The sequence below is a fragment of the Thrips palmi genome, unplaced genomic scaffold, assembly GCF_012932325.1.
Source record: "Thrips palmi isolate BJ-2018 unplaced genomic scaffold, TpBJ-2018v1 HiC_scaffold_16, whole genome shotgun sequence".
In the NCBI taxonomy this organism is placed as follows: domain Eukaryota; kingdom Metazoa; phylum Arthropoda; class Insecta; order Thysanoptera; family Thripidae; genus Thrips; species Thrips palmi.
The window spans coordinates 2,772,719-2,891,862 of NW_023144625.1; the positions used below are offsets into that span (position 1 = coordinate 2,772,719).

Here is a 119,144-nt window from a genome sequence, read left to right on the forward strand (position 1 = left end):
GCCACCCGTCGAAATTTAAACTTGACAATAGAAATCAAAATGCTGGTAAATTCAAAAAATTACAATGCTAATGTATTCCGCAGTGTTCTAACAATGGAATATCTTTAAAGTCCATCATTATTAAAATGATCTTGGCAGATAGAAGGCGGTAAATTTATTTTCACGGGTTGGCAACTAGTTTCTCGGCGTCTGCGCCCTTGCGAAAATCGCGAAGCTGAAAGCACCAGCAGTCGCGCATTAAAACTGCCCATCCATTGTTGCTGACGTTAAATTGTTTGGCTTGTTTCAAAAGGCTGTGGTTCTCTAGTCATGTTTTCTTCAATTCTGTGTAATAGTTCTCCCTTACAACGTATCAACACCACGACGGTTGGTTTGACAAACTTCATAAACTCGGGAGGGATGGTTTCGAAACGCGGGTGAGTCTTGTTCGAGGAACATGAGCACTGCAAGTCGCGAGGTGGAGCGAAGTGGTCCTAGTGCTAACTGAATCACAACAATAACAAAATTGTTTTATTGACAGAAAAAAAAAAGGAATATTTGAGAAACTATGTCAGAAAAAAAGAACTTTTGTATTGCTAATTTTCTGTGAATATTTTTTTAGAAAGTCATCGCACAAAAATTGAAAATTTGTTCTATATGAATTTTCATAAGCAGGAAACAAAGAAAAAACAGGAAAGAGAGCAAAATTAATACAGATTTCAAATGCCACAGTTGGTTTAACTGTTAAACAGGTTGCAAACCTACTGCGCATGTCCAAAAACACTCCAATCAAGAAGTATTATTGGATAGTTCTACCCGAAAAACTGCGTTCGAACCGACACCAATTCTATTGTTGCATCTTGTCTACCTGCAGTCAAAGAAATTTTTCATTTCGAACGTGCTGATTTCTGCTTTTGGAGTAAGCTGTACAGACCCAAAAAGAAGCTCGGCTATTGGTCCGCCCCGGCTCGGATCCCCCCACTCCCTTTTTTTTCTTTGACGAGTCGAGTTTTGCCATGGAAACGGCGATTTTGACAGCATATTTCTCAAAATTGGCCACCAACTTTTTAACCAGATTTCAGCATGAGAATCAGCGTTAAAAGTTCTACAAGTCTGCAAAGTCTCATTAAAATCGTATAGAAAATTTCCGAAATGCATAAAGGGCCACACAAATTGAATCTCGGGCCGGCTGAATCCTGGGTATACTATAAGGCTACTTCGTGCCTAAAAAAGATTCGCTGTTTTGGTGGTCGTTCTATAATATCCAATCTCACCGAAACGGGTACCCATACTAACCCGGCGACGGCCCGTCACCAAAACGGTGACCTGCGTCACCAGGTGGTGGGTGTTCCGTCAGAGAGGTTAGCATGATCACAACAACTGTTTTTTAGCTGTCGGTGCATATATATGCGTGCCCGCCGGCAACGTTACGCTTCACTCTACAAAAAAAGTCCTGTCAACGCCGTTAATTTAATACCAATGTTTGCTGTTATGCAATTCACGGCGTTTGCTGTGAACTAGTGAACGGCGTTCACTGTGATCTCGGTTACAGTGTTCACTGTGATCTGGCCACAGTAAACGCTGTGAATTTGAGCCTGATTTGCAGTACTTCGGTGCTCAGCGGCGTCAAACTCACAGTGTTTACTGGGGACCAGATCACAGTGAACACCGCGAACAAGATCACAGTGAATCCCGTGAGCAGATCACAGTAAACGCTGTGAATTGACCTACAGTGGAAACTGGTTATAAATAAACGGCATTGCCAGGACATTTTTGGTAGAGTGTTCGATGAGTCACGCGAATGATTACTGACAGCCCCTGACCTGTTTTGTGTCCTATTTCACATTAATACGACGGTTAAAAGTGACTGGCGGGAGGGTGACTGCAGTGCACAGTAAAATAAGATTCGCCGATTCGGTGACGTCTGGGCGCGAGAATATTACAAGAACAGCGACACCCTCAACCCGTTCTGGCGGCCCTCTGTGCGTTTCGGCGACAAACGGTCTAGTTTCGGTGGCGCTCGGTCCGTTCCGGGGCAGCCACCTCATCTTTCCTTAACTTGATGCAGCCTATGTTTGTGTTGTTTGCAGTTCCTTCGGCGTCCCTGTTAAACAGTTCTCGAGGGCCCTTCTGCAGAATAGACAGGGAAGCATTTCAGATATCTGCAATGCGAACGGCGTTTTGTGCTACAAATTGGTAACCGGCCGTTTAAGACTAATTCGACCCCGCTGAACACGAATCGCCCGGTTACCAAGCTCGATTTTTTCATTTAAGCCCTTAAATCCAAGATGGCGGCCAAAATGGCGCCCAAAATGCCCGAATCGCAGTTCTAACGCGCTGTGAAGCCCACACTCACGAGTTGTTGGTTGGTTTTCAGTTAGATTACCATTCAAGTAACGCGATGGGAGATTTTAGAGCCATGGGCATGAGTGTTCGGGGCCCAAATGCGAAGATGGCGTCCGAAAACGTCAAAAATCGCTTATAACGTCACATTTTGACCGTTTTTGCGACAATTTGCTGATTCTGTGATTGTTTTGGGTCTTCCTTCGACTAGATAAACCAGATTTTAAGTTTGCATGACGTGTTGTCACATATGCTAGGGGCCAACAGGCCAAGATGGCGTCCGACAACGTCAAAAATCGCTTAAAACAGCTTATTTTGACCATTTTTGCGGTAATTTGCTGATTCTGTGAGTGTCTAAGGTCTTCCTTGGACTTGATAAACCAGATTGTAAGTTTGCATGACCTGTTCTCACATAAGCTAGGGGCCTAGAGGCCAAGATGGCGTCCGGAAACCTCCCAAATCGCTCCAAACTACACTTTTCCTATTTTTGGCTATTCAGCACGTTCTGTATCTCCCGTATCTCCTCGATCCTAAAGCCTGAATGGATCAGGGTGGCATAAGGCGTATATGGAATGTCAAAACCAAATCAAATCGTTAAAACAAATCAATGTTCTATTTTCTAATGTTTTAGAAAAATAAGGTTTCAAATGAGTAGTTTGTTAAGTGTTCTAACAGCAACACTGTAGTTATAGTTTCATTACCTGAAATCGACAGTGACCCAAACGGTGACGTGTGATGATCCTCTTTTAAATTTCTTACTCCACTCTTAATGTCTTACGATGAAATTTGACCTAGCTTATTTGTATGTTGCAGTAAACGAAGCGATATTTCTTCGTAATGCGAATCTTCTTAGCTTTTTCGTTGTAAGATACGAAGAAAAACTTTCGTAATATGAAGAAAAACCACCATCGTATTATGGGAAATTTCTTCGTAAGACGTTTAGAGTGATCCTTAATATTTTCTCTATTGATACTTCTGGATTTTATCTCCGTATCTCCAATGTTAAATTTTTTGTGACTTTCACTTCATATACTTACTAACTAAGATCAACATGTTCAGCATCCAACGTTTGTAATCACTGTGTTACAAAGATTTTACCGCTGACGACAGCAGGAAAGGTGCCCGGCCACCTTTACTACTAACGACACTTCATAAAAGAAACCGAAATTTTAGGTATCCTTTGTCAAGGATTATTTTGTATTCCTAATCCATACCCTATCTAGTGACGACGTTTATGTGCCACTACCATTATCAGTAAAATAAATCGTCACCGGGTGATTCTGTGCGTAGGTCATTTTGGCTGTAGCTAAATTATAAAAAAGTTCACCTTTTTGAGACAGATTTGGTCTGGATGGCTCACAGTCAAGGGGGGCTGACTCTCCCGAACCGTGTACGAAGTATTATATATTATAGGTATTATAGAGTATTATAGGTATTATTCCGAACATTTTATTTAGATAATTGTGTCGTTTTAAGTGGTTTTCCGTGTACCAAAGGTTTCCGAAATACGCAAGTTAGTTGAAAACAAGGATTCCGGCTTGCGCTCCTGAGCCTCAAAATACTACCGCGCATCTTTAAGAGCCTCAGCACCTTGTCATCAGCCTTAGCGCCATTTTCTTACTCTAACGATCCGTCTAAAAATCGCTGAACGCCTGTTCACCACAATTTTACAAAACTTTCTCATTTTGAACCCGAAACTGCACTAAATGTGCGGCATTTTTTGGTATTATGGATTATAGTATTATAGGTATTATACAAGTATTATAGGTCTGTGTACGAAGTATTATAGGAGTCAGCCCCCCTTGCTCACAGTACTCCTCTGAGCGTGGCAACGCTTTGAGTTGACTTTCATTTTCACACCCTATGAAATGCGGCGGAACTTTCAGAAATCATGACGGAATTATCATATGACGGAACTTACAAAGCGAAGTGTTTAATCAGCTGACCCGCTGCGATACAAGATAGGCAAAAACTGTTGACGGTGTCTTTTCGAGCATCCGAAACATCGCTTTTTAGCGAAGGTTGTGGCAACTTTGTCCCTCGGAAGGAGGGAGCTATGGTCCGAAACGGAATTTACATCTATTTGTACACCCTAGGGTAAGGTTACCAAACATGGATCACTTTTTAAATAATCTTCTCTAGATCGAAATTAAGTATGGGTTGACTACTATTTTTGAATCTAATATAGATGTTTACCTTACTGGTCATATTGCTACCAAAAATGGTACCTGTAACTCGAATACTTTGGAAGTTGTGAGGACAAGAAAGTATGGCTATTTTTGCTAAGGTTAGGTTAGGGTGGTCCAATCATGGATCACCCCACCAGCGTACGGACACAAAGCAAGGTATGCATTCAGTAGTCCCAGAATATCAAACTAGTCTGTCCAAAGTGCACGATGAAAAATTTTGAAATAACTGCGGTGATTGCTTGGCCCAGAATCAGGGGTGCAAAAATCACCTTTTTGAACGTCATTTTTCCATCGATTTTCGGGGGCCTGTTTTAGGTGTCTTTCTAAACGCAACCCTGCAGAGTAGAGAGACGCAGTTACAAACTTGTCAGCTTCACATCGAACAGTCAAAGGGTCAGTCTAAGCAAGGAAAGACAGAAATTTAGAATCTGGTCACCTGGTCTTTAGTTATAGACCCACAAACAGAAATGATCCATGTTTGGTACCCCGATCCATGTTCGGCACTTTACCCTACCCGTTAAACATTTCTGACGGGCTGGAAGCGTTGTTTGGCCGCCCCAGGTCCCACGGGCACGGGCTTCCGGTTGTGTTTCATATGTTCTTTCGATTCCAAGCGGTCAGGGGGTTCTTAAACGAAAAGGAATCCCAGTGGAACGTCAGTTGTGAAATCAGCTTAGGTGACGTGGTGACACGCTGGACATTTTCCGAAAGGATGTTTCGAGTTCAACAAATGATGACACAAAGGTCACCTTCCGTAGTTTTGTGAAGAATAAGTCATGGAAATAGTGACTACAGTATGGCAAAGTTGTTTCATAGGTGTTCCTGACCATGATGGGACTTACAAAACGACACTTTAGCAGGATACAAAAACTAGAAAAACAAAAGTTGGATCGATGTTGTCACTTGTCCACATGAGGACATGGTCCTCGTTCACTAAAACAGAATTGAATTGCCCAAGCTACCCATTCAACCTCAATGCAGACGCAAGGCCCGAATGACCTGGACCGCCTATGCACGGAATCACACCACATAATTCCTCCAGATTCACGGAAAATGAGGCACTAAATCCGCAGAAAGCGCAAGTTTTGACTCTTTCGGACGCCATCTTTGACTGTGGACCCTCAGTTCACGTGACAGCAGGTCATGCAAACTTACAATCTGGTTTATCTAGTCGAAGGAAGATCTTAGACAATCACAGAATCAGCAAATTATCGCAAAAATGGTCAAAATGTGATGTTTCGAGCGATTTTTGACGTTTTCGGACGCCATCTTGGCCTGTTGGCCCCTAGCTTAGGTGACAACAGGTCATGCAAACTTAAAATCTGGTTTATCTAGTCGAAGGAAGACCTAAAACAGCCACAGAATCAGCAAATTATCGCAAAAACGGTCAAAATGTGACGTTTTAAGCGATTTTTGACGTTTTCTGACGCCATCTTTGCATTTTGACCCCTAACACTCATGCCCATGGCTCTAAATTCACCCATCGCGTTACTTGAATGATAATCTAACGGAAAACCAACCAACAACTCGTGAGTGTGGGCTTCACAGCGCGTTAGAACTGCGATTCGGGCATTTTGGGCGCCATTTTGGCCGCCATCTTGGATTTGAGGGCTTAAATGAAAAAATCGAGCTTGGTAACCGGGCAATTCGTGTTCAGCGGGGTCGAATTAGTCTAGAACCGCCGGTTACCAATTTGTAGCGCGAAACGCCGCTCGCTTCGATTTAGAGAGCCTTTTTCAGAAATGCTTCCCTGTCTAGAAGGTAATGGGGAAGATTATGCAGGCAACAACTGCTCGCAGGCAGATCACTTCAGTCTTGAAGAAAGGGGGGTCGGAGGGACGGCGCCACCAGCCCCGGCAAGTCAAAAAATTATTGGCTGAGCGATTAGCGAAGCCCGTTACTCCAGTGGGGTTAAAAAACTATTTCTGTCTGTCTGTGTGTGTGCGCACTACTCCTGAACGGCCCGGCCGATCTGGGTGAGATTTTGCAGGCTTATTATGTATGTCCTTGGCTCGCCACACGCGAAATTTCACTATCCTAGCTCAAGTGGTTAATTTTTATAGCCGAAAAACACCGAAAAAACGGCGAAAAATCGAATTTTCAGCAGGCAGATCACTTCTGCGTCGAAGGAAGGCGGGGCCCCCCAGCCACGATAAGTTAAGAGTTACAAGGGTCAAGGTTGTGTTATCTGAAGGTGAAGCAACTCTATCTAGAATGAAGGGGGGTCTGAGGGGAGCCCCCCAGCATCCAACAAGTAAGAAGCAACCGACGACGGGCAAGCCAATGCCTGCCGAAGGCAGGCTAGCGCCGCAGGCCAAGGTAGGTACGTTACACGCGCCAGACGCGGTCTGGCGTAAACCTACCTTGTTGGCTGAGCGATAGCGAAGCCTGTTACTCCAGTGGGGTTGAAAAATTTTTCCTGTCTGTCTGTGTGTGTGTGTGTGTGTACACTACTCCTCCTGAACGGCTCGGCCGATCTGGCTGAGATTTTGCAGGCTTATTAGGTCTGTCCTTGGCTCGGCACACGCGAAATTTCACCATCCTAGCTCAAGTGGTTCAGTTTTTATAGCCGAAAAACACCTAAAAAACGGCGAAAAATCGAGTTTTCTGCAGGTAGATCACCTCCATCTTGAAGAAAGGGGGGTCTGGGGGGCGGAGCCCCCCAGCTTCGACAAGTTAAAAAGTGACAAGGGTCAAGATCGTGTTATCTGTAGATGAAGCAACTCTATCTAGAATTAAGGGGGGCAGCACGCAACACGTAAAATGTAACCGACGATGGACAAGCCAATGCCTGCCGAAGGCAGGCTAGCGCCGCAGGCCAAGGTAGGTACGCCAGGCGCGGATTAGAGGAACAGGCCGCGAGACATCGCGAAGCCTGTTACGACGAGACGCGGTCTGGCGTAAACCTACCTTGTCTATATATTACCGTCTAAACAGGACGTTCGAAAATCGTCTAAATACCGTCAACGGGGGTAACTTGGGACACCGGGGGTAACTTGGGACAGTCTGCCCTGTACAGGTTGTTGGTGCTGCCATTCAGCGACGGGGGTTCCTAGCGTCAAACCCGCGGCAGCGTTTTGTTTCAGAGGCCTCAGGGCACGCGCGGAAAGGTAGAAAAGGTGCATAACATTACAATTTGTATATGAGAAACGGGGAACTACGAAATAGGGTTTTTGACAAAATATGTCAAACATTGACAAGTTGACCCTAGTGCAAGGAGTGAAATGCAGATTTGACCGATTAGTCTCTCTGGGTTGTTAGATCATACACAGACAATAACGCTCGCAAAAAGGCGTTGATCATAGTTTTCCCATCTTCGGTCCAGACTTCATTTTATCAAAAATCGAAATTTTACGGGGTAACTTGGGACAGTCTTTTCCTCATGTTTCCAGCAGTTCTAGCCTTCTAAGAGTTGACTGACCCGGTCCCTGACATAACTTAAACTTCGGATTTTGATTTTACGCTGATGATGGAAAGAGATGCCCTCCTCTGCAGTTTTGTCTTCTGGTAATCCATATTTTGAAATTTTCAGAAAATGCCTGGAAAATACCAGTAGTAAAGAGAGTTCCACGTAGAGCCCTAGATATAGACCAATATCGGTCCTACAAGAGTTCCTAGGCCTGATTTCTCGGTCTACATGTTGTGACTTAAATTTATTACATCCATTAACATCAAAAGATGCATGGGAACGTAGGTAATTACCTACTGTCCCAAGTTACCCCCGGTCATGGGGTAACTTGGGACACTCTTTCGAGACCGCTTGGAAACGATGTAATCGAGGCAAATGAACCAGACAAGCATGAAATCATGGGGAAAGGGTCAAACTTTAACATAGTTAGGATCCAATGGTCTGGGTTGAGAGTCTTGCCTCTGGCGTTCAAAAAACGTGAAAAAGTGTCCCAAGTTACCCCCGTTGACGGTACGTGCAAATGACGCTACTGCCCATTACGTTTTACTTCATTTCATATGTTTTGGACGGTGCTGGGATAACAATAGAGTCCATTTCGACTTCTGACCCAGGAGGGAGTCCTAATGGGACTGATTCTTGGGCTGAGCGAAAGCGAAGCTTGTTACTCCAGTAGGGTTGAAAAACTTTTCTGTACGTGCACTAACTTACTCTCCTGAACGGCGCGGCCGATCTGGCTGAGATTTTGCAGGGTCATTAGGTATGTCCTTAGCTCGCCACATGTTAAAAATTCAGCCTTCCATCTCAAACCATTCGGTGAAACCAACCAAACAGCACTTTGAAATCGGCAAAAAAGGGCAACTTTTGAGTGCCTTTCAACTTGAACCAAGTTTTACAGCGCTTCTAGTGTCTATAAGAGTGCTGCTTACGAAAATTGAACCCATTCCGACCCTTCCGAAGGCAGGCCAGCGCCTCAGGCCAAGATAGGTGTAAACGCCAGGCGTGGATTGGAGTAACTGGCGCTGCATAGCGAAGCCTGTTACAAGCTACTGTCTGGCGTACACCTACCTTGTTGGCTGAGCAATAGCGAACTCCAGTGCGGTTGAAAAGTTTTGTCTGTCTGAGTGTGTACAGTACTCCTCCTGAACGGCTCGGCCAATCTGGCTGAGATTTTGCAGGCTTATTAGGTAAGGGAGAGTGGGGCGATTTGTTACAAATTTCGGAATTCTCTATGCAAATACGGAATATTCTGCATGTCGGTGTCAAACTTGTGCCAGGTGAGCAGTCTGGCCCTTTTTTAAACAAACATCTCCATTGGATCAATCGGAATCCGTAATCCTCAAAGCCCAAGACGCTTTCCAAACGCTTGCATGCTGTTCGAATCGCCCCAGCATGGGGTGATAGCAACAGCCAGGGGCTTTTCATAACGGGACATTCCACGTGAATCCAACGACGGTTTGGAATCGAGGTCCTCGGATTTCGACCTAAGTGGTATCAATCGATTCGGTATCGGCCCCTGATCACCATGTAAATTTTTTTGAAAAAATTTTGAACGGTTTAGTTTTTGCACCAGTCTTATGGTTTTATAAGTTTAAAAAGGGGTTACCTCACCAGATATACATTCCCACCAGATATAATCCCGCCAGATATAAATCTCACCAGATATACAGGAATTAATTTTATTTTTTTAAACGCATATTCGCATGAAATATAAATCCCACCAGATAACAGAAATTTAAATTTTTTAAAAATTTTTCGTCTCACCAGATAAAATTTTCCACTAAATAATTCCCCACTAAGAAAATTCTCACCAGCATAACAATAAAAGCAAATCATATGCAATGCAGGTTAACATGTTGGCAGAACTGCAGTTTATATATATGGAACGGGCATTTGAAGTGCTCTACTCTGCAAAGTCAACTCCGTCTAGATTGAACTCACTTGCAGGTTACGCAGGTTACGAAGACTACTTTGCGCTTCAAGTCAAGCGTGGAGAAGAAATTCACCCATGCATTTAGATAGGCGGGTGCAGAGTTCTGCAATGGGTGGGTTTTCTCGACCCGCCGCCGTCTTGCGCTCTTGGCCATGGTTCCACGACCCGGCCCGGCTGGGGGTGCACGGGGCGGGTCCGGACCCGACCCAGCTCTAGGAGCGGGTAGACTCTCCACCCGGGTCCCCGCACAGGCTCGACGTCCGCTGCGGAGCCGTGTCCGCAGCGCGCTAGGCTCGGCTGGCTCGTTGCGAGCCACGGCAGCGCGCCGCTCGGCCGCAGCCGTCCTTGTCTCTCCCATAGGTCCGCCTTTAGAGCGAGAGAAAAGCATGATGTGCTCGCTTCGTCCAGGCAAGCGCGCACCTAAACCGCCGCTCCCCGGGCCGCCAGCGACACTCCCGGGCCGGTGACGGGACCGCCCCGGGAACAGTTTGACAACATTTGGCAGGGGGGGATGGCCAGACCGCTGCCGCTTCGCCAAGACCCGTGCACAGTCGCTCTCTCTCGCACAGCCCAGGCGGCGGGTCGAGCCGACCCACCCATTGCAGAACTCTGGGCGGGTGAGCGGCGAAATGGAGAACTACGCTTGAAGCCTGGCGCAGTTCTACTACGCTTGAAGAAAGGCGTAAAAGTACGCTTGAGTTCTACCAGTGGAGTTTGCAGAGTAGTTGCGTTGCGTCGAAAAGCAGGGACAGCTGCATTTATTTTAAAAATATTAATGCTGTATATCTGGTGGGATTTATATTTCGTGCGAATATGCGTTCATGCAAATAAAATTAATTGCTGTATATCTGGTGAGATTTATATCTGATGAGATTTATATGTGGTGGGATTATATTTGGTGAGATTATATCTGGTGAGAATGTATATCTGCTGATACCATCTCTTTAAAAAAAGTAAAAAGAAAAATTTTTTTTCAAAATTTTTTGTAGGTTTTTCTTGGGGGTTTGGGAAAGGGGGGAAAACATTTAAAGTTGTTTGAGAACCATCTGGGGGTTTTGGGGGTTTAGTGAAAATGGTAAATTTTTGGGTGAAAATTTGAAAAATTTTCACCGTTCTGAAAATACGTCATCATGGATTTTGGCCAAACTTTTTTTTTTTTTTCCTCTACTATTTGGGGCATACTCCCTTAAGAGGGGTTTTTATGGCCCGCCACAATTTTTTTTTCTGGAGCCTAAACATGTCTAATTGCGGCATATTTTTCCCTTTAAAATTTACTGTTTTTTTTTTCGTTTCTCTCGTACGCTTACTTGGTCGACCATGCAGATCACTCAAAGTCAGGATATCAGGGCCCAACACAACTCCTGATAGCTAGCTCTTCTATATGCAGACTTTTAGGGACCCACGCAACCATTATTATAGTTACTTTATACAAATTTATTTTATTTTGAGGACATTTTCACTCAGATCTCGACTAACCTGAGACATGGAGTTTCGAAGTGGACTTTATGTAGTACAGCACATGTTTCAACTTGATTACTCTTTCCATTAAGAATTTCTGAATCTTGCCATCCTTAAATAGTGAGTTGTCACTAAACTTTTGTCCACATAAAAACTCCATGTCTCAGTTAGTCGAGATCTATGAGTGAAAATGTGCTCAAAATAAAATAAATTTGTTTAAGGGGAGGTTCTGGTGAAAATCTTGCCTTTTTCCAAATGGATCCTACAGTCTAATTTGTTCCGAATATAAAATTTTTTCATTAAGGAGACTAAAATTTGACTTTTGAAGGCACATGCCAGGCTGTAAACCCAGTCAAAGAGTCTTTTTGAGCCTATTTTGGCTGTATCTTAAAAAATCTCCTTGCGCATACTATTTTGTCGTAAAAGGTTGACCTTAACTTTTTTCACTTCTTCTTCGATTCATTTTCAAAAGATTCCGGCATGCATAGCTCAAAACTTCCATTATACTTATAATTATTAGCTTTTTAAGCTGAAAAGTCCCTAAAATTTGTCTATTTTGTACATTTTTGATCAATTAAAGTGAAATGCTTGATCAGAAAGCTTGCAAATAAAAATGCAATTGACATTTTGAGATGTGCATGCCGGCATTTTTAAAAAATGAATCGAAGAAGTGAAAAATGTCTAAGCCAACCTTTTACGACAAAAAAGTATGCGCAAGAAGATTTTTAAAGTTATAGCCTAAATGGGAGAAAAAAGCTCTGCGACTGGGTTCAGGGCATAGAATGTGCCTCCTTAATGAAAAATTTGAATAAATACTTGATGGGACGTATTTTTAGAACGGTGAAATTTGTCAAATTTTCACCAAAATTCACTATTTTCACTACCCTTAAAACCTCCCAGATGGTTCTCAAACAACTTTTAATGCTTTTCCCACATTCCTAAACCCTCAAAACACCTACAAAAAATTTTGAAAAAAAATTTTTTTTTTTACTATTTTTTTAAAATTATAAAACCATAAAACTGGTTTCAAAAACTAAACCGTTTTAAAATTTTTTCAAAAAAATTTACATGGTGAGTCAGGGGCCGATACCGAATCGATTGATACCACTTAGGTCGAAATCCGAGGACCTCGATTCCAAACCGTCGTTGGATTCACGTGGAATGTCCCAACAGCTTTCACATTACAATATCGTCGGGAATGTTTGGCTGAGCAACAGCGAAGCCCATTACTCCAGTGGGGTTTAAAAACTTTTTCTGTCTGTGTGCGTGCGTGTGTGTGCGCACTACTCCTCCTGAACGGCTCGGCCGATGTGGCTGATATTTTGCAGGCTCATTAGGTATGTTCTTGGCTCGGCACACGCGAAATTTCACTATCGTAGCTCAACTGGTTCAGTTTTTATAGCCGAAAAACACCTCAAAAATGGCGAAAATACGAGTTTTCTGCAGGCAGATCTCTGCCGTCTTGATGAACGAGGGGTCTGGGGGGCGGAGTCCCCCAGCCTCGACAAGCTAACTAGTCACAAGGATCAGGATCGTGTTATCTGCAGATGTAGCAACTCTGCCTAGAGTGAGCCTAAACTCAGCCTAAACAGATCGCTTATGTCAACCCTTACCTCATTTTTTTCCAATTTCGGAGGAAGATAAAAATAATTCGTTTAAAAAGCTTTTAGTGTTGTGTTAATGTATTGGAATAAGGCATTCGAGAAATAATTCAAGCATTTGATTGCCTGAACTACTTAAGTTCTTTTTTTTTATACGGGTCTGTTACGAATCACCCCAAATGCCTGTTACGCAAGAAGTACGTCCCTAACCATCACTAGACAAAGGTATGGCAACGTATGCCACGTGGTTATTGATCAAAGCATCCCTCTCATGGGCGGGTCACAATCAGAAAGCTACCACACGCTTGTCTAAACATGGACACCGTTTTTCGGGAACTAATTATACAAACATGCGTTTAACACGAGAACTTTGCCTTCCTTTTGGCCAGCTCCAGTCTTCGCCGGAAGTTCAGACCTCTCCGAACATCATTTGGAAGTCCAGAGGAAGCCACAACCTCAACGAGACCTTTGAGTGTTCGGATGAAGAAGTAAGTGACTTGGATATATACACTACACGTTGATGGTTGATGACTCAATTTAGCAAATATATGTCTTATTGACTGAGCGATAGTGAACACATTAGGACCATAAGTTCTGACCCCCTTCCCCCCCCCCAATAATGATGGTTATTCATTGGTTGCTTTTATATTTAAAGGTACTCCTAACCAGTTGCATTTACAATCATTCTTATGATATCCTTCCTTTCCTCAAAGATAATGGCACGGCGTTGACGAGTCACGTCGTAAAAAGAGAGGCGCTTGAAACCTTTGAATGGAGTTGCGAAGAATAGACCAATCTAGTCGTGGCCGAGTAAAGAACAAGAAGAATCACAAAAGTGTATTTTTTTGCCCTTTTACTTCAAATATTCAATTCCCCTTGCTTGGTAGAAGTAAATAAAAATATTTTCTAGTAGATGCAACAAATTTGGAGCGAATGTATGCACTTAAAATGCCCTAAATGGAGTCTTATGTGATTCTTGTTGTTCTTCACTGAGCCACGACTGGAATGGTCTATTCGAAGGGGCAGCTTCTCAACCGCCAGTTTCAGACTGCAGTGTATCAAAAATACTTCCGAAGAGAGAAGCTGAATGGAGGCCATCTACTGCCAGAATCGCAAAATCGGTGGGTTGTGAGCATTGCGCATGTCAATGTTTGTTAGAAGTTTATTCTGTTCAATGTGCTTCTATTTTTCTACAGGAAGAGAGCGTCGGAAGCTCTAGGAGTTGGCCTCAAGGTGATCACTAGAGTCAAGAAGATTGGTGACAGCGGCCAATGTTTGGAAACGCCTGGCAAGAAAAGATCCATGGTTAGGATCCATGGAGAGAGAAATACAGACGACTTCACCAAATGTGCCATCCGAAACCTAATTTATGAGCTGAGCAGAAAACGTACGTGAACAAAACAAATATGGAACTACCCTGTTGTACTACTTGAGCTCTGTCTAACACTGATTTCATTCAACAGGCCTTCCTATCACAGTTAAAGGACGTCTAATATTTTACCATTGTACCTTACAAATCAAGGGAGGTTGAACTGACCAAATATTTACTGTCTTCATGTTCCAGGGAGCAAGAAATAGATTTTCACGGAGTCAAAGAAACGTTGAGAAAAGTACTACACGATATTGGGTTTCAGAACAGAACGAAGAATAGCACCAGATTTCTGCAGGAGCAGCCAATAATTATTCTCTTAAGACTAGGCTTCATCCGTCGATTCAGGGAGGCTTATCTGAAAGGAAACACCTACTTCGTACATCTGGATGAGACTTTGGTGTTTCAAAAAGGCTTGAGAATTCCTTAATCTAATAGAAATCGCCCCACTCTCCCTTTCTCATCTGAGTCCACTCGCAGGAGTGTACTTGTGAGTGCACCCCGAATAGAAAGTACTGAGCACACTGTTGTTGTGGAGAGGTGCACCTACTGGTGTAGTGGTCCTGAGTTTGTCTTACACTGTTGAAAAAGATGTTGTAAATTAACAATACATGTGCTGTGAAGTTTGATAGCAACACGTCGTTTTATTACAAGCATGTTGTAGCCCTCGGTGCTGTTTACTGATAATTCGACTGTATTAAAGCAATACTTCTTTGAGGTCTTCGATGATGTGTTCGCAACATTTGTGTTGATCTCATCGTGCTGTTATTAAACAAGACCCTTCACACTAAATTCTTATGGACTTTTTAAATGCATAAGGACGCATTTTTTATGCATAGTTATGCATGCGCAGAAACGTCCATAAGGTATGTAAAAAATTATGCATCACTGTGTACATTTCATGCGTCTTCCTGCATAAAATGTACACAGTGATGCATAATTGGCTGAGCGATAGCGAAGCCTGTTACTCCAGTGGGGTTGAAAAACTTTTTCTGTCTGTCTGTCTGTGTACACTACTCCTCCTGAACGGCTCGGCCGATCTGGCTGAGATTTTGCAGGCTTATTAGGTATGTTCTTGGCTCGGCACACGCGAAATTTCACTTCTCTAGCTCAACTGGTTCAGTTTTTATAGCCGAAAAACACCTAAAAAATGGCGAAAAATCGAGTTTCCTGCAGGTAGATCTCTCCTGTCTTGATGAAAGGGGGGTCTGGGGGGCAGAGCCCCCCAACCTGACAAGTTGAAAAGTTACAAGGGTCAAGGTCGTATAATTTGTAGATGAAGCAACTGTATAAGGAGTGAAGGGGGTCTGGGGGCGGAGCCCTCCAGCATGCAACAAATCAGAAGCCACTGATGATGGGCAAACATTGCCTGCCGAAGGCAGGCTAGCGCCGCAGGCCAAGGTAGGTACGCCAGGCGCGGATTGGAGGAACAGGCCGGGAAACATCGCGAAGCCTGTTACGACAAGACGCGGTCTGGCGTAAACCTACCTTGTATTATACGTTTCTGCGCATGCATAACTATGCATAAAAAAGTCCATAAGAATTTAGTGTGTTGTAACCTGACAACAATATGCTTCTAAACATGAAACCTGTACAACAACGCAATAGGGTACTTCGGAGGAAACCTAGACCGGAAGTCAGCGACAGAACGGGAGAAACAAAAGAGCATCGCGCGGCCGTGCTGAGCGGTGGTGGGGGCCGGAATCGGCAGAGTGGGGGTAGTATGCGCGCGCCGCCTTCACCCCCACTCCGCCGATTTCGACCCCCACCACCGCTCTGCACGGCCGCGCGATGCTCTTTTGTTTCTCCCGTTCTGTCGCTGACTTCCGGTCTAGGCTTTCTCCGAAGTACCCTATTGTTTTGAATCACGATTACATTATTGTTACTTGACAAGGAAGTTGTTACAAAACGAAAGTGTTCTTTCTGGATGGGTTTCCCGTTCAGACTCAAAACAATACTGCTGTTATTTAACGGCATTGCTGTAGATGATTCTGTTGTTATTGGCTGAGCGATAGCGAAGCGTGTTACTCCAGTGCGATTGAAAAGTTTTTTTCTGTCTGTCTGTCTGTGTACACTACTCCTCCTGAACGGCTCGGCCGATCTGGCTGAGATTTTGCAGGCTTATTGGGTATGTTCTTGGCTCGGCACACGCGAAATTTCACTATCCTAGCTCACGTGGTTCAGTTTTTATGGCCGAAAAACACCTAAAAACGGCGAAAAATCGAGTTTTCTACTGGCAGATCACTACTGTCTTGAAGGAAGGGGGGTCTCCCCCCAGCCTCGTCAAATTAAAACGTTACAAGGGTCAAGATCGTGTTATCTTTAGATGAAGCAACTCTATCTAAAATGAAGGGGGTCTTGGGGGCTCCAGTATGCAACAAGTAAGAAGTAACCGACGATTGACAAGCCATTGCCTGCCGAAGGCAGGCAAGCGCCGCAGGCCAAGGTAGGTACGCCAGGCGCGGATTGGAGGAACAGGCAGCGAGACATCGCGAAGCCTGTTACGACAAGACGCGGTCTGGCGTAAACCTACCTTGTATTATAGTGGATTTTTAACAGTGATAGTGTTTATTAGTGGTAGCAAGATTAAACTTGGTAAGAGGGTGCACATTTACTGTTGAGAGGAAAGCAAGCGTTGTTTAAGAGGCCGCGTAGTCAGTTCAAGTTGGCTTAGCGTTTCCGCCCCATGTTTGGATCTCAAGCATTGAGCATGAAGTTGGTGAAGGAGTACCAAGACCGCAGAGCCGAGCCAGCGGAGCTGTGGTTCAAAGGGCCGAGGCCCTTGATACTGAGCTGGGCCGGCCGGCCGAGTACCATCTCCATCAAGGCCATGGCTCGACGCCGCCACACCAAGTCCCCGCCCTCCACCTGGAAGCAGAGATGAACGGACACACTATGAAAATTTGTTGTCACTGTATGACAAAACCGTGGATGACATTTTCATCACTTCGAAATGGTGACAATCTCGTCACACATTGATGACATTTTCATCAAAGCTCCTCTACTTATTGCATGGCATGGGCGTGACAACAATGTCATACTCAAATTTTCAGTGCATAGAAACTCAACGAAGAATCGCTCAGCAATAAGCAATAAACGGCAAAACATCGACACTGAGAATGAAAGAGTCACCACCATCGCCCTTTCATTGGGTAACGCACGCACCGTTGCCCAAATTTGGGTGACGAGCCCGCGGTGACCAAATTTTGGGCAGTCATAAAATCGTCGCCCAAATTTGGGTAACGCCGTCGGCGACGCCGTAAGGTCCCCGATGACGCCCTTCCGGGGCCACCACGATGACCCAATGTGGCGTTGAGGCCTCCGTTCATCGTGGTGGCCCCGGAAGGACGCCATCGGGAACCTCACGGCGTCGCCGACGGCGTTACCCAAATTTGGGCGACCAAACGCCTGTTACCCAATTTCTGGTGATGAATTTTTCGTCACCAAAATTTGGGCAACGAAGTTGCATCACCCATTTAAAGGGTGATGGTGGTGACCAATTCATTCTCAGTGGAGTTTTCTGCAGGCAGACCACTTCTGCCTTAAAGAAAGGCCCCCCAGCCCCGACAAGTTATGAAGTTACAAGGGTCTAGATCGTGTTATCCGTGAATGAAGCAACTCTATCTACAATAAACACAGCATGCAACAAGAAGTAACCGACGATGGACAAGCCCCAGGGTAGGTACGCCAGGCGCGGATTGGAGGAACAGGCGGAGACATCGCGAAGCCTGTTACGACAAGACGCGGTCTGGCGTAAACCTACGTTGTTTAGCAATTCTCCGACATCGTACGCAGGCGTAAGTGTCAATGCCGAGATCGATACCCAATCGATACAAACGTGGCGCCCAGGTCGACCTCCCTTAAAGGCAACCATCAAAACTCGGTAGGGCGCAAGGACACCAACCTTACTTGACGGGGTGCTGGGAAACTATCCGACTTCGCCCGGGCGCCACGGTCGCTTCCACACTGAGAATGAAAGAGTCATGACTTTGAAACAAGGTAGGTTTACGCCAGACCGCGTCTTGTCGTAACAGGCTTTGCGATGTCTCACTGCCTGTTCCTCCAATCCGCGCCTGGCGTACCTACCTTGGCCTGTGGTGCTAGCCTGCCTTTGGCAGGAAATGGCTTATACATTGTCGGTTACTCCCAACTTATTGCATGCTGGGGGGCCCCGCCCCCCAGACCCTCCTTCATCCTAGATAGAGTTGCTTCATCTACATATAACCCGATCTTGACCCTCGTTACCTCTTAACTCGTCGAGGCTGGGGGGCCGAGCCCCCCATACCCCCCTCTCTTCGAGACAGAAGTGATCTGCCTGCAGAAAACAAGATTTTTCGCCGTTTTTTAGGTGTTTTTCGGCTATAAAAACTGAACTAATCGAGCTAGTGTAATGAAATTTTGCGTGTGCCGAGCCAAGGACATACCCAAAATCTCACCGAGATCGGCCGAGCCGTTTAGGAGGAGTAGTGCACACAGACACACTGACAGACAGACAGACATGAAAAACTTTTCAACCCCACTGGAGTAACAGGCTTCGCTATCGCTCAGCTAATAATATGTTGGGCGAGGAATTCCCAATCCCCGAAATTTGAGTCATAATACTATGGAGCCGTGTTGGTAGCCGATACACTGAGAATGAAAGAGTCACCACCATCGCCCTTTCATTGGGTAACGCACGCACCGTTGCCCAAATTTGGGTGACGAGCCCGCGGTGACCAAATTTTGGGCAGTCATAAAATCGTCGCCCAAATTTGGGTAGCGTCGTCGGCGACGCCGTGAGATCCCCGATGACATACTTCCGGGGCCACCACGATGACTCAATGGGGCGTTGAGGCCTCCGGTCATCGTGGTGACGTCATCGGGAACATTACGGCGTCGCCGACGGCGTTACCCAAATTTGGGCGACCAAACGCCTGTTACCAAATTTCGGATAATGAATTTTTCGTCACCAAAATTTGGGCAACGAAGTTGCATCTTCCATTTAAAGTGTGATGGTGGTGACCAATTCATTCTCAGTGTACACCCTCCCTCACGCTAATTTGGGCGAGGAAGCCTTCCTCGTTGAAACTTGGGCGAGGACAAAACCCTCGCCCAAAATCGGGAATTGATCACGCCTTTTTCATTCTCAGTGCATCCCGCACAGATCCTTTCAAGTTTAGAAGGTCTTCCAGCGTCCGGGGGTAAGGGGCCGTTCCTAAAATACGTAACGCTTTTTGAGGCCATTTTTGACCCCCCGCCCCCTATGAAACGCAGCGTAACGCTGCCTCGGACCCCTCCCCCGGTGCGTTACGTGATGAATTGCTAAAGGTTAAAAGCACGCTGAAACTGTCTAAACGTACGAGGAAACCACAATTTCACGCATTTAAGTATAGGTGTGTATGGGTCGATTTGCGTTACATCACGCCGGGTCGAACCCCCCCCCCCATGAAACGCACCGTAACGGAAGCTCTGACCCCCTCCCCCCCTTAGGTGCGTTACGTATTTTATGGACGCCCCCTAAGGGGCCGGCCGGGGAGGGGGCTAGAAAAGTTTTCGAGCGTATTGGCGAGTTACAGTCGTTATCTTAGAAGGAGTCGAAGTATCCATACAAGAGTATCGACAACGTTGAGTGGCACGTATCGACCTTCTCACCTGGAAAGCCGCGTGGAACGCCCGGTCGCGCACGGACATACTGGTGTCGGCGAGGCGCTGGCTGATCATGGCCAAGGGCATGAAGACTCCAACGTTGATCAAGGTCCCCGTGAAGGTGTGTCCGTCAACGTAATTGTTCGCCAGCTGCGACGAAAAAGTTATTGCCATTTTGCAAACTCGACTGAAGCACGGGAGGATCGTCACCCCCTGTTCAGGGTTATTGAACCGCACCGGCCTAACCGTGTCGATGGCATATCTAAAATGTCCTGGGAAGGCGTTTCATCCTCGCATTTCCTTCAAGAACCCCCATTGCACTGTGAAAATTTTGGGAGTCACTTGACAATTTAGAGGCTAATGTTCCATCAAAATATTTCATGACATGGTTTTCACGCCCATGCAATAAGTGAAAGAGCTTTGATAGAAAATCTTGTGTCACTTGGTGACGGCATTTTTGCCATTTGCAAGTGATAAAAATGGCATCGCCGATTATGTGATAAAGTGACTCTGACAACTAATTTGAACAGTGTGCGATGGTGGTCACGAACTGCTACACCTTAGTGTCGGCCCCCCCAGTCCGTCCCTGTGCATAGCAATAGTGCATAACAATACGCTTGAAAATAATTAAAGTTTATACCCACTTGCCTGCAGAGCACTGATAAGAGGAGATGAGAAGCAGCAAACCATGAAATGTATCAAGCTGTCGTAGAAAAGAAACTCCACCTGCCGGGCCAAACGCATGACCTGAAAGAAAAGAGAACTCAAAATATTCTGGATTTTGAGCCGTCCAGGCACGCTCAAACCTGTGGCCCTGCTTTTTATTGTAGCCTTGCATTCCACAGCGGAATTTCCTCACACTCTAAATATTGTACAGTGAAGATTCTTCATTTTATGGTGAAAATGTTCCTTATTATGGTGGTGCAGCTGACTTCGTAACATTCCATCAAGAATTCACTGTACCTTATAGATATTTTGACGAATTTCGTTGGTATTGTGGAGAAAATCTCCACCACAATATGTTGGTGCAGCCTTTCACCGCGAGACATTTACAGTGTAGGCACCTAATCAGTCGAAAATAAAACCTGATTTGTAACGTGACTCTCTTAGGAAACTTGCCGAAAGTGTGCACACTCATCATATGATGATCGTTTTTAAACGTATTACGATGGTTTTTCATCGTAAGGTACGCCCAAGTTTGCACATACGTTATATGCTTAATTTTTTATCGTATTACTTATGAATTTCATCGTATTACGCATGAATTTTACTTTAGTACGTTTGTTCTCATTTCATCGCATGTTACGATGGCCCTTTCACCATAAGAATCTGAGGGTGTGGGCCTTTCTGGTTCGTTAAAAATATGAAAAAATCCAGATCACTCTCGTGATCTTAAACTGTTGACCCTGTCAAATATTTTGCTATAACAAGCTACTTTTCTTTCTGAGGCAAAATAGTTCGTAAGGATTTCAGAGTGCGAACCTTCTGGTGCAGCGCGATGGCCCGCCTCAAGTCTTCCTCGGTCTGCGCTGCCTGCAGCCACGCGCTCAGGGCGCCGTACTGCCCAATGAGAGACGTCTGCAGGCACGTGATGAGAGCCATGGCCGCGTAGAAACCCATGCATCCCGTGATCGCAATGATAGCCTGGAGGCTGCCTATGATCAGGTCGACGGTGTCGTTGGGCGGAGGCGGCCACACTGGCTGAAACGTTCTGCCCGTCATCAGCACTGGCAAGACCACACCAGTGACCATGAGGACGCCGATGCTGCACTGCGAGAAAAAAGTACGGAGCATGTCTGGTCAGTAATTTGCCTGGACCGTCCGTACCTCTCCTACTACGGAACTTCCGTACATTTTTCCTTTCCCGATTACATGAGTTATTATGGGACAAGTACGGACGTTCCGTACTTTCTTCCGTACTTCCGTATCATTTTCGTCTGTACATTTTCCCTGCAAAACTACGGAATTTTTTACAGTGTGATCTGAAGGCAGCGAGGACCGAATCGTTTACGGTAAAAAAGATTCTTGATTTTCCTAGGTAATCGCCCATGTCTTTTCTACAGGCTGCCAGGCGCGGATCTGGCCGTCCGTCCTAGGGGGGGCAAACATGGTGGGTTGCCTACTTTCAGGGGCCGCCGGACAAAGACAAACACGGCAATGAGGGTTGCCCCAGGGGGTTATGGGGGGTTCAGGGGGTCCCAGGGGGTTCTGCAGGTGCTTTTTTCAGTTTTCAACACACGATTGAATGTATGAAAGGAGTGGTAAATGTAAATTGTGTGCGAGCGAAGCAAGCTCAGAAAATTTGCAGTTCTAAGGATCTTTTGGTACTAAACGTGTGCGAGCGAAGCGAGCTCAGAAAATTTGCGGTTCTTAGGGCTTTAAAGGGTGGCAAACGTTATTTGTTTGCGAGCGAAGCGAGCTCAGAAAATTTGCACCTCTTAGGACTTTTTAGAGTGGTAAACGCGTTATTTGTTTAAGGGGGCTCATACATGTTAAAAGCACTTTTTTAAAAAAAAATTTTGATGTAGACGGATTAAGATTTTACAATTTCTGTGTTAAAATCCTTTTAGATAATTTAGTAAGCTTCATTTTGGCTTAAGGGAAAGTGACTTTGGACATTTTTTGGAGATTTAGTCGAAACGTTTAAAATTTTGCTTCTCGTAAGATTTTGTTCGCATACTTGCTCAGATCTGTGGGGAAAAAATCAGGGAGACTCATTCCCAGTAGTGTCATAGAATTGACTAGAATGGGCTTTATATCTGCAATAGTTTTCAAGAAAAAAAATAAAAACAATTTTTTGTTGAAAAATTTGTTTAAAAAATTGTTAAAAAAATTGTTTCTAAAAGTAAAAGTGAATCGTTTGCGAGCGAAGCGAGCTGAGAAAATTTTCAGTTCTTGTCTAGTTCCACTAGTCAATGACAGGGCAAATGCGTGATTTTTTTTTCAGCATGCCTTAGCTTCTGGGGGGGGAGGGCAAAACACCCTTTGCCCCCCCCCCCCGTGTATCCGCGCCTGCAGGCTGCTAGGGAAAACTAGGAACCGTCTGTGCCGTGTGGACCACAGACTATCCTTCGCTTTTCGGGCAAGAGGCTACAGTGTATCGCGCGCAACAGAAGTCCGTGTCTACAGCCACAGCCAGGTATGCAGGCTACACGCGCCGAAACACTTCAAATCTGCACGCTTCAAACTTTACGAAGTATTTTTCAACAGAACGTATTCGTTATGCAAACGACCTTTGCTACACGAAGAAACAACTTTTTCGAAGTACCGCGTATTTGACAAATCATGCAAATGTAACTGTATTCCGAGACGAAGTTGCAACTTACGCACAGAAAGATGAAAATTGGAAGTTTCTGTTATCTCGAATGAAGAAGTCAAATTACACGGACAAAAATAGAAGTGAATATGAGTTCAGAATCACTCACCCAAACAGCCAAGTGAGGTTCTATGACATTCATTTGATTGCAAAAATGTTAAATATTGTTATTGTTGTCCTTCATAACCATCAAGTTCACCATTTTGGAACATCTGCCTCCAAAATGATATTTCTAAGAATGTCTGAATCACGGGGTGTAACAACATTTGAACCATTCATCAAAGTGATTTTCAATGGTGCCATCATTTTCCCTCGTGGACCCGACAACGTTTCAAATACAGTTTGTCAGGTACGTGCTGTGTATAGAGTTGACCATATAAAATGTTTTCCAGTTGATTCATTATGCGTGTGTTTAGATCGTTCTGAAGAGGCTTGAGGAGGAACCATGGATGAACGATGTACTTTTATCATCTCTGAATGATGGAATGTCTATCCGAGTTCCCCTTTCTGCTGTGCGTGATCAAAGGGAGCTACAGGTTTGTGAAAAGCGAAAACAAATTAAAAATAATACATGAATAAAGATTAATTATAGAAACATGTACTCGCGCTGCTATTTACCCCATTGCTCGCGCTATTTACCCCATTGCCGGTGGCGGGGACCCGACTGCGGCACAGTTTCGGAAATTCTCGACCAGACCTACCGATGGGGCGAATAAAATTTTTAGTCAGTCGGTCCCGGGTGATTATCACCGTAGGTTGTCACTCGCGTTCCCCAGGGAAGTGCTTCTTAACTAGACCACTTAGGATGTTGAAATTTGTTTTGAGCTCGCCCCTTGGGGTCCTTTACCACCCCCAATCTTGAGTTTTGAGCTGCCACTTCTGAATCGGCCGTAATAATATCGAGAAGTGGTCAAAAGTGAACTCCGTCCACTTCCCCCGCACCAAGTCCATTTCGAAAAGTGGTGTTTATAACCTTCTGCGAGATGAATGCAGACTTTCTTGTGACCAACATTTTAAAAAGAGTATGTGGGGTCACATCATCGGCCACGGTGACTTTCGGAAAGCAACAGGTGTGAAACAATACGTCATCAAAATTGTTCCCCCAGTTTTCATGCGAACTCCGTCCTCAGTGCTTATTTTGGCACCAAAATCGCAAAAATAGCTTTAGTAATGCGTCCCGGGTCAGGAATTGTGCGTCTTTCTGTTCTGCATCCACCACCACCAAAATCAGCTGGCTGGTGTTGCGGGAAGGGAATCCAAGTGGAATTTAGTCTTCGATTCCGCTGCGTATGTTTTTAAAAACGAACTCCGTCCACCCCCTTTTCTCGAAAACCAATGGTCCAAAAGTGCCCCGATTTCTTCAAAAGTTAGGTTTTAGTGGCCCCTTTGATAAGCGCTTGGTCGGAAGAATCGTATCTCAGCCTAGCGACCAGTGCGTGGCGAGATACAGTGGTTGTAAACGGTACAAGAAATGAACTCCGTCCACCCCTTTTCAAACTGCATATTTCAGCATAAAAATCAGGTTGTCCCGTAACAAGATTGATCAGAATGAATTGTGTCGTCACTTATATGCACTTAATGGGCACCACAGTTCGTCAGACCTGCATTTAAATCGTTTTTTTTAAGGGGGAAATGGCGAACATAACCTCAAATTGCCGTAAGGCGCACCCATACGCCTGTGGTTGCCTGTTTGCCCGGCGCTTCTCTCTGTTCTGTTCAGCGCTGTGCTGTGCACTTAGCTGGGGTTCATTTTACTTTCTTCCACTTCTGTTTTGACCACTCTTTGGCATAATCTAGGACCGTTACCTTGCCTTAGAACTTGAAAAAACAGCCATTGGAAATTTGATTATGAACTATAAATTTCTCCCAATCTTTTTTGGGCTGTCATTTCTAAACGCGTGGGCCGATTTCGCGGAGGCTTCGCATTTTTACCCTTCTAGTAGTCCCATATCGCCTCCGTGCAAAAAGAAATTTTTTCGGGAACCTTTTATTTCAAAAGTATCCTCGAGCTAAAATGACAACCTACGCTGATAATCACCCTCCCCTTTTTAGAAGATTGAGTAGGTTTGCTCGGAAACGGTGAGGAATTTTCAACTGTTGGGATTTTATCCCATTTTCCCATAAAATTTGGAATCGAATGGAAAGAACCTTAAGTCTCTACGACTATTCCTTGACCCCCAAAAAAGTGAGTGAGGGACTCAGTCGGATTTAGGGGCTATGTAGGTTCTTGATTGATGATTTTGAGGACGTTGCCGGTGACGGGGACCCGATTGCGGCATAGTTTCAGAAATGTCTCGACTTGACCTATCGATAGGGCGAATAAAAATTTTCAGTCGGTCGGTCCCCTTTTTTGAAGATTGAGTGGATTTTGTTGAATTTAGGCCTATTTAATCGTTTTGAGGGTGTTGCCGGTGACGGGGACCCGATTGCGGCACAGTTTCGGAAATGTCTCGACCAGACCTACCGATTAGGCGAATAAAAATTTTCAGTCGGTCGGTCGCCTTTTCTGAAGATTGAGTGGATTTCGTTGAATTTAGGCCTATTTAATCGTTTTGAGGGTGTTGCCGGTGACGGGGACCCGATTGCGGCACAGTTTCGGAAATGTCTCGACCAGACCTACCGATAGGGCGAATAAAAATTTTCAGTCGGTCGGTCCCCTTTTTTGAAGATTGAGTGGATTTTGTTGAATTTAGGCCTATTTTTATATTTTTTTAATATCGTTTTTTAGGATTGCGGCACAGTTTCGGAAATGTCTCGACCAGACCTACCGATGGGGCGAATAAAAATTTTCAGTCGGTCGGTCCCCTTTTTTGAAGATTGAGTGGATTTTGTTGAATTTAGGCCTATTTTTATTTTTTTTAAATATCGTTTTTTAGGATGTTGCCGGTGACGGGGACCCGATTGCGGCACAGTTTCGGAAATGTCTCGACCAGACCTACCGATGGGGCGAATAAAAATTTTCAGTCGGTCGGTCCCCTTTTTTGAAGATTGAGTGGATTTTGTTGAATTTAGGCCTATTTTTATATTTTTTTAATATCGTTTTTTAGGATGTTGCCGGTGACGGGGACCCGATTGCGGCACAGTTTCGGAAATGTCTCGACCAGACCTACCGATGGGGCGAATAAAAATTTTCAGTCGGTCGGTCCCCTTTTTTGAAGATTGAGTGGATTTTGTTGAATTTAGGCCTATTTTTATATTTTTATATAGCGTTTTTAGGATGTTGCCGGTGACGGGGACCCGATTGCGGCACAGTTTCGGAAATGTCTCGACCAGACCTACCGATGGGGCGAATAAAAATTTTTAGTCGGTCGGTCCCCTTTTTCGATGATTGAGTGGGTTTGCTCGGAAACTGTGAGGAATTTGGTCCGCTTTTTTGAAGATTAAGTAGGTTTGCTCGGAAACGGTTAGGAATTTTCAACTTTTGGGATTTTTCCCAATTTTCCCATAAAATTTGGAATCGAATGGAAAAAACCGCATGTCTCTACGACCACTCCTTGACCCCAAACATTTCTATGAGTGAGTGAGTGAGTCAGTCAGTCAGTGAGTCAGTCGGATTGGGGCTATATAGGTTCTTGATTTTTTGACGTTTCCTCTTTTAGTTGCGCCTAACAAAACTTGATGACGAATCCTGGATGAACTCTTCTCGATGGCAATCTTTGCAGAAGGGTGAAACTATTAGTATTCCTGCAAACATCCTTCAGGTAATACTGTTTCGATAAATTGATTTCAAATTACTCCTTTGTTTTATTAATATATTTAATTTCACCAGGATATTGACGACAACGCGTCCTGTGACGATGACTATGATGACAATGAGTCCATTGACTCTATGGGAACCGTCGATAATGATCCGCATTACGAAGACGCTGTCGTCCAGGATGTCTTTCCATATGATTCTTATTGTGATCTTCCTCCAAGACAATATCCTGTCAAAGCATTGAATCGTAGGTTATCTTTGTCCTTTGTTTTTCCTATATAAGTTTCATCTGAACTTTGATCACTTTTCGGATGTTTTGATGTGTTCTTTGTAGATGTTATTCGTACCAAGGGAGGTAAGCAACTTCTGAACAAAAACATTGGGAAAACCTTTATGTGGGCTGCCACTTTCGCTGGTGAGACACCGTTCAAGTGCATTGATGGTCAAGATACCAATTTACCGATTGAATTTGGAGGTTTGGAGGTCCTTTGCGTACAAGGCTGTGGAGCAAGGTACTTTCACGCAGAACGACTTATCGGAAGGGGTTCAAATAAGCACAAGGACACACCATCTGTATGTTGCGGCAAAAATGGAAAATTGCAATTATCTGATCATTCAAGATTTCAAGAGCCAGATGCACATATAAAAAGACTGTACACTGATGACTCTGATGATGCAAAGCAATTTCAACATAATATCCAGTATTACAACAGTGTTTTGGCAATGGCTCACCCACTTGTGCGCCGAGAATTTGTTAGATTTAAAGGCAAGAGGCTCGTATGGTTCAACGGAAAAGTATCTTACATTGGCAGTGCATTTAATCCAAATGAAGATGAGAGACCAAGTACTGCAAGAATTTACTTTCACGAATCTTTGGCAACAGCTGCGAATGAAAGGACGTCCTTTATTAAGTATGGACCACATGTTTTAAAGCAAGATACGTTGCATGCCTTGGAAGAATACCTAAGGAACAGAAATTATTACATTCAAGTTATTGAAACAGCTAAAAGACTTTATGATTCTCCTGAGAACGACTCTAATACAGATGTTCAGATTGTATTTAATCCAAAGCCCCTTGGGCAATTCCGAGGAATAAACAGACCGTTTGTGCGGCATTTGAGACAAGAGAGTACCATACCTCAAACTTCTGTCCCTGCACACTGTGCGAAAAAACCACAGTGAATCCCGTTAAGTTTTTTGCCGGGATATACTGCAGTTCAGAACACAGGATTTACCGTGCCTGGCTACAGTATCTACTGTACCTGGTACAGGATATTCCGTACTCCACTCCTGTGGTACAGTAAATCCCGTACAAAGTACAGTAGATCCTGTTAAAAAAGTACAGTAAATCCTGTACTCTGAATTACAGTGACAGCTGTACTAATCACTACAGGATTTACTGTGATTTTTTCCCACAGTGCAGAAGCTGGATTAGCTACGCTTGTAACAGGTGTCACAGGTAACATCGGTTACGATTTCATAATGTCTATGAAAAATCCTCCATTCGGTAGGCCTTCAGAGCAGCGTATAAGGTCAGACAGAGGTATCCTGGATGTATTGCTGTATCCTCTTATTCATCTCCATGGTGAGGACTCTTACATAGACAGCAATCAACCTGACAAACCAACACTCGTGAGGGAGTACTATACGCACAGATTGGCCATACGAGATGACTTTAACATTCTTCATTGGTCACGTCGACTTTATCTAGGTAAGAATGAGATTGCATGTTTTTATAATTTGTCGTCTATTCAGACTTCAAGCTCGTCACTTAATTTCCTTTTTTAATTGCCTAAATTTTACATTTTGATGACCTTTCAGAATACATCATGAACGCTGCAATTAAAATGGAGGAATTATCCTTGCAATTCCTAAGAGCAAAGCAATTAAAACCCAACTAAAACGTAAACACAGTGTACCATGTTTCTTCAAGAAAAAAAGTAGAGGAAATTTTAGCATCAATGGCTCCTGGGGATAAAAAGCGTGTTGGGTCTGTAGTGGTCTTACCAGCATCTCACACTGGAGGTCCAAGGTACTTCAGGAACATGTACTTGAAGTGCTTGGCGATCGCAGACCAAATTGCAGAACCGGACCCAACATACTTTTGCACAAAAACTCTTGTTGTCAACAATGCTGAAATTGAAGGGGATTTAAGGCGTCAAGGTCAACGGCGTAGTTACGCTTTCTTTAGGCCTGGCCTCATTTCCAGAAGTTTTGAACTCAGAACTGATACTTTTCTTGACGACATACTGGAAAAGCAGGTCTTAGGCAGATGTGTTGGGTATACTGGTGTGGTCGAAGATCGCGACAGCAGTAAGTATGAAAAAGGCTTTAAACTAAGTATAATATGATTTTCAACATAACAAATGTAATAGCTCTTGTTTTGCTTTCAATTTAGCTGTGCCACATTTGCATATAGTCCTCTTTATGAAAGAAGAAGACGTTCCATTCACTCCAGAACAACTGAACAGTGTCATTTCTGCTGAACTACCTTCCGATGAAAAAATGAGGAAACTGGTCCTGTCTCACCAAGTGCACCAACCTTGTGAAGAAAGGCCAGACGCAGTTTGCCGTTTGAAGACCGCCACCGGAGATTGTGCTTTCAAGTTCCCTCGGAAGCTGCAGGAGCACACCGTCGTGGGAAGAAATGGTGTGTTTCCTAGACGTCGAAAGGGTGCTGAGGCGTTTCATCGGCCATCGAACCGAACAATTACAAATGAGCACATAGAGGATTATAATCCAGCCCTGTTAGTGCGTGATCCCTCATCACAGAGTATAAAAAGAGTTACCACTGATGGTGTTTTCAAGTACATGTTTGGGTGAGTTCTTTTTGTGCTGTGCTTGTCTTGTTTTTATTTTATTTTTTAATCGAATATATTTTGTACAGGTATTTCACTCAATGCCTTACTGGCAAACATAGGAAGGGAAAACCATCAATGACAACCTATGCTAAAGAAAAGGCTACAGGAAAAGAAACCATGGATTGGGACGAAATTAATTACCTGAGAGACAATCGTCACATTTGTGCCCCTGCTGCTTTTCGCATGCTGCATTCAAAGACTCAATTTGTCAAGTCTTTTTTTATGAGTCATAATGTGGTTCTTCTTCCGGTTCATCTTGAAGATGATGGACCGATCTTGATTGAAGGGGAAGAAATAGATGATTTGCAGGATGCATTGAATAGGCCTTTAAAGAGCATGCTGGAGGCCTACTTTGATCTTGTGACCGAACGGCCAGCTCAGATGAGGAATGTTTCATACCACGACACTCCCAAACATTTCATCTTTGACAAACAGCAGCGGAAATGGATCAAGGGCGATGTTACAAAGACCATTGGGTCCATTTTCGAAGTTAAACCAAGTCCACATAATTTTGAGCGTTACGCGTTGTACCTGCTGTTAGGAAATGTGAAAGGAGCCGCCAGCTGGGAACATTTGCGGACTGTGGATGGCTCCGTTTACCCTACATTTTTGGAGGCAGCTAGGGCTCGCGGACTGATCTTCAGAGCTGACTTTCACGAACCAGTGGTTCGTGAAATGTGTGAGGTCGGTGACTGTGCTTCTCGGCGGCTAGCATTTGCAATGCTCTTGTTTTACAACAGACCTTCTGATTGTGATCAGCTGTGGGAGTTGATTAAGCCTTACGTGATAGATGACATTGATGGGCGCTCTGTCGAAAGTAGGCAAAGGAAAGCCTTAGGTGAAATCAGAGGTCTGTTAAATTTGTGGGGAGTTGCTGAAGATGATGACTTTGCTGGTCTTCCCAAAGTCCGTGCGACCTTCGTTGAAGATGACCCACACGGTAAAAGCGGTTCCTGGTTTTCCCAGGAACACCCTGGAAATCGCCTATGTCTTCGCCGTAGGGCTCCTGGGAAAACCGGGTACCGTTTTCGCCGTGCATTGCCAATTCCTCCGTCTAGAGTCGGAATGCTTAATGCAGAGCAAAGGATAGCATTTGATCGGATCATGGTATCCGTCAATAATCCAGAGTGTCCCTTCCGTCTCTTCTTCTTGGATGGCCCCGCTGGTTCTGGAAAAACATTTTTGTACCAAGTACTTGATGAAGAAATGAGACGTCTTGGAAAGAGCACAGTGTGTACAGCGTTTAGTGGCAACGCCGCTCAACCTCTGCCAAACGGAACGACGTGCCACACTGGGTATGGCATCCCGCTCCACCGGCGACAAGATGAGCCTCGCAGTTCAATTGGGATGGAATCCGCAAGAGCTACACGGTTGAGGGCAGCGGACCTTCACTGTATTGATGAGGTGTCTATGATGCGGAGTTGGCATCTAGACGTAATTGACAACGTTCTATGTGTAAGTATTTTCATTTGAGTTGCCATTTTTAATGTTTTTGGAGCCTTGTTATTGTCAGATCTTTTGTTACAGGATATCATGATGGATGAAAACTTGGGTAAAGTCACTTCTTTTGGAGGGAAAGTGGTCGTTGTGAGCGGCGATTTCCTACAGATTCTTCCAATTGTTGAGAGTCATGAAGATCCAGTTGCGGAGTGTGTTCTTGGCAACAGAAACTGGAATAACTTCATCAGACTTCCTCTCATTCAAAATGAGAGAGCACGCAGAGATCACGAATTCGCTAAGTTTTTGAGAAATGTTGCCACTGGACAGGCAAATGATCAAGTTAATCCTGAGACCATTATTATACCTCAGTACCTGGGAAAGGGAACATCTCGCCGGAAAATTAACAACTATCTCAATCTAGACAAATTGATTAATGCCGTCTTCAGGAATGATTTTGAAAATCCCCGACTAGCAGTGTTGACTCCTACAAACCATGAGTGTTGACTCCTACAAACCATGCATGCCGTGTGATTAATCTGGCGGTTTTGGAACTCATCTTTGGACCTCTAAGTACTTATTTTGGTCACTCAAGCTGGGAAAGACAGGCTGAATCAGAAATTAATAATCGTGATGACGAAGGAGAAGAAGTCATGGACTTTTCTAGGCCAGATTTATTGGCTCAAAAAATTGAGAGCTCCTCATTACCTCCACATGAGCTGCATTTAAAATTGAATGCTATGATCATTATTCCAACTAATTTGTGCCTGTCTCGTGGTATTGTCAATGGCACTCGTGGAAAGATTGTTGCCCTTGGAGTTCATACAATCACCGTTCAGGTGCTTACAGGGAAAATGAAGGACAAACTATTGATTTTACCAAGACTTCGGTTGACTGATGATGAAGTGAAGAAACCGTCTGTTGTTGTTCGGGTTCAGTTTCCTGTCAAACTTGCCTACGGTCTCACTATCCACAAAGGTCAAAGCCAAACTCTGCTAAGGTGTGGAGTGTACTTGTTGAGATCTGTATGGGACCACGGGATGTTGTATGTGGCACTGAGCAGGGCAACCTGTTTAGAAGATCTCCATATACTGATTGTCGACGGTGCCTTCCAAGGAAGAGTCAAGCGGTGCGGGGGAAAGACAATAGGAGACCTCAAGACAGCTAACATCGTTAATCCTGACATACTCCGTATGTTGGGCATTAACTTGCATTAAGCACTGTTAGTTATGCGCCCAGGGAGAAGCAAGCAAGGCCCTTTTGTATATAATTGCACTCATATTAACAGAAGTGCTAACCAACATGATAATTTGTGCGGTTTTTTTTTTTCAAATGTTTTTTTTTAGTAAGTTATTGACCTTCTTTGCATAAATTACACAATTGTTCAATAAATGGTCAGTTATTGTACTCCTTTTTATTAGATCTTTGTCCTCTAAGTCAACGATTGACTTAATGTTACATTTTCATTTGGATTCCAAAAGGAAAAGGTCGTTTAATCAACCTTTAATTACCTTTTTTAAAGTTTTGCTGCCATTACGAGTAAGTTACAAAAATTATAACATAAAAGACTATTTTACATTAACGTTTTTCCACTTCGTAAGTTTTTGAACTGTTTTGTTCTCTTGCAGTCATGTCGACAGCTCCTGTACATTATCCTCAATTTCATACTTTGACATCCATCTTCGATAAATGTGTACTTTGTTATTTTCATTTTTACTTTTCTACATTGTTTGTTTGTCGCTGACAGAACGAGTAAGTAACATATCTTTAGGACAAAAATGAAACTAATCAAAGAAATGAAAGTGATTTCCAGACGGGACTTGTTTGATTTTTCTGTTGCAGTCATTTCGTCAGCTGTTGTATATTAGCCTTAATTTGATTGGTTACATCGTCGTTGAGACATCGTGCGCAGTGGAGGAGCAGGCTGGCCACACTAAAGAGATTGCCTCCTCTGTGAAGGTTCACAGAGGAGTTGAAGGCTCGCCCCCGATGACTGAAATGGGAGGGGGTAGTCCAACTGATTGTTTCTGAAGTCTTTTTTAAAATCGCAGTATTCTTTCAGTTGTGGCTGCCCCCAACCTTAAACTTCTTTTCAACTGCATCATACTTGAGCACTCAACTTGACCAATTCTACGGCTGCGGCGTAAAGACGAGGTAAGGTTTGCACTCATATTAACAGAAGTGCTAACCAACATGATAATTTGTGCGGTTTTTTTTCAAATGTTTTTTTTTTAAGTAAGTTATTGACCTTCTTTGCATAAATTACACAATTGATCAATAAATGGTCAGTTATTGTACTCCTTTTTTTTAGATCTTTGTCCTCTAAGTCAACGATTGACTTAATGTTACATTTTCATTTGGATTCCAAAAGGAAAAGGTCGTTAGGTTAGGTGAGGTTAGGTTACTCTAACTTGTGGCTCTAAGAAGGGGGTTAGGTTAGGTTAGGTGTAGCTACACGAGCTATTTTGAGCATGAATGTAAAAGTAGTTAGCCTGCTGTATTCGAAGGACTTTACTCGTATTGCAACTCTATTTTGACAGGAGTCGAGTCATTTCCCTTTTCCGCTTTACTGGATCAATTGATTTTTCCCTTATTCAATTATAAATGTTGGTCTCCTGCACTTTCAACACATTACTAACTTTTTACTCATTTTGCCAGTACTGATGCGAGTAATTTGTGCAATCATTATACGTACTTTTTTCTTTTTTGAAGAAATATTTTGGAAATTTTAAATAATGTACTGACAATTTGGTTTTGTACATAATTTTACGAAGGCAATTAATCCGACCTAGAAAATACTAAGTATCATTGTTGCTTACGTAATTAATGAGAAGTCAGTAACGTGCTGCGAGTGTGCAATTCACGAATCATTCACCCCTTTCCACTCGAAGCATTTTAGTCACTGACCTGTACTGATACTAGTCGGTGATAAATGCGATGTAAAGACGCCAGTAACATCTGGTCATGCGAGAAAAAGAAACGATGATAACATTTTGGTTATCGTTCAATCATGGCCTACTCTTAAGCAAGAGATGGACTTCCTGATACATAGATAATCTACAATACTGTTTCGTAAGTTGAGAAAATATTAGCAGAAAAATTAAAGTTGTCTTCAATAAAGCTTAAAGTTGTGTTACTTTAATTTTTGCTGTTAAGTCACTGGCAAATGTCTTGCACTGGCAACGCCTATACCGTAATCCGGGCTAACTTGAGACAATTTTAGGAAAATTTCACTCTGAAAACCTAACAAAGTATCTTAGCCTTACGAAGTGAAGTAGCTTCCTATAACGAAGTATTTTGAGCATACACCTAAGGTTACAAAGAAAATGGTTCTTACTATTTCTTCACATTACAAACTAAGTTGTTTGTACCTTACATGTGCTCAAAATACTTCGTAACGCTTTAAGAATGCAGACATCATCGAGGAAGTTGACTTTTTATCTCTTGCTACAAATTTTTTTTGTGCAAACGTAATATGTACTCTTTTCCCTTTGGCTATGCACTGTTTTGTTCATTGTATGATGTATTTAGTCCATTTAACCTTATGTCCTTTGTAATGTACCTATTTCATCATGATCTAATGACAATTATTGGCTGAGCGATAGCGAAGCCTGTTACTCCAGTGGGGTTGAAAAGTTTTTCCTGTCTGTCTGTGTGTCTGTCTGTGTGTGTGTGTACACTACTCCTCCTGAACGGCTCGGCCGATCTGGCTGAGATTTTGCAGGCTTATTAGGTATGTTCTTGGCTCGGCACACGCGAAATTTCACTATCCTAGCTCAACTGGTTCAGTTTTTACAGCCGAAAAACACCTAAAAAACGGCGAAAAATCGAATTTTCTGCAGGCAGATCACTTCTGCCTTGAAGAAAGGGAGGACTGGGGGGCGGAGCCCCCCAGCCCCGACAAGTTAAAAAGTGACAAGGGTCCAGATTGTGTTATCTGTAGATGAAGCAACTCTTTCTAGAATGAAGGGGAGTCTGGGGGGCGGAGCCCCTCAGCATGCATCACGTAAGAAGTAACCGACGATGGACAAGCCAATGTCTGCCGAAGGCAGGCTAGCGCCGCAGGCCAAGGTAGGTACGCCAGGCGCGGATTGGAGGAACAGGCCGCGAGACATCGCGAAGCCTGTTACGACAAGACGCGGTGTGGCGTAAACCTACCTTGTATCCTTTAAACGATCAAAATTGTGCATAGTTCAAGAGAAAATAGTACATTTTACGTTTGCTCAAAAAAGTCATAAGCAAAAGAGAAAAGTCCATAGAGGTCTGACAGTGAGAAACAGTCGTCGATGCAACTGCTGTGTTAATTCTGACCGTGCTGACCTGCACTCCGTGGTGCGAGTCGATTTTCATCTCGATCTCCACGGCGACGGCACGCATGTCCGTCAAGATGACCAGGACGCGTTCTCGCCTCGCGAAGAAGGTGAAACTGCCGCCGATGCACGAGTAGATGCCGCAGCACATGTTGGCGGGGCCCGTCGCCGCCACGAGGTCGCTGGAGAGCAGTGCCGCCGCTCCCGTCATGGCGCTCAGGGCGGCTCCGATTATGGGGGGAACCTGTCGTGGCCACCATCAACACACATCACTTGAGGTGTTGCTAACGGTCCCGTTGTCTCGTTTAAAAATAACAGGAAAAGTAGCGATAAACATCGGCAACTTTGGCCCGTCCCGTACCTAAACAGTGTGAATTTCGCCTTTGTTTAACCCTGACGGGTTTGAACCTGAGTCTGGGGTCAAAATAGGTGTTATTTTCGTCATCAGCACCCTCAAAAACATGAGAAACAATGCAAAAACTCGAATGGAAAGAATGTTCAAAAAACATACACAACCCCGCTGGGATTTGAACCCGGGTCCGAACTTCTCCGATTCGCTCGAAACTGGCACCATTGATTTTCTCTCGTCGCCCCGACTCCAAAAATACCCCTACATGTCCTCCTAGCTGCATCCGTTGCCGAGATCCTCCTCGACCCCATGTAGACCATGATGCACCTGCAGCAGCGCCCCAGGGGCTCGGATCGGATTTGCTGCCACCGGGCGGTTCTAAGGGTCACCCAAGGAGGCTGCATACCAAATTTGATCAAGATCGGACCACGGGAAGTCCTCGGACGAACGAACGGACGGACGGACGCACAGCATGCATCATACTATATGCCCGTCCCTCCGTCCATTGTTGTACAACAATTGTTGTACTCTGAAAGTACAATAAAAACCTGATAAAAAATTTGCCAGAAATTTGTGTACTTTTGTTGTGGCTTTTTCTTGCAGTGGGCGAGCCACACTGCAAGAAAAAGTGTAGATAGTACAACAAAAGTACAACAGAAACTGTACAATAAAAGTACAACAGGGATTGTAGAAAGTACAATGAGAATTTTACAAACCACAACGAGCCCTGGACTGCACAGCACTCCTCATGCCGGTCCCATTGTACTTTGTACAACAATTGTTGTACTTGAAAAGTACACTAATTTCTTGATAAAAAATTTGTCAGAAATTTGTGTACTTTTGCTGTGGCTATTTCCTGCAGTGCACGAATCTGGGGTTGATAAGGGTTCCAAACTGCAAAACAGGGTGGTTTGGTGGAACAAGCTAATATTGATGAACCCACTGACCTAACAACTAGAACTCGGGGAAGTGGCAGCAGAAAACATACGTTCACGCCAAAAGAAAATGACGTTTAACTGAGTCGCAGCCGCTGTGACGATTCAAAGTTTGAAAATCGCTAGTTTTGACGACAAATTTTAATATTACTTTCTGGTCTGCTGCCATTTGAGTACTTTTTTCAAGCGATTTTGGAAGACTTTCCGTTAACACATTCATCGTGCGAAGGTCCTTCGTCAATTCATGAAAGATGTCACACAAAAAAATTGAAATTTGCGTATAATTGATCCAGGAAGCGGAAGAAGGGGATAACTCAATTTTGGCCATTTTCCAGGAGAAACCAAAAACTGTTAAGAGGGAAAAGTCAAACAAAACAAATGAATGTTGCACATGTTAATAATTTCAAAAAGCATTAGTAAAATTTTGGAAAAAAAATAAAAAGTGTAAGGTTACTCCGTAGAGGATTTCTGCGACTTATCGCTTTCCGTTGAAATGGAAAACAGAGTCAGCTCACCTTATATTTCCTAAACAAAGAGGAATTTGGAGACAAGTCAAGTGGAACAATAGTCTGGGGACCCCACGAACCCTCCGAACCCACGAACCACGAACCCACGAACCAAGTCTGAGTCACTTTCAGGACCTTGGCCTCCCAGTCAAGACTTATCTTTTTACAGGATGTTTTTTGGCCCGTCCCGTTTATTTTTTGTAAAAAAAAAATGACGGAGGGACGGGCATATAGTGTTTGTTACTCTGGTGTATTTTTTGGACTTAGCTCTTTTTTCCAAATTGAAATTTAAAATTAAGGGGGGGCTAAGTTGAGTTGATTGTTTTTACACAAGATTCATAAAAATACAAGTTGAGTTATATCCTTTTGCCAATTTGTCAAACGGACTCATGTGGACTTCCGTTGAGTTATCTCCATTTTCCAATGAAATTTAGACCGTAAAAGGGGTTAAGTTGAGTCATACCCTTTTTCCATGTGGATTTTCTCCTAAACTGCTTGGAATTCAGTCAAATAATTTGGTGTAATGATGGAAACCATTCTAAGGCACAATATTAAAATACAAACTCAATTTGGGGATAAGTCAAGTTATTCCCTTCTTCCGCTTCCTGGATCAATTATCGTGAACTTTCTTTGGCTGACACAGGAGCCTTCGTCCATTCCAACTTTTTTTCTTGCAGTGATTTCTTATCACGTGAGAAGGTCTTTACCCAACTGCAGACGCAGATACCGAAAAGACGCTGCCTTATTCCACGCGGCTTGTCTCTGCTCAAAAGCCACACCCAGAAGCCGAGGTCTCCGCTCATCGACATCGCACAGCGAAGTGGCAGCGGGCACTGCAGTGCTGTGGCCGTGGCTTGGCCTGTTCAACCCTCAATAAATTTTAATGATCACGTGGGTAAAGTTTTGTTCAAACCATGCACCACACCAATTTGACGATGTTGTCAGAATCAGGCTCTTCCCATCTCTCTTCACTATGGGGCCAAATAAGTCATTCCCAGAAATTCCGTGACCGAATTACTGTCAATTTATCAAAACCTTTTTCTGTGCTCAAGTTTTTAGTTTGAACTGACAACGGATAAAGGTTTTTGAAAACTTAGGAAAATTCTTTGAGGAAAATTGGTCTTTCCTGGTCAGAATTCGTCGCAGTGGAGGTGGTTTTCATCTAAATCGGAGAGGTAAAACGTAAATGCTGAGGACATATCACCTCAATCCACCTTTCGGACTGTGAAGAAATTCGTGTCATGTTTAAAAGTTAAAACGTGTTTAGATTCGCGAAGTCCCAAAGTCCAAAAATATAAAACTTTGAAAAACCTTTTTTTTTCATTGAATTTTACAAGGTTTTAAACTTAAGAGCCTTTTCTCTTTCAACTCAACCGTGTCCGAGAAAAATTCAAAAATCTTGCGACATTGCCGAGGTAGCCACATCCACTTTCAGAACAAAAGTTACCTCGTTTTACCCCCTCTCACCTTGTGCTCACCCTGTCACCTCGCAGCAGCAGCAACTGCGAACCACCTCGCTGGGGAAGGTTCTGACTGGGACGCTCTGTACGCTTCTGCTCGTCGAAACGGCAGCACGAAGGGAGGGAGACTTGGTCCGGTCTCAACCACCCCACTGGACGGGCGGCGCGTGCCACCCACGAGGATACGCGAAAGCAGCTCATGGCTGATGCACCTACGCATACATACATTACCAGTCTCATTCAATATTTTTGTTGCGCATCACGCGATCCCATTGCAGTGGAGGGACCCTTCGCACGCACAGAAGACGGCAGGCACACTGCCCCCAGCCGAGTCTTCGCATCCAGCTGGCCGTTTCTGGCCGTTGCCTGGAGTTCTATGGTGGCCGCAGGATGGCCTCACGTGTCCGCACTAGTCCGGTAGTACATAAGGAGGTTTCTGCCGGTGGAAGAACAAGTACACTGCACTCAAAAACTCCTTGCTAAGTATTTTCCGCGGCTTTGTGTTACGAAATCTCTTGAAAACTTATTTCTTTGCATTGCGAAGTTTTGATCTGCAAATTATATAAACAATGCTTTGCAACGTTACAAACCATTGCTTCGCAACGTCACGCACTTCCTTTTTTGTGCCTTAGCAACAATTTCTTCGCAATGCTCATAAAAACGACTATGAGGGTGTTCGTTATACACAGCGGGAGAACACTTCATCCTGCAAAGTACTTTTCTTCGCAAGCTTTTCAGAGTGTGTTAGAAACGGGGAACCAACGGAAGCGCCTGTGGCAAAAATGTTGCCAAAGGCCCCTTTGTTCATTTACCAATATACGGTAGCTCGTTAAAACGAAGAGTCATCGTGAATTTAAGGACCTCTGTCGATTTGAGATTTGTGTTCCTGGATTTGCGAAGAATCATTTCTCACTCATGAAGAATCTTATCAAATTACCAAGAATCTTAGCTGGGTCTCCATCGATCTGCATCGTGAAGCATGTCTTCTGCTTGGGTGCTGGTGCGGGCAACCTCGGCATACCTTCTTGTCTTGACGCTGTTGGGGACGCTTATGTCTTTCAAACTCTTCCGATTAGGGTCAGTTGGGGTAATAATGGGACAGTTTGAATAATAAGGTTTCCACAACTCTGCAATGGCGAGTTGGAGTGTTGTTAGTAATGCTTTTAAAGGATAGGGTACTCTGTTCCACACCACACTCTGAGAAAAAATGACGGTAAATCCTGGATAATTTTTTTGCCAAACTTTACCGTTCTTCAAAAACCAGTATCCTCCGTACAGTCTACAGTATTTACCGTACTTGTTTTACAAAATATTCCGTAGTCTTTTAACAGTAGTTACCGTTCTTCCGTACAGTCCACACTGCAAGAAAAAGCCTCAACAAAAAGTACACAAATTTCTGGCAAATTTTTTATCAGGTTTTTATTGTACTTTCAGAGTACAACAATTGTTGTACAAAGTACAATGGAACCGGCATGACGAGTGCTGTGTAGTCCAGGCCTCGTTGTGGTTTGTACAATTCTCGTTGTACTTTCTACAATCCCTGGTGTACTTTTATTGTACAGTTTTTGTTGTACATTTGTTGTACTATTCACACTTTTTCTTGCAGTGCATGCCGTAGGAAAGACAAGATCTGGTCCCAACAAAGGCCGCTTCCAAGAAGTGTCCACATCAGGATCTTGAAAAAGGGGTCGACCGACTGAAAAATTTTATTGCACCTTTCAATAGGTCTCGTCAAGACCTTTCCAACGAGTGGTCGGAAGAGGGGTCCAGGAGTCCGACTTCAGCAGTTGCGTACTTCAGGAACTTGGAAAAAGAGGGTCAACCGACTGAACAAAATTATAGCAGTTTTTGATAGGTATTAAAAGTACGGGATTGCCGGGGAAAAATGTACGGGATTCCCTGTAAAAAAAGTACGGCGTTTCCTGTAAAAAAAAGTACGGTATTGCCTGTAAAAAAACGACGGCATTGCCTGTTAAAACAAGTACGGTGAAGTCTGGAGTAATACAGTACAGGATTTACCGTGATCTTTTCTCGCAGTGCATTTGGCGTTAAAATAAGATCAAAAAGTGATTTAATTTTGAAGTTGTGTAAAATAAACTATGAAAATTCGGACTTGTAAGTTTGGGGGTAAGAATGGGACACGCTGGGGTAAAAATGAGACAGGGGTTTAGCAGTGGTAAAACAGGCCTCAAAGTTTGTCAACTAGACACCACTGTATGAAATTCGATCCGTCTCAACACGAGGAACAATAAATGTCATCACATGCCACAGGTTCGGATGAAAAATGAAAAGGCATTGCGCTTCAAAAGAACTTGGGTGCAATTTGACCTTTAGCGACTATTTGTTAATTTCAAAGCCCATTAACTTTTTAAATATCCGTCCAAACCCATAGCATGTGCTGACATATTTTTGTTTGTATTGTCGCGGCCAATCTATTCCCGTTCAGAGATGTCAATTCGAACAACTTTGAAAATTTTCTCCCCTAAGGCCTCAATTTACCAATAACCAAGTGTCCCATTTTTACCCCAGGAGTGCCCCATTCTTCCCCAAAGTGGTGGCCCATTCTTACCCCACCGCAAAATTCTACAATTGCAAGTTATCGAATGCATTGATGTCAAAATGAGTTGGTGGATCGAAATCCTCGTTCTTTTAGCTTTCCAAAACAGTATAATACTTTACTTTTCTGTTTATGGGGGTTCTGTAGTGTTCTAATTAGATGACCTCTGCGGCAAATTTTTCCAATCTTTAGAAAACCCATAATTACCATGTTCTACTTGATTTCTTAACTCCCATTTCTATGAGCAGTCATTGTCGCGCCGTATGAAAAATGGAATACTAGACACCTCAATGAACATTTAAAGCACAAACATGTCATTGTAGGTCGTTTTAAAATGCCAAAACTCGTCAAGATTAGAAAGTGTCCCATTTTTCCCCAAGTTTTCAGTGTCCCATTATGGCCCCAACGGCGGCCGATTGCGGCCGATTATTTACACATTTGTTCCCTGCAGCCTAGTCGTGGTCGTGGCATTGATCGCCATGGCGGTGGGCCTAATGTCCGCCTGCACGGCGAGACCCGTTTCCCATCCAGAGATTGTGGCCGCTGATGATGATGGGATCGCAGGTAAATAATTTTTTGACGATGAAAGTGCTTTTAAAACGGAACTTGATGAGGAGCTGGTGAAACAAAACACGGCTGTTGAAGTAAGACGTCAAATTTGTTTCAACATGGATCAACATTCAAACAAATGTGACAATACTTAAACGTGACAAAATTCACGGTAGTGAATATGACGTCACATGCTTCACGCCGAATGATTTTGTTTAAGGCCAGGGACAGGTGAAAAAATGATCTCAGAAACTGCTGGTCCAAAACTTCTTATTTTCTGTCAAAATCTTACTCTTGATGATAAACTATTTCACCCAAAATCCCATCCCATAATATCAAGCGGTTCCTGAGATACAGGCTTTTTTATAATTTTTTAAGTGTTTGTTAAAAAATTCCTGTGCGTTTCCCATTTTGGGTTATTGACCTGACCGACATATTTTTTTGTTCGTCTAAGTCCAAAGAACTAACGCAAGTGACAGATTTTAGTTTCCGGCACTGATAGCAAAATACCAACTTTTCAATTTTGACATTTTTCAAAAACCAAAGATTTTCCCTTTTTTTGTAAAAACCGATATCCAAAACCATACTTCTGGGTGGAATATACAAAAACTGTCACTTGCGTTTCCTCGCAATAACCTACTGAGTCAGTGGAAAAAATATCATTGACGACACTTCAAACTGTATGCGCACAGGACCATTCAAATGTTAAAAAAAATGTCTTCGGAGAAAAGGGCGTTTAAAGTTTGGTGACAGATTTTAATGGATTTTCAGCCAAAAAAATCTCCTTGCGCATACTATTTTGTCGTAAAAGGTTGACCTGGATATTTTTCACTTCTTCGATTCATTTTTAAAAGATCCCAGCATGCACAACTGAAAATGTCCATTACATTATCATTGGCAAGCTTCTAAAGCATGCATTTCACTTAAATTGATCAACAATGTACAAAATAGACAAGTTTTAGTGACTTCTTAGATGAAAAAAGCATGTGATTACTAATATAATGGAAATTTTGAACTAGGCATGCTGGAATCTTTTTAAAATGAATCGAAGAAGTGCAAAATGTGAAGATAAGCCTTTTACGTCAAAATAGTATGCGCAAGAGGATTGTTCAAGATACGGCTAAATAAAGCCAAAACAGTCCAAAAAAGACAATTCGACTGGGTTCAAGACCTAGCATATGCCTTCAAAAATCAAATCTTAGTCTCTTTGAAGTATGATTTCATATTCCCAACAAATTATGACAGTGGGGTTCATTTTAAAAATGGCAAGATTTTCGCTAGAACCCCCCTCCCCCCTCCCCCCTTGATGGCAAAACGGACAATTTTACTAAAGTGTCGTAAATGCAGGAGTGTGCGAAAAGATGTATTTTAAGCACTTCCAGGTCCCGGATAGTCGAAGTCCCGACAGATCCTGAAAGAGGAAGGTCCAAAGGACCATTTTCCACCCAGAACTCATTTCATTCAATTTCACCAAACTTCTTCATTTTTTCACCTGTCCCTGGCCTTAATTTTGTACGTAGTGAGGCATGATTTAACACCTGCAAATTTGTGTAAGTTGGTGCGTTTTTGGCCCGCCCTTCTATTCAAAAAATAGGGGGTATGGCCTATGCATTTGCCTTTGTGTCTGTGTCGAGGGAGTTGAGCTAGAGTTTCCAAATTTGGAAGGCACTGTAGGAAGAGCGCCTTGGATCTTGGAAAAAAGGGGGTCGACCGACTGAAAAATTTTATTGCGGTTTTCGATAGGTCTGGTCGGAAGGGGGGTCTACGAGCCCGCCTTCGGCAATTATCACGATCAGGGCACGATCAGGGCACAATTATCACGTAAAGGGCACAACTGGGGAAGGGCATTAAAATTTTGCTTGAAATTCCTACACCATTTACGCCCTTTCCAAGGGCATAAACGATTTATGCCCTTGCAAGGGCGTAAAAGAGTATTTATGCCCTAAAGGGCGTAATTTTTTATGCCTTTGTTTTACCAGTGGAGTGACATCTGTTTTTCTTGTAGGGCGCAACAATCACGGCACAAGGATGGTCAAGGGGAAAATTGGCCGAACAGTTGACACTCGGCTCATGAGTGTGACACTTGGTGAAAAGTGTTGCTGCATGCATGCTTGCCTCTGTGCTATATCAGAAAAGTGAAAATAAACGTAGGTGGTAAATCGTAGCATCAAAGGCAATCAAATTATTCAATGTGTTAAATGGGTCAACTCATGCGTGAAATCAAAAAAAGACAATTTTTGTACCGTCATCGCGGCACATATTAGCATTAATTTTGGTGCAAATTGCCTCTCAACGTCATGATGGGAACTCAATTCAACTATAGACCTCTTTGCCGCTCCCACGGTCCCCCTCCCTGGACCACCGTCGCCTCAACGCGAGCCAAACAAATCTCAGGTATGCTGCCTGCTAGGCGACGCACGACGGATGCGTATTTTGGTCATATCTCGTAAACCGTTAAAGCTAGATGGGTATAGTAAGCGAGCCGATTGTAGTTTAAGCAGAGATCTATAATCGGCTCGCTTACGGTACACGTCTATCTTGTACGGTCTGGGAAATATGGCCGAAAAACCCACCCGCCGCGCGCCGTCCGGTGTGCAGCATACCTGCGATTTGTTTGGCTCGCGTTGCTAGGCAACGGCGGTCCAGGGAGGGGACCGTGGGAGCGGCGAAGAGGTCTATTGTCACGATATTATCGTTGAAAACATCAGCTTTAAATCAAATGATTACATTGCAGTTGGCCCAGTTGCACAATTACATATATAGATTGGAAAGTTGTGCTTTTAGCTTTGGAATTATGCACCTAAAATCCGGTACAATATGCTCTCATTATGCTGCCAAAATGAGCCTATTAGGCCCTTATTAGGGTAAGGTAACCAAACATGGATCACTTTTTAGAAATGTCCTGTATTTCAGCTCAAACAAGCGATGACCCAAATTTTCTTCGATACGCTCCGAGATTACTACAAAGACAACCTCTTCTCAAGAACTGAACATTGAATAACAAATACTATGAAATTTACGGGGCTCTGAATTTTCACTGATTTTGGTGATCCATATTTGGGTCTGACCCAAACATGGATCACACACACACACACCCTCGCGTTTTGACAGGGGCGGCGGTCCGATCACTTCCGGTCGTCTAAATTTTAAAAGGGTACACTCTGAAGGTGCCTCGAAAAAAAATTGAGACATTTCTGATGAATGGATTCTTTGAAATAACGCTTTGAATTTTGACTCCTAACCTAACCTGAAAACAGGTCGTTTTCGGACCCTTTTTCCGATCCACTTTTTCATGTGCGTATTGTAAGGGTAACGGTTATACTGAACGATCCCCCGCGCGTGATTCTAGCAGTCAAAAGTGTAGACTACATGAAAAACTTTGAATACATGAAATTGGTCGATTGGTTTGGCGGTACGGGCTCGCTAACAAAAATGATCCATGATTGTTACCCATATCCATTTTCGGCACTTTACCCTATGCTTCGCTTTTTTCAATTTCTTCGATTTTACACTGCAAATCCAAGTGTCCCACGCTTGCAAGTGTTGACCGGTTGTGTCCGACGCTCTGAAGTGTCGACCACACTGTGTCCGACGCCTGCAAGCGTCGACCACAGCATGTCCGATGGCTGAAGTGGTGGGGCCACACAGGGGGTGGCAACGGCCTAGGGAGAGCGTGATGCGATGCTCGCGCCGTCAATGCAGGGGTTGCGCACTTGTTCGAGGTTATGAAAACTAGACTGTGCTTTTCAAAACGCTTTGCACCGATGGAAAGGACTTGAAATTTAGGGTGCATTAGGCTAATTGCTCTTCTCGAAACTCCCCCCTGACCTAATATTAAGGTGCAGTAAAAACACCAAAAAACACGAGAAATCTTAAAATTTAGAAAAACTCGAATGCGCCATGTTGATGTAAATGATTCCGCCCTTGTGTTTGGTTGAGTTGGAAGTATCGGGCAGTCTACTAGCCCTAATCATGAGACAAGGGGTAATGGACTCGCAAAGGAACTGGCCGGAATCTCTGCCTTGCGAATTGTAGTACACTATTTTTCCCACTAAATATGCGACTTTTGAGATGGCTCGGGCATATTTGGAAAGAAGACACCTTAAAATATGCCCAAAATTCAAAAAGAAGTTTAAATTTTCCCACCATAGCTCGAACAGGAACAGCTTCGCCGTTGCACTACTCAAATGCGCAGGGCGACGCAGGGGGGACGCATCTTCAACTTGCGAAAGAAGCTTCCGGATGCCGCAAAAGTGATCCTACGCTTGTGATCCGCGCTTCCTAGGCCGTTGCCGCCCCCTGGGCCACAATAAGAAACTCAGTGTAATTTGCCGTAGGACAAACAGTGTGCTACACATGCAGTGCAGGCGTCGCGCACAGTGTGGTCGACACTTTAGGGCGTCGGTCACAGCTGGTCGACACTTGCAAGCGTAGGACAAACTGGTCTACGCCTTAAAGTGTCGACCTGTCATACACTTGGATTTGCAGTGTATGTTCTTTTGTTCGAAATTCAGTCAAAATTCCGAAATGTGCGTATTTGATGGTAGAAATGTGTGTAGAACGCATGTTGAACACTACACACCACATAACCCTCGCCGTGGCCCTGCCCCCCCTCCCCCACCCCCTTCAACCGCTCTCTTCTCCGCGGAACCTTTGCCACCACTTTAGCAACAAGGAAATTGCGGCTATTGCAACACATTTAGAAACTTATGCGATTATGCGAAGGCATTATCTTCACTCTCGAAACCTTGCGAAGAATGTGTTCGCATTACAAACCTTTTGGTTTGCAGCTTGCGAATAGTTTGGCTTGATTGTATTACGAACTAGTAGTTTGCAATTTGCGAAGAATGTGTTTGCAAGGGTTCGCAATACAAACAGGTTGTTCGCAAATGATCCAGGAAGCGGAAGAAGGGGATAACTCAATTTTGGCCATTTTCCAGGAGAAACCAAAAACTGTTGGGAGGGAAAAGTCAAACAAAACAAATGAATGTTGCACATGTTAATAATTTCAAAAAGCATTAGTAAAATTTTGGAAAAAAAATAAAAAGTGTAAGGTCACTCCGTAGAGGATTTCTGCGACTCATCGCTTTCCGTTGAAATGGAAAACAGAGTCAGCTCACCTTATATTTCCTAAACAAAGAGGAATTTGGAGACAAGTCAAGTGCAACAATAGTCTGCATAAGTGTATGTTACTCTGGTGTATTTTTGGGATTTAGCTCTCTTTTCCAAATTGAAATTTAAAATTAAGGGGGGACTAAGTTGAGGTGATTCTTTTTACACAAGATTCATAAAAATACAAGTTGAGTTATATCCTTTTGCCAATTTGTCAAATGGACTCATGTGGACTTCCGTTGAGTTATCTCCAAATTTAGACCGTAAAAGGGGTTAAGTTGAGTCATACCCTTTTTCCATGTGGATTTTCTCCTAAACTGCTTGGAATTCAGTCAAATAATTTGGTGTAATGATGGAAACCATTCTAAGGCACAATATTAAAATACAAACTCAATTTGGGGATAAGTCAAGTTATTCCCTTCTTCCGCTTCCTGGATCAAATGGCGAAGCACTTTTTCGCAAGTTGCGACCTACTGATTTGCAATACGGATGCGTTCTTCGCTTTGCCAACAAGTGAGGCTCTCTGCAAGCTCACAAACACATCGGTTTGCAAGGTTTCAAGAGTGTTCCTATCTAATTACATTCCGAAGATATTACATATGAAACCCGTCGGTGTTGAAACACACTTAAACGATCCCGTTCCTGTCCTGCAGGGATCCCTTTTGCTTTCCCTCTTTGAAGTTATCTCTCTGTCCAGAGAACAGAAGTTATTACTTTACACACTAAATGTCATGGGACTTTTTTTGTCCCACGGTTTATGCAATTTTAAGCACATCCGACGCTGATACAATTTTGTTCCCGTCTGGTGACACATTTTGTCCGGCGCCAGCTGCAACTTGTACTTTCACTAGACAATTTGTCCCGCCTGGCGGACACAAAATTGCATCACTACCGGATGTGCTTAAAATTGCATAAACCGTGGGACAAAAAAGTCCCATGACATTAAGTGTGTAGAGTATGAGGAAACACGTTGCAACCAGCTCATTTGGAGAAGCTATTCACTTTAACTATACTCTGGTCCTTCGCGTCACAAACAGTTAGTGTCCATGCACTCACACATTATGACATTGTTTATAAGCTTACCGAAAAAGCTGATTTGTCACGTCAAAAACATTCGCCAAAAACCTTGATACATGATACTAAGGTCAGTTAAAGTCAAGGTGAAACTAATGAGCCTATAGGCTGTATTATACATGTTCCAAATATGCTTCAATCACGAAATACGAGTCTGATAACGGCCTATCAGACGCGCACGTGATGTGTTCTGATAAGGACCCACTCCGCGTGGCAGCAAGCGGCACCTGCCCATGAAGCCGAGGCACGCTGCGATGCACCATGGAAGTAACCGCTCTCGAGGCGACAGACACTTCGCGTGAGTCTTAATCATACGGCAGTGTTCGTTGTGCAAGTGTCTCCCCCTCCCGGCCCGCCCCTGTTTTCCGCCTCCGTCATGGCCGGCGTGAGAGAACGCTGCCAGTCCGTCGCGGGATTCCGTGCGCGCCGCACGCACGCTCATCGACCGCCATGCCGCACTTGTTGGCCGTCCTGGCGGTGGCCGCGCTCGGCGCCGTCGCCCTGGCGCTGCCCGAGGACCCCACCATCACGCACGCGCGGGGCAGCCTGACCGGCAAGCGCCTGCAGAGCGCCGGGCTGCGCGAGGGAGTGCAGAGCAGGGACTACGCCGCGTTCTGGGGCATTCCGTTCGCCGAGCCTCCCGTCGGCAAGCTCAGGTTCAAGGTGACGTACTAAGTAACCACACTCTCAGACTGTTATTGACTTTTTGTCCTTTGTTAAAGAGTATTTTACACAGCAATAAAACGTACAATTTCCTCAATATCTATGTAAGATTTCGTTCGTTATATTGGCTTAAAGTCAATTTGCTATTGACCAAGAGTCAATAAGCAATTGACTTCAGAAATAGTCAACAATTGATGACAATTGAGTCTTTATAAAGAACAATATTATACATGGTTACAAAGGAAATACTACATATTATTGCTGTTTGAAAAACTACGTAAGCAAAGGACATAAAGTCAATAATGGTGAGAAAAAAGTCAATACGAGTCTGAGAGTGCAACACTTAATCCGTTATACGCACTACAATTAACAAGGATATGGCCAGTTGGTGTAATTTTGGGTGGGACACGGGGTGAAAATAGGGAAGCCGTTTCCTGGACAAGTTTCGTCATAGAGCTCATGACTTTACTAAATGTTATTTTCACAATACAAACATCACATGTTATACGGTATGATTTCTAAACTGTCAAATCTTGTCCCGAAAACAACTGTCTTATTTTTACACCGTGTCGCAGAATTAAGTCAACTGGACCTTCGGCGTTTGCACGTTACGTATAGTTTTTTGTAGCCCTAATACCAAGCCAAATACGAGTGAAATTTATTTTGTAATACATGTGTTTTTGTGCGTAATTGAAGAGTTTTGGTGTACATAGCTTACAGATACTTTCTTTGCGACTTAAGGATACAGTGTTACATATAATCGCAGATTTACTACGTATTTCATAACCAATTGTTGAGAAACGATACCCAATAATGCACTCTCAGACCTTCACTGATTATTTTTTCTATATTGTAGAAAATTTACTCTACGGCTTACTGATTTTAGAGCGTTACTATGATATAGTAAATATTTTCAATAACATATCGAATAAATTTTACATGAGATACATGTAGAGATTTGACGGTTTAAAAAGGAGTTAAACAAGTGTCAGTCAGTATTTTTATTTCTTGTCTTCTTCCCCCCTCTGGCTTGCTTCCCTCACTCTTGGCCAAGGCCCTACAATACTCCTCTTTCTGAACTCACCCACCAAGCAAGGTGTCACTGTTGCCCAAACTATAAATTGGATCGCGCCTCAGCGCCGGTCAACAGTCTGTAGCCTGGTCTCGGTCTGTACGCACCTCCCTAATAAACCAGTGAATCCCTACTCTCTCTCGTCACTTATCCGTTCCTCATCACTATTAGTGCCCTACACTACAAGTGGTGACAGCGGTTAAACTGGCGATATTGCGTGGGTTTTCCCTACGTTTTTGAAGGAGGACGAGAGTGTGACGAGCGATTTGTGTGATTGAGTAGTCTATAGGAGGTGTAAGGAGGTATTGCCTGGCTGGATAGTCGTGCTGCTTCCTTGAGGAGCGTAAGCCACTACCAGTCTGTGCAGTCCTACACTTCTCTGAGCAATTGGGTTGACTGATCGTAAGCCTAGTATTTGTGCTGATCAGTTGACAGTTTGAGAGGGTTAGACGAACGTAAGCCTGGAGCTGTTTGAAACGTAACCACTCAGGAGTGCGCTGTTTCAGACGTAAGCACAAGAGCTGTTCGGATAACTTGAAAGAGGTGGATTAACGAAAGCAGTTTGTAAAAAAACGTGCTGTTAAGACACGGAGTGAGTGGACGGAACTGAAAGCAGAGCTTGCTCGCGCTAGTTACCGTCGTTAGGTCAAAGGAATTTCAGGAAGTACACGAGAAAGAAAACACAAGTTCTCAAGACATCGCTGTATTATGCAGCCTTTCAGACAACCAGCACGTGACTTCTTCGATCCACACGTGGGACCTTTGCCGCATCCGATGGACGAAGATCAACCAGGCCCTGCTGGTCCTGCTCAAAACGAGCCGCCGCAGCAACCCGACGCGGTAGTTCGAATAGTCCCGCCTCGCGCAGGCCGACCCGGATTGCCCGGATTTGAAGGGTTTGATGTTCAAGAGGTACAGCCTGCAGGAGAACCCGAAGCACCAGAAGCCGGCCGAGGGCGTGGCCGAGGAAGGGGACGTGGCAGGGGCAGAGGCCGCGGTAGAGGCAGAGGCAGAGGTCGCGGAGCTGCTCAAGGACAAGCAAGAGAGTTGCGCCAGCGTCACGTCGAGGAAGCAGACGACGACGACGATGAAGACGAGGAAGCAAGCGAGCACGGCGACGACTTGGGTCATGGATTCCAACAAGGACTACAAGCAATGCAGCCTCTCTTTAATGTCCTAACTCAGATATTGAACACGCAGCAGCAGCAGATACAACAACATCAACAACAGCAACAACAAAATCAGGGTGTACAACAACAGCGCCCAGCACCCACTACAGAGAGTACTAGAATCCCAGAATATGATGGAGAACATTGCTATACGCTGTGGAGGTCACAGTTCAACAAGATTACAAAGAACATGACAGAAGAAGAGAAGAGTCAGAAGCTCGTGACAGCTCTACGAGGAAAAGCTTTGATGGTCTTGCCAATGCTAGACCAGCAAGGAAAAGAAGCAACGTTTCAAGAACTGGATGCTCTTTTGACAAAAACATTCAGTGCTGTAACGTCACTTTGGCAGAGAAAGCGAGATTTTGAAACGTTGAAGCAAGGGCCAGATCAGAAGCTAGAAGATTTCGCTCTACAAGTCGAGCATGTGGGAAGAAAATACATGGTCACACACAATGAAGAAGACCTACAAGAAGCATTAGTGACAGCTTTCGTCAAAGGCTTAGCAGATAGCCACATGGCGGAAAGACTGGCATTTGCACAGAGCGACACGTTGGCAGATGCTGTAAAGAACCTAAATAGAGGATTACTGCTGTATGGAGAGCGACCAGCCAAAAAGGTCCGTTTGGCTGAGATCGAGTCCACATCAAAGGATACAAGTGAAGTTGAAGTAAACCAAGCTGAGGGTGAACAGAGTACTTCTGGTACTGGAACTCAGACGGTTCAACGAGGACGAGGCCGTGGACGTCCTAGAGGGTCTGGAAGAGGCCGTGGACGAGGCGGTCGAGGATATTAGACAGGGAAGCATTTCAGATATCTGCAATGCGAACGGCGTTTTGTGCTACAAATTGGTAACCGGCCGTTTAAGACTAATTCGACCCCGCTGAACACGAATTGCCCGGTTACCAAGCTCGATTTTTTCATTTAAGCCCTTAAATCCAAGATGGCGGCCAAAATGGCGCCCAAAATGCCCGAATCGCAGTTCTAACGCGCTGTGAAGCCCACACTCACGAGTTGTTGGTTGGTTTTCAGTTAGATTACCATTCAAGTAACGCGATGGGAGATTTTAGAGCCATGGGCATGAGTGTTCGGGGCCCAAATGCGAAGATGGCGTCCGAAAACGTCAAAAATCGCTTATAACGTCACATTTTGACCGTTTTTGCGACAATTTGCTGATTCTGTGATTGTTTTGGGTCTTCCTTCGACTAGATAAACCAGATTTTAAGTTTGCATGACGTGTTGTCACATATGCTAGGGGCCAACAGGCCAAGATGGCGTCCGACAACGTCAAAAATCGCTTAAAACAGCTTATTTTGACCATTTTTGCGGTAATTTGCTGATTCTGTGAGTGTCTAAGGTCTTCCTTGGACTAGATAAACCAGATTGTAAGTTTGCATGACCTGTTCTCACATAAGCTAGGGGCCTAGAGGCCAAGATGGCGTCCGGAAACCTCCCAAATCGCTCCAAACTACACTTTTCCTATTTTTGGCTATTCAGCACGTTCTGTATCTCCCGTATCTCCTCGATCCTAAAGCCTGAATGGATCAGGGTGGCATAAGGCGTATATGGAATGTCAAAACCAAATCAAATCGTTAAAACAAATCAATGTTCTATTTTCTAATGTTTTAGAAAAATAAGGTTTCTAATGAGTAGTTTGTTAAGTGTTCTAACAGCAACACTGTAGTTATAGTTTCATTACCTGAAATCGACAGTGACCCAAACGGTGACGTGTGATGATCCTCTTTTAAATTTCTTACTCCACTCTTAATGTCTTACGATGAAATTTGACCTATGTTATTTGTATGTTGCAGTGAACGAAGCGATATTTCTTCGTAATGCGAATCTTCTTAGCTTTTTCGTTGTAAGATACGAAGAAAAACTTTCGTAATATGAAGAAAAACCACCATCGTATTATGGGAAATTTCTTCGTAAGACATTTAGAGTGATCCTTAATATTTTCTCTATTGATACTTCTGGATTTTATCTCCGTATCTCCAATGTTAAATTTTTTGTGACTTTCACTTCATATACTTACTAACTAAGATCAACATGTTCAGCATCCAACGTTTGTAATCACTGTGTTACAAAGATTTTACCGCTGACGACAGTAGGAAAGGTGCCCGGCCACCTTTACTACTAACGACACTTCATAAAAGAAACCGAAATTTTAGGTATCCTTTGTCAAGGATTATTTTGTATTCCTAATCCATACCCTATCTAGTGACGACGTTTATGTGCCACTACCATTATCAGTAAAATAAATCGTCACCGGGTGATTCTGTGCGTAGGTCACACTCTAAAAAATAATGGCATTTCTACTACACCGTCGTATGGTAAAAGTACCAACTTCGGTATGGGAAATGACTATCCTATACATGATTTGGAAAATTCCTATGCTTTTCGTTCTTTTGCCAATGCGGTGTAGTAAAAATCCGAACCGAGTATAGGAATTTGATTTCCTGTACTCGTGATCGGTTTTTTGCCACACTTTTTAGTAGAAATCCTATTACTTCAGGCCGTTGTATAGTGCTTTTCCTACAACGCATTAGTAAGAATCCCAAACATTTCTGAAAAATCTTTGGAGGAGAGAGGGGAAGAAAACGGATATTCAATATTGGTAACAGGCTGCACAAGGACCAAGGCGGCAAAACTGCCCAGAGGAAAGTAAACAAAAGCTCATGTGTGTCAAACCGTTGTATAGAAATTGGCACTGTAGACGATTCGTTAACACTGGTTTAAAGTTATTTTGTATCTTGTTCTGCCCCATTATCTCATATGGTTTTGGATTATTTCGACTTCTTCAGTAAAACTTGAAATGGGTAAGTCTCTGAAAGTCGCGGAAACTCTGAGAACTATTTATGTAAATGAGCCATGGTTTTAAATCCTTGCGAAATTTTACGTGATATTATAATGAGACTGAAAATAAACGTAGCGCTCCAAAGCATTTTGACATCGTCTTTTGTTAAGTTACCTTGCAAAACGTAAACTGTGGGTTAGGGTATATGGTCCACTGTCAGCCGCCTGGCGCCAGGTTTCACAAACATGCCGCTAGGTGGCGCTTGGAGCGCCGTGCCCGTTCACCAATAAGTATTTCCGATTTATGTTACTAAAGAAAATAATTTTCGACAACTATATCATCTGTTGCCTAAGTAAGTGTCAGCCCTAGCCGTTGGCTTTCAGTTTTAAACAAAATATGACACTATAGTCGAGAAAAACGCATCTGCATGTTGCCACTCGCTGGCGACTGCGGTCGGCCATTAGGTTGGGTGCACGCAAGATCTTCTTCATGACTAGCTGCGCGGTCCACCTCGTCTAAGGGTAACCTTGACAGGTCTGAACTGTCTTCCGAGTTTGAGATTACTTCTGCTGGAGTCCTCACTCTCACTACTTCATTTTTGGTAAAGCCTTCCTGTGAGATGTGCCGCCATGTTCTTCCGAATGATGATCCACTAAACAAGCTTTCCTATGCTTGAATAGGAGTTTCACCACCTCACGTAACGAAAATATCCCACAATTCGTATGGGATTTTTACCATACACGGTGTAGTATTTTTCCCACACCCTAATATAGTAGAAACCTAACAACATGTATAGGATTTTTGCCATATCGACATATGGTAAAATTACCATGTCCTGTGTGGGAAAAATCCTATACCGAATAGGTTAAATGCGTCCGATACTTTTATAGGATTTCTACCACAATTTTTTTTAGAGTGCATTTTGGCTGTAGCTAAATTATAAAAATAAGTTCACCTTTTTGAGACAGATTTGGTCTGGATGGCTCACAGTACTCCTCTGAGCGTGGCAACGCTTTGAGTTGACTTTCATTTTCACACCCTATGAAATGCGTCGGAACTTTCAGAAATCATGACGGAATTATCATATGACGGAACTTACAAAGCGAAGTGTTTAATCAGCTGACCCGCTGCGATACAAGATAGGCAAAAACTGTTGACGGTGTCTTTTCGAGCATCCGAAACATCGCTTTTTAGCGAAGGTTGTGGCAACTTTGTCCCTCGGAAGGAGGGAGCTATGGTCCGAAACGGAATTTACATCTATTTGTACACCCTACCCGTTAAACATTTCTGACGGGCTGGAAGCGTTGTTTGGCCGCCCCAGGTCCCACGGGCACGGGCTTCCGGTTGTGTTTCCTATGTTCTTTCGATTCCAAGCGGTCAGGGGGTTCTTAAACGAAAAGGAATCCCAGTGGAACGTCAGTTGTGAAATCAGCTTAGGTGACGTGGTGACACGCTGGACATTTTCCGAAAGGATGTTTCGAGTTCAACAAATGATGACACAAAGGTCACCTTCCGTAGTTTTGTGAAGAATAAGTCATGGAAATAGTGACTACAGTATGGCAAAGTTGTTTCATAGGTGTTCCTGACCATGATGGGACTTACAAAACGACACTTTAGCAGGATACAAAAACTAGAAAAACAAAAGTTAGATCGATGTTGTCACTTGTCCACATGAGGACATGGTCCTCGTTCACTAAAACAGAATTGAATTGCCCAAGCTACCCATTCAACCTCAATTCAGACGCAAGGCCCGAATGACCTGAAATGACCGCCTATGCACGGAATCACACCACCTACATAATTCCTCCAGATTCACGGAAAATGAGGCACTAAATCCGCAGAAAGCGCAAGTTTTGACTCTTTCGGACGCCATCTTTGACTGTGGACCCTCAGTTCACGTGACAGCAGGTCATGCAAACTTACAATCTGGTTTATCTAGTCGAAGGAAGATCTTAGACAATCACAGAATCAGCAAATTATCGCAAAAATGGTCAAAATGTGATGTTTCGAGCGATTTTTGACGTTTTCGGACGCCATCTTGGCCTGTTGGCCCCTAGCTTAGGTGACAACAGGTCATGCAAACTTAAAATCTGGTTTATCTAGTCGAAGGAAGACCTAAAACAGCCACAGAATCAGCAAATTATCGCAAAAACGGTCAAAATGTGACGTTTTAAGCGATTTTTGACGTTTTCTGACGCCATCTTTGCATTTTGACCCCTAACACTCATGCCCATGGCTCTAAATTCACCCATCGCGTTACTTGAATGATAATCTAACGGAAAACCAACCAACAACTCGTGAGTGTGGGCTTCACAGCGCGTTAGAACTGCGATTCGGGCATTTTGGGCGCCATTTTGGCCGCCATCTTGGATTTGAGGGCTTAAATGAAAAAATCGAGCTTGGTAACCGGGCAATTCGTGTTCAGCGGGGTCGAATTAGTCTAGAACCGCCGGTTACCAATTTGTAGCGCGAAACGCCGCTCGCTTCGATTTAGAGAGCCTTTTTCAGAAATGCTTCCCTGTCTACCAGACGCTTTGCGCACAGCTCTGGCATACTACCAATTCCAGGATGCTGGGAACCAGCGCAGCATTGGATGGCTGGACATGAACCAACTTCGGTCCATTCAAGGCCCCAGAAATCAAGGTAACCAGTCGCAGCAGGGTTACCAAGGGCAGCGTCAGAATCAAGGGAACCAAGGCCAGCAGCGCATGCCTTACGTTCCCAGGAATGATAACCAAGATGACCAGGGAAACTAGAGTTGGTACCCTTCCAATCGGAGGGAAGTCGGGTGCCAGAAGAGCCAAAAGTGCTTCAGGTTAAACCAGAAGCTACTCCGACTGTAAAGAAAGAAGACAAACCAGAAGTGAGAAAACCAGTAAAAAGGAAGACAGATGAAAATGCAATGGTGAAAAAGCCTAAACAGTGCAAGCAGAGTAGAGAAACTGATTGCATGAAAAAGGCGTTGCAAGACTGTACCAGTAAAATCCTCAATGAAGAGCAACATCCAGATTGTGATGTGTGTACTTCTTGCAAGGATGTCCCAAAAGTTGCGGAATGCTCCTTACATAAAGTGTGAAATTCTGGGAAAAAAACCAGAAGCACTATTAGATACAGGAGCACAAAACAGTATTAAAAGAACAAGAAAAGTTTTTAACCAAAAAAGGGGGCCCCCTTTAAAAACCCCCTTAAAAAAGGGAAATTAAAGTCTATGAACACAAGTAAACAAATTTTGGAAACCTGGACGGATTAAATAAAAGGGGAAGGTTTTAATTTTTTCCAAAGGGTTTGAAGTCCCTTAGGAAAACCCCAAAAAGGAAAGTTTATGGGAACATTTTATTTTAAGAGCCAAATCCAAAGGGAACTTTGTTAAGTTTGGAAAAAAGGGTTTGGAAAAAGTTGGGGGTTTGGGGGCGAAAGTAACCAAACCAAAAGGGGAAATTTTGGGGAGGGACGGAAAATTGATAGGTGGCCCAACCAACAAAGCTCCTTGGTTAAGCCTTTGGGGCCAAAGAATTGGAGAAAAGTAATGGGTTTTTGGAAAAAGGGAAAAGCTGGGAAAAAGGCCAAAAAGGAAAAGGGGAAAACCAGGGGGGATTTTTGGGGCCTGGAGCAAAAATAGGGGGGTTTCCTTTCCAAAAAAATTTCAAAAAAAGCCTTCCTAAACTTTTGGCCCCCGGGGGCCTGGGGTTCAAAAATTAACCTTGAAAGGAAAAAAGGGAGAAAAGGGAAAACCCCTAAGAAAGGGAGAACCAAAGCCAAATTGAAAAGGGAAAAGTGACAAAAAAGCCCCCCCAATTTTGGGGAATAGCCAGAGGAGGTTTTTAAACCCCGGGGGGCAAAGTACAAAAAAAGGGGTTTTTACCTTTTAAATTTGGGCAGAAAAATAAATTTCCAAAATTTAAATAAAACCCCAAGGGCCACCGGGAGGTTCCAGGAATTTTGCAAAATTTTTGGGGAAAAAGGGAAAAACCTTAAAGCAAAAATGTTAAAAACCCCTTTTAAGAACCATCTTAAAAGGTTTTTAAAAAGCCATCCTTTGGTACACCCCGGTTTTAATTGGTTTGACACGGAGACCCAACCCCAAATTTTCTTGGGTTTTGTTTATGGAAAAAAGCCGAAAAACCCCTTCCCTTTTAAGGGGGGAAAAAACCCGAGGAGGGCAGAAGGTTCCCAAAAAAAAGGGTGGAAGGTTTGGGTCACCCTTTGTGGGTGGGCGGAAACCAGAACACAAATTTACCCCAACATTTGGGGGGCAAAAAAAATAAAATTTCCAAGGAAAACCACCTTGGAGAAAGTTGCCAGAAAAATTTGCAAAATTTTCCGGGAAAAAGGCATTAAAAAATTAACCCCCGGAACAGGGGAAGGTGTTTAGAAAACAATTTAAAACTCCAGAATTGAAAAGGAAAATCCCTTTTGGGACATGCCCATGGTTGTTTCCCGGATTGAAAAGGAGATAACCCCACCAAAAAAAGAAAAAATTTGAAGCCTTCCCAAAAAGGGGGGAAAAATTTTGAAAAGAAGAAGGGAAACCCTTTTCCCAAAAAATCTAAAATTTGGGAGCCTTAAAAACCCATGGGTTGATGGGATCCAAAAAATTCCCTTGGTGACCAAAAAAAGGGTGAAGAAAGGGTTTTGGGTTTGGGACTGGAAAATAAATGCCAAAAGGGGGTCCGGGCAGGCGCCAAATACCAAACCAAATTTTGCAAATTTCGGGAAAAAGCTATTTTGTCTTTTTTGGGCCCAGGGTAAATTTTTGGGTTAAAAATTTTGAAAAAAAAATCAAAAATTTAAAAAAATTTTTTTCATTGGGGAGGAAATTTTAGGGTAACCCGGTGGGATTTTTTCCCATTTGGGTTTAAAATTTAAAAACTTTTTCCCCCAACAGTGAAAATTGGAAAATTTTTACCTTAAACAAAAAACCCGGCTACACCCAAAATGTTTTTGCATTGAAAGGAATAATTTTCCCCAAATTGAAAAAAATTGTCCCCAAAATGGGGGAAAAAGGGGGGATTTTCGTTTAAAAACCCAAAATTAATTTAAAAGGAAGTTTTTTTACCCATGCCGGGTCAAAAAAAGGAATAAAAATTTGAAAAAGAAGGGGAACCCACCAAAATATTGGGCCCCGGGAAAAGGGATGAAAAAGGAAAAAGGGTCCCGGGGGTTTAAGGGCGGGTTTTTAAAAAATTTTATTTTAAAAAAAAATTTATTTCCTTAACTTGGAACCTTTTAAAGGAAAACACCAAACCCCCCTTAATGAAGCAAGGTGTGCCTTTTCGAAGGGTCTAATGATTGTAAAAAAAGCTTTTGCAGAGATAAAACAAAAGCTGGTATCGCCACCCATATTGGGAACACCAGATGTAGAGAAAGGCCAATTCACAGTAACGTGTGACGCAAGTCTGACTGGACTGGGAGCAGTCCTGACTCAAGAACAAGACGGCAAAGATGTGACTATCTCTTTCTGGTCTAAACTGCTCAACAAAGCACAAAGGAACTATTGTGCTACACACCGTGAATTACTTGCTCTAGTAGAAGCAATAAAAGCCTTCAACCATTACCTGGCAGGAGCGCCGTTCATTGTAAAGTCTGACCATGCAGCTTTGCAGTGGCTAAGAAACTTCAAAAATCCAACTGGACGCCTAGCTCGATGGCTTGAAAGGCTGGCGCCATACAAATTTGAAGTTGTCCACGAGAAAGGAATCAACATTGGGCATGCTGATGCATTGAGCAGACGGCCTGCTGGGCCATGCACGGCCAACTGCAAGAAATGTGCAAGATTAGAAGAGCGAGACGCGGCATCCTTGAACTACATAGACATGGATAAACTTTTAGAGCTCGATACACTACCTTCGTCCAAAAACTTTGAACTATTCCATGTCTATGACAACATCTTCCACAGTCCACCTTCAATTCCACTATGCCATGCAGTCAGTCATGATGGCAAGTTTGGAAAAGGACTGGCATTGGAGTTAGAAACTCTGTATCGAGTGAAGAAAGATTTCCTGAAACAGAAGGACAGAGGATGCCCAGGATTAGTCATCTCTCACAGTCATGGAAGATGCATAGTGAATGTCATCACAAAAGTGAAGTACTATGACAAGCCTACTCCAGAAGAGGTAGAGCAACCCTTTAAATCACTCTACGATTGTGGGTAATAAAGCACAACGTACCTGCAATTTGCATGCCTGAATTCTCGTGTGGACTTGATAAAATGCAGTTAGCCACACTGGTTGAAATGCTTCACAGGGTGTTTGGAGACTTGGCTTTCCGGATCTACATGTACCATTTTGAACCTGCAACAAACATACACTGGAAGACATGTGATGTACACTGTAAATTATGTGAAGTAGAGGATAGAATGACAATCCCTGCAAACACAGATGAAGTGATAGCCAATTGGACAACGATTGTGCCTGATGGAGTCTCTAGCATGACCATGGTACGAGACCAAAAGCTTGATGAAGACATAATGCCCATTTATATGGCTGTAAATGATGGACAGAAGCCACATTTTCAAGAAGTGTCTGCCTTTGGTCCACGCACAAGGACACTGTGGCATAAGTTCAAATCATTGGAAATCCAAGACCATTTGCTATACAAGAGAATTGAACATCCGTCTGGAAATCCTGAAAAGACAAGCACAGTGTTAGTTCTTCCGAGAAAACATGTGAAACCAACAATGGAAATGTACCACACACAGTTGGGCCAAAATAACCATTTTGGTGTCGGTAAAACCTTACAAGCCTTGAAGAGATTCTTCTGGTGGCCAGGAATGTACAACGATGTGGCAGAATTCGTGGCAAGTTGCACAACGTGCCTTAGAGTCAAAGGACCTCTTCAGAAAGTTAAAGTGCCCCTCAAGATATTCCACGATGGAGTTTTACATGGAAGATGGCATGTTGATACAGCCGGGCCATATCCTACAACAAAAGAAGGATACAAATATGTGTTAGTGGCAGTGGAAGCACTGTCTGGATGGCCAGTATTTGTGCCACTCAAAACTGTACAAGCCCAAGAGGTAGCAAGAGCTTTGATTACTCACGTGTTCTCAGTTTATGGAGCACCACTGTCCATACTAACAGACAAAGCTCAGATCTTCGAGTCAGAGTTGTTCCATGAAATAATGGCACTCTATCACATTAAGAAAACTCGAACGACTTCTTATCATCCTTCAGCCAATGGAAAGGCAGAACTTTGGGGTCAGAACACTGAAACAAAACCTCAAGTTACTATGTGATGGAGCTCATCGAATGTGGGTAGAGTATTTACCCTTCATTGCACAAGCATACAGAAGTCTACCTCATGCCAAGCACAAGTTCTCACCTTATGAAATAATGTTTGGAGCGCCAATGAGGACACCTCTTCACATGGACCAAGGACCACCGCCTGTGATGCCAGCAATGAGAGACAATTACCCATGGGCAGTGCGAAATGCATTGTGCAAAATCCATGATGAAGTCAGAAAGATACGAGCTGAAGCTGCAATCAAAATGAAGCAATACTATGACAGGAATGCGGGAATTTGTCCTTTCAATGTAGGAGACAAAGTTTTCCTGTACAACAAAGCATTGAAATGGTATGAAGCATGCCAAAAGCTACATATTGAGTGGACAGGCCCCTATACAATACTCACTCTTATAAATGACTGTGATGCTCGAATTCAAAATGATAAGGAGCCTACTGATATCCAAGTTGTACACATGGATCGCCTAGCACCACATCCTTCAGTTGGAGAAGAAAACGTTGGAGCTTGGCTAAATTGGCTCACATTCAATGGAACAGACGAGTCTGATGAATACTTGTTTCTGCAAGAGAAAAAGAAAAAGGAGTGAGACAGAGATACCAGGTAGCACCTGAGACCTCAACAATACTTGGTCCAACAGTTCCCATAGCAACAAAACCACCTTGAAAAGCTGAAGCAGTCATGAGTCAAAGAATGGATACTTTTCTGGAAAAATACAAGATTCCTAAAAAGCCAGGAAGCAAGACAGATGACAAATGGGAAGCAGTAGTAAAATTGGCAGGACGCAGTAAGCTGTGCCATAAAACTGCAAGTAAGAAGCCAATGAAGCCACTGAAACAGAAAAAGGTTAAAGCAGCCTTACCTCAAGTAGACTTTGCTGCTCTCAAAGCAAAGATGCAAAAGAAATATGATGAACAGAAAGCCCTTCAAAAAGAAAAACTGGAAGCAGCTGAAAAGGCGAAGCAAGAGAGACGGCGAGAGTGGGAATTAAAACAAGCAGAAGTAAGTGCTTCACGCAGAAAAATGCAACAAGAGGAAACAGAAAAACGCAGAGCAATGGTTCGAGATTGTGAAGCAAAAGCAGAGGAAAGACTACAGTTTGACTTACTGGAGGAAGAATTGTTTGGTTCTGCTGGTACGAACAACGATGATGTCGATATTGTCCTCTCTGACTTGGACGAAGACGAATTGCTTGAAGAACATAGCCAGTTGGTTCCACAAATGCAGCAACTCTCAGTACAAGAAGAAACGGAGATTGCAGATGTTGAAATGGAGTCAGAAGGTATTCCAGTAGTCCGCGAAACTTCTCAGTCAAAACCTGCACAAAAGAAAATATTAGTGAGCAAGAAACAGAAGGAGAAAGCCCGTTGTTGGAAGTGTGGCTCACGCAATCACAAACGAAGTGAGTGCTCAAACGCCACCAAGAAACAACTTCGCCGAGTGGCAAAAGAATTGAATTTGCAAGTACTTACACTCAAAGATGCCAAGCGGAAAGTCGCATTGTTCCCGTTGATTCCGGTGCCACCACCTTTACCACCGATCGAGCTGATGAAACAATTGTCATCTCAAGAAAACCTCAAGGAGTGAGAAGACCTGCAAAGAAAGACAAAGAAAGGTTAGGTACGCCGAGACCTAGTGAAACATTTAGCTTTCTTTTGTATATATGTTAACGCTTCAAAGCCAGTATAATCATTAACTTATCATTAACTTTCTGTCAAGTGAGAACCCCTGTTTAAAAATAATAAACTAATATGTAAATAATTCTGTTTTCCTTAGCACTTCTACATTCCTTGGTACACCCACTCAATACAATAATGAACAAAGTTTTAGAGAAACACTCGTAACCCGCCTATTGGCCGCGTTGAGTGCTTTCTACACAAACAAAACGCAAAGTAAGCCCGTCTGTGGGTCAAGTCCCAGACCGCGCTTTTGTGTTTCACCTACACTTGAACTCTAGGATGAGACACTTACAATGAACACAAAGTAAATTTAAAACTTGGTTGTCAGCTAACCACTTTGTTTGATGGACACCAGTGGGTAAATAAAATGGCTAGTAGTGCCTCAGAATATGGAAGAACGACTGAAAAACAATTCTTTAAACTCAGAACGAACTTAGAATTTGCTTACCTTTGGTCTTTTCGTTTGAAGGGGGGAAAAGAAGTAGAATATGTTTCACAAAGTCTCAAAGTAAAAACCTGAAATGTCACCTGAAGGAACTTTTTTTGATTGGAGTAAAAAGCCAAAAGCAGAAGAACAACAACGTTAATAGAAGGCACAGAATCAGCATTACCAACCCAGACGGAATGACAACTTAACAACAGGAAGAATGAAAGTTGGATAAGAAACGTATAAAAGGAAACAAGAATGGAAAGAGGGAAATAAACACTAGAAAACTGGCCCAAGGGCCGCATGCAACATGCACCGAAAGATAAGGTTAAGGGTCGCAATGAATAATTAATGATGTCCTTCCCTGGATAAACAGAGACAAAGTCCAGTGGCCCTGGAAATCTGCCCAGAAACGCACTTATCCTCACGCACGATTGAGGACATGGTGGAGAAATACGGTGGAGAAATACCGATAAATGCGGATGAACGACGAAAAATGAATGTCAATGGCGACAAGGTCAACAAATGACTGATACAGTGTTAAAAATGGAGGAGTGAATAGGGAACACAAGGTTTATGTCATATGCATGAGCAGGCATTACAATGACAGGAAATGATCATTTCTGATGTTTTTGAAGAACAGCTAAGATGTCATGGAAACCAGCTTCGTAGCAATGCTCCCCAACAGACGGGGTAGAACCCCGGGGAGAAGCCAGAAGTCGAGACAAGGAACAAATTAGTTCTTGGCGAGCGGCACACTCGGAGTCACAGTCTTCAACATGTAGAACGAAGGGACCAACACACTTGGAATAACAGTGGTTGAAAACACACCGCCACAAGTCGTGTGGGATCACATCCCCTTGAGCAGCGGGCACGTGAGCCTCCCATTCGAATGCGCCTTTCTCGTTAATAATTAGAGACCAATGGTCGTATCCAAATATGGTACCAGGCCGGTTCAAGGCCCAAAGTGCACAAGACAAATGAGCCTGTAATGAAGAGAGAAATAAGTACCGAACAGTCGTCGAGAGGCAAGCGACTGAACAAGGGGTAACGGCGGCCTGGATCAAAACGATACCACATACTCACATGAAAGATGTTTTGCTGGCCGGGAAGTTTTACCCGAGCAAACACCCCTTTTACACAACGACGGGGCAAAGGTGTTTCGGACGTGGAACTCATGGTACACAAATAATGGGAGAAACAAAAACGTAATGCAGCAGGATAAAGCCAAAGACTCAATATGGCGACGCGAACGAGAGCGACAAGAAGAGAACAAGCAGATTGACCAACATTGGAAAGCTACAGGAAGTGTTTGAAAAGAACGCGCGCTAAAATTACACGGCAAAATCAAAGGCCAGAACTATACGAGAGGAAAGCTTCAATAACGGACATGAAAAGACAATAAGGGAGTCAACGTTCAAAAACAAAGAAGTCACAGAGAACGAAGCAAAAGAAGTTTGACCGTTAAACAGACACAGTTGGTAGGACTGACGTCTGCGACCACCACCAAGCCAGACAGGCCGCAATGCAATGGCAGGAAAGCCGGAGTCAAGTATCAAGGAGCAAAGGCTCGTTGGAATGTCAGACACAGTAAAGAACTATACGATTCAGAGGCAAAATACTACTATGGTCTGTGACAGGGGTGAGCCAGATGGAGAACACCACACGGTATCTGAAGGCCACATCATCGGCATCGGCAAGCAGCACCTCAGGCGTTCCAGAGTACCATGTACCAACTGGACGACTCAAGGCGGCGCACTCGTGCACGACCCCAACCAATGTGGAGGGAAATGATCCCGAAATGAAGATGGAACTGCCATTTCGGGACCTCGCGGTGAACACCGTGGAGGACGCCATGGAGGACACCAGCACAACAGCACCAGCACCATGACCACCACCAACACCGCCAACACGGAGCGAATACCTGAAGCGACACCAGCAACCGCACTCCCAGCACAGGCCATTCAGTAGGGCCAAGTGGGACCCAAGAGGGGACCCAACATGATACTCTGCTAAATGCCTTTCTGAGATATCGGTGTGAAGATCTGCATCAAGGTGGATTCGAACCGCCGATACCGGCTGTTATCCATCTGGGCCACACACGCTACCCACTAGACCATTGCAATACATCGGACGGAGCGGAGCGCTACACTCTTAAAACCTTGCGAACCGATGTGTTTGTAAGCTTGCGGAGTGTCTCACTTGTTTGCAATGCGAAGAACCCATCCGTATTGCAAATCAGTAGTTCGCAACTTGCGAAGAGGTGCTTCGCAATTTGCGAACAACGTGTTTGTATTGCGAAGCCCTTACAAACACATTGTTCGCAAAATTGCGAACTATTAGTTCGTAATACAATCAAGCCAAACTCTTCGCAAGCTGCGAACTAAATGGTTTGTAATGCGAACACATTCTTCGCAAGGTTTTAAGAGTGTAGTCCTGAAGAGCCGCTCTGCCCCCACCACCGACGCGGGCGTCGACGAACTCGGGAGCCAATCAGCGCAGCGACGTGACCCCACCATCGGCACGAAGTGACGCGCACGACGAAGCAACAGTGCGAACAGGGTAGCCAACCCAGTGAAAACAATAGCCATTCATGCGGATCAATCGCACTCGATATGAACGCACCGAGGCAATGCGTGCTGGAATGCATAACACGCGGGCCGTTGCCCGGTCAAGCCTCACGGTCAGTCGGCACTTGACAGCCAAGAGACGCAGACATGGCGCTTGCCTGGTTAAGTCGGCAGCCATGGTACAACAAATTCAAGCAGACAGCTGTCAAACAGCCGGTGATTGTTTACATTGAAGGAAACATAGGAGTTGGCAAGTCAACGTTACTGAAGAAATTGGAAGAAAAAGGATACCTTGTAGTGCAAGAACCAGTTTCCCAGTGGACAAACTATCATGGGATTAATTTCCTGGAATTGTACACTCAAGATATGCAAAAGTGGGCGTTTACCTTTCAATCAATGGTGCTCAGTACATTGTGGCAGGCTCAACTAGAAGCTATACAACAAGAAAATCCTGTCATCATCGCAGAGCGATCTCTACATAGTGTGGTCAAGATGTTCGCTAAAACGCAGAAAGACGCTGGATTTATGAACGAAGAGCAGTATGTATTGCTTGACAACACAGCCAAGACTATGGTATCTCAGTACAAGAGAAAGGAATACTTCATATATCTTCGAGGCAGTGCCTCAACAGCCTACAAAAGGATCCATAAAAGGGCAAGGGATGAAGAGAGCACATTGTCCAAGGGTTACATCCAACAGCTTCATCTGATTCTGGACAACTGGATGGAGAACGAACCAGGACTTCATGCAGTAGTGGATGCCACAGGATCTCCAGAGACTGTGCAACAACAAGTCATCGAGGCCTTGGGACAATTACCAAGTTAAGTGTGGTAAAACATTGGTGTTAATTAGTCTTCTTAGATCAAAACTGGTGTTTTAGATAGGATTTAGCTAGCTAGTCAGGATTTGCAACACCAAGGCATCATCCCCAACTGTTAGTTAGAGGGGATTAGGTTACAAAATTCTGTGCGCAGTGTTATGTGTGTTACAGGAGAATCTACGAGAACTCTTCTAGAACTGTCTTCTAGAGTCAACAAGACCAACACAGCAAGAATAATCCATTTCTGTAAAATTCCTTTATTTTAAAATGATCAGGCTAAATGGTTGCACCCCAGGATGGCGTTCCTAACTAGTTTTTGGACGTGCCATGGGAGTCGCTGTTGAACCACTCTTTAAGAGGATCATGAATTTTGTTTGATCGTTGATGGCGTGTCAAGGAAGGATGGACACCCCTTTCCTTGAGTCAGATGGGCCTAGACGTGATATTGTTTTCAGCTCAACACTCAAGACGACGCAGAAAAATTTAATTGAATGTCAAAGTTTGGGCAACTTATAATTTTCTTTAAAAGAAGGAGTGGAGTAATAACTTTAAAAGAAGGAGAAATGATAACTTTAAAAAGAAGGAGAAGTGATAACTTTAAAAAGAAGGAGAAGTGATAACTTTAAAAGGAGGAGAAGTGATAACTTTGAAGGAAAGGGAGCAATTTGAGAAAATTCTTTTAAAGGGGGAGTGGTGTAGAGATTTGACGGTTTAAAAAGGAGTTAAACAAGTGTCAGTCAGTATTTTTATTTCTTGTCTTCTTCCCCTCTCTGGCTTGCTTCCCTCACTCTTGGCCAAGGCCCTACAATACTCCTCTTTCTGAACTCACCCACCAAGCAAGGTGTCACTGTTGCCCAAACTATAAATTGGATCGCGCCTCAGCGCCGGTCAACAGTCTGTAGCCTGGTCTCGGTCTGTACGCACCTCCCTAATAAACCAGTGAATCCCTACTCTCTCTCGTCACTTATCCGTTCCTCATCACTATTAGTGCCCTACACTACATACAGATAAATTAGCGGTAACAAATTTGGTAATTATAGACAATCTTTTACTTACTTACAGAAAATTTACAATGTCAGTAGAAATATGATGACAAATTTGTTTATAATCAAAGAATTTATTTTCTGCAAATGTAGAAGATAAAGTTTGTGCTCATAAACAATTTGTCGATGACTACTTTGTGATCTTCAGTAAATATTTTCAGTGAAATTTTTCTCCGTTCAAACAAAGCTGAGTGGAAGGTAATGCGCTTAGTCAAAATGATCCTACAAAACATTCTTAGCTTCGACAAGTCAAGAAAGGACTCAATGTAAGCGGCTTTTAAGAGATGGTTGAATTGTGACTTTTAGCGGAAACATCCAAAAAGTTATTCTGACTCTTTAAAATCTTTTCTGTTAATTCTTGTACATATTATCTGTATGTAGAGAACATTTTGCCTACATTTATAGATCATTTTTACTAGAATGGAACAGTAATTTTTTTCTGCTTGATCATAACTGTAGTTGCAGAAAATATTATCAACAGACCACTTTTCTGTAAGGTTGCTGATTATTTTTTCTGTACTTACAATCAAAAGGACTATAATTGCAGAAAAAATAATTAAACTGTAGGATTACTGAAAAAAATGTCCGTGGAGTGTCGGAGAGTGTGAAAAAAATGTACGACTATTCAGATGTTTATTTTGATAACTGTTTTAAAGTCGTTAATTTACGGTCGGACGACAATAGTCGTGAGCACACGACTAAAGCCGTTTACAAACGGCAGAAACTTATACTCTACAACTAAAGTTGTTTCTTTACGACAACGTTGTAAATAAACGACTGATCGTAAATTTACACCTACTTCGTTAATTTACGATGTCGGTATTTCAGGAACGACAAAATAGTCACAAAAATACAATTTATCTTGTCGTTAGTTTATGACTTAAATTTACGATGGATGTCGCTCGCTCACGACAAATGCCGCTCATTTATGACCTTTTACGATATGGTCGTACAATACCGATTCAAAGGTCATTCATTTCGACAAAACCGTTTCAGGACGATTGTGTCGCTATTAAAATAAGCGACTGTCGTTAATATACCACATTATTTTTGAGTGTGATCAGTTTATTCATATTCCGTACGAATTTCTCAGTATTATGATTGATTTGTGTCAAAGAGTACTGAGAATCAGCTAAGTATTATGACTGCGTGCCATTTCTCAGTAGGAAATTTGGAGTGTGCACAAAAGGCTACTAAGTAATAAAGTGCTCATGTTCGCAAGTTAAGTAGAACAGGCTTCGTCAGTCACCGATCAACGCAGTTAGCTTTCAATTGGTCCAAGAATCGAAACAAAACTGCTCTTTCTTAGTTGGGCCAAACTTTGGCACAGCTCGTTCCTGAACGAACAATCATAAAAGCCTCACTGTTAAAAATAATCGTAAATTTACTACATTTTGTAGAACAATTATGTCGTTTTTAAACGACATATTTTGTTACGACTCAAGCCGTAAATATACGACTCGAGTCGTAAATTCACGACATATCTGTCGCTAATTTTGATAGCGAGACGTTCCGTTTTCAAACGAATCAAGTCCTAAATTTACGACTTAATCGTAAGGTTACGAACGATCGTAATTGATTTATGGAATATGTCGTGCAGTTATGACTCTTGTCGTAAATTTGTGACATGAATCGTAAATAAACGACACAAATCGTAAAAAAAACGAGCAAAATTGTAACTTTTGACCAACTTTTCGGGGATTTCAGATTCCAAAATATTTAATCGCGATTACGACATTGTCGTAGAAAAACGATTTTTTAGTCGTTCAGTTACGACGAAGTAGTTTGAGAATGATTTCCGTCGCTATCAAAATTAGCGACATTTTCGTCGCTAATTTACGACAAAATTTCTGACAGTGCTACGAAGCATTTGCTTCATAACTATTCGAAGAAAATGAAGGCGTTGTAGACTTGCTTTGTATTATAAAGAAATGCTTTCTATTACGAAGGATTTTGCTTAGCGATTCTTCGTAGAGTTTTTACTGAGAATGTGCAACTTGCTGCAGCCGCCGAAGCCCAGGGACTTGCCCGAGAGTCAGTTCGACGCAACCAACGAGCACAACCCGGCGTGCATCCAGCAGCACAGGACATCGCTGAGAGTGACCGGCGAAGAGGACTGCCTAAACCTGCAAGTCTTCACCCCGAGTGTGAGCATTGACTGCACGTCCAACTGCTCTTGTTGGATCGCTTGCTTGTGACCTAGGATGCTTTCGTCTTTTCACGGCAATTGCGGTTCCTGGTTTTCCCAGGAACTCCCTGAAAATCGCTAATCGCTAAATCGCTACCTGATATAAGGGGTCGTGCAAATACCACGTGACCCAAAATAGGCCACTTTTGGACCCCCTCCCCCCCCCTCTGTGAGCTGGATCACCTAACCTTCCCATGTATTTAAGATAGGGTGTGACTTTTGGCGGACCCCCTCCCCCCCCCCTAAATGGGTCACGTGGTATGTGCACGACCCCTAACCAGGAACCGTGATCGCCCGTGTAGTTACGCACAAATACGTGCAATTTAAAACGCCTGCACAAGCATGTATCACCGAAAAAAGGTCGTACACAAATTTATCACCGGAAAAAAGGTCGTACACAAATGTATCATCGAAAAAGGGTAATACTTCCCCAGAAAAAGAAGGGTCAATCTCGCTGATGTCTCAACTTTTTTTCGGTGATACATTTGTGTACGATCTTTTTTTTCGGTGATAGATGCGCGTACGACCATTTTAGCGATGATATACATTCGTGTACGTCCTTTTTTTCGGCGACACACTTTGTATCGCCGAAAATTGGTGAGATGTCTCACCCTTTAAATTACAGTGCATGCACAAAAAATCTACATAGTAATTTAGTGTGTGATTACACTCGCTCTACAAACCGAAAAGCATACATTGTATGCTTTATCTGGAGCATACACTGCAATGCCAGTGGTAAGTTTACTTGCCACGAATTTGGCAAGCCGTTTTGAATGCCAAAAATTGGCAAGCTTGGCCCGGAAATACTCTCCAGGCAAGCTTATGAAGAGTGCTGACCAAAGCTTGCCAAATTTTGGCATTCAAAACGGCTTGCCAAATATGTGGCAAGCAAACCTACAACTGGCTTTGCAGTGTACTCTAGCTAGCTCATGCCTGACGCATGCCTGCCAAGCATGCACTACCTAGTGCATGCCATGTACACGCTCCTTGATGCAGAAAACTCCCTATCCCCTGTGCACTAGATGCATATTTCAGTTAGCGTGTACTTAGCATGTATGCACTGGAAAGTTTATGCTTGGCAGACATGCGCAAGCTAGAGCGTGCCTGCAGGCATGCTGCAGGTAGAGCATACAAATTACGCTGTTCGCTTTGTTGAGCGTGCCCGGTCGCCGATTCCACCGACTATTACTTTTCCTTTCGCGAGCCGTCATTCGGAGCCTCTGCTGCCGGTACGAGGTCCTAAAGTCGACAGTGTTCCATTGTGCCCCGTCTCTTGGTGCCACACGCACAAAAACAATCATTGAACTCGAGCACATACGACCTACTGGCATGAGCCAAGACATTGCTTAGAAATTGATCTTTGGTTTTGAAAGCATACACATAAATTTCTATGTGGTCACGAAGTGAAATCTGGGCACTGTGCCGAATTAAATACCATATATAGTTTCAGATTTAGTTGCAAATATCTTATGATGTTGCGATATTCCGCAACTAGACAATTACAATCCACACCATGAAACGTCCTGAAAGTCTTTCGGTGTTCACTTACCATTTCATTGTTTTTGCAGTATGATGTCGCCAACCTGCCGGTCGTTGTTCTCATCCATGGCGGAGGGTTCATGTTCAGCCAAGGTCCCCGCTCGGGCGTGCAGTACATCATGGACTACGACGTGGTCCTAGTCGTCATCGCATATCGGCTCAACGTTCTTGGTACGGCAATACGATATCGTGCACCCAGAAAGTACGTACACTGAAAATCAGATGTTGGTACATCTCAACCACTGAGCGGTGAGACACAACTGTCTGACCGAAGAAAGGGTGATACTTGAACGGATCGGCGAGAGAAGGTGACACTTTTGTTAACCACTGTTAGAGGGTGACATTTCGCCTAGGAAAACACTGGCCAAGCTAAAGCGTAACTCTATGTTTGAGTCAAGCATACGCTTGAAGACATGCTTGAAACGAGGCATGGACTGGAAATTCCTTCATGCATTCAGATAGAGGGGATCTTGACGGATGGGCCGCTGTTACTCTTGATTCCAAGCGTGACTGATTACGCTTGAAAACAGGGTAATACTACGCTTTAGTTTTACCAGTGTATATCACACAATGCATAAAGTGCTCATGTGATGGATTGTTGTATCGCCCTTTTGTAGTCATGTGTATACGACGTACGATCCTTTCGTTTGGTGATACTTTTTAGGGCGACATCTCAGACTGTTCTCTCAAAATCCTGCGCGCAAGCTCTGAAAATCTACATTTTAGAAAAACGGCCTTAAAGATTGAACTTGCCTAACCTAACCTGTGTTAATAAATTAACATAAATCACTGTGGAGGGCTACCCAGCCAGAATGAGGTGTTCGAAACGTCATCGGTTCGACGTAGAATCAACGCAGTCGCCTTTTCCCTTCAAATGTCTTACTGACTCTGCGTGGTGCAGGTTTCATGAGCTTCGAGGACCCTGAGCTGCAGGGCAACCTCGGCATGCTGGACCAGGTGGAGGCCCTCAAGTGGGTGCAGCGGAACGTTCACCACTTCGGCGGGGACAAAGACAGCGTGACTCTGGTCGGCAACTCCGCTGGATGCGCTAGCTGTCTGCTGCACACCATGTCGCCAATGTCCAAAGGTAACTCAAAGTTTGCCAGCCAGAATCACCGTCCCAACCGGTCCCCCCCACGGTTGGGTAAAACAACGGAATGTTTTGAATGAACGCGTGAACGAGTGAAGGTTGCTGATTTCTACCGCCACTTCTCCTATTTTTCTCTTTGGGGCACCTTTCGTCACTTCTTCTGTTTTCTCCAGGCTTGTTCCACCGAGTGATCGGCACAAGCGGCACCCCCTTGAACCCTTGGGCGCAGCAGCACTCGGCGCGCGAGAACGCGGACCGCGTCGCCTCCCTGGTCGGCTGCAACGCCAGCACCACGGCGGACAAGGTCGCCTGCCTGCAAACCAAGCCCGCCGCCGAGATCGTCGGCCTGCAGGCGGAGAACTTCCAGGTAGCGTCAGTTGGGGTAACAATGGGACAATTTGAATAGAATAATAAGGTTTCCTCAAGTCTGCAATGGCGATTTGAAGTGTGTGGACTGCATTTATATGATGGGGTATCCTCTTCTACGCCATTTGGCGTCAAAATAAGATCAAAAAGTTGTGACATTTTTAAGTTGTGTTGTAATTAAACGATAAAAATTCGGACATTTTAGTTTGGGATAAGAATGGGACACGGTGGGGCAAAAATGGAACAGGGGCTTAGCAGTGGCCTCAAAGTTTTCCAAATTAACGCCACTTGTCTGTCCTGTTTTGTAACCATTTACAGCCCTGGATGCTGAACCCATTCGCTCCGTTTTCCACTGTGGTAGACGGCCTCTTCTTGACCGGCGAGCCGGAGAAGGTTTTGGAAGACAAGAACGCTGTCATGGATGTGCCTCTCATGCTGGGGTTCGTCCCGCTTGAAGGGCTGTTCCCTGGGGGAGGTAAGAAACCGATAACGAAGCGCGCAAAAGTGTGGTAAAGAAATGGGAGCGTCCTGCTTTATGCGAAACAATGCTCAGGGTGGCTTCTTGTTAAGTTACGGTGATATGTATAACTTGGCTCGTTTGGTTCATTCATCCATTTAGGGCATTTTTTTTCGTGTGGCCCCGAAGCCCCATGGTTTGAACAATGGTTGCTGAATAATCTTCGTGAACCTACAAAGATCCTTCGTGTTTCTATGATAAACGTTCTTGGACTAACCTCAAATCGTCCCAAATTCCCAAAACTATCTGTACAAGAGAACTTTCCATAAGTTTCTTCGGTAATATTTTTGCTAGGAGTACCTTCCTGAAATCCAGACATTTACCCTCACAGTGCAGCGGTATAAACCCCCCCCCTCCCCTACACACACACCGTCCCACTGAAAGTATCACTCCACTGGCAGCGCCCCGTTGGACGCCAGCACACCGGCACGAATGCTGGATGGGTTGCCTACTTCCCGGCGTTACACGGGCCGACGCCCGGGCAATCAGATGAGTTGCCAATCAAGGATGCCGCTCGCTAAATGGACTTCTTGTCCATGGATATTGTCATATTTGTGTATTTGTAAGTTATTTACATTAATTGGGTACAACTTTATAAATACTGAAGCTCAATATGGAAATATTGTCCCCAATTTATATATTATATCCTAGCAATCTTCCGTTTGCACAAATATGGCAATAGTTGCCATTAGTATGGCACTCTGAAAACCTGTTTTAGGCTTCATAGACAGGGAAGCATTTCTGAAAAAGGCTCTCTAAATCGAAGCGAGCGGCGTTTCGCGCTACAAATTGGTAACCGGCGGTTCTAGACTAATTCGACCCCGCTGAACACGAATTGCCCGGTTACCAAGCTCGATTTTTTTCATTTAAAAATCCCTCAAATCCAAGATGGCGGCCAAAATTGGCGCCCAAATGCCCGAATCGCAGTTCTAACGCGCTGTGAAGGCCCACACTCACGAGTTGTTTGGTTGTTTTCAGTAGATTATCATTCAAGTAACGCGATGGGTGAATTTTAGCCATGGCATGAGTGTTAGGGGTCAAAATGCAAAGATGGCGTCAGAAAACGTCAAAAATCGCTTAAACGTCACATTTTGACCGTTTTTTTTTTTGCGATAATTTGCTGATTCTGTGGCTGTTTTTAGGTCTTCCTTTCGACTAGATAACCAGATTTTAAGTTTTGCATGACCTGTTGTCACCTAAGCTAGGGCCAACAGGCAAGATGGCGTCCGAAAACGTCAAAAATCGCTCGAAACATCACATTTTGACCATTTTTTGCGATAATTTGCTGATTCTGTGATTGTCTAAGATCTTCCTTCGACTAGATAAACCAGATTGTAGTTTGCATGACCTGCTGTCACGTGAACTGAGGGTCCACAGTCAAATGGCGTCCGAAAGAGTCAAAAACTTGCGCTTTCTGCGGATTTAGTGCCTCATTTTCCGTGAATCTGGAGTTATGTAGGTGGTGTGATTCCGTGCATAGGCGGGTCATTTCAGGTCATTCGGCCTTGCGTCTGAATTGAGGTTGAATGGGTAGCTTGGGCAATTCAATTCGTTTTAGTGAACGAGGACCATGTCCTCATGTGGACAAGTGACACATCGATCTAACTTTTTGTTTTTCTAGTTTTTGTATCCTGCTAAAGTGTCGTTTTGTAAGTCCCATCATGGTCAGGAACACCTATATGAAACACTTTGCCATACTGTAGTCACTATTTCCATGACTTATTCTTCACAAAACTACGGAAGGTGACCTTTGTGTCATCATTTGTTGAACTCGAAACATCCTTTCGGAAAATGTCCGCGTGTCCACCACGTCACCTAAGCTGATTTCACAACTGACGTTCCACTGGGATTCCTTTTCGTTTAAGAACCCCTGACCGCTTGAATCGAAAGAACATAGGAAACACAACCGGAAGCCCGTGCCCGTGGGACCTGGGCGGCCAAACAACGCTTCCAGCCCGTCAGAAATGTTTAACGGGTAGGGTGTACAAATAGATGTAAATTCCGTTTCGGACCATAGCTCCCTCCTTCCGAGGGACAAAGTTGCCACAACCTTCGCTAAAAAGCGATGTTTCGGATGCTCGAAAAGACACCGTCAACAGTTTTTGCCTATCTTGTATCGCAGCGGGTCAGCTGATTAAACACTTCGCTTTGTAAGTTCCGTCATATGATATTCCGTCATGATTTCTGAAAGTTCCGACGCATTCATAGGGTGTGAAAATGAAAGTCAACTCAAAGCGTTGCCACGTTTAGAGGAGTACTGTGAGCCATCCAGACCAAATCTGTCTCAAAAAGGTGAACTTATTTTTATAATTTAGCTACAGCCAAAATGACCTACGCACAGAATCACCCAGTGACGATTTATTTTACTGATAATGGTAGTGGCACATAAACGTCGTCACTAGATAGGGTATGGATTAGGAATACAAAATAATCCTTGACAAAGGATACCTAAAATTTCGGTTTCTTTTATGAAGTGTCGTTAGTAGTAAAGGTGGCCGGGCACCTTTCCTACTGTCGTCAGCGGTAAAATCTTTGTAACACAGTGATTACAAACGTACCCGCCACACGCCCCGCCACACGCCGCCATAGTCGCAATAACGACTCGATGGCGCGGCCATGCCGCCATGCCCATGGCGCTGTGCTGCGCTGTGCTGCGCCTCACTCGAAGCAACGCGCAATACACGCCGGGAGGAGCCCCGCAGCGTCGCAGCCTCGCGAGGTCGCCGACAGAGGCTGACGGCAGCCACACAGCCACTGTGTGTAAGTTGACTGGGTCAACTTACACACAGCCACCCTGCTCGCCAGCACCCCGGCACGTTTTGGGCCGTTTTTGAACATGTTGCTGAACATGTTGATCTTAGTTAGTAAGTATATGAAGTGAAAGTCACAAAAAATTTAACATTGGAGATACGGAGATAAAATCCAGAAGTATCAATAGAGAAAATATTAAGATCACTCTAAAGTCTTACGAAGAAATTTCCCATAATACGATGGTGGTTTTTCTTCATATTACGAAAGTTTTTCTTCGTATCTTACAACGAAAAGCTAAGAAGATTCGCATTACGAAGAAATATCGCTTCGTTCACTGCAACATACAAATAACATAGGTCAAATTTCATCGTAAGACATTAAGAGTGGAGTAAGAAATTTAAAAGAGGATCATCACACGTCACCGTTTGGGTCACTGTCGATTTCAGGTAAGAAACTATACTACAGTGTTGCTGTTAGAACACTTAACAAACTACTCATTAGAAAACCTTATTTTTCTAAAACATTAGAAAATAGAACATTGATTTGTTTTAACGATTTGATTTGGTTTTGACATTCCATATACGCCTTATGCCACCCTGATCCATTCAGGCTTTAGGATCGAGGAGATACGGGAGATACAGAACGTGCTGAATAGCCAAAAATAGGAAAAGTGTAGTTTGGAGCGATTTGGGGAGGTTTCCGGACGCCATCTTGGCCTCTAGGCCCCTGCTTATGTGAGAACAGGTCATGCAAACTTACAATCTGGTTTATCTAGTCCAAGGAAGACCTTAGACACTCACAGAATCAGCAATTACCGCAAAAATGGTCAAAATAAGCTGTTTAAGCGATTTTTGACGTTGTCGGACGCCATCTTGGCCTGTTGGCCCCTAGCATATGTGACAACACGTCATGCAAACTTAAAATCTGGTTTATCTAGTCGAAGGAAGACCCAAAACAATCACAGAATCAGCAAATTGTCGCAAAAACGGTCAAAATGTGACGTTATAAGCGATTTTTGACGTTTTCGGACGCCATCTTCGCATTTGGGCCCCGAACACTCATGCCCATGGCTCTAAAATCTCCCATCGCGTTACTTGAATGGTAATCTAACTGAAAACCAACCAACAACTCGTGAGTGTGGGCTTCACAGCGCGTTAAGAACTGCGATTCGGGCATTTGGGCGCCATTTTGGCCGCCATCTTGGATTTAAGGGCTTAAATGAAAAAATCGAGCTTGGTAACCGGGCAATTCGTGTTCAGCGGGGTCGAATTAGTCTTAAACGGCCGGTTACCAATTTGTAGCACAAAACGCCGTTCGCATTGCAGATATCTGAAATGCTTCCCTGTCTATCACAAACAAAAGTAGCTTTTCTTAGCTTAGTGCTTTGAGCCCACCGAACTCATTCTTCGTATAAAACACTTAAAATTTTGTACCGTACATACGCCCTTAAAACCTTTAAAAACCGAACTAGTTCGTCAGTTTGCGAAGAATTCTTTGTTCGCAATGCAAAGAACGCATCCTTTTTGTAAATCTAGCGAACAACCCGTTTGTGTTACGGACTCTTACAAACACATTGTTCGCTTAATTGCGAACCACCAGTTTGTATGATACAATCAAGCCAATCTCTTCGCAAGCTGCAAAGCAAACGACCACATTCATCGCAAGGTTAGAGTACGCTCAATATCCTTCCTCATGTTTATTCAGCCCCATTTTACAAGGCGATAAAATAAACATCTAGTGTGCGGGGCAGGAAACCGTTTGAGCTTGAGAGGTTTGAGTTATTGGGCAGGGCATACACTGTCAGTTTTTTAGACCCACAAATTATTTTGAGGGACGACTAATTCTTATTAACGGTTTAGAATTCTTCTTCAACGACTCGCTGGTGAGGGAGCTGGACGAACACTGGGACACTACAGCGCCCGAGCTGTTGAACTTCCACGACAAGCGCGTCCTGGAAGCGGAAAAGCCGACTCTGTCTCGGAAAATTCGTGAATTCTACCTCAAGAACCTCTCGTTGGAATCGGGCAAGGAACAGCTCATGAAGGTAAATTTTGAACTATTCAGTTGTGGGACACTTCAAGATCTGAAACATACATGGCTGTCAATTAACAAAGAGGGCAACCGGTCCTCTTAAATTTGTGCCCGGGGACCTATTGCAGTCAGCTTTTAGTCAATTTTGGCCATTTTTTTCCTTTTGAAGTGTTGAAAGAATGGTACTTAAAAACCGCTTTGCCACTCATCCAATGCTCAAACAATTCCGTGCTTGCAGGCATGTTCCAGTTACTGCGTGCAATGTACGCTTTTCGATTTGTAGAGCACGCGCTCGGTTCATATCCTCTGAAATCTCACTGGCCTTTTTTCCGTGCCGGCAGCTGATGACCGACAGGAACTTCCTGTCAGGCGTGTCGAGTCACATCTCGAGGCGCGCGTCCGTGCAGTCGCAGCCAGTGTACGCGTTCGAGTTCGCCCACCGCGGCGAGTACAGCTACTACGGCGGCGGCCTGGGCGTGGGCCACGGAGACGACATGCTGTACCCTCTGGATCTGCTCGGACCCTTCCACCGGGAGGACGATCAAGTCGTCCGCAGAAACCTCCTTGACCTTTGGTTCTCGTTCATCAAGACCTCGTAAGTTGAAGGCATCTCCACTGCTCTCGTCACTGATATAGTGTTGTGCAAGGAATGTGAGGTCAAATTCGTCAGAATGTGAATTATGTCACAATTTACCGTGTAACGTCGGTTTGAACGTGACACGGCCGCTTAATTAGAATGTCACTCGTGCGAACGTGGGTCAACATTGGAACAAATGTGACATCAAAAATATTCAAAGAACATGACCCAAGTCACAATTGTAATGAATGAGAAGGATCATAATGTATATGATAACGAATAACTGATGATAAAGTCTCCTACCCTGTGCATGAAAAGCAGAGCAACAGTGTAACTTACTTGCAGGTATGCGCCATCTGGCGTGTAGGTACCTGGCAAGCATGCTCCAGCGTGGAGTGTACATGCCAGTTTGGCTCCAGGTCGAGTGTAGTAACAGGCATGCGTCAAATTTAAGCACGCTTGGTACACACTTGAGTTTGTAGAGTATGACGTCACATTCGTTGGAGAACAGTGCAACTGACGTGATTTTTGCAGAAAACCCAGCGTTCCGGGTGTTGTATGGGAGCCGGTGCAGCCGAACAACGCAGAGCCCAGCGTGAACTACCTCCGCATTGCCGGCCCCAATGACATGACCATGACGACTGCTAAGAACTTGGGCAATGTTGCCTTCTGGAAGGACTGGAAGGACATCCAGCCGTGAGTCCCCTCAACAGTGTCCAGGCTGCCGCCCAGCCAGAACTAGGATATCGAAACGGACCGATATCTGTCGAATCGATATCGCGCGTGGTTTAGAATTAGTAACGATTTTGATGAACCATGAAATGTACGTCGAAATCAATACTGATACTAATTCGACATCGAAGTCAAATTCATGGACGACATCGGTTTCACAGGTATCCATCCGTTTCGTCGGACGATCTAGTGTTTATTTTGTTGCTTCTGTGCTGTGATGTTTTTATCTGTCTATGTTGTCCTGTTTTGTCCCTCATGAATCATTTCTACAGTAAAGGGACGATCTCGCTCACACGATACACCACGCGTGGCGTTTCGCGCAAACCGCCGCAACAATTTGGCCTTCAAGTAAGGATATCTGCGCAACTTAATGACCAATTACACCTACTTACTCTTCCGCCAGCACAGTATGCCATTTAAGGCAGGTTTCACAGAATAAGGGAGAGTGGGGTAATTCCGGACACGGGGTAATGGGTAATTCTTTCCCAAGTCACCCGAGGTCCCGAAATCGATGTCTCCGATTTCGACGAAACTTTGTGGGTGTGTTCCCTATGTAGCAAAGAGCTCCAGAAAAAATTTTCAACTTTTTTGGTCGGCCCAAAAAAATTTAATCACGTATTTTGTAAAAAACACTGAAACCTGCACTAAAAATTTGTTTGTTGCCTGAGGGCGACCTGCCCGGTGGATTTTTTTTCTTTTCATGGTACTGAAAAAAAAAGTCCCCGAGAGCCACTTTAAAAGTCACTTGTTCCAGGAGATACGGACCAAAAAATTCGTTTTTCGCGAATACCCAAAAAATGCATCCGAATTTTTTGATGATAATTTTTTTTTTGGAAGGTCCTGTGGTGGTCTATCACCCTTATTGGTTTTGGGTTTGGCCAATGGAAAACCGAATAAAAATTGCGTTTTTTCCGTTTTTTCCGCAGTTTTTGGCCCATAGTATCGCCATTTTAAGTCTGACTTAATGAGCGCCATTAGACTTTTTTTTCGCCTTTTCAAGACGAATCGATTGATATAAGTTGAAGTCAAATCGGAGTATTTTGAAAAATTGCCCTTTTCTACGATCGGGAACCAACTAATCTAGATGCGTAAAAAAGGCGATTTTTCAAAATACTCCGATTTGACTTCAACTTATATCAATCGATATAATATGCTTTGAGTAACAATCAAACACTTCAGTTCGCAGCAAATGTCCTTGAACGCCTTCTAAAAGCACGCCTCACATCAAAACAAGCGGCAGTAAGCTCGAGTAGTGTCAAATTTTAAGGTCGTCCGGCATTGCCCCATAGGTCGTCCGGAATTACCCCAGCCTGGGGCAATTCCGGACACGTGCAGGGCTTTTGTTAGGTGCCTATATCTCCCTAACCGTTGCTGAGATTTGGCTTTCATGTATACCATTTTGAAGGTAAAGGTCCATACTTTACTCTCCTGTCATAACATTTGACCCAAGAAGCATATTCAAGCTCAAAGACCAAAAAGAAAAAAAGCGTCCGGAATTACCCCACTCTCCCTTAGCTGAAATGCATATTTAATTGCATCCTGGTGTAATTTGGTGTGCTTTTTTCTGTTCTTCACTGACAAAGTGTTAGAGTGTTTGACAGTGCTCTTTTAAAGGGAATCTTCACGGTAAACCTATCTTCTTGGCTTCCCTGGAATATCGGCCAATTCCCAGAAAAATCTCCTGAGATTTCCAGTAACTTTGGTCAGTTTCCAGGAGATGGTTTGTCCGTGATAAACAGCGCCATAGTTTTATCAGGGCACACTGGTAAAGGCTTGCACGCCCGTGAAGGGCGTTATCAGATCTCTTTGGAAGGGCAATAAAACTTGAAGTGCCTTTCCAATTTACGCCCCTTCCAAAGGCATCAAACAATGCATGCCGTTCCGGGGCACAAATCGTGAACGCCCAGTAAATGCATGACTTTTATGCCTTTGTGTCATCTACGCTTAAAACCATACGAATTATTTTGAGCATACATAATACAGACTAATTTCCTTTGTTATACGAAGAAATAGTTCGTAAAATACGAAGTATTTTCTTTGTTATTAGCTTATGCATACTCAAAGTAATTTGTTATAACAAGCTGCTTTTCTTTGTAAGGCCCAAAATAGTTTGTAAGGTTTTCTCAGTGTCGGTGTGGAATGAAGGAAGGGAATGAAGTGAAATTGTTCGTTAATTTCTTTTTCATGCCCGCAGAAACCACTCTGAGCGTGCCCAGTCGTCCTTGGCCCTCCTGGTCTCAGTCGGCGTCCTGATCCTCGGCATGGCTTTGACGAGTTAGTCCAGCAGCTAATCCAGGATTCTTCCAAAGAGGGAGTAACGTGCACGCTTTAAGCCGTACGAAGTGTTTTGAGCATATAGATTGATACTATCCAGTTTGTGCGAAATGATTAAAAACATACTTTGTAATTACAAAGCTTCCTTTTTTTTGCAAGGCCACAAAGAGATTTGCAAGTTTTTGAGTGAGTGCATGGGGCAAAAGCAACGATTCCTGCCCAGCGTACAGTAGGCCCTGTCTAGTAACGAAGGGGCATTCCCCCCCCCCCCCCCCCCCCCCCCCCCCGGTCCACGCACTGTGGGAAAAAATCACAGTAAATCCTGTAGTGATAAGTACAGCTGTCACTGTAGTTCAGAGTACAGGATTTACTGTACTTATTTTACAGGATCTACTGTACTTTGTTCGGGATTTACTGTTACCACAGGAGTGGAGTACGGAATATCCTGTACCAGGTACAGTAAATGCTGTAACCAGGCACAGTAAATACTGTGTCCTGAACTACAGTAAATCCCGGCAAAAAAATTAACGGGATTTACTGTGGTTTTTTCGCACAGTGCGCCTGTCAGAGCTCTGCTGACACAACACAGTTACGCAGCGACAGCACCCACCCCAGTCTCCCTCCAGCCAGGACGAATCGGCAGTTTCGAATACCTTTACCTGGAGAAAATGCGTAATCGGACTTACAATTTCGTCTGTTCTCAAACTAGTCTTCAGGGCTTTTTTTTCTACTCTGCAAATCCAAGTGTAGGACAGGTCGACACTTTAAAGCGTAGACCAGTTTGTCCTACGCTTGCAAGTGTCGACCAGTTGTGTCCGACGCTTTGTAGTGTCGACCACTCTGTCCGACGCCTGCATGTGTAGGACACTGTTTGTCCTACGGCAAATTACACTGAGTTTCCTATTGTGACCCCACACTTCAGCCGTCGGACATTCTGTGGTCGACACTTGCAGGCGTCGGACACTGTGTGGTCGACACTTCAAAGCGTCGGACACAACTGGTCGACACTTGCAAACGTAGGACAAACTGGTCTACGCTTTAAAGTGTCGACCTGTCCTACACTTGGATTTGCAGTGTAATTCCTTTCTAAGTCCTCATTGTGTTACTGAAAAGTTTAAAATATTTGATTTGAAAATATGAAGTCGGAATTGGCCCCCTCACCATAAAACAGACGAAGAGGATTTTAGTACCAATCGTAGTTGCATTTTCAAGAAGTCTCCTTTGTGACTTATTTAAATGTAAAATACCTGTGTATTTTCCAAATGCTCAAATTGAACACACTATGACATTTGCAATGATTGTTACAGGGCATCGACTCGCATGCAATGGTACAGCCATTAACAGTGCATGAGTGAATTATGTGATCACTTATGGTTTGGAGCATAATTTACTGCAAATGACTTCGGCTCAACATAACATTGGCATCTTAGCAGGAAGTGTAGTAGGGGTCGGACACGAAGTAGACGTGCATGGTGAACAGGCCGTAGGTGTTGACCCAATCCTCCAAGCATGCGGGGGAGTTCGGTGCGATTTTCTGCAATACACGACTTGTGATAAAATTTGTTGCGATAAGGGCACAGCGAAGTTTTTCTCAAACTGTCAGGAAATGTAAACTTAAGGATAATTTTTGAATGGTGGTTTTAGTAACGTAATGCCATTATTTGTTCTTGCTTCGAAGTAAGTTCGGATACTGACCTTGGCCACCATCGCTGGCGGAGACTCGAACCACCCGCGGCCGTCGGTGCTGACCTTGCCGTACTGAACAAAGCCGAAGCCGTTGAGCTCCTGGGTGTCGGGGCCGTACAGCAGGAAGTAGGGGCGGTGGTCCTCGCACTTGCCGTCCTTGCGGAGCTCCTGGAAGTAGTGCTTGCCTGCCAACAACATCCAACAAAATTCAATACTTGTCGGCGCGGACAGACTCTGCCTCGTTTAGGAAAAATTCCTTATGAACCGAACTGTCAGTCAACTCTAGAATCTGAAGAGTGCGCAACACTAGAAACTGGAGAGTGCGCAACTCTAGAAACTGATGAGTGCGCACGGCATGCTCCCTCCAGGGAGTCAACTACAAAGCACGCTCCATCCTACAGTGTGCTTGCAAGCTCGCTCTACCAAGCCAAGGAGCATGCTTGGCAAGCGCTCCTTGGTAAAGCATGCTTCAAAGCGCGCTCTCTATGATGAAAGCGTGCCTCTTCGTTCCTATGAGGCCTCGTTATAGCAACGCAGCACGCTTTAGCCCTGGGGTGCGCTTGCAAGCAAGCTACACCGCTTGCCAAGCATGCTTGTAAGCACTCCCCAGGATGGAGCGTGCTTTGTGGTCAACTCCCTGGTAGAGCATGCCATGCACACTCTTCAGTTAGAGTACGTTTAATGCATCCTACTGCATCAAATGTTCACAGTAATGCATACGTATCTGCGTATGTATAACTCGAGGGGGAAAGCACTCGCGTAATAGCACGCGTAATATAGCAGCGTAGTAGCAGAAATTCTCCAAATTAGATGTATTTTAGGTTTTTTTGTTTGTTTTCAGCTAAATCCCTAAAATTTTGAGGCGGAATAGAAACAATAGTCTGGTAGCAGGTTTTAAGAGTGATTTCCCCCTCGGTATAACTATGCACAGAAAAGTCCTCAGGAGCAAAGCCGTACCCATGCCGAAGAAGCAGGACTGCTCAGTGAAGCCAGCAGACTCGGCCTTGGACTGGTGGGTGGCGACGTGGAGTCGGTTCGTCTCGGTGCCGTTGATGTCGGTCTGCAGGATGTAAATGCCGTTCGGGGCGGTGAGATCGTCCTTGCTCAGAGTGCGACCACCGGCAAGAAGCTCCTCTGCGAAAACAAATTTATGATTGCGTTAAAACGAGAAACGGAGACCATGTTTGTGGTCTTTCAGACAATGTCTCCAGATTCAGGGTACATGAATTGACAGTGAATGACGGTGATTGTCGATCATGACGGTCACAACTTAACTTTACACTCGTTTCTTGTTCGAATGTATTTCATTTCCTTAATCACAATTGGTACCGCTCACTTTGAAATGCCAAGAGAGGTGCTGTTCCGGGCAATGTGGGGTCCGTTTAGTTCCGTCCCACGATAAACGAAAGTAAAGTACCCTACACACCAAATGTCATGGGACTTTTTTTGTCCCATGAATGATGCAATTTTAAGCACATCCGGTGGTGATGCAATTTTGTGTCCGCCAGGCGGGACAAATTGTTTAGTGAAAGTACAATTTGCAGCAGGCGTCGGACAAAATGTGTCGCCAGATGGGAACAAAATTGTATCAGCGTCGGATGTGCTTAAAATTGCATAAATCGTGGGACAATAAAAGTCCGATGACATTGAGTGTGTATTGGCACGAAAGTTGTTGTTTGTGGAAGCTCTGGTATCACCTTTAGACTGGAAGAACACGGTGGCAGAGTAAACGACATCGAGGTCCGTTGGGTTCCAGTTCAACTCCCACTCTGGAACGTTTTGAAGGTCGAAGCCAGCAGCGTCGATCTCGCCTTTCTCAACCTGCAATGAAGGAGTAACGGGGTTGGTCCACAGTGCACACTGCGAGAAAAGATCACGGTAAATCCTGTACAGATTACTCCAGACTTCACCGTACTTTTTTTAACAGGCAATACCGTCATTTTTTTACAGGCAATACCGTACTTTTTTAACAGGCAACACCGTACTTTTTTTTACAGGGAATCCCGTACTTTTTGGCCCGCCCTTCTATTCAAAAAATAGGGGGAGGGCCTATGCATTTGCCTTTGTGTCTGTGTGTTGTTGTTGTTGTTGTTGTTGTTGTTGGCGTCTGTGTACAAGGAAGGAGTTGAGCTAGAGTAACCAGATTTGGAGGGTACTTCAGGAGTACCATCCAAACAAATAATCCGGTGGTGCAAATCCCGTCCGGGTCGCACAAGGGCTGCTGCAGGTGCATCATGGTTTACATGAGCGGGAGGGGGATTTCCGTCATTATTGGTGCTAGCAGGGCACATAGGGGTATTTTTGGAATCGGGGCGACGAGACAAGATGAATGGACCTGGTCCCGACCCCATCGGCCGCTTTTACAAGTTGGCCAGATCAGGATCTTCGAAAAAGGGGGTCGACCGACTAAAAAAATTTATTGCAGATTTCGACTGGTCTCAGCAAGACCTTTTCAACGAGGGGTCGGAAAGGGGGTCCAGGAGCCCGACTTCGTCTATTAGTCACATCAGGATCTTGAAAAAAGGGGGTCGACCGACTGAAAAATTTTACTTAAGTTTTGGATAGGTCTTGGCAAGACCTCTTCAACGAGGGGTCGGAAGGGAGGTCCAGGAGTCCGCCTTCATGAGTTATGGGAAAAAGTGCGACGGACTCGTTTTGCGCTCCTGCTGTGCCTCTATTGCAAGGAGTTGCAGTAGCATGGCAAATATGGGTATTTTCGGAATGAGGGCGAAGAGACAAATGAAATGGGCATATTCTAAGGACAGTTGGAGTAAAAAGTGTAAGGACTATTGCATATTGTGAATAGAAGGGTGGGCCTAAGTCACGATGGTACATCGATAACTTTGCTTTACCCGCTCACGGTGTGTGTGATGCGAGCGGGCCGAAGGCCCGGGCCTTCGACTGTCCAAGTTGGGTCTGATGCGAGGGCCGAAGGCCCGAGAAAAGGCCGCCGGCAGGCCAAGCTGGGCCGGCCCCCTGTCGAACCGAGTTGCCGGCGCAGCGAAGCGGAGCTGGCAACTCGGTTCGACGGAAGGGCGGGCCCTAGCTTGTTTACCCGGCAATCCCGTACTTTTAATACCCATCAATAACAGGTAAAGTAGCGATATACATCGGCAACTTTGGCCCGTCCCGTACATTAAGAAACGTACGAATTTCGCCTATGTTTGACCCTGACGGGAATTAAACCTGAGTCTGGGGTTAAAATAAATGTCGTTTTCGTCATCAGCACCCTCGAAAACATCAAAAACAATGCCAAAACTCGAATAAAAAGAATGTTCAAAAAATACCCCGCTGGGATTTGAACCCGGGTCCGAAGTTCTCCGATTCGCTCGAAACTGGCACCATTGGTTTTTTCTCGTCGTCCCGATTCCAAAAATACCCCTACATGCCCTCCTAGCTGCATCCGTTGCCGAGATCCTCCTCGACCCCATGTAGACCATGATGCACCTGCAGCAGCGCCCCCGGGGCTCGGATCGGATTTGCTGCCACCGGGTGGTTCTAACGATCACCCAAGGAGGCTGCATACCAAATTTGGTCAAGATCGGACCACGGGAAGTCCTCGGACGGACGGACGGACGGACGAACGGACGCACAGCAGGGATCATACTATATGCCCGTCACTCCGTCATTTTTTTTACAAAAAATAAACGGGACGGGCCAAAAACTGCTATATTTTTTTCAGTCGGTTGACCCTTTTTTTTCAAGATCCTGATGTACGTAACTGCTGAAGTCGGACTTCAGGACCCCCCTTCCGACCACTCGTTGGAAAGGTCTTGACGAGACCTATCGAAAGGCGCAATAAAATTTTTCAGTCGGTCGACCCCCTTTTTTCAAGATCCTGATGTGGACAATTCTTGGAAGCGGCCTTTGTTGGGACCACATCTGGTTTCCTACGGCATGGACTGTACGAAAGAACGGTAACTACTGTTAAAAGACTACGGAATATTTTGTAAAACAAGTACGGTAAATACTGTAGACTGTACGGTGGATACTGGTTTTTTAAGTACGGTAAAGTTTAGCAAAAAAAATTTTCCAGGATTTCCCGTCATTTTTTCTCAGAGTGCACCGTAAACGATTATCGCCAACCATTGCCAAAAGCTACGGAAATTTCGGTAAACAACTTGTGGTGATTCTCCGTAAGACCTTACCCTTACAGTGCTCTCTGTAGGACTACACAGTAGTCCAGGTCCTACGGAGAAGACTGTACAGTCCTACGGAGAAGACTACGGAGAATATTAATATGAGGGCTACGGAGAATCCTGGCAGAAAAAAGTTAGAGAATTTTCCGCACTTCTCTAGGCACAGTGAATGTTACCATGCTCGTCGATGGTGTGGTGGTGATTAAGAAAATTCAAGTGGATTTGTCCAATTCAGCACTATTTTTCGTCATCTGCTACGGTTTTCACAGGGATCCGTAACTTAAAAATTAAATTAACACTACTTGTTGTAACTGTAAAGGTTCCTAGTCATAAGTTTTTTTTTTCAATGAATGTGACGTCTTGTTCGTTACAATGTGAGTAGTGTCAAGTCCGTTTGAATTCGATATCACGTCGTATTCAATTGAAAGTCACACAATCCTCGCAATCTAACGAATATGACATAATGTGTTTCTACCCACACTGCTAGAAAAAAGCAGCAAACCTTCAAAAATTCCTGGCAAAATTTTTATCACGAAAAAAAATGTACTTTCGAAGTACAACAATTGTATAAAGTACAATAGAACCGGCATTACAAGTGCAGTCCAGGCATCGTTGCACTTTGTACAATTTGCGTTCTTATTTCAAGAAATGTTCCTTCCGAGCGTTGAACTCACCGACAAGCGGATGCCGGCCACGCTGCCCTGGAGGTCGAAGAGCACGCAGACGCGGTAGTCGCCCCAGCGGCAGTAAACGGTCGTGTTGTCCTGCGGCCTGTGATCACTGAAGAGCCAGCGGTCCTTCTGAGCCTCCTTCAGGGTCCGGGGCATCGTGAAGAAGCTCAGCTTGTGGAACGGGTCGGGGATTATGCTGTACGTCACTGAGAGGAGTACAACCGAATTATATTAAAATCGGCTGTGGTAAAATTGACTTCTTCGGACGGATGCTGCATTTAGTTGAAAGAAGTGTAAGGATCGAGCGGCGTGAGTGCGTTTTGGAAGTCGACTATGGTCATGTGAATTGAAAATCCACATATTTAACTATTACAATCTGTGAAAATGTCAAGAATCTCGTCTGAGAATTGCAGTAACAAAATTCTTATTAAATATAGTAACTTAAATCGCAATGAAATGTCATACACTTTCATATAAATTTTCATGAAATGAAATTTCATGGTGATTTTGTGTGATGAGGTTTTTAAACAGAAAAGTTATAATAATCATATTTATATGTTAAGAAATTATTATCTGAATTTAACAGTGTATATACGACCTGAAAATTTGAGTAATGAGGGGTAAAATTTGGGAAATGCGAAATTGAAAGTATCATTTGACTTGTTGAAATAAGTGTGACCCACTCCACACTGCGAGATTAGATCACGGTAAATCCTGTACTGATTACTCCAGACTTCACCATACTTTTTTTTAACAGGCAATACCGCCGTTTTTTTACAGGCAATACCGTACTTATTTTACAGGCATCGCCGTACTTTTTTTTTTACAGGGAATCCCGTACTTTTTTACCCGGCAATCCCGTACTTTTAATACCTATCAAAAACTGCTGTAATTTTTTTCAGCCGGTCGACCCTCGTTTTTCAAGATCCTGATGTACGTAACTGCTGAAGTCGGACTCCTGGACCCCCCTTCCGACCACTCGTTGAAAAGGTCTTGACGAGACCTATCGAAAGGTGCAATAAAATTTTTCAGTCGGTCGACCCCCTTTTCTCAAGATCCTGATGTGGTCAATTCTTGGGAGCGGCCTTTGTTGGGACCAGATTTAGTCCTTCCTACGGCATGCACTGTACGAAAGAACGGTAACTTCTGTTAAAAAACTACGGAATATTTTGTAAAACAAGTACGGTAAATACTGTAGACTGTACGGTGGATACTGGTTTTTGAAGTACGGTAAAGTTTAGCAAAAAAATTATCCAGGATTTACTGTCATTTTTTCTCAGAGTGCATTGTTCCGCTTCGCGACGGGATGCGTGAGATTGTGGTATCTGAACTAACCGACAACGGATTAATCTGTTAAGTGCCTGTATATGATGGCGTTACACTCCCTTTGTGAGTTCCCCATGACATAACGCCGAAAGGCCAAAGACCTCAATGCTTACCAATGAACTTGTTCTGGACAGTGCCTGAATGGAACCCTGCGAAAAGAAATGGTTTAGGTAATACATTAACGTAATGGGTTGACGATGGCCAAAAATAGAAAAATAAAACTAGTCCGACTTCGTCATCTCCGAAAACTATCAGTTGCTTGTGGAAGACATTAAAGCAACGACTCAAAGGGAAAAGATCACCGGCCAGCTATGATGCACAGCGATGCGACTGCACTGAGATTACAAACGCTAATATAGGACATATGGTGCAATGCACTGAGATATCGCACCATACGTGCAATGCCACATAGCCATATTGCACCTTACGTGCAATGCGTCACGAAAATGCATGGGAATGGGGAGGCAGGCATTGCACTTCATGTGCGATGCAAGAGCATTGCACCAATTGACGCTATATTCATAGTGTTTGGGTTCACAGAGTGTTCCTTATATTTATCTTTTGGCGTTTTCTGCTCAATAGAATACTTTTAACCTTTATTTTCCTTCAGAATCAATCATATACAATCATAACAGTCATTGGCACAATCACGTCCAATGCCCTGAAATGCGAGCTTAACAATTGTTGAAACGTGACCCGGCCGTTTAGTTAGGATGTCTCATTCACTTGAACGCGGATCGACGTTACAACGAACGTGACAAAATGCACGTTCTATAATAACGAAGTCGTGGTACTCACAGGCTGTCGCGCTGGCGGCCATCGCCACAACGGCGACGACGAGAAGGGCGAGACGCGCCATGGTGTTGTTTGTGCAAAGACAGAACTGCCGACTCGAAACGTCCGCCTTGTCTTTTATATGCTTACTCAATCGGGGCACTGATTGTCCGCCGTAAGTAATTGACGCGTAGGGCACGCAAGCAGCGGACTGCTCCTTATCGGTTCGATAGGGTACTTCGGAGAAAGCCTAGACCGGAAGTCAGCGACAGAACGGGAGAAACAAAAGAGCGTCGCACTGCCGTGCTGAGCGGTGGTGGGGGTCGAAATCGGCGGAGTGGGGGTGTAGGCGGCGCGCGCATGCTACCCCTACTCTGCCGATTCCGGCCCCCACCACCGCTCAGCACAGCAGCGCGACGCTCTTTTGTTTCTCCCGATCTGTCGCTGACTTCCGGTATATGTTTTCTCCGAAGTACCCTATTAGAAAGTAATCTAGCAGTCATCAGATTTGCAAAGGCAAAGGACGATACAGCTGCCCAAGAAGCACGATTTTTTGGCTGCGCGATAACGAAGCAAGAAGTCGTATCACCGTAGCAAAAAGCTGCGGAAAATTCTGTTTTTTTTTTTTTGGTCCAGATTCTCCGTGGCCATCTTCCCTTTTTCTCCGTAGGATCTTACAGCTTTTACCGCGGGGTCTCGCAGTATTCTCCGCAGGACTTTCCAGTATTCTCCGTAGGACTATACAGTCTGTAAGAGCCTACACTGTAAAAAAAGTATTACTGAAATTTCATAATTTTAGTCTGAAGTTTTTAAACAGACTAGTGGTCTGAAAATTCAGAGTAATTATTCAGACCATTCTGTCTGAATTCCAAATTCAGACTACTTGTCTGAAAAATATTTTCTGACTGCTACTCTGAAATATTAAATAAAAGTGCCATCTATAAATCAAAGAGAAAGAAATCAACAAGAGAACAATATGAACCACCAACGTGTGACGGTACCTCCTTTCCACTTTTCATTTGTTCGCTTCGGCCCGGGTTCGAACCGGGACTTTTTGGTTACGAGACGAGCTCAGTACCACTGCGCTACGGGCGCTGCCTGGCGGCCGGGGAAGCCGTGCCGCGTGACTCTCTTCAGAGGATACCAGCTCCTTTCGGCAAGTCCAGAATGCAAGTTCGGACAACTCTTACGGTTAATCTATCGTACACAGACGAATCTGCGTGAAGCACGGGTGTACATTATTATTTCCGATAAATTTATACAACGCCTTACGCCTAGACTTGATTAGTAGACAATCTGTCAAAATTTTCATACCAAAATTATGAAAACAGGTTTCAGGATGACAAGTCTGAAAACTTTATCAGAATTTTCAGACCTTCTGCTTAAAATTCAGACTAACCGGTGTGATCTCAAACTTCAGAGTTCCTAGTCTGAAAATTCAAAGCAACTTTCTGAATTACCGATTCAGACTGCAAAGTCTGAACAAATTGTACTGAAATTTCAGAATTTTTTTTACAGTGTATGGAGATGACTGTACGGTTCTACGGAGGAGACTGTACGGTCCTACGGAGAATATTGATAAGAGGGCTACGGAGAATTATCACAAGTTGTTTACTCTAGAAACTGAAGAGAGTGCATGGCATGCTCCTCCTAGGAGTCAACCACAAAGCACACTCTTCCCAAGAGCATGCTTGCAAGCACACTCTTCCCAAGAGCATGCTTGCAAGCACACTCTTCCCAGGAGCATACTTTCAAGCACTCTCCTTGCTTGCAAGCATGCTCCCAGGAAGAGCGTGCTTGTCAAGCATGCTCCTGGGAAGAGTGTGCTTGTCAAGCATGCTCCTGGGAAGAGTGTGCTTGCAAGCATGCTCTTGGTAAGAGTGTGCTTTGTGGTTGACTCCTAGGAGGAGCATGCCATGCACTCTCTTCAGTTTCTAGAGTAGTGACGGCCGCACTCGATACCACACTCAGGTGTTTTCGGCTCAAAGCAAGTTTCCGGGTTGCTTTTCTAAGGTTAGGGGACCCAAGCGCCTGTCAGGTAGGCCAACAACCAGCAGACCTGCAATGCACTAGTGACGACAGGGTGCCCTACACAAATCAAACGTGTGCTTAGTACACAGCTGTGGGAGTATGCTTGGAAGCATACATCTATAGGAGTGTGCTTGTCAAGCATACATCTATAGATGTGTACTTGGGCAAGCATGCATCTATAGCTGTGTGCTTTTAAATGGGTGAGATGAATGCATGCTTCTCCAAGTACACAGCTACAGATGCATGCTTGCCCAAGTACATATCTATAGATGTATGCTTGTCAAGCACACTTCTATAGATGCTTACCCAAGCATACTCCTGTAGCTGTGTGCTTCCAATTATACTCCCACAGCTGTGTACTAAGCACACACCTGATCTTGCAGTGTACTTTGCCCCTGAAGAGTGGGACAGGCCTCCTATAGATGTATGCTTCCAAGCATACTCCCACAGCTGTGTACTAAGCACACGTTTGATTTGTGTAGGGCACCCTGTCGTCACTAGTGCATTGCAGGTCTGCTGGTTGTTGGCCTACCTGACAGGCGCTTGGGTCCCCTAACCTTAGAAAAGCAACCCGGAAACTTGCTTTGAGCCGAAAACACCTGAGTGTGGTATCGAGTGCGGCCGTCACTACAATTTGGTGAAATACGTGGTTGCAGGGGTTCACGAAAATGGCTCGTTCTCGGGAACGAAGCCGAATACATTTTTTGGTTAACATTTTCGTTTAGGGAAGGGTTTAAGCTATCTTTTAAGCCCAGATTGGTCAAAATCGGTTGAGGATCTAGGAAATGGCGCTAATTTGAAAACTTCACTAAAGTTTTAAAGTTATAAAAAGTTTTTGGACGTAAAAACTTCAAAGACATAAAAGATTCAGTTTTTCATCCTTTTTCCAAATCTGGTCTCGGATTTGACCTACGACCAATGGTTGCTGAGATATTGCCCTCCAAAGTTGCGTTGTTCCTATATTTAGCAAAAAAGTAAATTGGCCATAGCCCAGCCCCTGGGGGGCCGGGCCCCAAACCAAGTACCGATTTTTTCATGGGACCATAGGGGTAACAAACCCTGAAAACGAGAACCGGATCGGAGCCCATGGTGGCTAAGGCCTGGTTGACTTCACATGGAATGTCCCCGTAGGCTCTTACAGTATTTTCCGTAGGACCGCACAGTATTCTCTGTAGGACCTTACAGTGATCTCCGTAGGACTATACAGTCTTCCATGCCCTACGGAGAAGACTGTGCGGTCCTACAGAGAACACTGTACGGCCCTACGGAGAATATTGATAAGAGGGCTACGGAGAATCCTGGCCCCTCGCCCCGCGTCCGGCTCTTCAGGCAGTTCGTCGGGTTCAGAGTCGGACTCTTGATGCCCACGCCCGCGGCCTTGGCCACCACGTGCACGGCTTCCCCGCGGTCGACCACGTCCTCGGCCACGTACGGGCTCGGCAGCCCCAGCTGGACGTACTAGGCGAGGCCGTCTACTACACTCTCAGAGCCATATTGACTTTTTGTTCATAGCAGCAGCAACATTTCCTAAGTAGCATATGAATTTTTTTACGCAACAATAATACTTAGAAATTTGTTCATATGCCACGAATAAAAAGTCCATGGTATATGTACAATTCCATAGACAATATTTTTATTACATTACGAACAAATTTGTTGATAAAATTGTTGATAAATTTGTTGATAAAAATTTACCAGAATAAGCACTGACAAAACTTTTGTCGTTACTAAACAACACTTTTAATGCTAATTTTTTCAGCGACAACATTTATTTTGAAACGGATAGCTTGTTGGACCACTTGTTAGTCAGCGACAAGTATTGCAAGTCCATAAAAATATATGTAATGTCTGCGACAAATATTGATCATGTACATAGAATTTTATTTGTATGTACTGACTTTATTTATTAGTTACTACTGACTCCGTTTCTTTCTTACTATTGACAAAATCTCTTAGTAGGCACTAACAAATTAGTCCCAGAAGGCCTCCATACTTCTTTTAAATAACTAGTGACAGATTTGTTAGTAAGGCTAACATACAAAATGTCAATACGTTACACATATATTTTTATCAGTAAGATACCTAAAAAATTGTTCATAAATTACATAGAAATAATTTTTAAGTAAAAGTACAGACAAAAATGTCAGTATGGCTCTGAGAGTGCATGAAACGATGTAACCGATACACCCTCACCCATGTACCTTCTTTCCCCCTATTTTTACTAGAGGTACCACAATTACCCCTAAAATTCAAGAAAAATCAATTTTACCCAATTTTACCGTATAATATGGTAAGGTTAGGTCCGTATTTTACCGTATTTTACGTAACTTTGAATCTTACCGGTATTTTTGCATCCCTAGTGGACAAAAACTGTCCTTAAACTGCACTCTGTTGTGAGATCCAACTGCAGTCCACTCTGTCATTCCGAAATGTAGTTGAAACCGCAGTTCAAGTTAGCTTCATTTACAAGTGCAAAGTGTTGATATCAAATGCAGTTCTCAATTGCTCTTTACTTACACTTGGGAAGTAAAGACAAGTGTATGGCATATACAGTCCCGGGCTCAATTCACGATGCAGTCAGAAACTACACTTAGAGTTTGTCCCACTAGTAGTCCAAGTGTACTAACCATCTTCACTCCGAATGTCCTTCAGCGCTGACACTTAAAAGTGAAGTTTATCTCTTTGAATTTCGCAAAGTGAAGCTCCGCACTGCTTCCAAACCGGCATGTCTGGACAAACGACGTGAAAATTCCCCGTGGAGTGGCCCGCGCCGGGCAGGAGTTGCGGTAAATCCCTCGTCTACCTGAGCGCGCGGCACGGTGGAGGCGAGGGGGAAATCACTCGCGTAATAGTCGGGTCACCGATTCCTAGTATTACGCGTAATAGTAATAGCGTAATAGCCAAATTTCTTAAAATTTCCACTATTTAGGGTCCGATTTTAGCCTAAATCTGGATATTTTTGAGCGTAATAAGCCTTCTGTAATAGCGTAATAGAACGTAATAGGGAGTAGTCGGGTCACAGTTTTTAAGAGTGATTTCCCCCTCGGGTGGAGGGAGATACGGTGGCGGCACGGGGCCCGCTCCGCCTGTACTTGCGCTGAAGCACGTTTTGGGGCGAGATAGGGTTTTTCTACCGCTCACGAGATGGCGCGCGCGACGCTAGACGGCTGGCTCAAACACCCGTCCGGCCTACCTGCGGTCCGGGCCGCGCACCCTTCCCGCCGCTGGACAGGGCTCAGCTTAGCCCGGAGGTGCCGGGGCCGAGAGGCGCGCGAGCCGAACGGTGTTCGGGTGGACTCGGTCACCCGCTCGGCTGGACCCGACTCGTCAAACGCCGCCGGCCGTGGCGTGGCGGAGCGGCGGGGATTGCCCGGACCCCGTCCCGGCTAAGCTGAGCCCTGTGCAGCGGCAGGAAGGGTGCGCGGCCCGGACCGCAGGTAGGCCGGACGGGTGCTCGAGCCAGCCGTCTAGCGTCGCGCGCGCCATCTCGTGAGCGGTAGAAAAACCCTATCTCGCCCCAAAACGTGCTTCACCAAGTGCCTCACGCTGGGCAGCCCCGTGCCGCCACCGTATCTCCCTCCACCGTGGCGCGTGGGCACGGCCAGTGGCATCGCCCGCGCTGGACCCTGTCCCTCAGATGTCTTCGTGGCGCAGATGGCAGCGCTGCGGACTGACAAGCGCGGCCGCCCGGGTTCGACTACTCATCAGACTGACAAACTTACATGACAAAACAAGGAAAGGCGGGAAGAGGAAAGGCGTGACTGTAGAGGCCCATCAATTCTCGACACTATATTTTATATTTTTACTCAAATTTGTAGTTTTTACAAAACTGTTATGAACTGTCCGACAAAACTGTAGTTAAAACTGGAACGTCCGAAATAAGGAATAGATTTTTTGCAGTCAGAGTACAGTTGAATGACAGTTAAGTGTGCTTAAACTGCATTTTAACTGCAGTTCATTACAAATAACACTCTGAGAAAAAATGACAGTAAATCCTGGATAATTTTTTTGCCAAACTTTACCGTACTTCAAAAACCAGTATCCACCGTACAGTCTACAGTATTTACCGTACTTGTTTTACAAAATATTCCGTAGTTTTTTAACAGAAGTTACCGTTCTTTCGTACAGTGCATGCCGTAGGAAGGACTAAATCTGGTCCCAACAAAGGCCGCTCCCAAGAATTGACCACATCAGGATCTTGAGAAAAGGGGGTCGACCGACTGAAAAATTTTATTGCACCTTTCGATAGGTCTCGTCAAGACCTTTTCAACGAGTGGTCGGAAGGGGGGTCCAGGAGTCCGACTTCAGCAGTTACGTACATCAGGATCTTGAAAAACGAGGGTCGACCGGCTGAAAAAAATTACAGCAGTTTTTGATAGGTATTAAAAGTACGGGATTGCCGGGTAAAAAAGTACGGGATTCCCTGTAAAAAAAAAAGTACGGCGATGCCTGTAAAATAAGTACGGTATTGCCTGTAAAAAAACGGCGGTATTGCCTGTTAAAAAAAAGTATGGTGAAGTCTGGAGTAATCAGTACAGGATTTACCGTGATCTAATCTCGCAGTGAACTGCACTTTAACTGCACTTGAGCTGCAGTCGTATATCTGCAGTTAAACTGTGGTCAATGCATACTTCAAACTAGCAGATTTATGAACACTTAAAGATCAATTGAGTTACACTTTAACTTCCCTCCTTATTCACTGCAAGGTGAAGTATGACTTCAGTTCTTGGGTGCAATTCAGACTGCAGATTCTCCCACGCGGGAAACAGCATTTAATTCTCTTGTTTGCAGTGTAAATGAGTTCCAAACCGCGAAAGTTGGCCGCGAAGGCGGTCCGTGGCTACTTTGCACCAAGATGGCTCTGGCATTATGAGAAACAGCATTTAATTCTCTTGTTTGCAGTGTAGTAACCGCGATAATTTTCTTAAAATTTACCAAATTGAAATCTGCATACGAATTTGGATTCGTCTTAGCAAGACAAACACAAAATGTTTACACATGTCATAGCTTTGGATGTGAAATTTGAAAGCCTTGGAGCGTTAACTGTTTTAAACCGTCAGGCATCTTAGAACGCTTGATACTTCGAAGGTTTTTACAGTGTTTTTTAGTTAAGTTGACTGGCCTGATGGTAAGGACAGCGATATAAACAATTTCAATGAGAATACTGGTAGAAAGTACACTTTTTTGGGCCAAAAAATTACTATGGTCATGGTGCCCCACGGGGTGGTCATGGTACCCCATAGGTGGGGCGCCATGACCACTTTGCATTTTATTTTCCAAAGTGTTCTGTGAGCCTGCCGTGCATTGCAGACAAGTTCCAATGCGTGGAAGAGGTCCTTGGAGGTCCAATGAATCCCCTCATGCTGGAAACTTAACTTTTCGAACCACACGGTGGAGTAGAGGGAGGCACAAAAAAAAAGTGGTCATGGTTCCCCACCCTCCCTTAGCCTTAAAAGGAGAAAAAGGATCTGCGACTGGGTTCAGCGCACAGAATGTGCCTCCCCATGGAAAAATTTTAATTACTACTTGGTAAAACATCAAATTTTTAACAAATTTTCACAGTGGGACCTATTTAGGAGAAAATAGCATTTTCACCAGAACCTCCCCTTAAGGAGTTTAATTTCGTCTTGTAATGTGTTCCTTATCGATTCCAAATTCAGCCAGACATTTAACCCAAGTACCCTATGAGTGTAGAAAACTTCGGCCAAAAATCAACGCTGCCAACCTTCGGTGCACACGTTTTCTCGAAAAGTAATTGATCTCCAGGTCCAGGTATTCTGTACAGGATACTTGACATGTATATCTAGTTCACACCGTCGCCCTTTTTTGAAAGTGAGTTCCAGTTTTTTTTGTAAATAAGGCAGAAAAGTGAAAATAGAGAGTCAATACTACTTTTTCTGCACTTTTCTGCCGTATTTACAAAAAACTGGAACTCACTTTCAAAAAAGGGCGACCACGCAGAAAAATAATTTTCATCAGAGCTAAAAAATTAGCACCCGCACCAATAAGATTAGCTCTATAGGCGCAGCTAACTTTTTAACTGTGTGGCTAAAAAGTGTTAGCTGGGCGATTCTAGCAACGGGTCTAACGTCCTAGCTGGAACTGTAAGGAATCCCTAGTTGTAAACCAATCAAATCTTGCTGATGAACTACTTAAGGCCAGGGACAGGTGAAAAAATGATCTCAGAAACTGCTGGTCCAAAACTTCTTATTTTCTGTCAAAATCTTACTCTTGATGATAAACTATTTCACCCAAAATCCCATCCCATAATATCAAGCGGTTCCTGAGATACAGGCTTTTTTATAATTTTTTAAGTGTTTGTTAAAAAATTCCTGTGCGTTTCCCATTTTGGGTTATTAACCTGACCGACATATTTTTTTGTTCGTCTAAGTCCAAAGAACAAACGCAAGTGACAGATTTTAGTTTCCGGCACTGATAGCAAAATACCAACTTTTCAATTTTGACATTTTTCAAAAACCAAAGATTTTCCCTTTTTTTGTAAAAACCGATATCCAAAACCATACTTCTGGGTGGAATATACAAAAACTGTCACTTGCGTTTCCTCGCAATAACCTACTGAGTCAGTGGAAAAAATATCATTGACGACACTTCAAACTGTATGCGCACAGGACCATTCAAATGTTAAAAAAATGTCTTCGGAGAAAAGGGCGTTTAAAGTTTGGTGACAGATTTTAATGGATTTTCAGCCAAAAAATCTCCTTGCGCATACTATTTTGTCGTAAAAGGTTGACCTGGATATTTTTCACTTCTTCGATTCATTTTTAAAAGATCCCAGCATGCACAACTGAAAATGTCCATTACATTATCATTGGCAAGCTTCTAAAGCATGCATTTCACTTAAATTGATCAACAATGTACAAAATAGACAAGTTTTAGTGACTTCTTAGATGAAAAAAGCATGTGATTACTAATATAATGGAAATTTTGAACTAGGCATGCTGGAATCTTTTTAAAATGAATCGAAGAAGTGCAAAATGTGAAGATAAGCCTTTTACGTCAAAATAGTATGCGCAAGAGGATTGTTCAAGATACGGCTAAATAAAGCCAAAACAGTCCAAAAAAGACAATTCGACTGGGTTCAAGACCTAGCATATGCCTTCAAAAATCAAATCTTAGTCTCTTTGAAGTATGATTTCATATTCCCAACAAATTATGACAGTGGGGTTCATTTTAAAAATGGCAAGATTTTCGCTAGAACCCCCCTCCCCCTCCCCCCTTGATGGCAAAACGGACAATTTTACTAAAGTGTCGTAAATGCAGGAGTGTGCGAAAAGATGTGTTTTAAGCACTTCCAGGTCCCGGATAGTCGAAGTCCCGACAGATCCTGAAAGAGGAAGGTCCAAGGGACCATTTTCCACCCAGAACTCATTTCATTCAATTTCACCAAACTTCTTCATTTTTTCACCTGTCCCTGGCCTTAAGTTGTCTACCCCTTGGGTATTCCGAGATGAAAAGATGAAACCATCATTACGAATAATGTCTACTCCTTGTTGTCTAACGGTCACGGACACATCTCAAACAGGGCGGTGTCGTCAGTGACTCTTGACGCGCTCACGAATCACTTAGCATTGCCTGCTGGAGTCAAGTGCCAGTCCAGCAGGGGAAGCGACCCGCCTTCTGGCAGGCAATTGTAGAAACGATAGCGCCCAGACTAGGTGAAAACGCATGCTACACCGTCACCGCGCGCAGCGCACTCTCGCGGCGATCTCCTCCACCGCGACGGCGACTGGACGACGATGACATCAACTGGTCTCGTCAGATCGCATTTAGCTTGTTTACTAGAAATTTTTGAAGGCTTGCAAACAATAGTTAGCAGCTCACGACTAGCAGTATTAACAAACAAAATTGGCTAAATCCGCCAACAAATTTGTGTTTTGCGAGAGTGGTTGCTTGGCAGGTAACCAGCTAAACATCTGGCCGCGCGCACCTGAGGTCGCTTGTAGCTGTGCTAGTTTTTTAGCGCCCGTGCTAAAAACGATCTGTTAAAAAAATTAGCACGGGCCTGATTTACATTTTTTTGCGTGACGGTGTGAACTAGATATATGTGTCAAGTATTCTGTACAGAATACCTGGACCTGGAGATCAATTACTTTTCGAGAAAACGTGCTCACGCACGTTAGCAGCGTTGTTTTTTGGTCGAAGTTTTCTACACTCATAGGGTACCGTAGAACGGGGTAATATGAGACAAATTTCGAGTTTTATTGTGAATTTTCCCCTTTTAATTTCAATTTGACGTACTGAGGTGTTTATCACTTGTTCATTGACCCTTTGGCTACACTCCCACCAAATTTAAGATTTTTAGGAGTAGTAGGGACCTTTCAATAACCCTCGGAATGCCGTCCCATATTTCCCTGCAATGTGGGGTAATATGAGACAAAAGAAATAAATGTTAAAGAAGTATGGAGAAATAACTCATTTAGGCGGGTTTGGAGCTTTCAAAGTTCTTTTCACTCATTTTCAAAGATGATTGGAAACTATAAAGGAGACGATATAAAATCTGGAGGGGAGAAAAATGGGTGTCACTAAAGAGAGCTGAAAAATGTATAAAAAGGCATGAGTTGTGCCTGTCACATGAAAATACTAATCGAAGAGCATAGATGCCGGTCAGATAGTAAAACAAATTCGTGTCAAAATCATTGTTAAGGGAGGGTGGGGCAGTTTGAAACAGAATTTGGAATTTCGTTATTATAATCGTACTGTTTGAGTATATGCTGCGTGTTTGCACTAGATTAATAGTATGACTCATTATCTCGACTAGAAAACGCCCGCAGACGCTCACAAGTTCGTTCAACGTTAATAATAAGGTGAAACTTCAACCCTCGCATCTGTTTCAAACTGCCCCAGGCCGGGGCAGTTTGAAACAGCGATGGGGCAGTTCGAAACAACTGTATCGAAGTGAACACGGGCCAAGAAGAGCCGCGTACCCAACTCAAATAGATTCAAATAGACTCAAATAGACGTTGCCATGCAAGTGCTGACATTTTAACGAACTTTTTCAGCATTTTTGGCCCGCCCTTCTATTCAAAAAATAGGGGGAGGGCCTATGCATTTGCCTTTGTGTCTGTGTGTTGTTGTTGTTGTTGTAGTTGTTGTTGTTGTTGTTGTTGGCGTCTGTGTACAAGGAAGGAGTTGAGCTAGAGTAACCAGATTTGGAGGGTACTTCAGGAGTACCGTCCAAACAAATAATCCGGTGGTGCAAATCCCGTCCGGGTCGCACAAGGGCTGCTGCAGGTGCATCATGGTTTACATGAGCGGGAGGGGGATTTCCGCCATTATTGGTGCTAGCAGGGCACATAGGGGTATTTTTGGAATCGGGGCGACAAGACAAGATGAATGGACCTGGTCCCGACCCCATCGGCCGCTTTTACGAGTTTGCCAGATCAGGATCTTCAAAAAAGGGGGTCGACCGACTAAAAAAAATTATTGCAGATTTCGATTGGTCTCAGCAAGACCTTTTCAACGAGGGGTCGGAAAGGGGGTCCAGGAGCCCGACTTCGTCTATTAGTCACATCAGGATCTTGAAAAAAGGGGGTCGACCGACTGAAAATTTTTACTTAAGTTTTGGATAGGTCTTGGCAAGACCTCTTCAACGAGGGGTCGGAAGGGGGGTCCAGGAGCCCGGCTTCATGAGTTATGGGGAAAAGTGCGACGGACTCTTTTTGCGCTCCTGCTGTGCCTCTATTGCAAGGAGTTGCAGTAGCATGGCAAATATGGGTATTTTCGGAATGAGGGCGAAGAGACAAATGTAATGGGCATATTCTAAGGACAGTTGGAGTAAAAAACGCTAACGCTAACGTGGAAGCAGATGACATTCTAATGAGAATGTTTATTTTAATATGCTTGTTTATCACTTCATAGCTGCCGGGCCCTTTGACGTTTACGCTCTCGTTGTTCTTCGGTCAGCTTCCTGGGGGCCATAGCTTTGGGCAGTGATTGCCGCTTCACGTGCTTCTTCCCATCTTGTCTGTGTACTCCACACACGCAACGCGCTCCTTCGGGCCAGCCGGCGACACTGTTGTTGTTCAGTGCGTGCGAGGCCCCCGCTCCCCTCGCCTCCAGCGGCATGCGGCGTCGCCGGCGGCGGGGTCGCGCTGCATCCTGCATCGGTATCGGCCGAGCGAAGCCGACCTAGCTCCGAAGGCGGTACGAGCTGAGCAGGCCACGCTAGGCCCCTGCTTGAGAGCCGAGCCGAGCCGGCCGAGCCTTGCCTAGGCACGCAGCACGCCGCGCCCTGCGCCCAGCGCTGGCGGCGGGGAGGTAGAAGGGGGGGGGGGGGGGGGGGGGGGCCCCAGGCCATGCCCTTTGCCGGCCCAGGCCGGCTTCACGCACGCCGGCTTCACTCACAGACGCACGCACGGTCCCGCCCCGCCTTAAAACTATCTCGAGAGTAAAAGCAAGCTGACACCTTCATTGCAATTGTATAGCTTGCTTTTGCTTTAGCAACGGTGTCATCTGCTAAAAAGTGTAAGGACTATTGCATATTGTGAATAGAAGGGCGGGCCTAAGTCACGATGGTACATCGATAACTGTGCTTTACCCGCTCACGGGGTGTGTGATGCGAGCGGGCCGAAGGCCCGGGCCTTCGACTGGCCAAGTTGGGTCTGATGCGAGGGCCGAAGGCCCGAGAAAAGGCCGCCGGCAGGCCAAGCTGGGCCGGCCCCCTGTCGAACCGAGTTGCCGGCGCAGCGAAGCGGAGCTGGCAACTCGGTTCGACGGAAGGGCGGGTCCTAGCTTGTTAATAATAATTTAAAAGCCAAAAAGGCACATTTTTCAAAATGCGAATGTTTTGAAAATGCGTATGGCAATGGATTCGTCTCAGGGAGGCCAACAAAAGTTGTTAACACACATTACTGTTTTTGAGTTGAAATAAAGGCCTTCTCCTGCCCGCAAAGTTTACAACATGCAACAGTCCATAAATGTTGCAGGTAACACGACGGTTCACACAAATTTTTTCACACAAATTTCTTTTCACGTACAATGCCAGTTAACACATTTATTTCGAAGGGTTTCAAGGGGCACGAGGCCACTAGCCACCAACGCCACAAGCCATCAAGGCCACTACGTTAAATTGTGGCCACGGCGAGCCAAGTACTCCAGGAAGGGGCCGTCTTCTAGGGATATAGCTCGGTATCGAATCAGGGGTGATTCGATTCGGGGCCAGATAGATATCTTTGCTTTGACCGGAAAGATTCTGAATTTCGAACAGACGTTCGTTCCTCTTCGAATCGGTTGCACGGGACCGGTCAAAAGACGTTGTTTTTATATTATTGAAGCAAGATCAGATTTTTTTTAAATTCCTGCTCTATGTTCTTTTTTTATACAGATAATGTGGTTTAAAACACAGCATTTTTGGGATTTTTTTCTTTGTTTCAGTTCGAATTTGATTCGATTCTTAATCTTTAAACTTCGGATCGATTTAATTAGACAACTTTTTCGATTCGAATTCGATTCGAAACTTCTTTTTTAGATTCAATTCGAGTTCAATTCGAAATGAAAATCCTTGATTCGCACATCCTTACCGTCAATCGGCAAGGAACTGCTAATAAATGGGTTCACACAAAAATTGTGTGAACAATGTGTAAACCATTGTAAATGTGAAATGGTACTTTGTGTGAAAAAATTTGTGTGAAACCGTTTATGTGAAATAACATTAGGCAAAACTTCAGTATGTGAAAAAGTTTGTGTGAACCGTCGTAGAACCATGTTGCATTTTGATGCAAGTCACTGGTCAAACATACAACGTCTCCATTGATGCGATCTGGAATTACGAACTTCCATCATTGTGCTCGCTTTCCATAATATAAAACGTTTTTTCTAGTGATATTGCTGTGTTTCTAACTGCCCCATCCACTTCTGTTTCAAACTGCCCCAGAGGGCACCATTCCAGTTGTGCTGCTCCCCGCCGGACTTGGTGTGGGCTACGTCAGTGTCCGAGGGTGCGTTACGTTTGTCTAATATGGTACTAAAAGATGAAGTAGGTGCGCGGGAGATGATTGCTTACTAGCGAAACCCAGACGGAAACTCCCGTGACCTAGAATTTTAAGTTTGGGCCAATTTCAATGTTACCGAAGTTTCACCTTGTTTTCAAGGCCACTAGAGTGCACCGTTGACGACTGTGTCGATCGCAAATCAGTAAGATCATGAAAATAGAAGACTGTGCACACTCACATTTCCTTCGGCAGCCCTCATTGCTTTAATATTGGTGCTTGTTTCAAACTGCCCCTGTTTCAAACTGCCCCACCCTCCCTTACTTGAAATTATTAACTAGGGAGTATGTTTGGCCTCATGTTTCAAGCGAAAAGAGGTGTCTCTATTTTCCCTGCAAGGTAACAAAATTGTATTCCATCTGCAACAGGCAGCCCGGGAGTAGACATAACGGACCAAAATTTTGTCCTGATTATGTTGACATGATTGCCTACATATTTAAACCTCGTTCGGACGAGAGCCCGAGTTCTAACCGTGGTTTCTGGGGAGGTTTTTACTAACTTTATAAAACTTGTTAGAATTTAGAGGTTTTTCCTTTGGTTCTAAATAACCCTGGCGAGTCTCTGATAGCCTTCGTGCGTTTCCCGTGAGTTGCCACGGCCTCCTTAGATCACGAAAAAAAATTCACAGTGGACTTCTGAACAACCGCTAGAAAGCAACACGACAAAAACCGAAAAAAGTGCGCTTTGTCTCGATTTTCCTTCATGTCTCATATTACCCCGTTCTACGGTACTTGGGTTAAATGTCTGGCTGAATTTGGAATCTATAAGAAACACATTACAAGACAAAATTAAACTCCTTAAGGTAGGAAAGAGTTTTCAATGAAAACTAGGCACTTAAAAAAGGGGCTTCAATGGGTATTTCCCACCTAAACACGTGTTCGAGTGCATTTATTTTATTCTGCAGCGTCACTTTTTTAGGGGTTCCGACGAAGGAGGACCCCTATTGCCCGGGACGGCTCAGATTCTTTCTTCCGCCGACGCAAATCTAAAAATGGTTCCCGCCAAATTACTCCTTATCATAAAAAAATGAAAATTGCTGAAAATTTTGAAAATTTATCGTAAGAATTTAACGTAAACGACAAAAACATAAATTTGCAACAATGAAGCACCCTTATCCCTTCACATTTTCCAGAAACGTTTCAAAGACAAAATGTGCCACTCCCCAAAACTAAGCATCCTGCCTCATCAAAGTGACAAAAAATCATGTCTGTTCTGACAAAATAGTTAAAACATGAAAAAAAAGTCACCATGGCAACGACACGATGTCATCGTACCAACTGTCAAAATTTAAAGTCGCCGATAAAAAGAAATCAAAACGCCGTGAAATTCGAAAATGCCAATGCTAACGCATTGCACGGTGTCCCGACATTGGAACATCTTTGAAGTCTGTCAGTAAAAAGTTCGTAGCAAAAAAGACGCAACAAATTAATTGTCGGGGGTTGGCAACAATTTTCTCGGCGTCTGCGCCCTTTCGAAAATCGCGAGGCTGAAAAAACGAGTAGTCGCGCATTGAAACTGCCCCTCCATTGTTGCTGAGGTTGAATTGTTTGGCTTGCTTTTAAAGGTTGCGGTTCTCTTGTGATGTTTTCCTCAATTCTGTAACCAGCACGACGTTGGTTTGATGAACTTTATAAACTCGGGAGAGGTGGTTTCGAAACGCGGATGACTTTAGTTTGACGAACATAAGCCCTGTAAATCGCGAGATCGCGAGATGGACTGAGATGGTCATTGTGTTAACTGAATCAGGTTTGGGGATGTAAAAATGCCGGTAGGATTCAAACTTACGTAAATAACGGTAAAATTAACGTAATTAACGTTTAGACGACAGACTTCAAATTTATTTCCACAACCGGAACACCGTGCAATGCGTTAGCATTGGAATTTTTTTATTTCCAGAGCAATTAGGGTAAGGTTACCAAATATGGATCACTTTTTAGAAATGTCCTGTATTTCGGCTAAGCGATGGTCCAAACTTTCATCGATGCACTCCGAGATAACCACAAAGGCAACCTCCTCTCAGGAGCTGAACATTTAATAACAAATACTTTGATATTTACAGGGCTTTGAAATTTCGCTGATTTTAGTGATCCGTATTTGGGTGTGACTCAAACAAAAAAGAACAACCTTGTGTTTTTGTTCAAGGCGAGACATTTGACCCCTTTTGTGAGGCGGTTCACTTTCAAGTGGACCTGGTTTGGCCGGGGGCCGGTTGTGGTTTCTGTTGGTCGATTTGAACTTGACGCGTGCGCGGTTTGAACTTTTTGAACATCCCGCATCCCGCCGTTCTGCTTTCTTTTTATAGGCTAGTTCATGTTTTAGCAGGAGTAATTACAGTTTCGTTGCCACGGAAATTGTCTTCTATGTTTTAGAAATTTGCGATGAACTCGGGAAATTTGTTGTTAATTTTCTGAGAAAGGAGGTTTAGTTATGAGAAGTGGCACACTTTTTATTTGAACCATTTTTCGATAGCATCAACGGATCACGGTCTCCGATTGTTGCAAATTTATTTTTCAGTCGTTCACTGTTATTCAACGAATGTGACGTCATGTTCGTTAGAACGTGAATTTCGTCACACGGTGTCACATTCGTTTGAAACTGAAACGAACGGCCGCCCAATTATGGCGTCACATTCGTTTGATTGTGGATCGATACGAATGTGACATCAAATTCTAACGAACGTGACAAAATTCACATTCAAACGAATATGACGTCACATTCGTTGCAGTGTTTGTGGAGAACTAGTTTGCGCAGGGGATTTCGGTTACGTCATCATGCCGCGGAGCCTCGCAGGGCTTCGATGGCGTCCTCGGCTGCGCCGGCGACGACCTTGGTGACGCCCTTGCCGACGGCGACGCCCACGGTGGCGGCGTTCTGGGCCGCGTCGACGCCGGACTTGGCGGTGCGAGAGGTCAGGTCGGCGGCGCCCTGGCCGGCCCTGATGGCGGCGCGGGCGGCGGACTCGCCAGCGCCGATGGCGGACCGGGCCGCCTCGCCGCCCAGGCGCCTCGCGCCCTCGCCGAGAGACACGCCGGCACCGGCAGCGCCCTCCGCGAGGGACAGGCCGCCGCGAGCGAGGTTGCCCACCGTGCCGGCCACGCCACGGAGTCCCAAGCCGCCAGCCAAGTCCTGAGCACCCGGATAAAAACAGGGATCATCAATAATACACTTATCATTTAATCAAGTGTCAAGAAGCAGACATAGTCGATTTCCAGGATGTTCCTGGGAAAACCAGGAACCGTTTTCAAATGTTAGAAGGGTTTGTATCCCGTTTAAAAACGAAAACAGCCAGAATCTGGCCGAAACAGTTGCAAATCGCTTCCGAACGCTTCACCAGCGCTGGGGGGGTTTGAGGTCGGGGCAGTCCGACATCCTTGCCGACATCCTTCCGAATGTTCCGGGGCACCCCGAAGTCCTTCTGAGACGCTGAACGCCGTCAGAAAGATTTCCGGCCACACCGATGATCCCGTCATAGTACACTTCACAAAGTCGGCAAATTCACATTTTCAAATTAAGTATACGGTAGTTTTAAATTTCGTTTCTGGAATTTTGAGCCCAAATTTTCTAAGGGGTATCAACGCTAAAATTAACAAGTGCCAGATTTTGGTAATTATTGGGTAAAAGTCGGAAGACCCCGTCGGAAGGATTTCAGGGTCGCCGCTTCGGCAACACCCGAAGTCCTTCCGATTTCGGGTGTTTTCATTTTTAAACAGGTCAATGAATATTCATAGCGTTTCGAATCTCCGTGCATTGTAAGACATTTGCACTGCCGGGGAAAATCAGGAACCGTTTCTGGCGTGGTTTTGAAAACCCTATTTTAACCTCTCCTGTTGCCTTTTTTAAAGTCATGTTATGCGGGAAAAGACGTGTCATGACGTCGTACTTGTGTGCAAAACAGATGTTTTTGTGGCCATCTATCGATTCACGAAAGCGAGAGTCAATGGTACAACTCTCTGCGATTGACAGAGTTGAAAAATGATAGGAATTCAGAAATTTTGTCATGTAACTTCATTAACATACGCAATGCGCATTGTTTGACCTTTTTCGCCTTTTCCGAGGCTTTTGGGAAAGTGCGGAAATTTTCCGAAAATTTCCGTATTTTTTCCCGGAAATTTTCCGGCATTAGAATCACTCCTCTTTTACCTGAGCAGCAGCGATGCCGGTGCGAGCGAGGTCCCCGCCGATGCCCATGATGGCGCGGGTGCCGTCGAGGCCGAGGGCGGCCACCGCGTCGGCGGCGCCGACGGCCCTGCGAGCGCCACCGGCCGCGAGCGCAGCGCCGCCCCTGATCAGCCCCAGCCCCGCACTGGCCGCGCCGCGCGCCGCGCCGATGCCCAGCCGCGCGGTGCCGGCCGCGGCGTTGGCGGCCAGCTGCCCCGCGTCCCAGCCCAGCAGGCTGGCGTCCCGCGCCACGCCCACGCCGCCGCGCAGCGCGTCCAGCGCCGCACCCAGGGCCCGCCGCTCGGGAGGCTGGGCGCCAGCGGCTGCCTGCACACGGAGAAAATGACCGTATCAACCTTGAGTACACTTTCAGACTCGCATTGACTTTTTAAGGGGGGACCCTGGTGAAAAAATCGCCAAAATTCCAAAAAATAGAATTTTCAAAGTTCATAGATAAAAATGTGCATAGAAGGTTTCAAATTCAACAGGTGTTCAACCTTTAAGGTTACTGTAAAGTGAAAAAATGTGAAATATCATTTTTCAAAATAATTGTGGCATCATGTTTGTATTTAGGTTTCAGGTTGCTTACTATAAGATGAACTTAAACCCAAAGTTGAGGCATCCAACTCCCATTATTTTCTGAGTTATTGAAGTTTACGTAACAAATTTAGTCGTTTACTAAAAATTCTCCTTGCGATGAACCAAAAGTTGTCGAGACTTGATTTTTGTTTTATGAGTTCTTTATTTATTTGCCTATCTCGTAGCAAAGCCGGATTTCCAAAAGTCTAACATTTAACAGGAGTTTTTCTCAAAAAACACAAAAAATCACCAAAAAATACTAAAATTTTATCAAATTTAAGTAAAAATTTCAAAACGCACTTTCCAAACAGAAATTACAGCTTATCTATGCATATATTGTCAAATCCGGCTTTGCTAGTCTGTTTGCATGTCCATTGGGCCTTAAAATAAAAAATCACACCTCCGTAAACTTTTTGGTTCATCGCAAGGAGAATTTTTAGGAAACGACTAAAATAACACTAAAACCCTCATAACTTTGGAACTAATGGGAGTTGGGAGTCCAGTCTGTGGCTGTAAAAGTTTTTCACAGTAAGCAACTAAATCACCAAAAACCAAAGCACTGCCACCTATACTTTGGAAGATAGTTTTTTCACCTTACAGTAACCTTAAGCTAAGTGAGCGATTCTCACGTTACGGGGTAGTTTCGTTTCTTCTGACTCCTGTGCCCAAACGAGCGCAGATATCGACATGGGGTTTGTTTCTGATGTTAGGGAGGGCCATTGCCCACTAAACGCACACATTTCGAAAAGTTCACGTCCGTTGGATTGGTCTACGTAGCGTTTGGAATACCCTAAATGTAACTTCCGTGATTGTCCAAAGAGAACATACTCGAACTTTCCGCCCCCAGTGTGGCGGTGTGGTTCGAAAATGCTGCCAACTGTCGATGGGGATTCGAAGCTTGGCATGTCTCGACCTAATTTCAACCGAAGACCAACACGCCAGACTTCTTTCAAAGGTACTTATGCTGCAACGAAAAATGTCCTCCGTGTATTCAATTTCACTACACTAATTTCGAAAAGGCAGCTCTGGACTTCTCCCCAAGCCAAACTGTTAACTTTCCATGACACAAGCCATCAAAGCGGAGTCCCTGGGATATAATTGCATGGGTCACGGAAATCTAAGATGCTGTACACGGTCTCAAAGCGGGCTAGAGCATTATAAAATGGCGTGTATCAACAATTACCTGTAACTTCCGTGGCACCCTTTACCCAATGTTGCAGCAGTACTAGGTGAAAAAAATTTCCGCTGAAATGTCGGGCTTAGAGTATCATTTGACCCTGGAACGACTTTTAAGCCACAGCAAGCCCGAGTCAGCCGTTAAAGCCGATTTTCACACTTTGTAACTTCCGTGATAACGTAATTTCCGTGATCAAAACACCCACTAAAACGTGTGGGAATACCTTATGGCTCATGTTTTTAGGAAGGTAGTACAAGGTCTTTACTATAAATACCATTGCCATAACTCTAGTATCATCCAGGACCCCAATAATCAGAAAAACTTAATTGGATATTTTTCACTTTCGGCAAATCAGAGACGCCAAAAAAACCCCGAAACGTGAGAATCGCTCAAGTGGGTAGTTTCTTTATCATTTGGAAGGAAATCAGATTGAGATCAGTTGTCGTTGGCTTCTACGCTCAACTTCACAGTCGACAAAAAAATTTGTCGTAGGAAGACTTCCTGCGTTCCTGGTTGACACCTACATGAGTCGTCTTGCATGGACTCTATTCATTGATGACTTGTCGACAAATTTTAGTGACGGAATCTTGATATCAGCCCTACTTTTTTGGCTGAGCGATAGCGAAGCCTGTTACTCCAGTGCGGTTGAAAAGTTTTGTCTGTCTGTGTGTGTGTCTGTCTGCGTGTGTGTGTACACTACTCCTTCTGAACGGCTCGGCCGATCTGGCTGAGATTTTGCAGGCTTATTAGGTATGTTCTTGGCTCGGCACACGCGAAATTTCACCATCCTAGCTCTACTAGTTCAGTTTTTATAGCCGAAAAACACCTAAGAAACCGGCGAAAAATCGAGTTTTCTGTCGGTAGACCTCTCCTGTCTGGATGAAGGGGGGGTCTGGGGGGGCGGAGCCCCCCAGCCTCGACAAGTTGAAAAGTTACAAGGGTCAAGATCGTGTAATTTGTAGATAAAGCACCTCTATCTAGAATGAAGGGGGGTCTGGGGGGCGCAGCCCCCCAGCATGCAACAGTTCAGAAGTAACTGATGATGGACAAACATTGTCTGCCGAAGGCAGCCTAGCGCCGCAGGCCAAGGTAGGTACGCCAGGCGCGGATTGGAGGAACAGGCAGCGAGACATCGCGAAGCCTGTTACGACAAGACGCGGTCTGGCGTAAACCTACCTTGTTTTAAACACACTTACAAGTTTGAAAAAAGGGAAATAAATCACTTTTTATTAATGTTGAAATTTGAAAACTCATATCTCAGGACAGAAGTTGAATTTGAAAATTCCGTCACTAAAATCTCTTTTATACATCTTAAGGATAACCAAAAAAAATTTTTAAGCTTTTCCGTCCCAATGAAAGACGCAGGAAGATTTTTCCCCAACGCTCCAAAAAGCACTAAAAAGCCACTTTTCTCAGAGACCGTTCAACATTTTGGGTTGAATTTTGTTTTGGGAACTCACCATAATGAACCTCATAATGAAGCAAAGTTTCAACTTTCTGGGATTATTTTGAAGCCTACTTGAAAGTTTCACCAGGGTCCCCCTTTAAGCGGTCTTGCTACCGCTTCTAGCTCTGCATCCGATCCCACTCATCCCATCCCATCCATCCACCCATCCATCCATTCAGCGCGCTCGGAGGGGACTGGGGCTGCATGGTCGTGGTTCGTCGTCGTCGGTCGTCGTCGCCCGCGCCGCCACGCCGCCACGCCGCCTCGCCAGTCCCCACTCCTCGCAGCCACCCCCTCCCCCCTTGCCCCCTCCCTGCCCGGTCCACGGCAAGACCGCTTTGCTAAGCTTGCCTTGACGGAACTTTTTCTCTCCATTATTGACAGTTTGTCCTTTGCTTACGTAGTTTTTTAAGCAGGAATAATATGTAGTTTTTCCTTTGTAACCATGTTACCATTCACTATAAAGACTAAATTGTCATCAATTATTGACTATTTTTTAAGTCAATTGCGTATTGACTCTTTGTCAATAGCAAATTGACTTTATATCAATATAACGAACAAAACCCTACATAAATATTGAGGAAATAGTACTTTTTATGGCTGTGTAAAATACTCTTTAACAATGGCCAAAAAGTCAGTAACAGTCTGAGAGTGTACTAGTGGAGGAAAGGCATAGTTTGAAGTCTCACTGGAAAAACAAAATTAAAACCATGCCCATACAGAGCGTAAACGGTTTACCCCCGAGGAACGGAGTGCATCTTTAAATGCTCGCACAGTAAATGTCTTGCGGTGAAAGGCTGCGCCACCATATTATGGTGGAGATTTTCTCCATAATACAAACGAAATTCTTCAAAATATGTATGAGGTATAGGGAATTCTCAATGGTGTGGCAAAGTCAGCTGCACCACCGTAGAACATTTTCACCATAATATAGAGAATCTTCACGGCACAACATTTAGAGGGCTTGGGAAGGGTGTGAATTGGCGTATGACTTTCAGGCACAAATCTTATGCCCTCCCACTGCAAATCCAAAGGTAATACTTCACCCTCATTCCAAGAACGTGACATCACGTTGAAACGAATGTGACAAAATGTCACTTTCGTTTGAGCATTGTGTCACATTCGTTTGAATGTGAACAAGCTGATTTTCGGCCAAACGAATGTGACAGAATGCTCAAACGAACGTGACATTTTGTCACGTTCGTTTCAACGTGATGTCACGTTCCTGGAAAGAGAGTGTTGAGTATATATCATTTTTGGTAATGCAGTTATGAGTACCTTCGACTTGAAGTCGCAATCAAAAAATTTAAAAGGGACCACCAAATTATGGGTGAAATACACTGCAAATCCCAGTGGGTCACAGGCATGCACGAGATAACGTGGTACAAACTGTCTCGCGCTTGTAAGTGGGACAAATCCAAATCCGTGTCCTACGTTTTCTAGCTCATGCCTGTCCCACCCTTGGACAAGGGTGTTTTACTTGTAATTTAGTGACTCGATTTCCTTTTCTTTTTCAGTGAACGGCCGCAAATTGACTGACATCTGACCCATGGAGGTAAATGCTCGACAGAAGTGTCCTTGTACCAAGGCTTTTTAGGGTTTGCCTAGGAAAGGTAACACTGCCGCCATTGCGCTTGAAGTCTGTTTGCTACGTGATCCCGGCATCAAATTTGGAACAGATGAGTTGACCACTTACCTGCCAAACGCAGCCTACTAAGATAATTCCAAGTACACAACTCTGCATCTTGTTCACAGGTTCGCAATCAGCGTTTGAAGAAAGCCGAACCCGGCTCTACTTATATCGACCGACGCGGCTACTTTGAGCAGGTGTCAAAAAGGGTGCATGCGAAAGCGACTCTCTCATTTCGGCCACACACGTTACCGAAAAGGGCAACGCACGTATGTTTCGGAAGCAGCCTGTTCGGCGTCTTGGTAAATAACAAGAGACAGGCAGATGTTAATGACCGCCAGTGCAACGACTTGTTTACTCCGAAGTTTGCCACAGAAAGGAACTGCACTGCGCTGGTAAAGCTGGCGCGCTGTACTGCGTCTCATTCGAGCAAACAATGACACATGCAGGCCTTACACTCTCATTCCAGGAACGTGATATCTCGTTGAAACGAACGTGACAAAATGTCACGTTCGTTTGAGCATTGTGTCACATTCGTTTGATTGTGAATTGGCCAAAAATCAGCTTGTTCACATTCAAACGAACACTAGGGGCCGTCGACATTTGCGACTTTTCGATTTTGACAACGGAAAAGCACTCAAAAGTTGCGTTTTTTAATGCTGATTTCAGATCTGTCCTCGGTTTTGCGATCAGACAAAGCTTTGATGACCCTACCGGCCGTTTTATGCAAAAATGCGGTGTTTTTCATGTTTCTACTGTGTTAAGGCTCCCGGACAGCCTCCACGTCGTCGGCCAAGGTAGGTGACCGTTGAGTTGTCTTCAGTAGCATAAAAGACAACACTCTGAGCCACGAGGGGTCGTGGGTCACCCCTCTAATGTGCCAAAGACCTGAAAAACTGAATTTTTTTGGTCGAAAATCACTCAATTTTTACAATTTTTTCACCGTATATCGACTATTACGAGTGCCCACGGGCCCGAGGTCATAACTTACGCAGACCAAAAGGTGTCACTGGGTATAAGAAAGGTCACCCAGCCCCTGCCCGGGCCCGGGGAGGCGCTGGGGCAGCGAGAGAGGCGGTGTCGAATGTGTTCAAAATGACCAAAATCAGCTGATCGGCCGCCTTGTGTAGGGGATGGGAGCGTGTCGCCGCGCCGGTCACGACGCTTCGCCCGCTGCCCGCCCAGCCGGCCTGCTAGCCAGCCGGCCTGCCAGCCCGTCGGCACTGCGTAAGACTGCAAGAGGGACAGAGCGACGGGAGCTGCAGGGCGGGCAGGCTGAAAGCGTTTCCGAAGAATCCATCGCTGCCTCTGTCGCACCCCGGAGGCAGAGCGACGGAGTGCTGCTGGCGCGTGTTGAGTTTGAGTTGCCTAGGCACAGTGAGGCAAGGCGTCAGAGTCGGCGGTGACCGCTGCAAGCGTCAGTGCTCGTGTCGGCGCTCAAGTCGGGCTCGGCCGGGGCTCAGGCCATCGGGGCCTCCGATGGATTCTTCGGAAACGCTTTCAGCCTGCCCGCCCTGCAGCTCCCGTCGCTCTGTCCCTCTTGCAGTCTTACGCAGTGCCGACGGGCTGGCAGGCCGGCTGGCTAGCAGGCCGGCTGGGCGGGCAGCGGGCGAAGCGTCGTGACCGGCGCGGCGACACGCTCCCATCCCCTATACAGCATGTCCCAGGCGGCCGATCAGCTGATTTTGGTCATTTTGAACATATTCGACACCGCCTCTCTCGCTGCCCCAGCGCCTCCCCGGGCCCGGGCAGGGGCTCGGTGACCTTTCTTATACCCAGTGACACCTTTTGGTCTGCGTAAGTTATGACCTCGGGCCCGTGGGCTCTCGTAATAGTCGATAAACGGTGAAAAAATGGTAAAAATTGAGTGATTTTCGACCAAAAAAATTCAGTTTTTCAGGTCTTTGGCACATTAGAGGGGTGACCCACGACCCCTCGTGGCTCAGAGTGTTGTCTTTTATGCTACTGAAGACAACTCAACGGTCACCTACTTTGGCCGACGACGTGGAGGCTGTCCGGGAGCCTTAACACAGTAGAAACATGAAAAACACCGCATTTTTGCATAAAACGGCCGGTAGGGTCATCAAAGCTTAGTCTGATCGCAAAACCAAGGACAGATCTGAAATCAGCATTAAAAAACGCAACTTTTAAGTGCTATTCCGTTGTCGAAATCGAAAAGTCGCAAATGTCGACGGCCCCTAACGAACACCCTTCTTCATTGTTATCAAAATCTAAAAAAATACCGGAGAAGTTGTGGGGGGGGGGATGTGCCTCCGATCTTTGGTAAATTCCAAAACATATGTATGTATCTATTTAGAATTGTTTCTCGTCAGGTGTTGAGAGCTCAGGTTGTGTGAGGGCTTTCAGGGTTAAAGAGGATACTTACTTCAAGTTGATAAAGTTCAGATATTGTCCAGTAGAGGAAATGCCGGGAAATGCAACCTGACTCCAGCAGAGTCGAGAACCAAGTGCATGAGGAGACAGAGTACAGTTTACTTGCAATCCACAACACACAGACTCGTATTCAGATGTACACACTAAACTTCTTACGGATACATCCTATCTGTATTACGGACATTTTTGTGCAATTGCAATTACGGATAGATTTTGCTTGTAATACGGATGAAATCATCCGTATTACAAAGAGTTTTACGTCCGTACCATTCGGATATTTTCGTCTGTATGTTACGGACGTAAAACTCTTTGTAATACGGATGATTTCATCCGTATTACAAGCAAAATCTATCCGTAATTGCAATTGCACAAAAATGTCCGTAATACAGATAGGATGTATCCGTAAGAAGTTTAGTGTGTAGGCAGGTTCAGAGGTGTTATGAGAATATGTACAGTACAGTTATGGGAAATTGCTATATTCAATAGCAGATATAGTTCGAGAAGAAGCTTAAGATTCGGAATGGAATTTTGGACATGTTTCTATTTAGTGATTAGTGTTGAAGCGTATACGCACTCCCTCCCTCATGTACATATCAGAAAGGACGGAACAAGCGCATGATCTCTTGAACGCTTCTAGACGGGGTTTACGCTTCACGTAAGGCGCTACGCATAAATGTTTGCCAGGGCGGAACAAAACCAAGCCACATTCCTCGGTTGCCACATTGCCCACTAAAAACTTAAACTAAAACTAAAACACACACAGAGCACTCAAGTGTGTGTACTCAGTACTCTAAAAGAGGGCGTAAGTGTTTGCTGAGTACACACCTAGTTTCTCAGCGGACTTCTGAAAGCGTCGCGCATCGGTATTTTTATTTACAGAGAATTTCAATTTCGCGCAGTATCTTTTGTTTCACATCATCCATTATGATTTTAGCAATGTTAAGATCTCCCTGGTAAAATTTTGCTGTCGCCACTCACTTCTGAAAGCGTCGCGCATCGGTATTTTTATTTAAAGAGAACTTCAATTTCGCGCAGTATCTTTTGTTTCACATCATCCATTATGATTTCAGCAATGTTAAGATCTTCCTGGTAAAATTTTGCTGTCGCCACTCACTGTAAAAGATTTCGGGGGTAAATTTACGCATTGAGACCGGCCAACGACGCCTTGGTCCAACTACAAGAGGTATTTTTCCTCACTCCATTTGAGGAGAAATTGATCGGCACTAGTCCATGTGCGAAGCGGCAAAAGTAAGATGGCGTATTTTAGGAATTTAAAAAAAACGTTATTTTTAGTCAAAAACGTTCTCCTTGGCAAAGGCTGGGGGTCCCTGACTGGCTTCTCACTGTATTATGTTGCCATTTACTGCTTCCAACCAATTTGAGCGCCTTTTTTTAAAAAACTTAAAAAAAGTTTTAAAATTTTATTGAAAATTAAAAAAAACAAAATCACCACGGCTTAAGTTTTGATTTTTTTTCCCAAAAAATTTAAAGGAGTGATCGTTGGGTGGTAGGCTGTGATAGAAAAAAATTGGGAGCCGGATCTGAGTAAGTACGTTATGGGCCGTGATGGTTTGACGTGGAATGCCCCGAAAGCCAAGTACTAGTATCGCGAGTAAAAGTAAAAACAGTACCAATTTTGTGGCACGTTATCTTGCCAATGTATGTGCCGAGTTCTCACAGTGTAACGCTATGCGTCCATGCAAACTTCTTTAAAACACAGGGACCGTAAGTGTATTTTTTAATATTTGTTTTTGTTTTGAGGGGTGTTGGCGGGGACGCCCTCGCAGTTGGGAATTTAATGCGGGAGCTGCCCCTCTGCTTCCGGCCCCACTTCAGGCAGAAGACACTCAGCGCGGCTCTATCAGATTTCCCTCCCCACCACGGCGGCGTGCGCGTGACATGACGTGATTAGATCTTTCGCGTGGCTCTAGACAAATCCACTTTCAATGCTTCCACGGCTGGGAAGGGTACTTAAATAAACATGGGTTTCAGAGTACAAATTGAATTTAACATGAATATTGGATGAATTTTAATGCATTGCAGCCAATTTTTCCTTGAATTTTGGTATTAACTTCACTTGTTTTTGTAAACTTTTCATTAATTTTCGATAGAGATAGAGATAAGGATGTTAAAAAATTTGGCCATTTAGTTTTGTTTTAAAATAATATAGAGTCGTTTTGCCGCTGGGTTAGGGCACGATTTCTGAACGTCAAGCGTTTCTCTGGACTCCTGTTATTTTTTAAATATCAACCGTTTCGGCTGCTTTCTCTAAGAGACACCACGTAAAATTTGACATCAATTCGCAGCAAGGTTAGATGAGTACCCTCTGTGAACTTCGGGGTTTCATTTCTTTTAGCCTGCACAATATGTTAGCGGGTATCTTCATTGCCCACACTACGAACAGATGTGTACGAAAGCTATGGACAGATTAATTTCAACAATTGGGACAGTATTTCCGCATTATGCTTAGGTGTTTATAAAATTATATCTGATTTATGAACAAATTTGTGCAACCTTGCAATGCACATACATACTTATGTACTGAAAGTTCCCAAGCATTTGGTTTGTGGTCGTTCTAACTTCCCAGAAGTACGTCAAGTGCAGAGCGATGCTCTACGACGTAGTGTGCTGACATAAGCGGTGCGGAGACAGGCGAGCTTTCAAAGTTCAAGTGTAGCGTGGCGCGAAGTGAGCTGTTTCGGTTATGGCAAGATGGCCTCATTATCTCGGTCGTGTGCGACTTCAAGCGGTTGCTTGTTAAGTTGCAACGTCACTGTGAAAACAAACCATCAGACGTAGTCGGCGTAGACTAAAGAACGAAAAGCACGAAACTGAATCAATTTCATTGCGAAACAAGAAAACTCCACCACGGGGCCGACGAAAGCTAAGCATCGCAATCAACAAACAAAATTACCCAGCTCTTGTGCCCCCTCAACATGGGTTGATTTGAAGAAGCCATTTAACGCACTTCCACAAAGTCCCAGGCACTAGCCAGGATTATACTTTACCAAAATAAAGAGTTAAACTCACAGGTGTCCTTTGAGCTATCCTTCAGCTGAAGTAGTTAATACAGCTGTCCGTCGTCTGCTGTAATAATCTTTATGGCGGGCCCTGTTGCGGGCCCCCGCGACTGGCAATCGGCGTGAGCCCGCCGCGACGCCCCGTATTGCTGACGCTAATAGAAAACCCTTCCAGCGGTTCCGATGCGGAGCGACAGGGAAGAGCAGCCGAGGCACTGGCTCGCATCGGCCCGCTGGAGGGGACGGCGCGGCAGTCGCGTCCAGACCGATTAACTGTAAGGTGCGTGTGGGGCCACCCCTGGAACTTAACGAGAGAATACACCACGATAAAACCAAGCCAAGTCTAGCCTTGAGTTACCCGAACCATACCACCGAAACATCTTGGCGCACCGGCCGGGAACTCGAGGCTCAGATTCGTCTTGTTTTTTTTTTCTCGTTTTTTTTAAAAATTCATTTTTTTTTCGGTTTTGTTTTTTTTCTCTCGTCAAAATTCGCG

The 119,144-nt window shown here is 44.3% G+C and overlaps 3 protein-coding genes across 5 annotated transcripts; 1 reads left to right on the top strand and 2 right to left on the bottom strand.

Annotated features, from left to right (window-relative positions):
• Positions 1–20,530: 20,530 nt before the first annotated feature.
• On the bottom strand, positions 20,531–38,841 carry LOC117642444. Its single transcript, XM_034380680.1, has 6 exons — positions 38,782–38,841; positions 38,022–38,173; positions 35,535–35,768; positions 34,122–34,172; positions 21,386–21,673; positions 20,531–20,650 (listed from the first exon to the last, which is right to left on the bottom strand). Exons 2-6 carry the CDS (start codon positions 38,121–38,123, stop codon positions 20,531–20,533), a joined length of 795 nt encoding a protein of 264 aa, XP_034236571.1. The 5' UTR covers positions 38,124–38,173; positions 38,782–38,841.
• A 9,656-nt stretch (positions 38,842–48,497) lies between these two features.
• LOC117642009 (venom carboxylesterase-6-like) lies at positions 48,498–81,739 on the top strand. 3 transcript variants are annotated; one of them, XR_004587522.1, is made up of 12 exons: positions 48,499–48,729; positions 69,550–69,690; positions 71,300–71,441; positions 72,172–72,357; positions 72,534–72,727; positions 73,045–73,201; positions 77,854–78,038; positions 78,367–78,620; positions 79,137–79,298; positions 79,607–79,755; positions 80,936–81,036; positions 81,529–81,730. XR_004587522.1 is itself a non-coding variant. In XM_034379754.1 (10 exons), exons 1-10 carry the CDS (start codon positions 48,517–48,519, stop codon positions 79,752–79,754), a joined length of 1,782 nt encoding a protein of 593 aa, XP_034235645.1. In that variant the 5' UTR covers positions 48,498–48,516; the 3' UTR covers positions 79,755–79,775. The 3 variants fall into 3 exon arrangements, 2 of the variants coding, with proteins under 2 accessions (XP_034235645.1, XP_034235646.1); XM_034379754.1 differs by lacking the exons at positions 80,936–81,036; positions 81,529–81,730 and having other exon boundaries at positions 48,498–48,729; positions 79,607–79,775; XM_034379755.1 differs by lacking the exons at positions 79,607–79,755; positions 80,936–81,036 and having other exon boundaries at positions 48,502–48,729; positions 81,529–81,739.
• A 1,237-nt stretch (positions 81,740–82,976) lies between these two features.
• Positions 82,977–90,353, bottom strand: LOC117642013. The gene is made up of 7 exons (XM_034379777.1): positions 90,229–90,353; positions 89,544–89,579; positions 88,108–88,310; positions 84,992–85,115; positions 84,252–84,428; positions 83,304–83,479; positions 82,977–83,142 (listed from the first exon to the last, which is right to left on the bottom strand). Exons 1-7 carry the CDS (start codon positions 90,287–90,289, stop codon positions 83,035–83,037), a joined length of 885 nt encoding a protein of 294 aa, XP_034235668.1. The 5' UTR covers positions 90,290–90,353; the 3' UTR covers positions 82,977–83,034.
• Positions 90,354–119,144: the final 28,791 nt, after the last annotated feature.

What these genes read in the sequence shown, in the direction of transcription:
- LOC117642009 (XM_034379754.1), top strand. Translation starts at nt 48,517, where the DNA reads ATGCCGCACTTGTTGGCCGTCCTGGCGGTGGCCGCGCTCGGCGCCGTC. An exon ending in ATATCGGCTCAACGTTCTTG is followed by an intron (nt 71,442 to 72,171) that starts GTACGGCAATAC and finishes TGCGTGGTGCAG; the next exon opens with GTTTCATGAGCTTCGAGGAC. An exon ending in AGGGCTGTTCCCTGGGGGAG is followed by an intron (nt 73,202 to 77,853) that starts GTAAGAAACCGA and finishes TTAACGGTTTAG; the next exon opens with AATTCTTCTTCAACGACTCG.
- LOC117642444 (XM_034380680.1), bottom strand. Translation starts at nt 38,123, where the DNA reads ATGTCGATGAGCGGAGACCTCGGCTTCTGGGTGTGGCTTTTGAGCAGA. An exon ending in ACCGACTAGTATCAGTACAG is followed by an intron (nt 21,674 to 34,121) that starts GTCAGTGACTAA and finishes TTTTTCTCGCAG; the next exon opens with TGCAGCATCGGCGTCCTCAT. An exon ending in CCATCGCGCTGCACCAGAAG is followed by an intron (nt 20,651 to 21,385) that starts GTTCGCACTCTG and finishes CTTTTCTTTCAG; the next exon opens with GTCATGCGTTTGGCCCGGCA.
- LOC117642013 (XM_034379777.1), bottom strand. Translation starts at nt 90,289, where the DNA reads ATGGCGCGTCTCGCCCTTCTCGTCGTCGCCGTTGTGGCGATGGCCGCC. An exon ending in GGCCGCCAGCGCGACAGCCT is followed by an intron (nt 89,580 to 90,228) that starts GTGAGTACCACG and finishes TTCTTTTCGCAG; the next exon opens with GGTTCCATTCAGGCACTGTC. An exon ending in TGTCCAGAACAAGTTCATTG is followed by an intron (nt 88,311 to 89,543) that starts GTAAGCATTGAG and finishes TACTCCTCTCAG; the next exon opens with TGACGTACAGCATAATCCCC.